The 144179-nt window shown below is 46.1% G+C and overlaps 2 protein-coding genes across 4 annotated transcripts in view; one reads left to right on the top strand and one right to left on the bottom strand.

Moving 5' to 3' along the window:
- The window catches only part of BFAR (bifunctional apoptosis regulator), a 60715-nt gene extending 24407 nt beyond the window's left edge, over positions 1-36308 (top strand). For 2 of the 3 annotated variants that reach the window (XM_063934312.1, XM_063934313.1), the window contains exons 6-9: positions 9560-9733; positions 13121-13165; positions 14953-15155; positions 32703-36308. In XM_063934312.1, the coding sequence (XP_063790382.1) occupies positions 9560-9733; positions 13121-13165; positions 14953-15155; positions 32703-32895 (615 nt within the window). In that variant the 3' untranslated portion in view covers positions 32896-36308. The remainder of the gene's footprint in view (positions 1-9559; positions 9734-13120; positions 13166-14952; positions 15156-32702) is intronic. The other variant, XM_063934314.1, reaches the window with a different exon arrangement.
- Positions 36309-62617: 26309 nt separating this feature from the next.
- On the bottom strand, positions 62618-142245 carry LOC134943640 (phospholipase A2-like). Its single transcript, XM_063932374.1, has 4 exons — positions 141956-142245; positions 92029-92194; positions 83193-83299; positions 62618-64408 (listed from the first exon to the last, which is right to left on the bottom strand). The coding sequence occupies exons 1-4, from the start codon at positions 141993-141995 to the stop codon at positions 64257-64259; spliced, it is 465 nt and encodes a 154-aa protein (XP_063788444.1). The 5' UTR covers positions 141996-142245; the 3' UTR covers positions 62618-64256.
- Between the last annotated feature and the right edge of the window lie 1934 nt (positions 142246-144179).

The following is a 144179-nucleotide window of genomic DNA, read 5'->3' as shown; positions in this document are numbered from 1 at the left end:
CATGGTGCGAGGCCAAAAAGGCCCCAACAGAGGAATTTCAACTGGGTCGATTTCTGCATTTCCTGCAAGCAGGAGTGAATATGGGCCTAAAACTAGGCTCCATTAAAGTACAGATCTCGGCTCTGTCGATTTTCTTTCAAAAGGAACTAGCTTCAGTACCTGAAGTTCAGACATTTGTGAAAGGAGTGCTGCATATTCAGCCCCCATTTGTGCCTCCTGTGGCACCTTGGGATCTCAACGTGATGTTGAATTTCTTGAAATCACATTGGTTTGAGCCACTAAAAACCGTGGATCTGAAATATCTCACGTGGAAAGTGGTCATGTTATTGGCCCTGGCATCAGCCAGGCGAGTGTCAGAATTGGCGGCTTTATCATGTAAAAGCCCTTATCTGATTTTTCATATGGATAGGGCAGAATTGAGGACTCGTCCCCAGTTTCTCCCTAAGGTGGTGTCAGCGTTTCACCTGAACCAGCCTATTGTGGTGCCTGCGGCTACTAAGGATTTGGAGGACTCCAAGTTGCTAGACGTTGTCAGGGCCCTGAAAATATATGTTTCCAGGACGGCTGGAGTCAGAAAATCTGACTCGCTGTTTATCCTATATGCACCCAACAAGCTGGGTGCTCCTGCTTCTAAGCAGACTATTGCTCGTTGGATTTGTAGTACAATTCAGCTTGCACATACTGTGGCAGGCCTGTCACAGCCAAAATCTGTCAATGCCCATTCCACAAGGAAGGTGGGCTCATCTTGGGCGGCTGCCCGAGGGGTCTCGGCTTTACAACTTTGCCGAGCAGCTACTTGGTCAGGGGCAAACACGTTTGCAAAATTCTATAAATTTGATACCCTGGCTGAGGAGGACCTGGAGTTCTCTCATTCGGTGCTGCAGAGTCATCCGCACTCTCCCGCCCGTTTGGGAGCTTTGGTATAATCCCCATGGTCCTTACGGAGTTCCCAGCATCCACTAGGACGTTAGAGAAAATAAGAATTTACTCACCGGTAATTCTGTTTCTCGTAGTCCGTAGTGGATGCTGGGCGCCCATCCCAAGTGCGGTCTATCTGCAATACTTGTACATAGTTATTGTTAACTAAATCGGGTTATTGTTGAGCCATCTGTTGAGAGGCTCTATCGTTTCATACTGTTAACTGTGTTTCATATCACGAGTTGTTCGGTGTGATTGGTGTGGCTGGTATGAGTCTTACCCGGGATTCAAAATCCTTCCTTATTGTGTACGCTCGTCCGGGCACAGTACCTAACTGAGGCTTGGAGGAGGGTCATAGTGGGAGGAGCCAGTGCACACCAGGTAGTCTAAGATCTTTCTAGAGTGCCCAGCCTCCTTCGGAGCCCGCTAATCCCCCATGGTCCTTACGGAGTTCCCAGCATCCACTACGGACTACGAGAAACAGAATTACCGGTGAGTAAATTCTTATTTTCTCTCTGTATCATCCATAAGGGATACTGGGGCCACTTAGATGGATGGGGTATAGATGCGGTCCAAAGGAGCCGGTGCACTTTAAATTTCTTCAACAGGGTGTGCTGGCTCCTACCCTCTATGCCCTCCCCAACAGCTCAGTTTGGAAAAATGTGCCCTCAGGACAGGACGCACAATCTGGAGCTCCATATTTTTCTTCAGTTTATTTTATTGTTTGTTAATTTTCAGGTAAGCTGTTTGGCAACAGTTTACCTGCACCGAGGGACACTGGGGAGAGCGACACCGGCCTCCTGGAGGGGTGTGGTTCATCAAATCGACAGTGTCTAGGTCAACAATGTTTAGGTCGACCACTATAGGTCGACATGGATGGAAGGTAGACAGGGTTTCTAGGTCGACATGTGCTAGATCGACAGGTCTAAAGGTCGACATGAGGATTTTTTTATTTTTTTTTGTGTCGTTTTCTTCGTAGAGTGACCGGGATCCCAAATTAGTGCACCGCGTCCCCTCGCATGGCTCGCTTCGCTCGCCATGCTTCGGGCATGGTGCCTTCGCTCCGCTACCGCTTCGCTCGGCACACTTTACCGTTCCAATCGTAGTCCACGTGGATCGTTAAGTATGAAAAAATTCAAAAAAAGAAAAGAAATGTGAGAAACTCATGTCGACCTAGCACATGTCGACCTAGAAACCCTGTCGACCTTCCATCCATGTCGACCTAGTGACTGTCGACCTATAGTGGTCGACCTAAACATTGTCGCATTGTCGACCTAGACACTGTCGATCTTCAGACCGGATCCCCACCTGGAGGTGCTGAGTCAGATCCCGCTGACAGGACAACAGTCCTGAGGCTCAGTGTACCGCAGGCATTGCGCTCTCGCGCACACACCTGCAGCACACCCCCAGTACAGAGCCTGAAGGTCGACAGAGTGGTGAGTGACAACCAGGGACACCGGTTCTGTGTGCGGCATAATCGCGGGGCGGGCATACAGATTTCCCTTGGGGTGATACCATAGCCCCCCGTGTAAACTGGCCAGCGATTGTAAAAATAGTGATAATGCTGAAATATCCTTAGGAAAGAAAGCTATACCTTAAACACACCTTAAGTACACTTTACCATGGAGCCGCTGCAGCCGCTGTACTTAACACACACTCTGCGCACTTTGTACGCTATTAGCGTACAAAGTCCCGTACTGCGTACGGACTTTGCGTACAAACGCCGAGCTGACGGTACAAAGTACTCACAGCGCGTACACACCCAGAGATACACCACAAACCCTGAACAGTTATGCAATGCAATGAAAATACGATTTAAACCTTAGCAGGGCAATGAAGACACGACACCAATTGTGATTTTACCGCTGGGTTCCGACACCACAGTGGATTATTGCTAAAAGGGGGGTTACAATACAAACAATACAATATAATATAACAGAGTAAATGGCTACATTCAATGGTACCTACGGGAGTGGATTCGCTTGCGCTTCCCGGCCCGGTCCTCGGTCATCTGATAGATAACGTTGTGAGTCTTGTGTCAGACCAGGCCTGCAGCAGCTCTCTTTATACAATTCTTCCAAAAAGCAATACAATAGATACTGTAATCTTTGTCCATTGGACACAGGAATGCACATTTACAGTACAGGAGAGGTCATAGGTCGGTTTGAATAGGTAGGCGATGTCTTTCCCAACTGCTCTTGTGGGTGGTCTCCTGGATTCCCGCCGCATACATAATGTACAGTAAATACAGTTTATATCTATATTCTGCTCCTGCACATAACTATCCGCAGGAACATGCAATCTTTCTCAAACTAACACCGGAATGTTACCCTTAAAATACCCTTCAGCTGGATACCAAACACCACCTTATGACCTTGTTCTGTCCCCTCCTATTCTGTAAAGGTGAATCCCTTTGTTTTGTTACCATTTAAACTGTTGTTACTTTCTGATGTGGTGAGGGATACTATGTGTACATTGTGCACTATTTGGATTAAATATGTAATGTGTTTTGATAGCCTTCTGTGCGTTCACAAATTCTACCGTAAATACTCATACCACGCGCTAATGCGCAGGACCGCGGGAGCGACCATACGCAAATTGCGGATATGCGCACGCACGACAGAACAAGTGCACGCAGGGAGGCCATCTGTGTGTAGTTTGTACGTGATGTGTGTACTGCAATATTTTTCGACTTTGACAATAGGTGTTGGTGGCTCATTTTACACACATTGGGGACTTTTGCCAGTCTAAATATACATCCAGCGCCATTGCAAGGGGCGGAGCTTCCTCAGAGCGGGACCAGCGGCTTCCTGGCGCCATTTCCTGCACGCTCAGCGTTGCTGCAGGACTGCCAGCTCCTCCAAGTGATTTTCCACGGCCAGACACTGGTACAGGGGTGTAGTTAAGGGGGAGAGCCTGCTGTGGGACCCTTGAATTAGGCTCCTCACGCAAATTGCCTCTTTTCTAACAATTGGTAGTTTCGGGCTGTGTGCTGGTTCCTCCTCTGACTCTCTCCACACATACTGGGCTAGGCAGGCTTGCTTGTACCTGTGTATGTGTGTGTGAATGTAAATGTCCTCTGTCAGCGTGGTGAAATAAGTTGTGTGCACTATTTGTCACACCAGGTTTTCCCTCCCCTGCAGATTCTCTCATGTTTGAACAATGCAGTCAGCCTTCACAAGGTAGTGGGGCATCTGGGGGTGATTTGCAGGAGCCAGCTTGGCTCAGTTCTATTAAAACTATCATGACTGACATGTCCAATGAATTGACTACTGCCAGACAGGAAATGCAGCAGTTACAACAGTCCTATGGCTGCTCTGACAAAAGATAGGGCAGACAGCAGACGTGTTTCTCCTCTTCCAAATCCATTACCCCAAAAAAGGAGGTTTCCTGATAACCTCTCGGATTTCAAGGAGGAGGTGCCAGAGGTGGAAGAGGAGGAGGAGCTGGATTCTAATGCTGAATTAGACTATTCCTCTACTGTACAGGGTGTAGACTCGCTTATCATTGCAATAAGGGATGTTCTAAATATTCTGTGCAGAAAAAGGTGCAGGTCACATTTCCTGACTCAAAGGAACTGGACGATCTTTTCAGGGAGCCGTGGGCTACTCCTGACAAGAAATTCCAAGTGCCAAAAAAATGAGTGGCCGTCTTTCCTTTTGCTCATGAGAGGCGAAAGGTCTGGGAAACTCCCCCTGCTGTTGATGCGTCAGTATCACGTCTGTCAAAAAAGACTACTGCCGGTTCCAGGGGCTACAGCCTTAAAGGAACCCGCAGACAGGAAAATACAGACAACTCTAAAATCTATTTATATTGCAGCAGGGGCCTCCCAAAGACCTGTTATTGCAGGTTGTTGGTTGACTCACGTCATACCTACTTGGGCTGGTAATCTTCAGGAGGGCCTCACTGGGGATAAGTCCCTGGCAGATATGGTGATGCTGATTCAGCACATCCAAGAATCTGCCTGCTTCATCTGTGATACCATCAAAGGAATTGGCATTATAAATGCCTGTACCTTTACCATGGTGGTTTTTCCACGTAGAGTGTTGTGGTTGCGTCAGTGGGTGGCGGACACGGAGCCTAAAAGGAGTGTGGAAGCCTTGCCTTTCACTGGTGATTGGCTGTTTGGAGTGGAATTAGATACCTAGATTTCGAAGGCTACGGATGGAAAGTCCACGTAGCTCCCTTCTGTTGCTCCACTGGGCCTTCACTGCAGTCCTTTCGGACAGCGCGCTTTAAGGGTAAGGCTAGAGGTGCCTCAAATGCGGCACGAGTCTCCAGAGGTAAGTCACGTAAACCTGCCACCACTGGGTCTCAGGACCAGGGCGTCGGCTCTGTCTCCTCAAACCCCTCCGCATGACTGTGTCCCTCTACTCCAGGGGGATCTCAGGGTGGGGGCTCATCTGAGATTCTTTAGCTCTTTTTGGAACAGCTACTGCCGGGATGCCTGGGTAAAAGACCTGATCTCCCAGGGCTACACACTGGAGTTCGAAAGTTCTCTGCCTCACAGGTTTTTCAAGTCTGGTTTACCGGCTTCAGAAACCATGCGCCTCACGGTACAGGAGGCCATTCAAAAGTTAACTCTGACCCAGGTCATTGTTCCTGTGCCACTTCAGCAACAAGGCAAGAGATACTATTCCAGCCTTTTTGTAGTACCAAAACCGGACGGTTCAGTGAGGCCCATTTTGAACCTCAATTCATTAAACCCATATCTGCGGGTTTTCCAGTTCAAAATGGAGTCTCTGAGAGCAGTGATCTCAGGTCTGGAGGAGGAGGAGTTCTGGACATAAAGTACGCTTACTTCCATATTCCGATATGGCCGCCTCATCAGGCCTACCTCGGGTTTGCTCTGTTGGGATACACTACCAGTTCCAAGCGCTACTCTTCGGCCTATCCACGGCCCCAAGGGTCTTCACCAAAGTGATGGCAGAAATGATGTTCCAACTCAGGATCCAGGGTTGAACATTGTCCCATACCTGGAAGATCTGCTGATCAAAGCAAGATCAAAGGAACTACTGTTGGACAGCATCTGCTGCATGACATCCCTCTTGTCACACCACGGTTGGATTCTGAATTTTCAAAAATCCCACCTGGAGCCAACCCAGCGTCTCCAGTTCCTCGGAATAATCCTGGACACGGTGGCTCAGAAGGTCTTCTTTATTAAAGACAAGGCGAAGGCACTTCAGGAGTTGGTTCGGGCAGTTCTGCAACCAAACAGGGTCTCTGTACATCTTTGCACCCGTCTGTTGGGAAAGATGGTGGCCTCCTTCAAGGCTATTAAATTTGTCAGATTCCATGCAAGGACATTCCAACTGGATCTCCTGAAGAAGTGGTCTGGTTTGCAACTGCAGATGCACCAGGTCATACGTCTGTCACCGCAGGCCAGGATTTCTCTTCTGTGGTGGTTGCAACCCTCCAACCTCTTGGAGGGGCGGAGCTTTGGGATCCAGGATTGGATTCTCTTGACCACGGATGTGATCCTTCGGGGCTGGGGAGCTGTCACCCAAGGGGCACAGTTTCAGGACAGGTAGTCAAGCCTCGAAGCCTGCCTTCCTATAAACGTACTGGAACTCAGAGCAATATACAACACTCTGCTACAGGCTTCTCGTCTGCTCCAAGGTCAAGCCATTCAAGTTCAACCAGACAATGACGCGGCGTTGGTTTACGTCTATCGGCAAGGAGGGATGAATAGCAGGGCCTGCATGCGGGAGGTATCAAAGATTCTCCTCTGGGTCAAAAGGAATGCAAGGGTGGATTCAGCCATATTCATTCCAGGAGTAGACAACTGGGAGGCAGACTTCCTAAGTCGTCACAATCTACACCCAGGAGAGTGGGGTCTCCACCCGCAGGTATTTCGACTGATAACAGTTCGGTGGGGCTGTCCGCAGATCGATCTGATGGCATTTCGGCTCAACAACAAGCTTCAGTGCCATTGTTCCAGGACGAGGGACCTTCTTGCCTCGGCACATGGTCACGCTGACAACGCCATGGGTTTACCAGCTGGTGTACCTCTTTGCTCCGATTCGTTGCTTCCCTGGGTTCAAAAAAGAATTGGAAGAGAGGGAGTTCAGGCAATTCTCATTGCCCCCGACTGGCCTCGAAGGGTTTGGTAAGCAAATCTTTTGGCCATGGCAATCGAAGACCCCTGGCCCCTGCCACTTCGGGAGGATCTTCTTCTGCAAGGACCGTTCATCTACCCGGACTTACTGCGGCTTCGTTTAACGGCATGGCGGTTGAGCGGAACTTTCTACCTGAGAAGGGAATTCCGGGTAAAGTTATTGCAACCGTGATTCAAGCCAGGAAAGCTATCACGTCGAAGCATTACCACCATATCTGGAAACGATACGTCTCCTGGTGTGAGGGCTGAAAATATCCACTTGCGGATTTCAACCTGGGGCGCTTTTTGCGTTTTGTGCAGGCTGGTGTGGATTTGGGACTGAGGTTGAGCTTTCTTTAAGGTTCAGATCTCGGCCTTGTCCATTTTCTTTCAGAAGAAATTGGCTGCTTTGCCTGAGGTACAGACGTTCCCACAGGGTGTCCTTCACATCCAGCCTCCTTTTGTGCCACCCACGGCACCTTGGGATCTACATGTGGTTCTGACCTTTCTACAGTCCTCTTGGTTTGAACCTCTGATGTCGGTGGAGGACAAGAACCTTACGTTGAAGACTGTCATGCTCCTTGCCTTAGCTTCCGCTAGGCGCGTTTCAGGACTTGGCGCTTTGTCCTGTAGGAGTCCCTATCTAGTCTTTCATGAGGAAAGAGCGGAACTCAGGACTCGACAACAGTTCCTGCCTAAGATGGTTTCTGCTTTCCACCTAAATCAGCCTATTGTGGTTCCGACGGCTTCGACCACTTTCTCAATTCTCAGTTCTTGGATGTGGTGCGAGCCCTGAGGATTTACGTCGAGGACTGCTACTGTCCGAAAATCAGATTCCCTCTTTGTGCTGTATGATGCTCACAAAAAGGGTCGTCCTGCTTCAAAACAGTCTATTGCCTGTTGGATTAGGCTTACCATTCAACAGGCCTACGCTTCGGCGGCCTTTCCTATTCCTCGGTCTGTCAAGGCCCACTCTACCAGGTCTGTGGGTTCTTCCTGGGCGGCTGCCCGTGGTGTCTCGACCTTGCAACTGTGTCGGGCCGCTACCTGGTCAGTGACAAACATGTTTGTCAAATTTTACAGGTTTGTTACCCTGGCTACTGAGGATGTCCACTTTGGATGTACGGTGCTGCCGGCATCTCAGCATGTTCCCACCTGTTCTGGGAGCTTTGGGACGTCCCCATCGTACTAAGTATTCCCGGTATCCCTTATTGATGATAGAGAAAAGAATATTTTAATTACCTACCAGTAAATCCTTTTCTCGGAGTCCATAAGGGATACTGGGCGCCGGCCTCTGTGCTTCGCCTTCCTGCAAGCTTTTGTCCTTGTGTGAAGTTGGTTACGTAGCTGTTGCTGTTTTCTGGTTTCACTAGCTGTTGCTAGTGTGTTTGTTCTGCTGTGTGCTGGTTCGTTAATCTCACCACTGGTTGTCTTGTCATGTTTCCTCCTCTCAAGTATGTCCGTCTCCTTCGGGCACAGTTTTCCTAGACTGAGCTGTGGGGGAGGGCATAGTGGGGAGGAGCCAGCACACCCTGTTGAAAAAATTTAAAGTGCACCGGCTCCTTTTGGACCCCATCTATACCCCATCGTACTAAGTGTATCCAGTATCCCTTATGGACTCTGAGAAAAAGATTTACCGGTAGTTAATCAAAATCCTCTTTTTTTTTTGCAGTCCTTGTTTTACTGCTAGATCTGTGGTGCTCCCTTATTTAATAGTAGCTTGGTTCTAAAAATCTAATCACTAATAAAAAGGTTGAGCTTTTGGTCAAGGGCCTAGGCTGCTGTAAGTGTACACAATGGATGAAATTAAATTATTTAGCTCGCCGGCAACCACTAGATGATGCTCAACGGGGCAATTCAATTGTAGCTCCACTCGTGCGCAATCAGCTGTCTGCGCATGCATTTCAGTTCGCACCCCCCGTGGGTGGCGAACCGGAATGAGCGAAAAGGGACCCCGTTTGGGTGCCCAAATGGCAATTTTCACGCCACGGGCAGTACTTTCCTTGGGTGTAGCCATTTGACGGCTAAATCTGGGCTGTCTAGGCGCGATCAGCATGGAAAACCCCCCAATTGACTATAAATTTGGATTGCACCTCCAGTGTGTAGAACTTCATAAAGTACAAAAATGGTCTTGTCACTTTTTACCGTATCTGCTACAGGTGCTCCTCGGGTAACGCCAAGAACCATGGATTAATATTTACTTACATTAAGATGTCTCAAATTCACATCTCTATAGATTTACCAAATTTTTAACACATTTATATTTACAACCGTGAAAACCAGAGAAGAACGGGTAGAACAGCTAGTATATTTAAAAACACAAATATTTTGTGGAAAACATTAGACAAACCACTGTAGTACCATCTACATTTTCCAGTTACTACATTGCAAATGTAATATTAAACTCTGGAAGGGTTTCTTACATATGTTTTGTTTTAGCATTGAAAGTTTCAGCAGCATTTTTAAACCTTTTGCAATAAGTGCCGGTGTAAACCTGTTGGAACTCATACAGGCATATTTATCTTGTACTTTTTCTTATTCTAGGCAGTAAACCCTGGGAAATCCCTTTTTCTTTTGTATGCCCTGAAGAGCTCCCCACGGCTCAGCATGTTATACTTGTACTTATTTGATTACACAGAAACCTTTCTACCATTCATCCACACAACGTGTCCTTTACAAGAAGAAGAAAATGAGGAAGACATTATCACCAAATTCATTGTAAGTGTTGAATCATTGACTTTGTTCTCATTTGTGGTTTGCTAAGGTGTTTAAGGAAGGGATATCCATTTACCTTGATTTTTCAATTGTAACCTGTTTTTTTGTATTCTAGAAAAGCAGTTATTTGGCCATTTAGCGGATGCAGCGCAGCTGTTTCCAGTGACTTTTAGGGGTTTATCTACAAAGTGTTGGATTTTGCAAGCCATCGCTTCTTGACAAGTTGGAGTTCAAAATTTTAAAGGCCAGCGTGTTTTTTCACTTATTATTGGCAATTTAAATTTTGAGCTCAGGCTTGCCAAGAAGCAGCAGCTTGCAAATGTTGTCGCCTGTACATATACTACTCAGTCCCTGCAAACACGTCTTCCAAAATGAACTACAGGTTGAGTATCCCATATCCAAATATTCCGAAATCCGGAATATTACGAAATACGGACTTTTTTGAGTGAGAGTGAGATAGTGAAACCTTTGTTTTTTGATGGCTCAATGTACACAAACTTTGTTTAATACACAAAGTTATTAAAAATATTGTATTAAATGACCTTCAGGCTGTGTGTATAAGGTGTATATGAAACATAAATGAATTGTGTGAATGTAGACACACTTTGTTTAATGCACAAAGTTATAAAAAATATTGTTTAAAATGACTTTCAGGCTGTGTGTATAAGGTGTATATGGAACATAGATGCATTCTGTGCTTAGACTTAGGTTCTATCACTATGATATCTCATTATGGTATGCAATTATTCCAAAATACGGAAAAATCCGATATCCAAAATACCTCTGGTCCCAAGCATTTTGGATAAGGGATACTCAACCTGTAATATACACCTCTTCTCATGTTTTTGTTTTCTGTTTTGCTGGCTGCTAATGTATCTAAGTGAAGGTGATTAAGGTGTGGAGAACAATCTAGTAGTAGCATTTGTATTCCAATTTAACTGCCCTTTTACAAATCCTCTCATCTCTGGGTGGCAAAATCTTAAGAAGACTTTTTCATGTTATGAAACCTCCTTCTACAAAGAAACCATCCCTCCTATGCCTTATGCCAAAAACTAAGTAGAGCAGATGATCTCATTCTGCCCCCGTTCCATCTTCCATTTTGAAGAGCCCTGAGTTCCTTGGTTATCCACCTAGTGCCAACAAAGGGGCCCATGGAGTACAAATTATACAGGTACAGGAGGTGAAATGCATTCCTTAAACCAGTGGTTCTCAAACTGTGTGCCGTGGCACCCTGGGGTGTCTCGGTACACTCGCAGGGGTGCCCTGGGTTGGTGTTCCAGGACCAACTAAAATTTGTGGTCCATGTAATAGGAACAATCAGTGTTTCAGTGCGAATCATAAAATATGTGGACAAACAGGAGCGAATGCTATCCATCACCACATAACTGAACCTAAGAATGATATAAAAAGTACTTTTACTTTAATAAATAAAATTCAAAATTTCTCATCAAGAAACTTTTGGTCTAGGGGTACCATGAAAAAAATTCTGATACTCTAGTACGCCGTGATTCAAAAAACTTTGGGAACCACTGCCCTAAACTATCAGAAATAAAAAAAAATATATACGTGCATGTGCTTCACAAGACCCTCATGTAGTCTGTGTATTATAATGTCTCCCCACTGATATCCCTCCATTGTTTGATGTGTTTTAAGCACTTAACCCTCCGTCAGGTGCACCTCTGGGACTCCCGGGTTCAGGCGCAGTGCGCCTGACGGGCGCCTGTTAGAAAATCGTCATTAGCACCTAATTAACTCAATTCTAACGCTCTTAAAGTGATCAATGACCTTCATTAGGACGTACAAAGAGAGACATCATAGGTTTTACGGGCCATTTCAGCAGAAAATCTGAAGCAAAAAAGAGAAAACATGAATATAAATTTGGGTGCAGTGTGCCTGAGTGGCCACCCTGGACAAACCTACATATTTACACAAAATATCCACAACCTTTGTAATTTTCATTCATAAAATTAGCAAAATAAACAATTTATAGATGAAAATAAAAGGAAAAACGAACCTTCAAAAGTCGGAGGAGTTTGGGTGCAGTGTGCCTGAGAGGCCAGGAGGGTAACTACTGCACTCCACGCAGGTGGCGGGAAATAGGAAGGTACTAGGTACCCTCAGGGTGGATAGGGGAGCGAGAACAGCTTTGTGGCGCCTGTCAGGCCAGCTGCGCCTAACTGAGGGGGAATTACTTTTACTAATGTTTCATCTTGCCGTTTATTGTTGGCACTGCATTTTTGCTGTATTTATATGTGAAATGTTCCATTTTTGGTTTTGGGGTGTCTCCGGTTGCCCTGACCTCAAGCTTTTCTTTCTGTTCAGTTTTAATATTCACTTTTATATTGTGAGATGGATTTAAAGTTTTCCTTCTGTTATCAATGTTGCTTTTCCAAGGCTTTTGATACACAACATTTTTGATCTTCCCACCTCCCATTTCTGTCAGTTATTTTAGTTTGTCGATTTATGGTTATTTCAGTCAGTTATTACAGTTCATTAAAGTTTTTATTCAAATCCATCCAGTGGAAGGCCCAGGTCAAAGTTCTGCCAAGCATTCACCAACAGGAGGTCCAACTGGGACCCCAACCCCCTAGTATTTCTTCTGGGATCAAAATTTACTACTATGTGAAATTTTCTTCCAAATCCATCCTTCCAGTGGCAGGCCCAGAACAGGCTCCCTGGGCCAAAGTTCTGCGTAGTGTACATCAACGGGAGGTCTCAGAGTCTGAGCAGTAAAAAATAAACTACAAATCCCATATCGCGCCTCTTCCTTCTCTGACCAGGTCCCAGTAGCCGCCTGCAGCTCCCCTGACCTCTGCTATCTGCAGGGACAGCAAGTGAGCGGAGCTGTGCTACGAAGAGAGATTGGTGGCGGGTGGTACGGGTACAATGCCCTGGTCTGGTGACGCCCCTCTCTACTGGGCTTGTCACGGCACCCAGGGCACGTGCCTTGCGCTCCACGCCATAGTAACGCCACTGCACATATGATACAGATTTATTTATAAGACTACACTTACATTTTGATACATCACAAACCAAACAAAACAAAAATTGGTTCCACTTGCTTGTTAATGCTTTCTATGCCTAGCATGGATTGCACATTTTCCTCCTGACAAAAATGCATCATGTTTGTGGTTTCAACTAGTTAGCAATGCATGTTTTGTATAGACTCTTCACTAGCCACTTGTGTTTTATATCCTTTTGGATACAGTAATTTGCTAAACCGAAATACAATTAAATGTTTACTGTATTACTTAAAATATCATATATACAAATAAAACTGACCTAAGTTAAGATGTCCAGATGTGAAATGTAATGTACTATAACCTGAGATGTCATTTGCTGAGTAGGGACTGTGAGGGATATACTGTATGTTGTGTAATTTATCTGCAGGTTTCTGTAGCCTTAAGTGCATTGCGTGGCAGTTCTGGAGTGCGGGTAAGGCGGTATTAAGACTAGAAAAGTGTATTGTCTTAATTAAGAATGACCTGAATGCTAACAAAAACTAACTTGATGAGTTTGTACTGATTTTTATGTGACTACTGACTCTGTTTATGATATGTAGCTCTCTACCAGCTGCAGTCCCAGACAGTTCATTCTGCATAACACTACCTTCTCCCACCGGCAGGCGTATTCTCTGCACAAAGGCAGTCTTCATTGTAACACCAGCCTCTTATAACACTAGTTTTGCCCTGTGTTTGAGTCTGGCATTATAGAGACTGAGTGCTGTACATAGAGAAATTCTACGTAGAGGACACTAGGCTTTTGGACATTATATAAAAATGCATGTGTATTACACAAAAGAGGTGAATGTTTTTCTACAATATGAATATTTTAGTTCAGAGGTTCTCAAATGCAGTACTCAAGGCACTCCAACGGTCCAGGTTCTAGGTATAACCATGTTTCAGCACATATGGTAAAATCAAATTAACTGAGGTGCTAATTTTAAATCACGTGTGGTTCAGCATGGGTAGACTTAAAGCTTGGACCGTTGGGGTGTCTTGAAGACTGCGTTCCTTTTAGATATATGTGATGCAGGGAATTAGGTGGCATGTACAGTTTTGTTGATTTATATGTATTCAGTGTTTTTTTTAGTTGCATAAAATAATTGATCAGAAGATCAGGCAAGTGGAGACAGTAATAGCACCAGCAGCTCTGGACTAATCAGCCTTCTATTTGAGTGCTTTCTTCAGGTTTTATTTCTTCTATAGCTGAGGAATAAAATGTGATGTACATATACAGATGTGACACTGTTCAGCTCACCCACAATTGTGGGTATTCACGGCAGGTTGTGTGCGTATAGTCACACCTGCGAACAATCTAAAATGCACTGAGCGATCGCGGGTGCGACTATATGCACCTTGCCACGAATAATCGCAGTTGTGGTAAAATTGCACCCGTGACTCTAGCCTTCCCCTCTGGTGTGTGTGTCTCAAACAATCCCTTAAGTAACCAAATTGGCAGCTTGTTGCAATCTACCCCAACCATTGTACATCGTCTTTACCATTGGAAGCAGTGTCTTTATATAATTTGGTGAAGTTGTTAATTTTTCGCATCCCAGTACACACTTGTACAATCATTCTTGAGATGCGATTGTTCTTACAATATCACTGACGTTTGAAAGTCCCAATGGACATGCATGCACACTGTTACAGTCGTCTTTGCTGTTTTGTGGTGCTCATCTCTCAAAACCATTAGCTGATATGGTTGTGACTCGGTACACACACAACAGATCCATAGCTACACAGTTGGAGGAGCATTGAATGGTTGGTAGTGCACACACATTTCCAACTTTGCCGACATTGTACAATCGTGTTGCATAAATTTTAGCATGAACATAAGACAAATTCAGCAGACGCGATCTGTTCTGTTAAGCTAACACATGATTGGGTGCATACACACTGTTACAGTGGTTGTGAATCGTATGATCTGCGAGATGATTATGCGTGTGCCTAGCTTACTGTGTATGACTATAGATACACTTACATACAATTCAGGGTTCCATAGATTCCAGCTATGTGTTTTATCACAAGCCCTTTGATCTAAAATATGTCTGAAAATCACTGGAGCAAATCAGGAAGATAAAGCAATATAGTCAGGCTTTAGGTGGCACTTGTGTAAGGTAGTGAGTTCAGGACTGGAGGTGCAGGCCCCTCTTACCAGTAATACTGCTTTCCTATGTTAGATGTCATTTAAAGCATGTTCTCTTTCCTGCGTTTTCCTAGGATCTGCAGGAACCGACATGGACCCAGTGGCGGGAGTTCATTGTCAAGTACTTTTTTCTTCCATATCAGCTCCTTGCTGAGTTTGCCTGGGACTGGCTAGAGGTTCACTACTGGACCTCACGATTTATTATTGTAAACGCGATGCTGCTTTCTGTGCTGGAACTGTTCTCATTTTGGAACTTGTGGTCAACGAGCCAGTTGCGGTATGTACTCTACGCTCTTTCACAACATAGCATTGCACAGATCTTTTAATGATACACTTATTGGGCTTAGGGGATCTCAAGATTTATGTCTACTTGTGAAAGTTTACGCTGCTATAGAGATTTTATTTATATATATATATATATATATATATATATATATATATATATATATAATATTTTTTTGTTTTTTTTTGTTGGTATGTACCGGCAGCATACCCAATAATATCCAGCATATAGGGGGAGATTTATCGAAGCTTGGAGAGTACCAACCAACAGGGGTTTATTTTGGGGTCCGAGCGCCCCTGGCAAAGTAAGGACTGGTGCCCCCTTATATTATAAATAGAGATGGTGTGCGCCTTTGACACATTTAAAAAATAAAGGGGTGTGGCCACACAGTAGTACAACCTTATTCACATTACACTGCATGGTAGTGCCCCTTATTCACATTACAACACAGAGTCGTGTCTGTTGATCTCATTACACCACACAATAGTACCATTAAGCAGGAGATAGGAGGAAGACAAGGGGAGACTTGAAGAACAGGGAGTGATGGAAGCAGCCAATTTGCTCAGGTGAACAGAGATCTGGCATGAAGGTGAAAAAACAGGAGGCAACGTGAAGACGCTGGGAATAAAAGGTGGAGAAAAGAGGAACACAGGGAAAACCAGGGAGATGGGAGGAAAGAGAATGTCAATAACCAACAAGAGCTTGCTAAAAGAAGGGAACCAGCAGTCCAAATCAATGATTAAAAAATTTAATTAGCCACCAGGATAAGTGTCATCTTGCATATAGAAGCCATGAAATGCTTAACAAATACCAGTCCAGTGTTACATCTGTGAATTTAACTTCAGACAAATGCATACTCCAAACAGCTGTTTTGGTGCCAGCGCACATTTCTCAAGGGACTATAGCACAGTTATGCAAATGGAAGGCTTAAATATATACGACGCCTTAATTATGTTCACATGTGTGTTCACTACCTGGGCCGGCTCAGATCTGGCAGATCAGCTCGGCTCTCCATCAGGAATCAGATCTCCTGATTCCAGTTTCCAGCGGCAACAACAGGTCTCAGAGAGGAGGAGCCGGAGGTGAGGAAGGACGGGGAGGAGAGAAGGGTTCTCCCTCCTCTCCTCTGGCCGTAGAGCCTCTTCCCTCATTGTTACTGATGTCGCTCTCCTCACTGGACAGGACGCTGACAGTTTCACTACCCCCTGGCAGTGTGTGGCACCGCCAGTCAGAACCCCAAGCCAAGGGGTAGATACGCCGCTGTCAACGAATAATCTTCTGTCACTTTACAGGCTGTGTTTATAAAATGACAGATCCTGTTTGGTTGGTACTTTATCTCTTTCCACTTTTATCTTTGTCCAAGCTTTGATAAATCTCCCCCATAATGACATAAACATCACAGGTGTATTGTGTACACCTCCTATCTGCTGTGATCATTTTATTACAGTGAGCAAGACTTTGCTGCAACGCTTTGAGAGGAAGCCTTCCCTTCAGTTATAAGACCTCATTTTATAGATCAGAAATAGACTTAGAGATTAGCATTATGAATTATCGGTTGACAGAATTGATATAAATACCAAAGTAGGAAATTATAGAATCACGTGCATATATGCATTATCAAACCTATACAGACCATTCACCAGAATGATAAGAACACCAATGATTAAGTACAGTGTTGTCACATGATCATTATCGATTTGACTCAATGTGTAGACCCAACTTTCCTATTGATGCTTAAATAAGATAATATTTGGAACATAATGAGAGTATAGTAAAATAAGTTTTAAATATGTTATTTAATGCTCTCAAATGATTTTAAGTGGTTAGCATTCAATCTATTCGTGGCAAATGAAAATTTTAAAGCATTTGTACCACAGGGTATATAACACTACAATACACTTCAGGAATAATACATTGCTTAACCTGTTCTATGTCCACAGGTGGTAATCCTCACCAGTCCTCATTTAATCCATAGGGTTGTAAAGCACAGGTTCTCAAACTCGGTCCTCAGGACCCCACACAGTGCATGTTTTGCAGGTAACCCAGCAGGTGCACAGGTGTATTAATTACTCACTGACACATTTTAAAATGTCCACAGGTGAAGCTTATTATTTCACTTGCGATTCTGTGAGGAGAACTAGAAAACATGCACTGTGTGGCGTCCTGAGGACCGAGTTTGAGAACCTGTGTTGTAAAGCATTGATCCTTGTAATGCAATAAACCTCCCTTTAATGCTGTTCCCTACAAGCATTGAATATATACCGCCACTAGAGCATTCAACTTTATTCGGACACATTGTAAACATTACGTTTTAAGATTAGTAACAGCAGTGTCCTATCTCACTGTATAGTCCCTGTGTTTGTTTGTTTTTCTTTAATCTCTGTGTCCATTCTCTGGCTTCCTTCTTTATATCTGAATTTGGATTACACATGAATTACGGGAGAGTCATTACAATTGTAAATACCTGGATATAATAATGCAAAAAGCAAGTGTTAAAAGTGGAGAGGCGAGCCATTGGAGAAGTTGCACCTGGCAACCAATTATCATTGACGTAACATTTATAATTTGCATACTATAAACGTATACAAGGCAGCTGATTGGTTGCCATGGGCAACTTCTCCACTGGTTCACTTCTCCACTTTTATCACTGCTTAGTACATGTCCCCCTAAATATGATATACGAACACCAGTGCATAGCTACCATGAGTGCTGGGTGTCCATTGCGCATATTGCTGTAAGTCAAGGGTACCCTACACCCAGAGCGCAGTCTCACCAGATGGCTGTTAGCGCCATGTTTCCAGTGCTTTCTTATAAAATATGAGGCCAGCATCTGCACAGAAGATAGCATCCATGCCAGAGTCCCTGCTACCTATTTCGCAGACACTGGCATCATGTTTCTTTTTCATCCGCTAGGGGTCACTGGAGTACTCTTGGGATATGGCCGGGGCGTCAGCAGGTACAGGCACATTTTAATATTTAAATTAGTAACCTTTCACCCCCTCCATACTCCCAAGGTACTTTAGTGTTTTTTGTGCCTTCACAGGGATAAGAGCACGTGCTGGAAGTCTTAAAGACTTTCACTTTTTTTTATTTTTTCTAAAAATTTTGATTTTGTTCTCCTCACAGTCCCTTCCCAGCTTACTAAGAAGCGTGGGTCCGGGACTGTGTGCTGCTGAAACCTGCAGCATAGGCTTGTCGGTGCTCAGGAAGAGGAGCCCCGCCATAGATCTAGATCAGCTTGTGCTGAATTCAGCCCTGGGCTGTAAGGAGCTGGACGCCACTTATATGAGAAGCCCCGTCAGAGCCTCCACACAGTCCACATCTCCGTTACAGGTGTGATCTGTTTTACTGTAGAGCAGGGCGGTCAGCTCATATTGCCGCGCCCGCCATGTGTGCCCGTACTGTGCGCTCCCCTGCCCAGCCGCGTTCGGTCACACTGCCGCTGCTGGGCGCCTGCTGATCCCCGCCTCCCAGCGCTTCCAACAGTGGCCGCGGACAGCTCTCACTGCTGCCGCGGTCCGCACAAACAGGAAGCGAGGACATGCTGACGGGCGCGCACAGCGCCTGATGCTGCCGCGGCCCGAACACAGCCTTGTGAGAAACGCCCGCGGACAGCTGCTGCCGCGGGCTGCACATAGTGATAGTAAGAAGTAATTTCGGCTGTGGACAGCTCCTGCAGCATCCGCGGGCCAGCCGTAACCGCTCCCCTCCTATCCAGTGTTCCTGGCTCAGTGGGAGATAGCGCTGCCACTGCTGGCCACCCACACCACAGCTGCAGTAACAAGCGGTGGGGGGACAGTGGATTACAGTACAGGCTATTAAGCCTACATAAATACACAAGTGCCTACAATAAGGGAGGTGGCCAGGGGGGTATCACAACTGAGGGCCTGAGCTGACGGGAGGCAGCCTCAGTTGTAGGGGCTGAGATGTACCGGAACCTGGGAGGTTGTATCAGACCCCTGGACATGTAAGTACAGGTTGAGTCTCCCTTATCCAAAATGCTTGGGACCAGAGGTATTTTGGATATCGGATTTTTCCGTATTTTGGAATAATTGCATACCATAATGAGATATCATGGTGATGGGACCTAAATCTAAGCACAGAATGCATTTATCTTTCATATACACCTTATACACACAGTCTGAAGGTAATTTTAGCCAATATTTTTTATAACTTTGTGCATTAAACAAAGTGTATCTACATTTACACAATTCATTTATGTTTCATATACACCTTATACACACACCCTGAGGGTCATTTAATACAATATTTTTAATAACTTTGTGTATTAAACAAAGTTTGTGTACATAGAGCCATCAAAAAACAAAGGTTTCACTATCTCACTCTCACTCAAAAAAGTCCGTATTTCGGAATATTCCGTATTTCGGAATATTTGGATATGGGATACTCAACCTGTAACATGAATAATAACTGCCCGAAGGCGTGACCACGACAACTTGGATAAAAGTCAATGATGTTTATTATGACAACTCCGCAACACAGCAGCAGTAAAAGAAAACGTAAAAGTCAGCAAATAATAAATACAGTTCCTGGGGGTACTACAGGATGGCAGGAGCCACAGGGCACTGGTAGTGTGAGATAGTTCTTATGATCTTCTAGATGGAAAGTCCTTACCAGGCCCGACTGTAGCAATGGAGATAACCCAGGATTGTGCCAGCTGGTGTTCCAGGAAAAGCTGGGTTGCTGAAGGTAAAACAGCTGCTGTGGATACTGGCTGGAACCAGACTGTTGTTAGCACGGAGTGGATACTGGCTGGAACCAGTTAAATAATAAATGAACTTGGGAGCGATGAAATATGAACTGAAATGTAGAACTTGAGAGCGGAGAAATAATAATACCGGTGGAGAGTGGTAAAGTGTAGAAAGGACACCGGCCCTTTAAGGGAAGCTGTACTCTGCTGAAAGCTGAGCTGGAAGCAGGTTATGTTGTAGCTGGAAACAGATGAATCCACAATGGATTGGAGAGTCAGGCTACACCGCAGGTGGAATGCTGGTGCGGGTCTCTATGGTGGAAGTCTTGAGACAGGAGCTGGAACCTGGAAGACAATCACAGGAGAGAGACAAACAGGAACTAGGTTTGACAACCAAAGCACTGACGCCTTCCTTGCTCAGGCACAGTGTATTTATACCTGCAGCAAGGAAGGGATTGGCTAGGCAATTATGCAGATTAACAATACTGACAACAGATTGGAGGAAATGATCAGCTGACAGAATCCAAGATGGCTGCGCCCATGCAGACACTTGGAGGGAAGTTTGGTTTGTAATCCATGTGGTAATGAAAACAGTAATGGCGGCGCCGGCCACTGGAGACAGGAGACGCCAGGCTGACAAGTGCACATCCAACCACGCGGACACAGCGGAGGCCGCGGCTGACGTAATCGCCACTCTGACACTCTGCATGCAGAAGCTCAGGGACGGCGGCGGAGGCCGCGGGAGACGCCATGCCAGATGTAATATGGCGTTACTGTGACAGCGTCTCAGAGAGACAGGAGAGGATACAGGAATGTACACATCAGGATAACAGATGGGATCCGGTCCTGGAGCGCTGAGCCAGCCTTAGGAGGCATCTGATGGGTAAGAAATGGCGTCCAGATACCCAGATCGTGACAGCACCCCCCCCTTTAGGAGTGGCCCCAGGACACTTCTTTGGCTTTTGAGGAAACTTGGAATGGAATCTCCGGACCAAGGCAGGAGCATGGACATCAGAAGCATTGGTCCACGACCGTTCCTCAGGACCATAACCCTTCCAGTCAATAAGATATTGTAGTTGACCGTAACGGTGACGTGAGTCCAGGATCTTGGCCACTTCATACTCAACGCCTCGTTGAGTTTGGACTTTCGGAGTTGGAGGAAGTGAGGAATGAAACCGATTCAAGATCAGCGGTTTCAACAGGGAAACATGGAATGTCCTGGGTATTTTTAAGAAGGGAGGCAACTGGAGTCTGTAAGCAACAGGATTGATGACTTGTTCAATCTTGAAAGGACCGATATAGCGAGGTGCAAACTTCATACTGGGAACTCTTAACCTCAAATTCTTCGTGGATAACCATACCCGATCACCCACCTTGAGAGCAGGAACTGCTCGACGCTTCTTATCCGCAAACTTCTTGTACCTGAACGATGCCTTGAGCAGAGCTGATCGTACGCTCTTCCAGATATTGGCAAACTGATGCAAGGTGATATCCACTGCGGGAACAGAAGTTGCTGGAAGCGGTTGGAACTCAGGGACTTTAGGGTGGAATCCAAAGTTAGTGAAGAATGGTGTTGAAGCAGATGAAGAATGATACTGGTTGTTATGACAGAACTCGGCCCAGGGAAGTAATTGAACCCAGTCATCTTGAGAGGAGGACACATAGATGCGGAGGAAGGCCTCCAAGTCCTGATTCACCCTCTCGGTTTGACCATTGGTCTGAGGATGGTAAGCCGTGGAAAACTTTAGCTTGACTTGGAGGACTTGACATAAACTTCGCCAGAATTTGGCTGTGAATTGAACTCCTCGATCTGAGATAACTTCTTCAGGAAGACCGTGGAGTCGGAAGATCTCTTGTATGAATACTTGAGCCAACTTGGAAGCTGACGGAAGACCGGTGAGAGGAATGAAGTGTGCCATCTTGGTGAACCGGTCAACTACCACCCAGATGGTATTGAACTTGTTGCACATGGGTAAGTCTGTAATGAAATCCATCGACAAGTGGGTCCATGGTCGACGGGGAACGGATAGTGGAACCAGTTGCCCCGCAGGCGACTGGCGGGATACTTTATGTTGGGCACACTTTGGGCAAGATGCAATAAACTCCAAGACGTCTTTTTTCAGAGTTGGCCACCAATAGGACCTAGAGATAAACTCCAGGGTTTTTTGGATACCTGTATGTCCGGCAAAACGGGAAGCATGGGCCCAATGCATGAGCTTCTTCCTTAGCATCGGCTTCACAAAACTTTTCCCTGATGGGGGCGTAGAGTCCATCCCTACCGTGGAGAATGCCAACGGATTTATAATAGGATGCTTGTCTGAAGACTCTGACTCATTTTCTTGCTCCCATGAGCGGGAAAGGGCATCGGCCTTGCGATTCTGAGAGCCCGGACAGAACTGGAGTTTAAAGTCGAACCTGGAAAAGAAAAGTGCCCATCTGGCCTGACGAGGGTTGAGACATTGTGCGCCCTTCAGGTATAAAAGGTTCTTGTGGTCTGTAAGTATGGTGATTAAATGAGAAGCTCCCTCCAACAGATACCTCCACTCTTCTAGAGCGAGCTTGATGGCTAGCAACTCCTGGTCGCCAATGGCATAGTTGCACTCAGCTGGGGAGAACTTCCGGGAGAAGAAACTGCAAGGATGTAAATGGCCATCTTTAGCCCTCTGAGATAACACCGCTCCTACTCCAACGGAGGAGGCATCCACCTCTAGGATGAAAGGAGAGTCGATGTCAGGCTGTTTCAGGACAGGCGCAGAGATGAACCTCTGTTTTAAAAGATGAAAAGCTTGCATGGCTTCTTCAGACCACTTGGACGGGTTAGCACCCTTCTTGGTGAAAGCAGTAATAGGCGCCACAATGGTGGAAAAGTCTCGTATAAACTTTCGGTAATAATTGGCGAACCCTAAGAACCTCTGGACCCCTTTGAGGGTTAAGGGTACCGGCCAATTCTGAATTGCTTGTAGTTTCTCAGGATCCATCTCTAGTCCGGAACCGGACACAATGTACCCTAGAAACGGAATGGACTTGACTTCAAAGACGCATTTTTCTAATTTGCAATAGAGATGATTGACACTGAGACGGGACAGAACCTCTTTAACCCAAAAACGATGTTCCTCTAAATCGTTGGCAAAAATGAGGATATCGTCTAGATAGACCACGACATGACGGTATAGAATGTCTCTGAAGATCTCATTGACAAAATGCTGGAAGACAGCTGGAGCATTGCTCAATCCGAAGGGCATGACGAGGTACTCATAATGACCGTCACGGGTGTTAAAGGCGGTCTTCCACTCGTCACCCTCACGGATCCGGATGAGATTGTATGCACCTCGCAAGTCCAGCTTTGTAAAGATGGTAGCTCCGCTAACTCTGTCAAAGAGCTCAGTAATCAGGGGTAAAGGATAACGGTTCTTGATGGTAATGTCGTTCAAACCTCTGTAGTCGATGCACGGCCGCAGACCACCATCTTTCTTTTTTACAAAAAAGAAGCCTGCGCCGGCTGGGGAAGAAGAAGGTCGAATGAACCCCTTTGCTAGGTTCTCTTTAATGTATTCCTCCATAGAATGCGTCTCAGGCAGAGACAACGGATAAGTTCGGCCTCGAGGTGGAACCTTCCCTGGAACGAGATCAATCGGGCAGTCCCATTCTCTATGAGGAGGAAGGATATCAGCAGAAGCTTTACTGAACACATCCGTGAAATCTTGATATGGAGGAGGTGGAACATCAGACGACCTGGGGGAGGAAGAACAGACAGGCAATACTTTAAACAAACATGTCTCTGCACAGGAGGAACCCCATGCCAGGATTTGCGTAGTCGTCCAATCAATTGTAGGATTGTGAAGACGGAGCCATGGAAGGCCCAGGACCACAGGATGTGTGGCTCTTGGAATCACTAAAAGTGAAATAAGTTCGGAATGAAGAACTCCCACTCTCAGACAAACTGGTAGAGTCCTTAGAGCAATAACAGTATCAAAAATTTTACTGCCATCCACGGCAGTTAAGGAAAAGGAGGAATGAAGTCTCTCGGTGGGTAGGGATCACCGTTTAACATAGGCTTCAGTAATAAAGTTCCCAGCTGCTCCGGAATCAAGGAGAGCAATGACGTTCCGATAACGTTGAGCAACTTGAAGCGAGACTGGGAGATTACAATCATGAGGAGATGGAGAGGAGATCATTACTCCTAGCCGGCCCTCTCCTGGGCGAGCTAGGGTTTGGAGTTTTCCCGGACGTTCGGGACAGGCATTGATGGTGTGAGACGGAACTGCACAGTAAAGACAAAGAGACTCAGAGAGACGTCTTCGGCGCTCAGCAGGAGTTAAACGGGAACGGCCAATTTGCATGGGCTCATCTTTAGATGGTGACAGTTGACGAGGAGGAGGAGCAGAAGATTTTGGAGCAGATGATCTTCCACGCTCAGTTGCTCTCTCTCTGAAACGTAAATCAACTTTCGTGCAGAGTGAGATTAGCTCATCTAACTTAGAAGGTAAGTCTCTGGTAGCTAACTCATCTTTAATAAGCTCAGATAAGCCATGCCAGAATGCAGCATACAGGGCCTCGTCGTTCCATGCCAGTTCGGATGCCAGGATCTGGAACTGTATCAGATATTGTCCTACAGTACGTGACCCCTGGCGTAAACGGAGAATCTCGGATGAAGCTGAGGTTACCCGGCCTGGCTCGTCGAAGATGCGCCTGAATGTTGACACGAATGCAGTGTAAGAAGATAGCAGGGTGTCGGACCTCTCCCATAACGGTGATGCCCAGTCAAGGGCGGAGCCACTGAGAAGAGAGATGATGTAGGCAATTTTTGTACGGTCACTGGGAAAATTGCCAGGTTGTAGCTCAAACTGAATCTCACACTGGTTGAGAAATCCCCTGCAGAATCTTGGAGATCCGTCAAATTTTGCTGGCGTTGGAAGATGAAGACGTGGAGCAGAAATGGGTAAGGTGGGTGGGGTTATAGCTGGAGTCACTGTGGTTGACGCACCAGATGCGCCTGATCCACGGAGAGTTGTCAGAATCCCATCCAGCCGAGTAGAGAGATCCTGGAGACAGCGGATGATGTGGCCCTGTGCAGCCTCCTGATGTTCTAGTCGGGCTGCCAGTTCTTGCATCGGCCTGGCCGCTTGATCCTGGTCTCCGGCTGGATTCATTAGGTCAGTGCTTACTGTCACAACCGAGGGCCTGAGCTGACGGGAGGCAGCCTCAGTTGTAGGGGCTGAGATGTACCGGAACCTGGGAGGTTGTATCAGACCCCTGGACATGTAAGTAACATGAATAATAACTGCCCGAAGGCGTGACCACGACAACTTGGATAAAAGTCAATGATGTTTATTATGACAACTCCGCAATACAGCAGCAGTAAAAGAAAACGTAAAAGTCAGCAAATAATAAATACAGTTCCTGGGTACTACAGGATGGCAGGAGCCACAGGGCACTGGTAGTGTGAGATAGTTCTTATGATCTTCTAGATGGAAAGTCCTTACCAGGCCCGACTGTAGCAATGGAGATAACCCAGGATTGTGCCAGCTGGTGTTCCAGGAAAAGCTGGGTTGCTGAAGGTAAAACAGCTGCTGTGGATACTGGCTGGAACCAGACTGTTGTTAGCACGGAGTGGATACTGGCTGGAACCAGTTAAATAATAAATGAACTTGGGAGCGATGAAATATGAACTGAAATGTAGAACTTGAGAGCGGAGAAATAATAATACCGGTGGAGAGTGGTAAAGTGTAGAAAGGACACCGGCCCTTTAAGGGAAGCTGTACTCTGCTGAAAGCTGAGCTGGAAGCAGGTAATGTTGTAGCTGGAAACAGATGAATCCACAATGGATTGGAGAGTCAGGCTACACCGCAGGTGGAATGCTGGTGCGGGTCTCTATGGTGGAAGTCTTGAGACAGGAGCTGGAACCTGGAAGACAATCACAGGAGAGAGACAAACAGGAACTAGGTTTGACAACCAAAGCACTGACGCCTTCCTTGCTCAGGCACAGTGTATTTATACCTGCAGCAAGGAAGGGATTGGCTAGGCAATTATGCAGATTAACAATACTGACAACAGATTGGAGGAAATGATCAGCTGACAGAATCCAAGATGGCTGCGCCCATGCAGACACTTGGAGGGAAGTTTGGTTTGTAATCCATGTGGTAATGAAAACAGTAATGGCGGCGCCGGCCACTGGAGACAGGAGACGCCAGGCTGACAAGTGCACATCCAACCACGCGGACACAGCGGAGGCCGCGGCTGACGTAATCGCCACTCTGACACTCTGCATGCAGAAGCTCAGGGACGGCTGCGGAGGCCGCGGGAGACACCATGCCAGATGTAATATGGCGTTACTGTGACAGCGTCTCAGAGAGACAGGAGAGGATACAGGAATGTACACATCAGGATAACAGATGGGATCCGGTCCTGGAGCGCTGAGCCAGCCTTAGGAGGCATCTGATGGGTAAGAAATGGCGTCCAGATACCCGGATCGTGACAGGGGGTTAATACAGGCAAACACCCCAGGACAGTGGAGTGCTGCTTTACATATGTTATTACTGTATAGGAAAGGCTGAAGAACATGGTGTGGACGCCATTTTCTCATGACTTCCTGTTTCTTCTTACAGGAGTTTTGGTCGATCCTACAACACACGGCCACCAGAGGGGGCAGGCGTGTTTTGGGACATTAGTGAAGCACAGTTTAAAAGAACTCAGTGTGTACCAAGTGCAGTGCATTTGGTCTCATACACACTTTTAATAAAAATATTTACAGAGTCGTGAGGATTTGTGTTTCACTGTGGTACTGTCTGTTGGTGTCTTACTGTCGGTGTACATCATGAGTAAAGCTAAAGCAAAATAAAAAAAGCAGCTTGTCTGCGCTGTCTGTGATAGTGTGTTACCTGATGGAACTTCCACCTGCACAGTGTCTTGCAAATAAGGGTCCAAATACGAACCCCTACCCTGATCCTCCTTGGGCGATGATGGCAGGTGTGATGTCTGAATTAAAATTAGAGCTTGCCGCTGTACGTAAGGACCGTGAGGCGGCTAAGTCTGCTTCAACAGTATTACCGTATGAGCTGCCCGATTGGGCTCAGGATATGTCACGGACTTTACAGAGTTATCAAAAGTCCACGACTAGCCCAATTCCTAAAAGTAGTCATAGTTTAGCTCATAATTTACCGGTTTCAACTGTGTTGCATGCTGACGATTCAATGCCAGACCTTATGTCTCAGGAGGAACAAGAGGAAGGTGAATTGTGCCAGGAGTCAGATAGTGAGGTTACTGATAGCCCGGCCATTGATAATCTCATCAGGACATTACGCCAGGTTCTAAATGTTACTGAGACTGAGGAACCTCTTTCAAATGATGAAGTTTTATTTGCTAAAAATCAGAGAACACCTGTGTGTGTTCCTTTTTCAGATTCTCTTAATAAGCAGTTAACGGACACATGGAAGCATCCAGATAAACGGGTTGCTGTGCCTAGATGGTTTCCGTCTAACTACCCGTTCCCAGAGTCTGACAACTAAATGGGAAAATCCGCCAACAGTGGATTCCTCCGTGTCAAAACTTTCTAAAAAGTTAACCATACCAGTCCCAACTGCTACGACTCTTAAAGACCCGTCAGAGCGTAAGCTAGAAGCTATGCTGAAATCAATGTATACAGCAGCCGGGGTGTTGCTTTGACCTGCTTTAGTGGGAGTTTGGGTTAACAAAGCTGTAGTTGCATGGGCAACACAGCTCAAGTTGGGCCTACAACAGGATCTTCCTTTAGACCAGATTATACTTCTTGCTGATCACATCTGTGAATCTGCTGAGTATTTGGGTACGGCTTCCCTGGACGTCTGCCACGTTTGTTCTCGTCTTTCAGCTTCACTAGTTGCGTCCCGACGGGCGCATTGGATGCATTCTTGGCGGGCAGAGGCAGAGTGAAACGAGGAATTGAAGCGTTGCCTTATGCTGGCGAGATGTTATTTGGTTCTGAATTGGGCAAATGAATTTCTCAGGCTATGGGGGAAAAATCTGTTTTCCTGCCATTGCCCGCACCAGTTCCTAAACGCAAATACGCTGGACCGGCGTTCAAATCTTTTAGACATCAGTCCTTTCGAGGCTGTGCTAGAGGAACAACCATACCAGGTAGACGTGGTAGATGACGTGATTTCCAACAAACCAATACCCGTCGTCGGGACACAGCTGACAAGCCAGTTGCATGACGGGCTTCCAGACCATCTCGGATCTTCAGTTGTGGGAGCATGCCTTCAAACGTTTCACTTGGCGTGGTTTCAGACATCCACAGATGCGTGGATCCGCAATTTAGTGTTCAAAGGTTACAAAATAGAGTTTGATTCTCTACCACCGATGCGGTTTTTCAAGACAAGCCTACCTGTGTCAGAGGACAAAAAGGCGGTTCTGCAGACCGCAATGCAATCTCTCGAAGATTCAGCAGTTTTGATCCAGGTTCCAGTTCACCAGCAGGGACAAGGTTATTATTCCAGTCTTTTTGTGGTACCAAAGCCGGACGGCTCAGTCAGACCGATATTGAACCTGAAGGGGCTCAATCAGTACGTCACTTACTACAGATTCAAGATGGAATCCCTGCGGTCAGTGATTGCAGGTTTGGAGCCACAGGAATTCATGATTTCGCTGGATCTCAAGGATGCATACTTACACATTACAATTTGGCCACCGCATCAAGCGTACTTAAGGTTTGCCTACAATGTACTAGTTCAGCACGGTTGGATTGTCAACTTAAAAAAATCAAGCCTTGTTCCGTGTCAAATACTTCAATTTCTAGGAATGATTCTGGATACGGTGGATCAATGGATTTACTTGCCAGAACAGAAAGCACAAAGTATTCATCATCTGATGCAGTTAGTGCTCAAACCAAGGACAGTCTCGGTGCATTTGTGCATTCGACTGTTAAAAAAAAAAAAAAATGGTGGCATCTTTCGAGGCACTCCAGTTCGGAAGATTTCACTCGCGTACATTTCAACTGGATCTTCTCGCACAGTGGTCAGGCTGTCACATGCAAATTCATCAAATGGTGCGGTTGTCTCCAAGGGCCAGAATATCACTACTCTGGTAGCTTCAAGTACAGCATCTCACCGCGGGAAAACGATTCGGAGTCTGGAATTGGATAATTCTGACGACAGACGCAAGTCTCAGAGGTTGGGGAGCAGTGGTCCTACATCGTCAATTTCAGGGTCTCTGGTCAAACAGATTACTATCAATAAATGTCCTGGAACTCAGGGCAATCTACAACGCTCTGCGTCAGGCAGTTCAAATACTCCAGTCTCAGACTGTTCGGGTTCAGTCAGACAACGCAACGGCAGTCGCCTACATCAACAATCAAGGAGGAACTCGAAGTCGCATGGCCATTTGAGGAGTTGCTCGAATCCTGAATTGGGCCGTACATCACCAAGTGATATTGTCGGCAGTGTTCATTCCCGGAGTGGACAACTGGGAGGCAGATTATCTCAGCCGTCAGGATTTTCATCTAGGAGAATGGGCTTTATATCCACAGGTGTTCCAGATGTTGGTCCAGCGGTGGGGTTACTCACAGGTGGATCTGATGGCATCTCGCCACAATCATCAAACACCCCTTTTTGTGTGTCCAGAACAAGAGATTCAAAGGCAGTGGCAGTGGATGCTCTCACAATAGCGTGGCCGTACAGCCTCATGTATCTATTTCCACCATTTCCGCTGCTTCCTCGGTTGCTAAAGCGGATCAAAAGAGAATCCACGACAGTCATACTAGTGGTGCCTCATTGGCCTCGGAGAGCGTGGTTCTTGGATCTCCGCGGTCTACTCACAGACGATCCGTGGCCACTTCCGCGATGTCCAGACCTATTACAACAAGGTCTGTTCCTTGTTGTAATAGTGGCTGTTGAGACCACTCTCTTAAGACGAGAGGGCATTCCAGAGTCGGTTATACCAACCATGTTACGTGCTAGGAAGCCAGTTACAGCAGCTCATTATCACAGAATTTGGCGAGCTTATATCGGTTGGTGTGAAGCTCGGAACTTTCCGACATCTTCTTTTAAATTATCCCGTCTTTTACTATTTTTAAAGGTGGGGTTAGATGGAGGACTACGTTTAGCGACGCAAAAGGGGCAGGTCTCTGCCTTGTCAATTTTCTTTCAAAGGCGCTTGGCTCTTTTGCCAACAGTTCACACTTTGCTGCAGGGTGTCCTCAGAGTTCACCCTCCATTCATACCACCACATACGGCTCCATGGGACTTGAATCTAGTTTTAGATTTTTTGCAGTCTTGAAGTTTTGAACCCTTACAACAAGTGGATGTTAAGTTTCTAACATGGAAAACAGTTTTTCTCCTTGCCTTAGGCAAGGTGTGTTTCAGATTTGGTTGCCTTGTCACGCAAGCCACCGTATCTGGTGTTTCATAATGATAGAGCGGAACTTCAGCCGAATCCCGCTTTTCTACCAAAGGTAGTATCTTCCTTTCACATTAATCAACCAATCGTAGTTCCTGTTTTTACAGAAGGTTCAGGAACTCCAGCTACTTTGGATGTGGTACGCGCACTACGCGTTTATGTAGCCCGAACATCAACGGTACGTAAAATGGATAAATTGGTTGTTCTCTCTGATGCGGTCAAGATAGGTTGGCCAGCTTCCAAACAGACCTTGGTTAGATGGATTAATCAGACTAATCGTCAGGCTTACTTTCATGCTAGTCTACAACCGCCTGCATCCGTTTCAGCACATTCCACGCATTCTGTGGGAACGTCATGGGCAGCAGGTCGTGGAGCTTCTACAACGCAACTTTGCCGTGCGGCTATATGGTCATCAGTGCACACATTTGTGTGCTTTTACAGGTTTGATACGTTTGCAGCATCAGCATCTAGCTTTGGCCGTCTAGTGTTACAGGTGCCAAACAGCTCTCCCGCCCAAGGGGGAAACTTTTGTACATCCTAAGAGTATTCCAGTGACCCCTAGTGGAGGGTTACTAATTTAAATATTTAAATGTGCCTGGCCCTGCTGACGCCCCGTCCATATCCCAAGAGTACTCCAGTGCCCCCTATGGATTAAAAGAAAAGGATTTATCTGGTAAGTACCAAAATCCTATTTTCCGAAGCTCCGTTTGACTTCACAAAGAGCATTGTAAATGTCACTGGAGCCTATGCAGGAGATGGCAAAAACTCTGACACTGTGCTATAGCCTTCTCTTTTTATGCACAGGCGCCATCTTTCTGGAGGTGAGGAGGCCAGTGTCGGACTGGGGCATGAAGGGCGCACTGGGGGAATGCAGTGATATGGGCCCATACTTAGGGGTGTGGACAGCCTACAAAGGGGGTGTGGTCAACCCCCACAGAGGCTTAAAATATACAATAGACCTGTGCAGTGTAATGCAACATATCTACCATGTATAATATAAGTGCACAGTCTGGAACATGATCCCTAGAGGAAGGAGTGGGCCTCCAGGCAGTGGGGCCCACCGGTGATTTCCCCTTGTCCCCCTGTGGGCCAGTCCGACCCTGGAGGAGACTCATCATTTCTTAAAACACCCCATCACGTTTTGCCAGCCTCTCCACGCCACCGTACTACTTTTATGATTGTGAAATCATCTACAAATCAAAACACTGTGTCTCTGTCTGAGGTTTCTGAGCGTTGGGAACCAGGCAGCTTTCAGCACTTGAGGGGAAGGAGGAAGCACAGAGGGAGACATTCTCCAATCACCAGATCACAAGTGTGACTGGGATTTCTTCAGACAAAATCAACTTGTGTCTCTAAATAACCTAAACTAAATTCTCCAATCCGTAGACCCTGTGTTGTTTTGTTATTTTTTTTTTTTTGGGAGGGGGACACACAAATCTTTCTTTTTACAATTGCTGGGAAACATATGTGCCACAGGTGATGCTGATAAAATGTTAGATATGACCCTGGTTTTCTATGGCCTGCATATAAAGAGATTCTATCATGTTTCTTCCCATACTCCTTTTAATGCATTTCATCACTATGATCTCAAAATGTAATTGGCTTATTTCCCTCTTTATAGTGATTCCGAGAATGTTACTCCAGGGCTGATGTAGTTTATAAAGTCCAGGAATAAAGTTAACAACCCTAGCTACATGTTTGTTTCTTTCCTTTAGGGTAGTGGTAGGGGGTGGGATAGGGCTTGGGATGACTGGAAAAAAGTTACATTTGTAAAGTTTTACATCTGCTGTGAATTGTAGTAATATTGCATGGTAAGCAATGTGTAAACCTTGAGGCAGTTTCCCAAACTCCGCCATTACAGTCCAGGTTTTAAGTATATCCATGCTTGTGCACTGATGTTATAATCAGTTGCTAATTGTCACCTGTGTGTAAGCATGGTTATCCTCAAAACCTGGTCTGTAATGGCTGATTTTGGTAAATTCTGCCTTGAGGGGTGAACACATTGCGAGTAAAATGTAAATACCTTGTGGTATTACTTCCTTTTAATTTGCCAGTGTGTGTTGCAAACATTTGACAATGGTTCACTAAAATTTTGCACAGGTGCCAATTATTTCATTTATTCTTAAATCAGTGATTAGTAATTTACTTATTTATATGTGTCTGTGTGTCTATGTATGTGTATGTGTGTGTGTGTGTATATATATATATATATATATATATATATATATATATATATATATACGCACACACACACATTAAAATCTGTTGCTTTGGCGTTTTGCATCAGGTGTTTGCATATAACTAATGCGCCATGCCAGCAATTGTAGAATGAAAGCGTCATCTTGTTGTGTCCAGCCACTGTCGTGTTTTCATCTACACGCACAGTTTATTGCTCATGTAATGATATAAGTTATAAACGGAAGATTACACAGCCATTTAATCATGCAGGTTTCTCTTTTTAGGTCCTTCCCTCGACTTATGTGGGGGCATTTTTGGAAGATGTCAACACAAGGACTTTTTGTTGCAATCTTCTGGCCTGTAATCCCTCAGTTTGTCTGCAACTGTCTGTTTTATTGGGCGTTATACTTCAACCCAATCATCAACATTGATCTGGTAGTTAAAAAAATTCGGAGATTGGAAACCCAAGTAATGTGAGATCTTAAAGCACTTATCAGGATTGGTGTCGGGACACTGAATTAAAGGATGGATAATACCCCCTCGTTATTACAGTCACTGTGTGATCTGAGGTTTCATTCATTTTAAAAAGAGACTGTTAGAAATCAGAGGCACTATGAAGGTCAAATTATTTTCAGCAGATTTTTTTTCTATGTTTAAGAATCATTTTTCTCCTCCTGCCTTGTCATATTGTCAGCCTGTTTGTTGTGTATTCTAGCAAGGTAAGTATAAACGTTTGGGTCAGTTTGCCACTTGTAGCCTAATTCTTCAGCATCCCGCTGTATGGTTCTGACATTGAAGTATTTACTGACTTTTAGCCACAGAAAATTTGAAACTCCGCTATAAATGATGTGCAATAATACCTAAAAAGTACCTGATGTCGCTAAGCTTGTGTATAACGAAAACCACAAAAACAATCCGATACTCTGAAGAATGCTGTGCAAAGGCTTGTTTGTTTGTTTTTTTGCCAATTCAATATGATCAGCTTGTGTAAGGGAATCCATTTGGTTGCCTCCCGGGTTTTTCTGCACTGCGTGTCATTCCTACATCTACTGTAGGTACTTGCAGCATCACATTTAGTAGATGGTCTAAGACAGTCTAGACTCTAGAACATAGTTATTAAAAGTCACTTAGGAAGATCTGCAGTGTCCTTTCTCAAACTATATTAAAGCATATTTTTTGTGCCCTGAATTGTTTTAATAAATCTTAATCCATAGGACAAAATGCGTGTGATTAATTTAAATGCAGAAATTTAATGTGTAGTCAAATCATAATTTTGATTTTAAATTTGTCGAGAATACATTTTTACTAGCTTAATGACGAATCTTATCCCCCCCCCCCCCACACACACACACACACACACACACACACACACACACACACACACACACACACACACACACACACACACACACACACACACACACAAACCACACACCCACCCACCTGCCCACAGCAATTGTATTGCTTCCCACAATTTCATTGAGAAATTGCTTGGATAAGAATAAAGATGCATATTTAACATTGTAGTACAATGAAGGACATTGAGGTTTTTTTTTCTTATTTATTTTACGATTGTTTGAAGAAGTCTTGTTATAATGATGCAATGAAAATAATTTAACTTATTATCAATTTCACTATGCCTTTCAGAATTAATTCATCAGAGTAACTCTGTTACTCTTGGGTACACTGGATGGGATCAGATTGCTTGATCTAAGCAACGTTCTGTTGTAACGCACAGTGGATGTTTTCTCTAAACACTTAAATGTGCTATAAACCCAGATTTACTTATTGTCTTTCAAGGTGACTCTAAGTCTGCTTGCAGAATTATATTTTGTACAGTTGCCATTGTATATACTGTTCTTAACATTTTACTCCAGGTAATCCTACAGAATACACTGGGGGAATGGAATAGTGATATTAGTAGGGACTGACATCACTGAGGTGCTCCTTGGTCTGAAGGGCTAAATTGTAACACCCAACTAGATACAGCCTTGGTAAATGCATGCCTACAGGACCGGAGGTAGCAGTAATTGATGTTTGGCGTATATAGTCACTCCTGCGCTGAAACGATCAAGCAGATACCATTTGTGAGGTTAGAGTGCCCTTAACGAAATTACCTAAATCTTTTGTTTACTGTTAAAACTGGAGATATGTAGTAAAAACATTACACAATCTTGTATGTGTAAAGGGGGGTACTCACGGAGCGATCGCTGCTTAAAATCTAAGCAATCTGACTAGATTGCTTAGATTTTAAGCAGTGATCTCTCCGTGTGTACCCCTCACAGCGATAGCGATGCGCAGCCCTGCGCATCGCCATCGCTGGTGCTAGATTGGCCTGCATGTAGGCCAATCTAGCGGGTCGCTCACTTCACCCGCTGGGGGAAATGAACGCCCCCGCTCCCCCCGCACGCTCAGCACACATCGCGCTGTGCTGAGCGGCGGGAGAGATGTGTGCTGAGCGGTTCGCTCAGCACACATCTCTCAAACATCGGCCGGTGAGTACTGGCCTTAACACCCATCTTGCTTAGATACAAACATTACATTACCTTACAGTTTCAATCCTTGATGGGCTGACAGTTTGCATGCTAAGATTTATGTATTCCCGGTAATTAATTAATTTAATCAATAAAATAAAATATAGTTCCCAAGTAAGAAAAACTCCAGGCAAACAAAATAGGTTCTGTAAATGCCATTAGCACTAACTACTGGAACTGTGGCTGTTCCATGTCCACAACAAAAGCGTCCAGTCTACACGGGACTGCTGTCAGTGCAGCCTACTATGTAAGACGTTGCAATCCGCTGTTACGCTGACTGTACACTTTCCCTTTCCATGTTATCCTGACCCTTCTGTCTGGCATAGCAACTCTTACCAAGGCTAATGATTATCTCAAGAACCACAGCAGCTCTGGGCACTTCACGCTACATATCTACTAAATAGATTGGGAGGGATTTATTGATGGAGATTTCTTTCAAAATTCCTTTCAGTGTCAAAGAAGAAATATACGTTTGCCCTTATTTCTAAAATTTTTCATTGCATCAGTAGTCTAAAGGCGGGTACACACTACCCGATGATTAAATACCTGCGGTGAACGACTATACATTAAATGATATAGCGTTTAACGATATAGTACGTACACAATGACCGTTATCGCTCAACGATAACATTTAGTGACGTTACCACCGGCATTCCCGAACATGCAGCTCAGCCTGACATGGACGGGTTGAGCTGCATGTCGGCTCAATATTGGTGAATTCTGAATGACGTGGGAGCGCGCATCGTTCACCAATATCACCCCCATACACACTGGACAATTTCAGGCTAAAAATAAACGATAACGACATACATGTTGTTGTTATTTATTTTTTAGCCAGAAATCACTTTGTGTTTGTACCCCCCTTTAGACTAAACGTAGCCAATCCAGAGGGTGCTTATGTACATCTTTTAAAGGTTTACTTATGTGTGCTTTAAAGATGATTTTTTTTTTTAACTAGCCAGTATGGTCTATACACAGAATTGCAGTTTTGTGGCTGGAATGTAGTAAAGATTCTGAGTAAAACACATGTATTGAAATATAGTCCTGTTTTTTCCACTGACGTAAACATCAATCATCATTTTATTACATTTGTAGCAATTTACTCAGTCTCTGATATTTCTAGATCTGTGCAATGTATTTTTTTTCTTGTTGAATGTATGTATGTAATTTATTGAATACCAACGAAATGACCTTGCTCTGGGTGACTAATGTATGGTCACCGTTGCTGCACATCTTCCTAACAGTCCCCTGATTTTGTATGCATGTACTGTGAAGTTCCATATTGCTGATTTTTGTTTTATTTTTTTGAGATTTTTATTTTAATATTTGGGTTAAATTAAAAACTGAGTTTTTGGTCTTTTGGGATGTGTACGATGATTGAGAAGTCCTCTGCCTTTTTGTGATAACCAGGTGAATCAAGCGATTTTCTTTTGGAATGCCTGGAATATAATGACATAAACATGCACTGATCAATTGTACTGAGAATAAACATAAACTAGTAAACTCCAATATATTGTTGGTGTTTAGTCTACGTGGTGCAAAAGTTTGCATGAGCCTTTAAATGGGATGTCATTTTTGTCATAATTGTTTATCTTAACTGCTAAATAACAAGTTAGCTGTAATGGAATTGCATGATGTGTCCCATCAGGCTTTTCTGTGCACCTTATGTATCAGGAGAAGTTGAGAATACTCATTTTGCCAACACTACATCTTCTGTTTTTGTGGCCTTGGGGCAGATGTATTAAGCCTGGAGATGTGCTAAGTGCAAGGTGATAATGCGCCAGCCAATCAGCTCCTAACTGTCAACTAACATATTGTAGCTGATTGGCTGGTGCATTATCACCTTGCACATATCACTTCTCCAAGCTTAATACATCAGCCCGCTTGTCCTTTAGCACAGTGCTGTGTACATAGGCAAGATCAGGCTTTCTCTTAGGAATCCATGATATTTATTTAAGTTTCTCTAACGTACTAGTGGATGCTGGGGACTCCGTAAGGACCATGGGGAATAGACGGGCTCCGCAGGAGACATGGGCACTTTAAGAAAGAATTTTGATTCTGGTGTGCTCTGGCTCCTCCCTCTATGTCCCTCCTCCAGACCTCAGTTTGAATCTGTGCCCGGACGAGCTGGGTGCTGTTTAGTGAGCTCTCCTGAGCTTGCTATAAGAAAGTATTTTGTTAGGTTTTTTTTTTTTTTTCAGGGAGCTCTGCTGGCAACAGACTCCCTGCATCGTGGGACTGAGGGGAGAGAAGCAGCCCTACTCTCTGCAGATAGGTCCTGCTTCTTAGGCTACTGGACACCATTAGCTCCAGAGGGATCGTACACAGGATCTCACCCTCGTCGTCCGATCCCGGAGCCGCGCCGCCGTCCCCCTCGCAGAGCCGGAAGACAGAAGCCGGGTGAAAGAAGCAAGAAGACTTCGAAATCGGCGGCAGAAGACTCCAGTCTTCACTGAGGTAGCACACAGCACTGCAGCTGTGCTCCATTGCTCCCACACTACACCCACATACTCCGGTCACTGTAAGGGTGCAGGGCGCAGGGGGGGGGGGGGGGGGCGCCCTTGGCAGCAATTAGAGACCTCTTTGGCAAAAGTTTGCATATATACAGTTTGCATATATACATTGTACATGAAAGCGGGACAGAAGCCCGCCGTTGAGGGGGCGGGGCTTTTTCCTCAGCACTCACCAGCGCCATGTTTTTTCTCCACAGCACCGCTGAGAGGAAGCTCCCCAGCCTCTCCCCTGCAGTTACACGGTAGAAGAGGGTAAAAAGAGAGGGGGGGCACATAAATAGGCGCAAAAATCAATATAAACAGCAGCTACTGGGTTAACATTAAGTTACTGTGTTATTCCTGGGTTAATAGCGCTGGGGTGTGTGCTGGCATACTATCTCTCTCTGTCTCTCCTAAGGGCCTTATGGGGGAATTGTCTTCAGATGAGCATTACCTGAGTGTGTGGTGTGTCGGTACGTGTGTGTCGACACGTCTGAGGTAAAAGGCTCCCCTAAGGAGGAGATGGAGCAAATATGTGTGTGAGAGGGTGCCTGTGTTTATTTTGAAAAATTCAAAGCGATGTCATCTTCATGCAAAACTGAAAGGTTAAGAAGATTGCCTAAAACGCATTGCAAAGGAAGACCACTTTTGTTCATTGAAACAATAAAACATCTGGTTTACTTCCTGAAATTCTACAATGAAAGATCCCTGTAAGATGGCCGCCATATGGAACGCAAAGTGGAACGCAATTGTCACTTCCGGCCATTAAGAATGAAAGTCAAAGATCGGACTCTCTACCGATAACATATAGTCTGAACACGTGACCGGAAGTGGAACGCATAACCACTTCCGGTATCGGATAGCGGAAGGGAAAGTCGTTTCGCTTCCTTGTGAAAGTTTCGTTTAAGTTTGTTCATTATTTGTCTGTATAGGTAATCTTATCTTGGGGATAACATACATTGTATATTTGATATTACATGTAAGAATAGAAAGGGTTCTGTAGCTGTGGAATACAAACGGAAATACATAATGAACCGCACACGTCACTTCCGGTAGACCAAATCCGGAAGTTGTGGAAGCCTAATTGGCTTGTTAACATAATTGAAGTGGGTATAAATATCTGTTGAATGAGGGTCCATGTTATCCAAGCTTGAAAAAGGATAACAATCTCCAAAACGCGTCGTTTGGACGACACGGATGCCTTTTATCTGCATTGCCTGACTCCCTACTCTACCTTCAAATGGAATAAGCCTATTTGCGGTGGTGCCACACTAATTCCACCGGGACCGGATTGCCTTTTCCTAAAAAGGCTCTCTGCCCACCGCAAATCCCATTTAGGGTGAGATACTTTGGGATTGACATTTTTATTGTATATATGTGTGATTTTTATTCTATGTTTTATGCATTAAAGTACTGTGTTTTTATCCAAAAGCCAGTTTCTAGCATCTCTGTTACAAGGGCGCCTATGCACACATCCATCTTTCTTTCTATTTTGTAGGGTGTCTCCGTCGACCACGCCGACACCTGTTTGGATATGTGTGCTAAGTGCTAAGGTGAATTTATTGCACAAAAGATTAGAGAACAGACAGGGAATCTACCCATGTCTGTCCCTATGTCGCAGAGACCTTCAGAGTCTCTCAATGATCACTATCCAAAATAATAGACACTGATATCGACACAGAGTCTGACTCCAGTGTCGACTACGATAATGCAAAGTTACAGCCAAAATGGCAGAAAAGTATTCAATATATGATTATTGTAATAAAAGATGATTTGCATATCACTGATGACTCATCTGTCCCTGACACAAGGGTACACATGTTTAAGGGGAAGAAAGCTGAGGTAAATTTCCCTCCTCTCATGATGAAAAAGAGCAGGAATTTCCAGACAAGAGACTGCAGTTTCCCACAAAGAATTCTCAGGGAGTATCCTTTCCCTACTAGGGCCAGGATACGATGGGAATCTTCCCCTAGGGTGTCACGTTTGCCCAAAAGGTAGCCCTGACGTAACAGCTATCCTCAGGGATCCTGCAGATAGCGTGCACATTCTGGTACACTACTCAGACCGGCGATTGTGTCGGCATGGGTTTATAGCGCTGTGGCAGCGTGGACAGGTACCTTATCAGCAGAAATTGAGACCCTAGTATGTGTGTGTATATATATATATATATATATATATATATATATATATACAGATAGATATATATATAGAGATATATATATATATATATATATATATATATTTATATTAAAGATGCTGTCTTAAGAGATATATATATATATATATATATATATATATATATATATATATATATATATATATATATAAAACATGCCCAAAGAGACATGAGTCTACTGGGTCCTAGAGTCAAAGCTATGTCGATTTCTGCTTGACGTGTCCTGTAGAATATGCAATGGACAGATGATGCCGACTTAAGAGGCATATGGAAGGCTGAGGATTGTGTGGAGAAGGGTTCTTGGACCTGGTCTCCACAGTTATAGTGGGTAATGCTGATATTTTGCCTTATATTCCTGCACAGCCTAGAAAAGCACGACATTATCAAATGCAGCCTTTCGAACAAAGTCCGAGGTGCGTCTTTTCTTGCCAGAGGCAGGGGCAGAGGAAAGAAGCTGCACAACACAGCTAGTTCCCAGGAACAGACGTCCTCCACCTCTACAAAATCCACCGCATGTTGCTGGGGCTCCACAGGCGGAGCTAGGCCCGATGGGGGCACGCCTTCGTAAGTTCAGCCACAAGTGGGTTCACTCCCTGTTAGATCCCTGGGCAATAGATATTGTGTCTCAGGGATACAAGCTGGACTTTGAGAAGATGGCCCCTCACCGACGGCCCTGACGGCTTCCCCCTACGAGAGGGAAACAATGTTAACTGCAATTCACAAATTGTATCTTCAACAGGTGGTGGTCAAGGTTCCCCTCCTTCAACAAGGAGGGGGATATTATTCGACCATGTTGTAGTCCCGAAACCGGACGGTTCGGTCAGACCCATATTGAATTTAAAATCCCTGAACATATACCTGAAAAGGTTCAAGTTCAAGATGGAATCGCTAAGAGCGGTCATTGCAAGCCTGAAAGGGGGAGATTTTATGGTGACTCTGGACATAAAGGATGCATACCTTCATGTCCCCATTTATCCACCTCATCAGGCGTACCTCAGAATTGCGGTACGGGATTGTCATTACCAATTTCAGACGTTGCCGTTTGGTCTCTCCACGTCCCTGAGAATATTCACCAGGGTAATGGCGGAAATGATGGTGCTCCTGCGGAAGCAAGGTGTCACTATTATCCCATACTTGGACGATCTCCTCATAAAAGCGAGATCAAGAGAGCAGTTGCTGAACAGCGTATCACTTTCTCTGGAAGTGTAACGGCAACACGGCTGGATTCTATATATTCCAAAGTCGCAGTTGGTTCCTACAGCTCATCTGCCTCTCCTAGGCATGATCCTAGACACAGACCAGAAAAGGGTTTATCTCCCGATAGAGAGAGCTCATGACACTGATCAGGAATCTATTAAAATCAAAACAGGTGTCAGTGCATCACTGCACTCGAGTCCTGGGAAGGATGGTGACATCATACGAGGCCATTCCCTTCGGCAGGTTCCATGCGAGGACCTTCCAATGGGACTTACTGGACAAGTGGTTCGGATCACATCTTCAGATGCATCGGTTAATCACCCTATCCCCCAGGGCCAGGGTGTCTCTCCTGTGGTGGCTGCAGAGTGCTCACCTTCTCGAAGGTCGCAGATTCGGCATTCAGGACTGGATCTTGGTGACCACGGATGCAAGCCTCCGAGGGTGGGGGGCAGTCACACAGGGAAGAAATTTCCACGGGCTGTGGTCAAGTCAGGAGACTTGCCTTCACATCAACATCCTGGAACTAAGGGCCATATACAACGCCCTACGTCAAGCGGAGTCCCTGCTTCGCGACCAACCGGTTCTGATTCAGTCAGACAACATCACCGCAGTGGCTCATGTAAACCGCCAAGGCGGCACAAGGAGCAGGGTGGCAATGGTAGAAGCCACCAAAATTCTTCGCTGGGCGGAGAATCACGTAAGCGCACTGTCAGCAGTGTTCATCCCGGGAGTGGACAACTGGGAAGCAGACTTCCTCAGCAGGCACGACCTCCACCCGGGAGAGTGGGAACTTCATCAAGAAGTCTTCACGCAGATTGCAAGTCGGTGGGAACTGCCACAGGCGGACATGATGGCATCCCGCCTCAACAAAAAGCTGCAGAGATATTGCGCCAGGTCAAGAGACCCTCAGGCGATAGCTGTGGACGCACTGGTGACACCGTGGGTGTTCCAGTCAGTCTATGTATTTCCTCCTCTTCCTCTCATACCCAAGGTGCTGAGAATCATAAGAAAAAGAGGAGTGAGAACAATACTCATTGTTCCGGATTGGCCAAGAAGGACTTGGTATCCAGATCTGCAAGAAATGCTCACAGAGGACCCGTGGCCTCTGCCTCTAAACATAGAATTTGTCGGCAGATAAGAACCACTTGGCCCATCTAGTCTGCCCCTTTTTTTTTTTTTTTAACATTATTTTTATCTCTAACCTTATTTGATCCTTATTTCTTTGTAAGGATATCCTTATGTCTATCCCATGCATGTTTAAATTGCTCTACTGTCTTAGCCTCTACCACCTCTGATGGGAGGCTATTCCACTTGTCCACTACCCTTTCTGTGAAATAATTTTTCCGCAAATTTCCCCTGAACCTCCCCCCCTCCAGCCTCAGTGCATGTCCTCGTGTCCTATTGCTTCTCTTCATTTGGAGAATGTTTCCCTCCTAGACTTTGTTAAAACCCTTGATATATTTGAAAGTTTCTATCATGTCCCCCCTTTCCCTTCTCTGCTCCAAACTATACATATTGAGATTTCTTAGTCTTTCTAGGTATGTTTTGTAATGTAGGCCATGCACCATTTTAGTTGCCCTCCTTTGTACAGTTTCTAATGTATTAATATCCTTTTGAAGATATGGCCTCCAGAACTGAATACAGTATTCTAGATGAGGCCGTACCAATGACCTATACAGTGGCATTATTACTTCTTTCTGCTGCTGATTCCTCTCCCAATGCAGCCAAGCAACTGACTAGCCTTCCTCATTGCCTTGTTACATTGCTTACCTGCCTTTAAGTCATCTGAAATAGTGACTCCTAGATCTCTAAGACAGGACTGGTGCAACAGGGGCCCTGTCTGTTCCAAGACTTACCGCGGCTGCGTTTGACGGCATGGCGGTTGAACGCCGGATCCTAGCAGAAAAAGGCATTCCGGATGAGGTCATTCCTACGCTGATAGAGGCTAGGAAGGATGTGATGGCTCAACATTATCACCGTATATGGCGAAAATATGTGGCTTGGTGTGAGGCCAGGATTGCCCCTACAGGGAAATTCCAGCTGGGCCGTTTCCTTCACTTCGTACAGTCGGGAGTGACTTTGGGTCTTAAATTGGGTTCCATTAAGGTTCAGATTTCGGCCTTATCCATTTTCTTTCAAAAAGAACTTGCTTCTCTGCCTGAAGTTCAGACGTTTGTAAAGGGAGTGCTGCATATGCAGCCCCCTTTTGTGCCTCCAGTGGCACCTTGGGATCTTAACGTGATGTTGAGTTTCCTGAAATCACACTGGTTTGAACCACTCAAAACGGTGGAAGTAAAATATTTCACGTGGAAGGTGGTCATGCTATTAGCCTTGGCTTCGGCTAGGCGTGTGTCAGAATTGGCGGCTTTGTCACATAAAAGCCCTTATCTGGTTTTCCATGCGGATAGAGCAGAATTGCGGACCCGCCCACAATTTCTGCCGAAAGTGGTTTCATCCTTTCATATAAACCAACCTATTGTGGTGCCTGTGGCTACTACTGACTTGGAGGATTCCGAGTCACTGGATGTGGTCAGGGCTTTGAAGGTTTATGTAGCCAGAACGGCTAAGGTCAGGAAAACAGAATCTTTGTTTATCCTTTATGCTTCCAACAAGTTTGGGGCGCCTGCTTCAAAGCAAACTATTGCTCGCTGGATCTGTAACACGATTTAGCAGGCTCATTCTGCGGTTGGGTTGCCGCTGCCTAAATGAGTTAAGGCCCATTCCACAAGGAAGGTGGGCTCTTCTTGGGCGGCTGCCCGAGGGGTCTCGGCATTACAGCTTTGCCGAGCGGCTACTTGGTCAGGTTCAAACACCTTTGCAAAGTTTTACATGTTTGATACCCTGGATGAGGAGGACCTTGTGTTTGCTCATTCGGTGCTGCAGAGTCATCCGCACTCTCCCGCCCGTTTGGAAGCTTTGGTATAATCCCCATGGTCCTTACGGAGTCCCCAGCATACACTAGGACGTTAGAGAAAATAAGATTTTACTTACCGGTAAATCTATTTCTCGTAGTCCGTAGTGGATGCTGGGCGCCCGTCCCAAGTGCGGACTTCTTCTGCAATGCTTGTATATAGTTATTGCTTAAATAAGGGTTATGTTATAGTTGCATCAGGGTTTATCTGATGCTCTGTGATTGTTCATACTGTTAACTGGGTAAAGTTATCATAAGTTATACAGTGTGATTGGTGTGGCTGGTATGAGTCTTACCCTGGATTCCCAAAATCCTTTCCTTGTACTGTCAGCTCTTCCGGGCACAGTTTCTCTAACTGAGGTCTGGAGGAGGGGCATAGAGGGAGGAGCCAGAGCACACCAGAATCTAAATTCTTTCTTAAAGTGCCCATGTCTCCTGCGGAGCCCGTCTATTCCCTATGGTCCTTACGGAGTCCCCAGCATCCACTACGGACTACGAGAAATAGATTTACCGGTAAGTAAAATCATATTTTTCGCTTATGTCCTAGAGCAGGCATGTCCAAACTGCGGCCCTCTAGCTGTTGTGAAACTACATATCCCAGCATGCCCTGACACAGTTTTGCTGTCAGAGAATGCTAAAGCTGTGTCAGGGCATGCTGGGATGTGTAGTTTCTCAACAGCTGGAGGGCTGCAGTTTGGACATGCCTGTCCTAGAGGATACTGGGGTTCATTTAGTAACATGGGGTATAGACTGGTCCACTAGGAGCCATGGGCACTTTAAGAATTTGATAGTGTGGGCTGGCTTCTCCCTCTATGCCCCTCCTACCAGACTCGGTTTAGAAAATGTGCCCGGAGTAGCCGGTCACACTTATGGAAGCTCCGGAAGAGTGTTCTGCATTTATTTTATATGTTTATTATTTTCAGGCAGGGCTGGTTGGCACCAGCCTGCCTGCTTCGTGGGACTTAGGGAGGGGGACGGCCCAACCTCTTGAAGGGTTAATGGTCCTGTTCCCCGCTGACAGGACACTGAGCTTCTGAGGGAACTATTCGCAATTCCACCACGTCGAGCGTACATTTCCGCAGCACGCCTCCACCCCTAACAGCCAGAAGTAAGAAGAGTGGTGAGTACTAAGCCAATGTCCCGGTTAGCGGGTCGCCGGCCATTATGGCGGCATGAGGGTACAGAGACGCACGGCTTCTAAACAGGACGGAATGCGTACACTGTACACAGTACCCAGAATGGCAACGCAGCCTTAAAACGGTTTCTCTCCATTTTAAGCACCAGATTCCTCAGCCAGTATAAAAAAGTGGGAAGACCGCGCACCATTGAAGGGTCGGGGCTTCACTATGAGAGGATCCAGCAGCTCACCAGCGCCATTTTCCCTTTGCAGTGGACACAGACGCTGACAGGACAGGGACGCGCAGCTCATCCGGTGTGACTCCAGATTACCTCAGCGGTACCAGGTGGTCATAGCAGGGGGGATCAGGGTACTTAGTCTGCGACCAGCTACGCTTGGCATTAGCGATAAGGGCGCGGTGGGGGCTTGCTCCAAACAACTCTGCGTCTCCCTGAAGGGCTCTTTGTGGGTTAATTGTGCTTAACCTTTTCCTGTGTGTGTGTGTGCTGTCATATTTACATTATGTCAGGCAGAGAGTTCTTGCACAGCGGAGTGTTGATCTTCACCAGGGGGCTCACTACTGGGTACTCAGGGTTCACAAGCTAGCGGGGCTGAACCGAAGTGGGTTAATTTTCTCAAAGGAATGATTTCCACTCTTTCTACAAAATTGTCCCGCAATGAGAAAGAGACGCAATACTTAAAACAAACTGTGGATGAGTTTATGAACAGAGACTCAGTCCCAAAAAAAGTGTCTCAGTCCCCTCCCATTTGTCTGCAAAAGCGATCTCTGGCCCATATCCTGCAATCTGACTCTGACGCTGATGGGTCAGACTTGGAGGAGGGTGAGGTGGATTTGGGGGGGATGCTGCTCTGTCACAGGTAATAGAGGCTATAGTTCTGCATATTCCTGATAAGGTGTCAGAGGAGTGTGAGGAATTTTATTTTAATGTAAAGAAGAAGTCCTCATTTACTTTTCCTGTGTCAAAGGAATTGAATACCCTGTTTGAAGAACCATGGCTTAATCCTGATGAGAAGTTTCAGATCCCTAAAAGGTTGCTCTCATCTTTTCCGTTTCCTCTGGAGGATAGAAAAAAATTGGAAAATCCACCGATAGTGGATGCATCAGTCTCTAGGCTGTCACATAAAATTGTATTGCCTGTTCCTGGTGCAGCCTCCCTAAAGAACACGGCTGATCTTAAGATTGAGACTACACTCAAATCGTTGTACACAGCTGCTGGGGTGGCCCAAAGACCCACTAATGCATGTGCGTGGATCACTAAAGCCATTGCGAAATGGTCAGGTAACCTAATTGAGGGGTTAGATTCCTTATGTAGGGGGGATGTTGTCTTACTCATGCAGCATATACAGGACTCTGCAAATTTTATGGTGGAAGCCATAAAGGAAATAGGCGTGCTTAACGCACGCACCACCGCTATGGCAGTGTCGGCATGCAGGGGCTTGTGGCTGCGCCAGTGGACTGCTGACGCAGACTCCAGGAAAGGAGTGGAAGGCCTACCATTCACAGGAGAGGACTTGTTTGAGGATGAATTAGACAAATGAATCTCAACAGCTACTGCGGGTAAGTCTACGTACCTTCCTTCCGCAACCCCCCCCCCCAACCAAGAAGACTTATTCAGCTTCTAAGTTACAGTCCTTTTGGACGGCTAAGTTCAAGGGCAAATCCAGAGGTGCTTCTACGTCCTCCAGCAGCGCAAGAGGTAAACCACGCAAATTAGCAACAGCAGGTGCTCAGGAACAGAGCTCAGGCTCTGCTTCCTCAAAGACTTCAGCGTGGCGGTGGACCGCAATGCCTGGAAGGTTGTCAGGTGGGAACCTGACTACAATTCTTCAGTCAGATCTGGTCAAATTCGTGCCAGGATCCCTGGGTCATAGATCTTAGACTGGAGTTCCAAAAGCTCCCACCTCACAGATTCTTCAAATCAGGCTTGCCAGTTTCACAAGAGGCAAGTATAACTTTACAGCATGCCATCCAAAAACTGGTACAGACTCAGGTAATTGTTCCAGTTCTACCTCGTCTACTAAACAAGGAGTACTATTCCAACTTGTTCGTAGTACCGAAGCCGGACGGTTCGGTAGGACCGATTCTGAACCTCAAGTCTTTGAACCCGTACTTACGAGTGTTCAAATTCAAGATGGAGTCTCTGAGAGCGGTGATCTCTGGTCTGGAGGAGGGGGGAATTCCTGGGGTCTCTGGAATCAAAGATGTGTACCTTCATATTCCGATCTGGCCGCCTCATCAGGCTTATCTCCGGTTTGCACTGCAGGACTGTCACTACCAGTTCCAGGCCCTGCCATTTGGTCTCTCCACGGCACCGAAGGTGTTCACCAAGGTGATGGCGGAGATGATGGTTCTACTCCGCAAACAGGGAGTAAACATAATTCCGTACCTGGAAGATCTCCTGATAAAAGCGCCGTCCAGGGAGAGGTTGCTGGACAGCATTGCTCTCTCAACCAAACTCCTCCAGGATCACTGGTGGATTCTGAACTTTCCGAAATCTCACTTAGAGCCAACACGGAGGCTCCCATTCCTGGGAATGATACTGGACATGGAGTCACAAAAGGTGTTCCTTCCATTGGAAAAGGCATTGGTAATCCAGTTGATGGTTCGGGATGTCTTGAAGCCAACCCGATTGTCTGTGCATCTGTGCATTCGCCCTCTGGAAAATGGTGGCTTCTTACAAGGCACTTTAATGCGGAAGGTTTCACGCAAGACCCTTCCAGCTCGATCTGTTGGACAAATGGTCCGGATCGCATCTTCACATGCACCAGAGGATCCGTCTGTCGCTAAAAGCCAGGATCTCCCTTCTGTGGTGGCTACAGTCTTCTCACCTCGTCGCAGGATGGAGGGTCGGAATTCAGAACTGGATTCTGTTAACCAGACGCAAGCCTCAGAGGTTGGGGAGTGCAGTTTCAGGGAAGATGGTCAAGTCAGGAAGTCATCCTTCCAGTCAACATTCTGGCATTCAGGGCCATATACAACGCCCTTCTGCAGGCCTCACATCTTCTTCAAGATCGGGCAATTCATGTTCAGTCGGACAATGTGACGTACATAAACAGAGCAGCAATGTCAGAGGTGTCAAGAATTCTCCTCTGGGCAGAAAGAAACGCTGTGGCGTAGTAAGCGGTCTTCATTCCAGGAGTAGACAACTGGGAAGCAGACTTCCTCAGCAGACACGACCTGTACCCGGCGGAGTGGGGCCTTCATCCGGAAGTGTTCAGGTGCTGGACAAGTCGATGGGGATATCCACAGATCGACATGATGGCCTCTCGTCTCAACAAGAAGCGGTATTGTTCCAGGTCAAGAGACCCACAGGTTCCTCCACTTCTCCTGATCCCATGAATTCTAAAACAAATAAAAAGGGAAAAGGTTCAAGCAATACTCATTGCTCCGGACTGGCCAAGAAGGGCCTGGTACGTGGACCTTCTGGAGATGCTCCTGGAAGATCCATGGCCTCTACCTCTTCGTGAGGATCTTCTGCAACAGGGCCCGTTCGTCTATCAGGACTTACCGTGGCTACGTTTGACGGCATGGAAGTTGAACTGCTGATTGTAGCCAGGAGAGGGATCTCTAACAAGGTTATCACAACTATGATCCAATCCAGGAAGGGGGTAACGTCTAAGCATTACCATTGTATTTGGAAGAAATACATCTCTTGGTGTGAGAGCAGAAATTAATCCATGGTGGAATTTCATCTGGGTGTTTCCTGATTATTTTTTTTCTGCAGGCAGGCGTTGATGTGGGCCTGCGTCTGGGCTCCATAAAAGTCCAGATTTTGGACATGTCCATTTTCTTTCAGAGTCCTACCAAGATGATAATCGGACCTGCTTTCCAGTACTTTCCTGTGCTTCTGGACATCCTTGACTGTGAAAGGGACCACTGGGGAACACGCCTGACGGAGTCACATGCAGGGTATTGTTCCCGGGAAATACCTTGCATTCATAACACCTGCGGCTCCGATTATCATCTTGGTAGGACTCTGTTTCCCATGTTGGGTTCTGTTTTTGTCTCACTTTTAATCATTGTGTAGTATTAAATTCATATTTTATTCACATCAAGCCGGTACATTACATTTTATTGAGAAAATAGAAGTTCCTGCAAAAAGTGTAGCATTGGATTTGCGCCAAAGTGGGAGGAGTCACTTTACCATTTTCAGTGAACTCGGAACTCGTCAGCAATTTCTTCCTAAAGTGGTGTACGCATTTCACATTAACCAACCCATTGTGGTTCTGGTTGTCACCAACATCTCTGCTACTTCAAAGTCTTTGGATGTTGTGAGGGCTTTGAAGGTGTATGTGAAAAGAACAGCTCGTCACAGAAAGACGGACTCGCTGTTTGTTCTTTATGATCCCGATTAAGATTGGGTGTCCTGCTTCAAAGCAGCCAGTTGCACGCTGGATCATACTTACTATCCAGCATGCTTATTCCAAGGCAAGTTTGCCATGTCCAAGATCTGTACAGGCCCACTCTACCAGGTCGGTGGGTTCTTCCTGGGCGGCTGCCCGGTGTGTCTCGGCTTCACAGCTCTGCCTAGCAGCTACTTGGTCAGGTTCGAACACGTTTGCTAAGTTCTACAAGTTCGTTACTTTGGCCTCTGAGGACCTTCAATTTGGTCAATCAGTTCTGCAGGAACCTCCGCACTCCCACCCGGTTTGGGAGCTTTGGTACATCTCCATGGTACTAAGTCGACCCCAGTATCCTCTAGGATGTAAGAGAAAATAGGATTTTAATTACTTACCGGTAAATCCTTTTCTCGTAGTTCGTAGAGGATACTGGGCGCTCGCCCAGTGTGTCGTTCTTCCTGCACTGTTACTTGGTTAAGAATTGTTGGTTCAGCTGTTGCTGTTCCTGTTTCAAGTTTCGGTTAGCTTGGCTTTCCTCTTGTTGTGTGTGCTGGTTCGGAATCTCACAACTATCCTTATCTATCCTTCTCTCAAAGTATGTCTGTCTCCTCGGGCACAGTTTCATAGACTGAGTCTGGTAGGAGGGGCATAGAGGGAGGTGCCAGCCCACACTATCAAATTCTTAAAGTGCTCATGACTGCTAGTGGACCCGTCTATACCCCATGGTGCTAAATGGACCCCAGTATCCTCTACAGACTACGAGAAAAGGATTTACCGGTAGGTAATTAAAATCCTATTATTTATATAGCACATATATTAGACAGCCGGTTATGGAGAATATAGTACTCTTTCACAACTGTGTCTGCCCCATTGGAGCTTACAATCTGTATTCCTTATTACATGGGCTCATATACTAGCTTTGTATATGGTTTTGAGTTTGGAATGAAACCAAGGAAAAAAAGTGAGAACATACACACTCCACATTGTTGTATTAGTCAGAAATTGAACTCATGTCCTCAGGTCTGTCAGGCAGTAATGCTAACCACTGCACACACTATACTTGCCATAGTGACTTCAGTTTCAGCTACACCGGTGGTTCCCAAACTCTGTCCTCACGGACCCCCAACAGTACCCGTTTCCCAGGTTTCCTCACAGAATCACATGTGAATAATTAGCTCCACCTGAGGATCTTTTAAATGTTTCAGTGGGTGATGAGTACACCTGTGCCCCTGCTGGGTGACCTGGAAAACATGAAAGGTTGGGGGTCCTTGAGGACGGAGTTTGAGAACCACTGTACTACACTCTATTCCATATAAAGTTGCAGTACACTAGGACATAACAATGCTATTAAGCAGTTGAAAATGGAACACTATGTAAGAACTCTACTTTTTTGGGACAAATGTATACACACTGGAACTACAGAATACACTGAATCATTAATTTGGGACAACGCAATAGGTGCCCCTTAGTTACCAGATAATGGGATAGTATTCTATATGTGGTAATCCTTGTTTGTCTGTGAAGTGAAAACATAGATCCAGGCCTTTAACTTCAAGGGGGAATTCCGCTAATTGATGCAGCTGGGCTATTCAATTCGCCCCAAAGGTAGTCTGCAGTAGATGGAGGGGGGGATTGAGCCCGAGCAGGGCCGAAAATAAATCTCCAGTAAATAGCCTGTTTTTGGGTGCCATGGCTATGTTAAGGGAACTTATCCTGGATTCTATCGGTTAGTGCCCATTAACGCTGTAAGTTACTGTGTGAAAAAAAAGGGTCTCTAATTGTAAAGCCCCTGGCATGAAAGGCGGAGGCTACCACCCTATTTCATACATGGTAAATTATTGTATCTTATTGATTCCAATTGGGTAATTTATTTGGTAAAGCAACCAATACCATACTAACAAGAGAGGCGTGAAGTTTGTTTCAGATTCCAGTTAATGCATTTTCAGGCTGAACTTTGTTACAGTGAAGAAATCTTATGATGATTAAATTATTTCCACCTTGCCAAGTGAATGTCCTCTGGTCACCTTGTCTGTGACGTCTGATACAGTAAAGTGAGGGCAGAATCCATGCGCCAGCTCGCAACACCAGCCAGCTAATTAAAGACTGGACATCATATAAATTCTTAGCAGAATAGAAACATTTGTGTTATAGTAGGGACCAGAAATCTGTCACCTCCAGCACTGCAAAAGACCATGTCCTTTAGAAACATAAAAATGAACGCCTTAATATACCAACCACATTAACTTTGCACACTAAACAAGAGCACTTGCACCTTGATTATTCAATTATTGCATATTCCAAAACAGACAAACTCATGGAGGTACTTATTACACTATTCATTTTATATGTGTGATCTCATTAAAAAGGGCCCAGAGGTGGAATTCTAGTGACCATTACCTAGATAGCTACCGATGAACATTTACAAATGACACGGTTGAGTCACATTGTTATGACCACCAGCTAATATCCAGAGTAACCGCCGTGTGCAGCACGGACAGCAGCTAGATGTTTGCTGAACTGTCATTTTAGACACACGTCTGGTAGCTCCCAGGTTCATTAAGACTGTGAACTGCTCCTTTGTAGCCAACGTTCACCTCTCACATCAGTGGTATGTGGTGCTCTGCTGTTTCTATGTCGGTTATTTGCAATGGTGGCATTTATCCAGTCACTATACACCTTCACCACAGCAGCACGCGAACAGTTCACAAACTGCGCTGTTTCAGAAATACTGCCACCCTTGAGCCGAAAGACGATAATCATCCCTTTTTTCTTTTTTTTTTTGCAACTCTGATAAATCGCCCCAATAACCCATGACAGCGAGATATATGTGTGCAGACAGCCTATCGCACACCTTATATACCCACCAAGCCAGCACATGACACATGGCGTACTTTATGGGCTGCGCGCTGCCAACGTTTGATGTAGGAGGTGGTCATAATGTGACGTGACCCCATAGTGATGGATCAAAATCTATTTTAATTGACATTGGCCCTCATTCCGAGTTGATCGCTCGCTAACTACTTTTTGCAGCCATGCAAACGTATAGTCGCCACCCACGGGGGAGTGTATTTTCGCTTTGCAAGTGTGCGATCGCATGTGCAGCCGAGCGGGACGAAAAAGTTTTTTTGCAGTTTGAGTAGGTCTGAACTTACTCAGCCCTTGCGATCGCTTCAGCCTGTCCGGTCCCAGAATTGACATCAGACACCCGTCCTGAAAACGCCTGGACACGCCTTCGTTTTCCATACCACTCCCAGAAAACGGCCAGTTGACACCCATAAACGCCCTCTTCCTGTCAATCTCCTTGCGAACTGCTGTGTGAATGTAATCGTCGCTAGAAGCATTGCACAGCAACAATGCTGTTTGTATCCGTACGACGCGCTTGCGCATTGCGGTGCATACGTATGCGCAGTAGTAACCAGATCGCTGCGCTGCGAAAATTGGCAGCGTGTGATCAACTTGGAATGAGGCCCATTGTCTGGAAAGCTAATTTAAGCCGCTAAAGACCTTGATCTTAGGGAGCTCAGTAGAGCTAGATGTGTAGTCTGGGGGTATATTGGGGAATAAGGAAGAGGCTTCCTCAGTGGGACTACAAATGATTCGGTGGTGGTTCATTGAAGATGAGGGACTATGATAAAGGTAAGTCAAATTGTAACGTGTAACTTGGAGAAATCAGGAGACGCATGCGTGTGAAATCTTACTTGGTGTCCAACATTGATAGAAAGCTTAAAGTGGTGATCCTGTTTCATTTAAAAATATTCTTACACTTTTACCACCATACTAAATGTGTTTATTTGATCTTGTTTGCTCTTCATTCAGTAAATATTGTATCCATAATTTGTATTAGTTTAAAGTCTGTTTTGTATCTTATAGATGTAACTAAGTGCGTTTGGAACCATCATGAATGTTATACTGTATGAAATTGGAACATGAATAATCCCTTATCCAGTTTATCAATTAAAATAAATGATTTTATTAGTATGGAAAGTAGCTGGTACAATGGCCCTCATTCCGAGTTGTTCGCTCGCTAGCTGCTTTTAGCAGCATTGCACACGCTAGGCCGCCGCCCTCTGGGAGTGTATCTTAGCTTAGCAGAATTGCGAACGAAAGATTAGCAGAATTGCGAATAGAAATTTCTTAGCAGTTTCTGAGTAGCTCGAGACTTACTCATACATTGCGATCAGCTCAGCCCGTTCCGTTCCTGGTTTGACGTCACAAACACGCCCTGCGTTCGGCCAGCCACTCCTCCGTTTCTCCAGCCACTCCTGCGTTTTATCCTGGCACGCCTGCGTTTTTCCGCACACTCCCAGAAAATGGTCAGTTTCCGCCCAGAAACTCCCACTTCCTGTCAATCACACTTCGATCACTTCAACGATGAAAATTCTTAGTTCGGACGTGAGTAAATCTACTAAGTTTTGTGCTAAAATACTTAGCGCATGCGCACTGCGTACCATGCGCATGCGCATTTTTGCCTTAATCGCTCGTTGCGAAAATCGGCAACGAGCTAACAACTCGGAATGACCTCCAATGTGCTGAGTTTAAGCAGTCATGTTAATAATAAAGTGCACTTTCCAAGAGCAGTGATGCCATCAATGATGCTGCAGCGAGAGTAATAATTGCACTGTTAACAGCTAGGGACCAGCAGCTCAAAGCAACCAATGTGTACTGTAAACAGTGTTCTTTAAAAGATCACAAAAATCAGAGATGAACAAATCTGAGGACTACCCCTCCTGTTAGCGTGTAAGCTCCCACAGGTAGGGTCCTCCTTCCTCATGTTCATCTCCCACACTATCCCTGCAGTCAGTACTCCTTGTCTTCTAGGCCACTCCAGCAATTCTAACTTCCTGTGATTCACCATCCCTTGGCTGTAAGGATACAGTGAGGCTCCCATCCCTCTCCCCCTTTCTACATTCTACCTGGTTTGCCAGTTGCTTGCTTTGTGGTGTTCCTACAGTGGGGGTAATTCCAAGTTGATCGCAGCAGGATTTTTTTTAGCAATTGGGCAAAACCATGTGCACTGCAGGGGAGGCAGATATAACATGTGCAGAAAGAGTTAGATTTGGGTGGGTTATTTTGTTTCTGTGCAGGGTAAATACTGGCTGCTTTATTTTACACTGCAAATTAGATTGCAGATTGAACACACCCCACCCAAATCTAACTCTCTCTGCACATGTTATATCTGCTTCCCCTGCAGTGCACATGGATTTGCCCAATTGCTAACAAAAATCCTGCTGCGATCAACTTGGAATTACCCCCAATATGTCGGCGTACATTTACTGAACCTTTGTTCTGTCAAGTTTCACTGTTCCCTGTATAGTGCTGCAGAAATTGTGGCACCTCAAAAAAGAATTGATTATAATATCGGTCAAAATCTAAGTATGGCATGTATAATTCAAGGTAGCAAATTTCGGGCATCAGTTTTAAGCACATTGGTTTGAAGCCACGATGTGGCAGTAGCTAATTATGTAGCCTACCTAAAGGCATACTGGGTCTAATTCAGGCCTGAATGCTAGGCTGTGTTTTCGTACAGCCTGCGATCAGGTCTGAACTGCGCATGCGTATGCACCACAATGCGTAGGTGCGTCGTTCCGCAGTGACGGGGATCGGTGGGCAGCGACTAGATGTGCAAGAAAAGTGATCGCAAGGTGACTGACACGAAGAGGCCGTTTGGGGGGTGGCAACTGACCGTTTTTAAGGCGTGTCCGGAGAAACGCAGGAGGGACCAGGCGTTTGGAGGGAGGGATTCTGATGTCAGCAGGACTTGGCACCTGCCCACACTGCCAAAAGTATCAAAACCTGGTTCAATGACCATGGTATTACTGTGCTGGATTGGCCAGCAAACTCGCCTGACCTGAACCCCATAGAGAATCTATTGAGCATTTGCCAAGAGAAAAATGAGAGACATGAGACTGAACAATGCAGAAGAGCTGAAGTCCGCTATTGAAGCATCTTGGTCTTCCATAACACCTCAGCAGTGCCACAGGCTGATAGACTCCATGCAAAAGGGGCCCAAACTAATGGGACCTACACATTTGTCGATCCGCCGCCGAGCTGGCCGATGGCGGATACGGGCGACCCGGCAGCGTGGAGGGCAGTGACGAGGGTGTGAAGTTTCTTCACTCCCCCCGTCACCCGGCTCCATAGCAGTGCAGGCAAATATGGACGAGATCATCCATATTGGCCTGCATGCACAAGCGACGGGGCACCAGCGATGAACGAGCTGGTGCCTCCACAAGGAAAGATATGAACGGTATCTCGTTCATTAATGAACAAGATCATTCATATCGTTCAGTATTCTCTCCCAGTGTGTAGGGCCCAGAAGTACTGAGTACATATGCATGATTATACTTCTCAGAGGGCTGAAATTTCTGTATTTAAAATCCTTTTCTCTTACGTCCTAGAGGATGCTGGGGACTCCGTAAGGACCATGGGGTATAGACGGGCTCCGCAGGAGATAGGGCACCTAAAAAGAACTTTGACTATGGGTGTGCACTGGCTCCTCCCTCTATGCCCCTCCTCCAGACCTCAGTTAGATCTTGTGCCCAGAGGAGAATGGGTGCACTGCAGAGAGCTCTCCAGAGTTTTCTGTGGAAAAAGAATTTTGTTAGGTTTTTTATTTTCAGGGAGTCCTGTTGGCAACAGGCTCCCTGCATCGTGGGACCGAGGAGAGAGAAGCACAGCTGGCTTGTAAAGTTGGGCACTGCTTCTAGGCTACTGGACACCATTAGCTCCAGAGGGAGTCGGAACACAGGTCTCACCTGGGGTTCGTCCCGGAGCCGCGCCGCCACCGTCCTCCTCACAGATGCCGAAGATAGAAGCCGGGTGAGTATTGAGGAAAAGACTTCAGGCGGCAGAAGACATCAGATCTTCATGGGGTAAGCGCGCAGCAGTAAGCTGCGCGCCATTGCTCCCAGTCACACACAAAGCAGGCACTGAAGGGCGCAGGGGGGGGGGGGGGGGGGGGGCGCCCTGGGCAGCAATAAACCTCGTTTTGGCCATAAATAAAGTGGATCAGGCTGGGGGACAGTAAATCCGCGGACCCCCGCCATTTTATTAATATATGATGAACGGACCGAAGCCCGCCGTCGGGTGGGCGGGGCTTGATCCTACGCACTAACCAGCGCCATTTTCTCCACAGAGGCTGCATGAGAAAACGCTGGCTCTCTGTTCTCTCCCCTGCTGAGCTTCACAGGTTGGAAAAAGGAGGAGGGGGGCACTTTGGCGATGCAGTGAGTGGAGATTACGATTATAAACATATAAAAGCGCTATCTGGTTGTATATTCCAGTGTTTTTTAAGCGCTGGGTGTGTGCTGGCATACTCTATCTCTCTGTCTCTCCTAAGGGCCTGGTTGGGGTTTTGTCCCCTTATAGGTAAATCCCTGTGTGTGTGGGGTGTCTGTACGGGTGTGTCGACATGTCTGAGGCGGAAGGCTTCTCCAAGGAGGAGGCGGAGCAAATGAGTGGTGTGTCCCCGTCGGTTGTGCCGACTCCTGATTGGATGGACATGTGGCATACATTGCATGCAAGTGTGGCATCTTTACATAAAAGGCTTGATAAGGCTGGTTTAGGGGGGACATCAGGCGGTCAATCCTCAGATTGGACCGACTCACAGGGCCCGTCGGGGTCTCAAAAGCGTCCCTTAACACAAGACACTACTACCGACACGGATTCTGATTCCAGTGTCGACTATGACGAAGTAAAATTGCACCCTAGGGTGACTAAAACTATTCAGTGTATGATTGTGGCAATAAGGCATGTGTTGCATATTGTGGATGAACCCTCAGTCCCCGACACAAGGGTACACATGTTTAAGGAAAAGAAACAGATTATTAATTTTCCCACATCTCATGAATTAAATGAGTTCTTTGGAAAAGCTTGGGATACTCCGGATAATAGACCGCAGATCCCCAAAAGAATTTTTATGGCATACCCTTTCCCTAAGCAGGACAGGGAGATTTGGGAATTACCCCCCACTGTGGACAAGGCTCTGACGCGCTTGTCCAAGAAAGTGGCGCTACCGTCTCCTGACACAGCGGCCCTTAAAGACTCAGCAGATCGCAAGCAAGAAACTACCTTAAATGGTATTTATTCTCATACGGGTGCTGTGCTAAGACCGACGATTGCGTCGGCATGGGTGTGTAGCGCAATTGCAGCTTGGACAGATGAGCTGACAGATCAATTTGATACTATGGATAAGGATACTATATTCCTAACTCTAGCCCACATAAAAGACGCAGCCTTATTTATGAGGGATGCTCAAAGGGACATTGGATTGCTAGCTTCTAGGGCCAATGCCATGGCTATCTCAGCGAGAAGATCCTTATGGACTCGCCAATGGACGGGTGATGCGGATTCCAAGAAACATATGGAAGTACTACCCTATAAGGGGGATGTATTGTTTGGGGATGGGCTGACGGACCTGGTTTCCACAGCTACAGCAGGTAAATCAAAAAAATTTACCATATATTCCCCAACAGCAAAAGAAAGTAACACCCTATCAGATGCAGTCTTTTCGGTCGCACAAGTCTAAAAGAGGTCGGGGGATCCTCTTTCCTTGCCAGAGGTAAGGGCAGAGGCAAGAGAGCACCTACTGCGGCAGGTGCCCAGGAACAAAAGTCCTCCCCGGCTGCTCCAAAACCCACAGCATGACTCTGGAACTCCCCTGAGGGAGTCCGCACCGGTAGGGGCACGTCTTCGACTTTTCAGTCAGGCCTGGGTCAGTTCGGACCTGAATCACTGGATGTTGGAAATAGTTTCCCAGGGTTACTAACTGGAATTCGAGGAGGTGCCCCCGTGCCGATTTTTCAAATCGGCCCTACCAGCTTCCACATCAGAAAGGGATATAGTGTTAGCTGCAATTCAAACGCTGTGTTATACAGCAAGTGTTAATCAAGGTTCCCCTGCACCAGCAGGGAAGAGGTTACTACTCAACCCTATTTGTGGTCCCGAAACCGGACGGTTCGGTCAGACCGATTTTGAATCTAAAATCCCTAAACCTGTACATAAAAAGATTCAAATTCAAAATGGAATCACTCAGAGCGATAATAGCCAACATGGAGGAGGGGGAGTTTATGGTGTCTCTGGACATAAAGGATGCGTACCTTCATGTCCCCATATATGCCCCCCATCAGGAATACCTGAGATTTGCTGTACAGGATTGTCATTACCAATTTCAGACGTTGCCGTTTGGACTTTCCATGGCCCCGAGGATTTTCACCAAACTAATGGCGGAAATTATGGTGGTCCTACGCAAGCATGGAGTCACAATTATCCCATACTTGGACGATCTCCTGATAAAAGCGAGATCAAGGGAGAAATTGCTGAGCAGTGTGGCGCTCTCTCTGAGAGAGATCCAGCAACACGGTTGGATTCTTAATCTACCAAAGTCACAGTTGATTCCGACAACTCAACTACCGTTCCTAGGTATGATACTGGATACGGAACAAATGAAGGTCTTTCTTCCAATAGAGAAGGCCCAAGACATCCAGAACATGGTCAGAGAACTGCTAAAACCGAAAAGGGTGTCAGTTCACCAATGCACTCGAGTTCTGGGAAAAATGGTGGCGGCCTACGAGGCCATTCCCTTCGGAAGGTTCCATGCACGGACTTTTCAATGGGACCTTCTGGACAAGTGGTCAGGGTCCCATCTGCACTTACATCGGAAAATAACTGTCCCCAGGAACCAGAGTGTCCCTCCTGTGGTGGTTGCAAAGTGCTCACCTACTGGAGGGTCGCCGGTTCGGGATTCAGGACTGGATCCTGGTTACCACGGACGCGACCCTCCGAGGATGGGGAGCAGTCACACAGGGAAAGACTTTTCAGGGTCTTTGGTCAGACCAGGAGTCCTGTCTACACATCAATGTGTTGGAACTCAGGGCCATTTACAACGGCCTTCGACAAGCGGAGAGTTTTCTTCGAAACCTACTGGTTCTGATTCAATCAGACAATGTCACAGCAGTGGCACATGTGAACCGCCAAGGCGGGACAAGAAGCAGAGTCGCGATGGCGGAAGCCACAAGGATTCTTCGCTGGGCGGAAAATCATGTAAGCGCTCTGTCGGCTGTCTTCATTCCGGGAGTAGACAACTGGGAAGCAGACTTCCTCAGCAGACACGATCTCCATCCAGGAGAGTGGGGTCTTCATCAAGAAGTCTTTGCAGACGTAATACGTCTTTGGGGAACCCTCAAATAGACATGATGGCGTCACGTCGCAACAAAAAACTTCGGAGGTATTGCGCAAGGTCTCGGGACCCTCAGGCAGTAGCAGTAGACGCACTGGTAACACCATGGGTGTTAGAATCGGTCTACGTGTTTCCTCCTCTTCCTCTCATCACGAAAGTGTTGAGGATCATAAGACAAAGAAGAGTACAGACGATACTCGTCCCAGACTGGCCTCGAAGGGCCTGGTACTCGGATCTACAAGAGATGCTCACAGGAGACCCCTGGCCTCTTCCTCTGAGGGAAGACCTGTTGCAGCAGGGGCCATGTGTATTTCAAGACTTACCGCGGTTACGTTTGACGGCATGGCGGTTGAACGCCGAATCCTAGAAAAAAAGGGGATTCCGGAAGAGGTCATCCCTACTTTAATAAAGGCTAGGAAGGAGGTGACGATAAAACATTATCACCGTAACTGGCGAAAGTATGTGTCTTGGTGTGAGACCAAGAATGCACCTACGGAAGATTTTCATCTGGGTCGTTATTCCACTTCCTACAGACAGGAGTGGATATGGGCCTGAAATTAGGCTCGGTTAAGGTACAGATTTCGGCCCTCTCGATTTTCTTTCAGAAGAAATTGGCTTCTCTTCCAGAAGTCCAGACGTTTGTAAAGGGAGTGCTGCACATCCAGCCCCCTTTTGTGCCTCCAGTGGCACCATGGGACTTGAACGTGGTGTTGCAGTTCCTAAAATCACACTGGTTTGAACCGCTTAACAAGGTTGAGTTGAAATTTCTTACTTGGAAGGTGGTCATGTTAGCATCAGCAAGGCGAGTGTCAGAATTAGCGGCTCTCTCACACAAGAGCCCCTACTTGATTTTTCATGTGGATCAAGCTGAATTGAGGACACGTCCGCAATTTTTGCCTAAAGTGGTTTCTTCATATGAATCAACCTATTGTGGTGCCTGTGGCTACCGGTGACCTGGAGGATTCCAGATCCCTAGACGTAGTCAGGGCCTTAAAGATTTATGTAGCCAGGACGGCTAGAATTAGGAAAACAGAGGCTCTGTTTGTCCTGTATGCGGCCAATAAGATTGGCGCTCCTGCTTCAAAGCAGACTATTGCTCGCTGGATCTGTAATACGATTCAGCAGGCTCACTCTACGGCTGGATTGCCGGTACCAAATTCGGTTAAGGCCCATTCCACTAGGAAGGTGGGCTCTTCTTGGGCGGCTGCCCGAGGCGTCTCGGCTTTACAACTTTGCCGAGCGGCGACTTGGTCGGGGTCAAACACTTTTGCTAAATTCTACAAGTTTGATACCCTGGCTGATGAGGACCTAGCGTTTGCTCAGTCGGTGCTGCAGAGTCATCCGCACTCTCCCGCCCGATTGGATGCTTTGGTATAAACCCCATGGTCCTTACGGAGTCCCCAGCATCCTCTAGGACGTAAGAGAAAATAAGATTTTAAACCTACCGGTAAATCTATTTCTCCTAATCCGTAGAGGATGCTGGGCGCCCGTCCCAGTGCGGAAACTCTGCAAGACTTGTATATAGTTGTTGCTTACATAAGGGTTATGTTACAGTTGACATCGGTCTAGGACCATTACTGTTGGTGTTGTTCATACTGTTAACTGGTTATGTATGTTCCAGGTTACATGGTATGATTGGTGTGGGCTGGTATGAATCTTGCCCTTGGATTGCTAAATCCTGCCTTGTATTGTCCATCTCCTCTGGGCACAGTTCTCTAACTGAGGTCTGGAGGAGGGGCATAGAGGGAGGAGCCAGTGCACACCCATAGTCAAAGTTCTTTTTAGGTGCCCTATCTCCTGCGGAGCCCGTCTATACCCCATGGTCCTTACGGAGTCCCCAGCATCCTCTACGGACTAGGAGAAATAGATTTACCGGTAGGTTTAAAATCTTATTTTTTTTATTGATTTATGTAATATTCAAATTTTGGGATTTTCTTAAACTGTTAGCCACAATCATCAAAATTATAACAAATAAAGGCTTGAAATATCTCACTTTGCATGTAATGAGTCTATATAATATATTAGTTTCACCTTTTAAGTTGAATTACTAAAATAAAATGAACTTTTGCACGATATTTTAATTTTCTGAGTTTCACCTGTCCATGTCACAAATCATAAACTTCAGTAACCTTGTGGCAAGCAAAGCGTTCAACAAATGGTTGTCTTAGATGAAAAAACTATCCACACTAACCCCAAAAAAATTTAAAAAATGAATAAAGTGTCACCCTTTTTTGCGTCAACTATTGCTATGTCGACCTTTTGTCTGTCTACCATATGGGGTCGACCTAGTGCATGTAGATCTTGTATACCACACCCACCGCCGTTAGCTATGTGGCTGGGATGGCTGAGATACAGAAGAAAGTGTTATGGATTACTCCCATTATTCTCAGTCTTTATGACAACTCTCTCAGAGAAATAATCTGATGGCCATTGTCCACGCCCCAGCACTTTATAAGCTTGAAATAGAGCACTTAAAAATCTTACATTAGCTGGTACATTGTACATCTTATGCATTCTACATATACCACAGATGGTCTCCGATATTCAGAGTCTTCCCTGTAGCTGTATATAGTAGGTACAGTAGCTTGGTCAGTTGTACTGTATATGTGAATAACTTGTGTTCCATTTACTTCCTGCTTAATTTACACGTAACATCCATCCCTTTTATGGCGATGCCTGCAATTCTATTGTGTCAGATCTTTTAACTGGTATCACTAATATCCCTTCAGACATAGTAAGAATCCCAGGTTTTTGTTGGTTTAGCCTATATGGTCGACATACATTAGGTCGACACTGACAAAAGGTTGTCGTGCTTTAGATCGACACTTGAAAAGGTCGACTGTACAAAATGTTGACATGGCAGTGGTCTACACAGCTATGTGGACTACGAATGGGAATAGTAACCTTTAGAGGAGCAAGGCACCTTGCCCGCAATATGGCAGGCGAAGCGAGTTGTTATCACAAAAAAAGACACTCAGGGAATATTTCACCCTGATTAATTGAACGCTATAACTTTAAAATTTAAAAAGCACCTGACTTGGTTCCAATGGCTTTTTATATAACATTTCATCAGGCAGCTCCTAAGGACATTCTGGATGTCTATTAGTAACTTAAATTAGAGCATATGTTTCAAGGACTAAACAACTGAAGGAGCGCTTGTATAAAATGTTTATATTTATTTAACACAATTAAAATCATATATGGAATTACTACAAAATAAAAATAGCAGTAAATAAGTGCAATATTATAATGTACTCATCTGAGTATATGGGTTATAATAAACTAATGCTGAAGTCCGTATATATTTATTGCTGATATTGTCCCAGATTTGTTAGACTGATGGGCTGTAATAGCAAGTCCAAATTAATTGTAATTGGAGACAATAGGTACATTATGCTCACCCCTGTTGGTATAGATGTATTTCACTTATTTCCAATGAGTATGCTGGTTCCCGTCAATGGCAAGTGCAGAGAAGAAAACTCCAGACAGCTGTGTGTACCCCCCTTCTTTAGATGGTCTGGAGGGGAATCACCAGGTCCGTGACAGCGCGTCTGCTGACGGGGCTCCTATTAGCACAGCGATGATAAGGTAGGGAGAGAGCGTGCACCAGTTTGATATAGCATATAGCGCGAGTAATGTCCAGCACCGGACTCACTGCATTAAGTCCTCAACACATTTCTCCGCTAGTTATGTCGGCGGTTTCTTCAGGAGGATTATGTGTCTACCATTTTCCATGTTGACTTTTTCATGTGTTGACCTTTTGTACCTGTTGACCTTTTTCCTGTGTCGACGATATGGTGTTGACCTAATAACTGTCGACCTAGACATTGTAGATCTTATATACCACATCCGCATGAGTGACGTGTGTATATGACGTGTACGTGTGTTTGACATGAGAGCAGCCTGGAAGACCAGGCTTGTAGAATGCCTGGGCAGACCAGGCTTTTGTCTGAAAGGGGATAATCTGGGAATTTACCAGGTCTCAGGTGTAGGATGAAAGGGGGTCTCCATCAAAAACCCAGGATTTTTCAGAGGTGAAAAACCTGGGTCTGAGCAGGGAAATTCTTGGGTCGTATGTTTGAAAGGGATACTAGCCTCTTAAGTAAATATGGGGGACAGTCCGAAGTCCTTTAAGGTGATTAAGAGTAAGCATACTCCTTTAATGTGAAAAGGGCATAAATCAAAACCTGATTTTGCATTAAGTAAATGAAAGGAGTGTGAATGCACAGCCAAGCCAGAGGAAGAAGTTCAGTAGGTACCACTGGAGTGCGTGGCATGAGGTCTCCAATAGAACACATGAAACATTTGGTGTAGAGAAATGGCAGGTTTTCCAGGTTGCCTGTCAAAGGTGGTGGAATCTTTTTCTAAACACAGCAAAGAAGTATCTGTGTGGATTAATCCAGATTTACTAGTGTAAAGATGGATAGCTGTTTAAGTATGCAACGCTTCTCTACCCAGTGCACTCCAACGCTAAGTATATAGGGTCAGCCAAAAAAAATACTTTTTCGAAACAAGCCTTATTTTTCAAATTGTTGACCAAGGAGAACATATACTGGATGCAAGAAATAAATCTTGTTGGAAATTAACTCATAAATTATCAAGTGTTTTTTTAATCTATAGGATTACCTTTATTTCCTAAATATAATAGTACAAAACCACTGCTGCCACTCCATGCTACCTAAACTTGACATAAAACTGTACAAAAGCACTGACTTATCAATGTAAAGCCTTCTAGAAGGAACAATCTCACAGTTCACAGGGTTTTTTTCAACTTCACCACTGATATATATCCCTCTGGGGCCCTGCATAGTGGCTGGGACTTGCTGTGTAGATGAACCGATTTGGGGTTGTTCCTATGACATCACCCATGCATTATTTCCTGTAATATCGGCAGGACTGACTCTGCCCACATAAGAAATTGGGATAGAGTGCATACTTGGCATTATAAGGTGCTCTCCTGAGGCATAATGCTAATTCTTTGTCACAACGGCATAACTTTCTTTGACACCAGTCCTTTGTGTAATCTGAAAAACAAAACCCGTATTCATTAGTTATAGGTGCTAAAGCCACCTGTAGCTATAACCAAGCATTTTATTACGTTGTATTATGCAATTAAATCATTATTTCCTTCTTCTTGTACAACATGCAGCATCATCACATAAAGGGGGTATCCAGTTAGGCGTGGTAATTTACCACGGCTAATTGGTTCACTGGGGGCTATCCAATTAGCCTTGATGCGGTGCGCTCCTCCCCCTGATGCAGGCACTTATCAGGGATTATGCTTCGCATGCTTTAAATTTATTCATAATCTGCGATAGGTGCCCCCTAGCCCAGCGATAAGTGCTGCGAAAATACATAGGTACAAGGCTTTTTGCGGGACCTATGTATTTTCGTGAGAAAACCAGGTGTTTTTCACAGGACCTAATTGGAAAGGGTGATGAAATGCAAAAACACCTGTTTTTTGCGTCCGTGGCACTATCACGTGTAATTGGTTACCCCCCAAAGTAGAAAAACAATAAGACAAAACTCAATAAATCCCATAATGTCTAGTGTACCATCTATAATGTAATATAAATGCCTTATATGTATGCAAACAAAATAACCATTGTTATCAGCCCTTACCCTCACTAGTGAGTCAGTATGTAGCCAGAAAAATTAAAGCTGAGGTATTAGTCCATATTTCTGCAGCAGGGTACATTGGTTTCCACAGGGAAACATCAGGGTGTAGAGTGGATCTTGATCCAGAAGCACCAACAGAATAAAGCTTTAGGCTGTCCCAGGATGCATTGGTGCCTCCTCTATAACCCCACCTCCAGGCACTGAGAGCTCAGTTTCGAGTTGGTGCCTGCAGCAGCAGGTCACTTAACAGGAGGGCTGCACTGGGCAGCCCTGAAAAAGCTTTTCTAAGAAGTTTTTTTTTCTCTGGGCTGTCAGAGCTGTATGTCAGGGTGACACTTCAGCGCTGCAGCTCCATCACCTCCCAAGCGGCGGTGCATACTCCCATGGCTCAGTTCCTAGGTACTTGCAGCGGAGACATCCAGGCTTAGGCACATAGTCGCAGAGGTTCACGTGGCTGCTACGGGGAGAAGGTAAGGCGGTCCCCCAGACGGTACCCACCATAAAATCGCGTTCCTTTGGCGACCAAGGAAGATGGGTCGTGGCACTGGTGTGGACACTGTCACCGAGCAGGGACCCTACTAGACCACCGGGGCATGGGGCGCCTGAGTACAGGTCGGGTGTAGTAACACCCCATTTAATTTGAATCACAGTACCCGGGGGTGGAAGTCCTGCATAGGGGACCTATTGCCCCCCGGCCCAGGGAACCATCTCCTCGCAGATTTCCCGCCCTGGAGCTGCCTCACACTCTCCCTCACTCCCTGACTGAGACACTGGGCACATCTTATGAGCATAGCTACGGCTGGTCTCCGGGCCTGCAGGTCAAGGTCTCCCTTGTAAAGCCGTCTGTATACAGCGCTGAGCCTTTACAAACACTTAAGTATCCTACATGTCTTTCTACAGACAGCGTTAGTTGAGAAAGAGTGTACCTAGTACTGAATATATTGTACGAGTATTCTGATATATCCTCCGGTACCTGACTGCGCTGTGATATATCTATACATTATACATATATATACTCTAGGGAAGAAATTCCCTGTCTAAATGTGCTTTGGCTCGCTATCCTCTCCCTGCAGAGTTATGTACCAAGTGGGTAAATTCACCGCCGGTGGATTCTCATGTCACCCGCCTAGTGGTGTCGTCCACTCTGCATGTCATCACTGTCACCTCACTAAAGGAACCGACAGATAAGCGTACGGAGGGATGCCTGAAATATATATACTCCCTTACAGGAGCTGTCCGTGGCACGGACTTGTTTGCTGTGAACCAGGAGAAAACCTTGGCAGGAAGGACTCACCCTTTTGGGGCTAATCCAAAACCATCTGCAGTGGTGCCGTGCTCTGGAGCCCGGGACCTTTTCTTTTGCTTAAAAAAAAGCTAAGCCCACCGCACCCCCAGTATTTGGTAAGAGATTGTTTACAAAATGCACCTGCACTTTTTGGAACTGAATTGTTTATGTATAAGTATCATATATTGATTGTTTTAATTGCTTATTGTATGAGGAATGTAAAAAAGGTGCTGGCACATGCACTTTACCTTATTTTTGCACAAATAAAATAATACTGTTTTTAAGGAAACATTTGTGGTCATTAGCGCCAATCTTCGTACCCTAATCTATGTATTTATAAGACTTATCATGGTTAACACTCTTTCTGTGAGGTATATTGGGTTCCACAGGTTGCCCTCCCTGACGCACCTAGCTTCTATGGGCTTGTATGGCATTAGCCGCTGGTCCCTTCTGTCGTGAGAATGTGGTTCTATGTGACTAACATCTGCCATCTCTTTTGCCTGCTCCTGCATTGGACTGGTTAACGAAACTGAGCTCTCAGTGCCTGGAGGCGGGATTATAGAAGAGCCCCAATGCATCCTGGGACAGCTAAAGCTTTAGCCTGTTGGTGCCTCTGGATCAAGAGCCACTCTACACCCTGATGATTCCCTGTGGAACCCAATGCACCTCGCAGAAAGAGTGTTAAGCATGGTAAGTCTACCATATACCTCCTTTTTGATCCAAATATGAACTGGTACCTCATACTTCCATCTTGCTAGCTACATACTGATTCGCTGTAGTGAGGATAAGCTGCAAAATGTAGAAACTTTTCTGTATGTTACCTGCTTTACCGGAACATCCAGGCCACCCGGAAGAGTGGGCAAGTCTCCCGGAGCCACCAGCAGTCTGGCCATCCGCTTACCGAGTGAAGTGGGTGTACCGCGTGGCAGCTCACTTTTACAGCAAGGGGCGTGGCCACGATGATGCAATTCAGCGCAAATTGTCATTGTAGCCCCCGCTGTACATTGCTGAGATTATCGGCATTGTACAAGGGGGCCTGGCTATGATGACTCAATCACCCAGTCATGCCTCCTCCCACAGTCTCCTGTGCCACATCACGCACCCCTATGTCAAACCATGCCTACTCCCTCCTTTGACTACTGTTCTGGCAGCTAGAAAGTCTGCAACTATGGCATAATTTCTGTGTAAAAGCAATATAAATAATTCAGTAAGCAATGTTTTAATACTTCTATGTCTATAAGGAATAATTGCCGTTTATTATGATGTGCAGTCCTGCCATCCTAGCCACAGATGGGAGGTAGTTACGTGATAGGCGGTCAGGAGACTGCCGGTCACAATACCGATGCCAGAATCCCACCCCCTTACAGTCCTGAAAGTCGGCATGCCGACTAAATGGGACTGATCCCCGGCGTCGGTATGGTGTCCAGCAGTCTCCTGACTATCGGGCACGTATACTCAACATCCCCAGACCTATGTGGCACTGTCTCTAAATCAGTTGCGCACACATGCGTTATATGGTTCAGCAGTGCCGTAACTAGGCATTTTAGCGCTGTGTGCAAGAAACGACAGTGGCACCCCCCCATGTAAGATAGGGGCAGTGCGCGCCGTAGGCGCGTGAAAAATTATAGGGGCGTGACCACAAAATAATAGCAATTCATACTACGGTGCACAGTAGTCTACATTATTCAAATTACGCTGCACAGTAGCGCCACTACACCAGGTAGAGCCCCTTTTATACATTACAGCAGACAGCGTCCCCCTTTTTACACATTACAGCAGACAGTCCCCTTTTTACACATTGCGGCAGCCAGTCCCCCTTTTTACACATTGCGGCAGCCAGTCCCCCTTTTTACACATTATGGCAGCCAGTCCCCCTTTTTACACATTGCGGCAGCCAGGACCCCTTTTTACACATTGCGGCAGCCAGGACCCCTTTTTTTTTTTTACACATTGCAGCAGCCAGTCCCCCTTTTTACACATTGCGGCAGCCAGGACCCCTTTTTACACATTGCGGCAGCCAGGACCCCTTTTTACACATTGCGGCAGCCAGGCCCCCTTTTTACACATTGCGGCAGACGGTGTCCCCCTGAGAGAGAGAGAGAGAAAGAGAGAGAGAGGGATATACTTACCTTCTCCCCGCTGACAGTAGAGATGGCTACTGACTCACTGTCTTAACACAGTGACTGGAATCATCAGGAAGTGTGAATGATTCGAGTCACTCACTGTTTAATGAGTCGAGACAGCTGCAGCAGCAGCCTCTCTCAGCCAGAGGGAGGTAACACAGTGTGTCCTTCAGTCAGTGTATTCTGCTGAGTGTCTTTAGCTGTGATTGGCCAGTGGCTATACCAGGTGACACCCAGTGGGAGGGGGGAGGGAGCAGTCACGACTCACTCACCAGTCAGTGAGTGCTGTGCCTGAGTCACGTCATGAATCATGATTCATCCTGAGTCTGCCAGTGAGTTGAGACAGTTGTACACTGTGTAGACTCAGTGACTCAGTGGATGGATCTGATTCATGCAGCATAAGCCTGCAGGAGGTGGAGCCCCTGAGGTACAGGGCTCTCAACTCACTGTTCCTGCTCAATGTGATTGTGGGTGGCAAACTCCCTGGAGGCTAGATAGTGGATAATATAATAAATCCAAGCCCACCTAAAATCATCCAATTAGCAAAGTATGCAAAATAAAATAAAACATGTTTTTATTTGGTTTAGTTACAGACTGAATGATGTGTTTCATGGCTGTTAAGCTTTCTCTCCTCAGCCAGAAGTAATGTGCATATTCTGTAACTAGTATGCAATAAGTGGTTATTAATAATATATCAACATAACAGTGAATCTATGTTAATATATTATTAACAATCAGTGCATAAGCAGCTGCATCCCCCAGATACACTGCACAATCACTGCAGCTGAATAACTCCATGAGTCCAGCACTGATCCTCCAGCACTGGCAACTCACTGATTCATGTGCAGTCTCTGCAATACATTCCAGTACAAATGAGTCATGACTCGTGCCGAGACACTGACTCGAGACACTTCACTGAACTGAGTCATGTGTCTCAACTCAGTTCAGTGAATCACTTTGCCCATGACTAGCTGACAGGCTCCTAGTGCTGGCATCTCCCTCTCGGTGCAGGCAGTGAGGTGAGAAGGAGGAGGAGGGAGGGGGACTGGAGCCGCAGCAGCGCTATTTCATTGGTAGTAAGCGCCGCTGCAGCATCCCCCTCTTCTTCCGTATTGGCTGCCTGTCGCTGCTGTGGATGCTGGGATGAAGGAACCACATCCCAGCATCCATAGCAGCGCCGGGCAGCCAATACAGAAGGAGAGGGGGATGCTGCAGCGGCGCTTACTACCAATGAAATAGCGCTGCTGCGGCTCCCTGCTCCTCCTTCTCCGCTGCCCGGCGCTGGTCTCTTCTCCCTCCAGCGCGGCGCACACAGCAGAGGCGGCATGTAATGAGTCAATTTGACTCATTACATGCCGCTGGCCGTGCGCCCTCAGGGCAACTGCGCTGTGTGCCAAGCCCACTTGGCACACACGTAGTTACGGCCCTGCTGGTTCAGCAAAGGGTCATGATAGATGAATACTGCTGCTCAGCTTTCTGTTGGTCATTGTTAAGATCCCAGCATTTATTGTGCATATGCAACACCTTCATTGGTTGTTTCTAATAAATACAGTACTGTATACAACAGACGTGGAAAAAGGTTTATTGTTATCTACTCTTTATTTATAGGTTAGCCCTGCTACCCTTCCTTTTCTTTGTAGCAGTGCACAGACACCAAGCACTGCTCCTCTGTGTGCTTTAAGGAGAAGAGGTGAGGGTTGTAAGCATGCCCATAGGCAGCACCAGAGGCTGGCCGGTAAGGGAGGCAGGGTGCCATCTGCCCCCTGGGCCAGTAAAATTTAAGTAATCCAGGGCCGCTTGGCTGCGGGAGGCAAACAGAGGTCCCCGTGCTTCCGACTGCTCTGAGTTATAACGTTTAACCAGGCTTTAAGAAAATGGCCACCGCTGACCAACAGCGAGCCAGGTGTCCTTTACCAGGACCCTAGGTACTGGAGAGTGGCTGAAGGGGTCTGGGCTTATTGGAGCCAGCTCTCTGCTTATCGCAGCCCTGTATGGCAGTCCCAGAGGAGACACCTTCCAATGGGACTGACTTAGCAGAAATTGCAATCCTTGGGATCGCATGCTGGGGACTGCCCATCGCAGGGCAAGGCTGCCCAGCATGCTAACAGCCCCCCTTCCCCCTTGACCATGCTGAAATTGCGTGATCGCTAAAAATGAGGTAGCCTCCTGCCGGCGGAGTTTGGCTGCGCCCGCAGAAGGGCCGCCGCCATTTTAGTGATCGTCGCACCCGCCACAGCCCCATTTTGCCACCACACCCCCCGCAACGCTCTTTCTCTGCCTTGGAAATGGAGCAAACGCCTCTGCCTGATTGAACGGGCCCTGCGCATGCGCCTGCATCCTTTTAGGATTTTTTGCGGTTGGATTACATATTGTGATCCAACCAGAAACGGGCCCTCAGTACACTACATTGTGCCCATACATTCTGTTATTCCATCTCTGCAGTACAGCAACTCTGCCATCCAGTGATGCCTCCATGGCTACTCGGTATGTTGTACCTCTTGTGCTGCCCATGTCAGGCCACTTCTACAAAAATTGACATGGCCACTTTTAGTTCACAATCTCTCCCTGGTCTTAGACACAACTGCAGCAAAAGATGCAAGGAAGGCCGCAATTGCGTACAATCAGGTCCTATGAGGAGGGATCCCTCCCCCTCATCAGACCACACCCCCATTAAGGCTGCTCCCATAAATTTTACGGGTCGGTTTTCCATCCCAATCCAACCCTGACAGGTACTATGCAGCCCACCTGTGCCCACTGACACTGTGCATCCCCCCTGTGCCCCCCCCCTGTGTAAACTGGTACTATACAGCCCATCTCTGCCCACTGACACCGTGCATCCCCCACTATGCCCCCACATTGTGTACACTGGTACTATGCAGCTCAGTTGTGCCCACTGACACCGTGCATACCCCCTGTGCCCTCACCCTGTGTACACTGGTACTATGCAGCCCACCTGTGCCTACTGACACCATGCAGTCCCACATGTGCCCCCACCCTGTGTACACTAGTACTATGCAGCCCACCTATGCCCACTGACACCGTGCAGCACCACCTGAACATCATCAGTAACTTGATAGGTGCTATCAAGTCCATTAGTACAGGGGCCCCTCAGGGCTGTGTCCTCTCTCCCCTGTTCTTCTCCCCATACACAATTGACTGCACCTCAGAGGCGCAATCAGTAAAGATCATCAAATTTGCAGATGACACCACTGTCATCGGCCTCATCAAGGACGGGGATGAATCGGCCTATAGACGGGAAGTAGACCAGTTGGCCCAGTGGTGCATCCACAACAACCTTGCACTTAACCCCCTCAAAACTGTTGAGATGATAATGGACTTCAAGAAAAAGTCAGCTAGTGCACCTCCGCTAACTATTGCTGACAGTGTGGTATCGCTAGTGGACTCCTTCAAGTTTCTAGGGACCACAATCTCCCGGGACCTTAAATGGGGGTCCAACGCTGACGCCACTGTTGGGAAAGCGCAGCAAAGGTTGTTCTTCCTCAGGCAACTAAGGAAGTTCAACATCCCACAGAAGCTTCTGCTCCTCTTCTACTCCGCGATTGTGGAGTCGGTACTGTGCTCCTCGATACTGGTATGGTACAGCTCCACCAGCGCGAGGGACAGATGCAGGCTCCAAAAGGTGGTCTGAACTCCAGAGAAGATCATCGGGCCGACCTTCCCTCAGTCCAGGACCTGTACCTGTCCAGAGCTAAAAAGCAGGCAATGAAGATAGTAAAAGACCAGCTACACCCCGGCCACAGCATGTTTAACTTGCTTCTTTCAGGCAGGCATTACAGGGCCGTCCCCGCCAGGTCCACCAGAAGCCTCAAAAGTCTCCTGAACTGTTCTGTCTGGGCCACTCCGGGGCATCATACCCTAACACTTATAGTCACTATTTTTTCACTACCTCCTATGTGTGTTACTTTATCCATGTTTATTTTTTTCACCCACTTTATATCTAATTTTAAAACACTTTCTACACTCAGTAACTACCTATGCTTCTCCTATACTTTATTACGCCTCACGATTTTCCACTAGTGTGATGCCTTGGGAAGCTTCATGGCTGGGCTAATTTGGGGGTGCCCTGCATCCCAATGTGAACCTCAAAGTGTTAGAGACTTGCTCGATAGAGGTGACCTCGACGCGGTGAGCAAGCCCATATCATTGTCCAATTATATGCTAACAACCTCTTATTATATTATATATTGTAATTTACAGTAATGATTGTATAGTGCATCTGCACCCAGATCTGGAACACAGCAAGAATGTACCTGTAGGTTGGGACTGCTGGGGATGGCATTTAAGCATCAAACTGTAGCTTTAATCCTAAACTACTCCCCCCTGCACACCTAGCGGGATTAGTACTTAAAACCGATGGCTGGGATCCCGACCATCAGTATACAGACAGCCGTAAACCCCTTGCGGACTCACTGCGCTCGCCATACTGCGGGCACGGTGGCTTGCTGCGTTCGCCACAGCATTTATTCTCCCTCTATGGGTGTCCAAGAAAGGGAGGAAGGCCTGTGGTGCCGGGATTCTGGCGTCGATATTTGCCTGATAGTTGTGATTTCAGCGTCGGCATTGTGACGTCCGGGATCCCGATTAGCGGTATGGTGCACTGTCACCTTTTTAGAGAGTGCCGGACGACAGCGCTGTCCCGGATGGCAGCACCATACTGCCGGGTCTAACAAGGGCAGCTTCCTTACAGGAAGTGGTCCAAATACAGGCAGTCCACTTTCGGGGCAGACTAAGTGCTTTCCCCACAGAGGGGGTGGAGTAGCACTTACAGCCAGAGAGTGGAGGGGCGGAGCCTGTAACTGCTGGTCTCCCCCGTGCAGGTGGTACAGCCTGGTTGCTGCGTAGGCACTGGAGCAGCCTTTCTCCAGCTCTCATCTGGACCCTGTAGACTGGGATCAACTTTTGGTGCAGTTTTCTCATCCGCTTCTCTCCTCTGCAGCTGTTAACCTCTCCAGGAAGGCTACATATCTGTTTTCTTATTGCATGGTATTGCCTATGCTTATCTGGGGATTGTGCAGTTGCTCAGTGATTTGTTTTCTTTTACCTGTTTGTCCCCACCTGTTTGTGGGGATTTGTTCCACCTGTGTCCGCAACAAATAGCAGGGCCGCGTGGGATCTATGACGGACAAATTGAAACCTGTCAAAAGCACTATTATGACTTTGTTTTCACTTGCGTCCAATGTAATGTTAACATGTGGACAGGTGGACATTGAGGCGTTATGCATGATCTGTCAGACAGGGCCTGGTGAGGGGCAGTTGTCGGGAGGCGCAGAGTCTGCCCTGGCGAAGCCAGCGTGGGCAAAGTGAACCTCGTAGCATTTCAGTGAGATGATCAGGTTAGGGTGACTCCTGTACCTGTTTCCTCAGTGTGGGGAACTGAGTTGCCTGCTCCTGGTAGTGTGGTTCTTCAACCGTTGCCTGATCTGCCCTGGCTTCGTACCATGGAGCATATAGAGCCAGGGTTTGAAAAAGTTTCCTCTTATTTGAAACGCTTTTTGAGGATCCTAAACTGAGCGAAGCACAAAAGCGTCTCCCTTCTTCCAGGGGTCCGTTAGAAGTGCAAACTAACGGAGACTGTCAACGTCCTGGAACGTAAGGATCTGGAGCCTTCCTCCAGTCACTGCATCTCATTGCTGCAGTGCCTCACTTTCTGGACTGCTTGTTAGGCGCCGGGGTCCGCTCGTCGGTGCGGCCCGGCGCCTAGCAACCAGGGACGCCGTACGCGAACAGCCGCCGGCTCCCTGGCAACGCTGGACGCCGGGCGCGCTGAGCCGCACGGACCCTAGCAACGGGGACGCCACTGGCGGACCGTGTTCCCCGTTGCTAGGCTTTAAGGGTTAATGTTTTCTCCTGCTCTCTGGCCGGGCAGCAAGGCAGCTGCACGGCATTTATTCTAATCAGCCTTTTAGCAGCTGATTGGAGGACTCCTTGTTAAATACACTCCCAGGGCTTCTCACAGACGCCGGTAATAGCTTCCTGCATGCTGTCTTTGTTTGCTGAGAGTCTGTTCCAGTCTTGCTGTATCCGGTCATTCCAGTATTGGAAGCTCTGAACTCGGAAGTTTGTCATCTAATTCCTGGAGTCCTGACTAATCACCTTATAACATCCAGTGGTGTTCGTGAGTCACGGCCTTGCCGTGTGTTGCGGCTTGTCCGCTTTATTATTTATTATTTATGTTTTGGTGCATTTTGCGGAGGGTTCCGCTTCCACAGGTCCACTCTGGTATCCGGCGGTGCCGGGTAGGAGTATTGGACAAGTGGATTTTGGTTGTCCTTTTCCCTGGCGGGTTTCCGCACATACTTTAGGTTTTGTCAGTTAGCTTGTAGCCCCTGGCCTGGTTGTTTAGTCAGAGGGCCCCTTGTTATCACCCTGTCTAAGATTTCCCTTTGTCTCCCATTAAGACCTGAGGGGGCATCGGAGTTGGGCAGACTTAATCCGCCCTTCAAACGCGGCTGCCATGGGCTCAAGCAACCATAGTCTCGCAGGGGATTTCTGACAGCACGGGCGAGACAACGGAGTTAGGGCGCCAGGGGCTATTTTCTATTCCCGCTCCCATAACCAGCATTCCCTTCCAGTACTCTGACCATTGCCATGAGATCTCCTCCGGTCAGGAGTACTGGAATCATAACATTATTACCGGCCATACCAAAACCTAAAATTAAACTGGGTTTAATTTTTTCCTTATTCAGTTTTGTAAGAGTTATCGGCCTCATGAATCCCACAGGTTTAGGGCCAAATCCTGGTCAGCTCCTAGTCAGCCAGATTCAAGAACTTACTCAGATGTTTCAGGATCTTTCCCTTCGGGTGAAGTCGCAGGAAGATCTTTTACGAACTTCCCCGAGGGTAGTCCCTGAACCAAAAATGCACTTGCCTGACCGTTTTTCTGGTGATAGGAAGGAGTTTTTTAATTTTAAAGAATCCTGTAAACTTTATTTTCGTTTAAGACCGATCTCCTCAGGTACTGAATCTCAGCGGGTCGGAATTATTATTTCTTTGCTCCAGCGAGATCCTCAGACCTGGGCATTCGGTTTAAAAGTAGAGGATCCGGCGTTGTCATCAGTAGACGCCTTTTTTGGGTCTTTAGGGCTTTTGTATGATGACCCTGATAGAGAGGCATCCGCTGAGAGTCAGTTACGCACTCTCAGACAGGGTAGAAATCCTGCAGAAGTTTTTTGTACAGAGTTTCGCCGTTGGTCGAACGACTGTGGCTGGAATGACCCAGCCCTGCGCAGTCGGTTTCGCCTCGGCTTATCAGAGTCTATAAAAGACAGTCTCCTTCAGTATCCCGCTCCTGAGACTCTCGATAAACTCATGGAGCTTTCTATTAAGATTGATCGTCGTCTCAGAGAGCGGAGGGCTGAAAAAGGAGCACCTGTCAGGTCTACTCCATGTGTATTTTCCATTCCTGAGGACGTGGAGAAGCCCATGCAGATGGGTCTCTCCCGGCTGTCTCCAGAAGAAAGAGCCAGAAGGCAAAACTCTGGTCTTTGTTTGTACTGTGAGGGTAAGGGACATTTTGCCCGTAATTGTCCGATCAAGTCAGGAAAACGCCTCGACCAAGTGAATTGTGAGGGGGTTCACTTTGGTCTGCAGCTTATCTCCTCGAAGAACTCCCTTTTAGTCCCAGCTAAAGTTTCCTTTGGCAGCCTCTGTTCCTCGGTGTCGGCTTTTGTTGACAGTGGAGCTGCAGGGAACTTTATGGACTTAACGTGGGCCAAGGCCTTAGGTATTCCTCAGTTAGCCTTGGGTAGGTGTATCACCATGCATGGTTTAGATGGGAGTCCCTTGTCCAATGGGGTTATTTCCCTCTGTACACCCCCTATACTACTTACGGTAGGAGCTCTTCATTCCGAAAAAATGTAGTTTTTCCTTACCCATTGCCCAGCAGTTCCAGTGGTTCTGGGTCACCCTTGGCTGGCCTTTCATAATCCCACCATTGATTGGCAGTCGGGGGAGATTTCACAATGGGGTACCATCTGTAATAAGGAATGTATTACGTTTCCCGTCAGAATAGCTGCTGCCATTCCCGAACTCATTCCCGTGGAATACCAGGACTTTGTTGATGTGTTTTCCAAGGGCAATGCAGACATTCTGCCTCCCCATCGGCCTTATGATTGTGCTATTGAGCTAATTCCTGGTGCCACATTGCCAAAGGGAAGGTTATATGCATTATCCGGGCCAGAAACTGCGGCCATGAATGAGTATGTTAAGGAGAGCCTAAGGAAAGGATTTATCAGGCCATCTAAATCCCCTTTAAGTGCAGGCTTCTTCTTTGTGGAGAAAAAAGATGGATCACTCAGACCTTGCATTGACTTTAGAGCCCTGAATAAGATCTCAGTTAAAAATACTTACCCTCTGCCGCTGATTTCTGTCCTCTTTGATCAGCTGCGTTCGGCTGTGATTTTTTCTAAAATTGACCTGAGGGGAGCGTATAACCTCATCCGAATCAAGTCGGGAGATGAGTGGAAGACGGCTTTCAGTACTCAGTCGGGTCACTACGAGTATCTGGTGATGCCGTTCGGCTTGTCTAACGCTCCGGCAGTATTCCAGGATCTCATTAACGATGTGCTCCGTGATTTTTTAGGAAGATTCGTGGTCGTTTACTTAGACGACATCCTGATCTATTCTGAATCAATTGAACAACATGTTACCCAGGTGCGTCAGGTTCTTAAAAAATTACGTGAAAATCATCTATATGCCAAGCTGGAGAAGTGCGAGTTTCATGTCACGGAGGTATCCTTTTTAGGGTACATTATTTCCCCTCGGGGATTCTGCATGGAACCTAAGAAGCTCCAAGCCATCCTTAGCTGGGCGCAACCCACCAACTTAAAAGCAATTCAGCGCTTTTTAGGGTTTGCGAATTATTATAGAAAATGTATTCATTCTTTTTCCGACCTGGTTGCTCCCATTGTTGCACTGACTAAGAAGGGAGCGGATCCTACCAACTGGTCACATGAAGCCGAGTTATCCTTTCAGGCCTTGAAACAAGCTTTTGTCTCAGCTCCAGTCCTCAGACATCCCAACCCAGAATTGCCCTTCATTGTTGAGGTTGATGCCTCGGAGGTTGGAGTGGGGGCTATCCTATCTCAGAAGGATCCGGACACTCTGGAACTACATCCTTGTGCCTTTATGTCCAGGAAATTCTCATCCGCTGAATCCAACTACGATGTTGGTAACCGGGAGTTACTGGCTATTAAATGGGCTTTCGAGGAGTGGAGGCATTGGCTTGAGGGAGCAACACATACCATTTCAGTATTGACTGACCATAAGAATCTGCAATACATCGAATCAGCTAAGCGGCTGAATGCCCGGCAGGCTCGTTGGGCTTTGTTCTTCACTCGTTTCAAATTTATTATAACTTTCAGGCCAGGTTCCAAGAATACCAAGGCAGATGCTCTGTCACGCAGTTTTCTTCCGGTTCATGATAACAGTCCTGTTACTCCCATACTTCCATCTTCAGTCATTTGGGCAGGCCTCACACAAGATTTATTTACCCAGTTAAAACAGCTTCAACACCAAGCTCCTGGAAATACTCCTGCTGGTCGTCTTTACGTCCCTGAGTTCTTGAGAGCAACTGTTTTGACTGAGTTCCATGATAACAAAGTTTCCGGGCATCCGGGGATCTCTAAGACATTGGAGTTAGTCTCCCACTCAGTATGGTGGCCTGGTCTTTCTAAAGACGTTAAGGAGTTTGTTTCTTCATGTCAGGTTTGTGCACAGCATAAGGTTCCCCGTTCCTTGCCTATCGGGCAACTTATGCCCTTGAATGTCCCTCTCAGGCCATGGTCTCATATTTCCATGGATTTTGTGGTGGACCTTCCCCTTTCCGCTGGGTGCAGAGTCATTTGGGTGGTAGTAGACCGTTTTAGCAAGATGGCTCATTTCATTGCCCTTCCCCGACTGCCATCTGCCCAAGGATTGGCAGTGTTGTTTCTCCGCCATGTTTTCAGACTTCATGGGTTGCCCACTGATATTGTTTCTGATCGGGGTCCACAATTCATTGCACAATTCTGGAAGTGTTTCTGTGCTTCATTAAAGATGAGATTATCATTAACATCTGGTTACCACCCACAGTCCAACGGGCAAACCGAGCGAGTTAACCAATCATTGAAACAGTATTTGCGTTTGTATTCAGCTAAACTCCAGAATGATTGGTCCGAGTTTCTTCCATTGGCGGAGTTTGCTTACAATAATTCTTGTCATTCCTCCACCAACGTGTCTCCATTCTTTTCAGTTTTTGGTTTTCACCCCAGAGCTAATTCTTTTTTTCAACATTCCTCAGTTTCCTCGCTAACCTTAACCTCCCATCTCAGAGCCATTTGGAAAAAAGTGCACCTTGCTCTCAGAAAAGCGGCCTTTCGAGAGAAAAAATTTTCTGACCGGCTCCGACGTCCTTGCAGTTTTAAGGTGGGTGATAGGGTATGGTTGTCGACTCGTAACATTAGACTTCGACAATCTTCAGCTAGGTTGGGACCCAAATTTATTGGACCATTTCATATCATTAAAAAAGTTAACCCAGTTGCTTTCCGGTTACGTTTACCAAAATCTCTTCGGATTGGTAATACGTTTCATTGCTCCCTGTTGAAGCCATACATTTCTTCCAATAAATTTCCTCGGAAGATCTCTCAGGGAAGATCTCCAGTGGATGTACAGGGGCAACAGGAGTTCCTGGTGGAGAAGGTTCTCGATTCCAAGTTGTCCAGGGGCCGGCTCTATTTTCTGGTTCACTGGAGAGGTTATGGTCCAGAGGAAAGGTCCTGGATAAGGATCTTCATGCCCCAAGGCTCAAGAGGGCATTTTTTCGGGAGTTTCCTTGGAAGCCTGGCTTTAGGGGTTCCTTGACCCCTCCTCAAGGGGGGGGTACTGTTAGGCGCCGGGGTCCGCTCGTCGGTGCGGCCCGGCGCCTAGCAACCAGGGACGCCGTACGCGAACAGCCGCCGGCTCCCTGGCAACGCTGGACGCCGGGCGCGCTGAGCCGCACGGACCCTAGCAACGGGGACGCCACTGGCGGACCGTGTTCCCCGTTGCTAGGCTTTAAGGGTTAATGTTTTCTCCTGCTCTCTGGCCGGGCAGCAAGGCAGCTGCACGGCATTTATTCTAATCAGCCTTTTAGCAGCTGATTGGAGGACTCCTTGTTAAATACACTCCCAGGGCTTCTCACAGACGCCGGTAATAGCTTCCTGCATGCTGTCTTTGTTTGCTGAGAGTCTGTTCCAGTCTTGCTGTATCCGGTCATTCCAGTATTGGAAGCTCTGAACTCGGAAGTTTGTCATCTAATTCCTGGAGTCCTGACTAATCACCTTATAACATCCAGTGGTGTTCGTGAGTCACGGCCTTGCCGTGTGTTGCGGCTTGTCCGCTTTATTATTTATTATTTATGTTTTGGTGCATTTTGCGGAGGGTTCCGCTTCCACAGGTCCACTCTGGTATCCGGCGGTGCCGGGTAGGAGTATTGGACAAGTGGATTTTGGTTGTCCTTTTCCCTGGCGGGTTTCCGCACATACTTTAGGTTTTGTCAGTTAGCTTGTAGCCCCTGGCCTGGTTGTTTAGTCAGAGGGCCCCTTGTTATCACCCTGTCTCGGATTTCCCTTTGTCTCCCATTAAGACCTGAGGGGGCATCGGAGTTGGGCAGACTTAATCCGCCCTTCAAACGCGGCTGCCATGGGCTCAAGCAACCATAGTCTCGCAGGGGATTTCTGACAGCACGGGCGAGACAACGGAGTTAGGGCGCCAGGGGCTATTTTCTATTCCCGCTCCCATAACCAGCATTCCCTTCCAGTACTCTGACCATTGCCATGAGATCTCCTCCGGTCAGGAGTACTGGAATCATAACACTGCTTAAATCTTGATACCCTAGCGAAGATGGTGGTTCCGTTCAAGTTTCGGCACAAGAGGGTTGTTACTTTTTCTTCGGATCTCGCAGATCTCGTCTAGGAGGCCTGGAAGGTGCCGGATAAGAAGTTCTCTGTTCCTTGCAAGTCTACATCTATTTATCCACTTCATGCGGATCATGTGACCAAGTGGGAACTGCCTCTAAAGGTGGACGCTGCGATGGCGCGTTTATCTAAGCACACTGTTCTTTCTGCCCAGGGCTCGGTGTCATTCCGCTGGATAAAAAAATTAGAAAGGTTGTCTCAAGTCCATTTTTAAAGGTTCAGGATTCGTTATCCGATCTTTACTAGCTCGAGCTACAGAGAATTAGGCTGACAATCTCATCACAGTACTTCAGAGTGATTTGTCCAGGGATTCTCTACTTGACTTGGCGGAGCTGCTTCACGGTGCAGCTGATTATGTGTGTAAGGACAAACAAGACTGTGCCCAGATAGCATCCAGGATTTCGACTACAGCCGCCTCTACTCAGAGGGCCCTTTGGCTCTGAGCCTGAGATGTGGATTCAGAATCCAAACGTTCCTTGGAATCTATTCCTTTTGGTGGGGGCATTCTTTTTTGGGCCTGAGCTAGATACTATTATCGACTAGGCCGCCAGTGGGAAAAGTATGTTTCTTCTGGTGGCTGCCCCAAAACAGCAGGGTCGGTCCACATTTCACAGCTTTTCGCTCTTCTTTTCAGAGCTTCCACTAGGGGTCAGTTTGCTAGAGGCCGTTTCCGGCAGAGCCTGAAATAAATATGAAAGTCTTGAAAAACATTCATTTTGACAGCTGCAACACTGTGTGGGGGGCGTTTATCGGAGAAGAGTCGGTCATACTGTTTCGTTAGATATTCCCCAAGATATTTGAACATCTGGCCCTTCTTCCATAGGTTCGGACCTTATTACAAGATGTGTTGCATGTTCAACCACCGTTTTGTCAGCCAGTAGCTCTGTAGTATATTAACCTGGTTGTCAAACAGGCTCCCTTTAAGCTTTTGGATTCAGAGGACTTTAAGTTAGTTACTTGGAAGCTGGTCTTTCTTTTGGCAGTTGCCTCAGCTCTGCGTGTTTCCGAGTTGGGGGCTTTGTTTTGCAGGCTGCCATTTCTCTTATTCCATTATGATGGGGCGATTCTCCGTATGGTTCCTACTTTCATCCGAAGGTTGTTTCGGCTTTCTGTTTGAACCAGGAAATTGTCTGTCTTTTCCAGTTTTTCTTCCATCTGTGACTTCCTAGGATCGGGATGATCTGGCTTTGTTAGATATCGTACAAGCCCTGCAGATCTACTTGAACAAAACTTCTTCCATATGATTGTTCTTTACAACGCACATAAACGTGGTTGGCTGGCTACAAAGCAGACCATTGTGCGTTGGATCCGCTTGGTCATCATTCTGGCCTATTCTAGTGTGGGGCGTTTGCCACCAGACCGGGTGCTGATGCATACCACTAGGGCAGTTGCGACCTCCTGGGCGACGTGGCATGGGTCTGCCGTGCAGTTACCTGATCCTCTGTCGACATGTTTGCTCGTCTTGATCGTTTTTATGTTTTTAGTGTACAGTTCTTTGGTCAAGCAGCCTGGTTCTCTCCCCTGGGGGCGCCTGGCATGGTACAGTGTCCCCAGCCTTGATGATAGAGAAAATTGGATTTTTGGTTACTTACCGTTGAATCCTTTTCTCTGAATCAGGCTGGGGGACACTGCGTTCCATGCCTCACGTTCAGTCGTGCACTGTTTGGTTCTTGAACATCTTTTCCTTATTGGTTTGTTTTATTGTTCTAACAGGTTCACTAGGTTACTACTTCTCCTTACCAGGCTCTTTTAAAGTAGTACTGGGAAGCAGCAGTTTGATGTTTAAGTACCAGCTTCAGCAGTCCCAGCCTACAACCCCATGGCCCTGTGTCCTCCAGCCTGATTCAGAGAAAAGGATTCAACGGTAAGTACTCAAAAATCCCCTTTTGATTATATAGTTCTGCTGCAGCATTTACATTTTTATTCTTTCTGTGGCAGTGATGCTCTCAGCATCTAAATGTGTGCGTGTATACCAGTCAGCTGTTTCAGATGATCCAAAATTCACGATTAGGTGAACATAACAAATAAAAAATAAAAATAAAATATTATATTCTTTGGAGTTTTCAATGCTTTCCAAATAAAGGGTAGAGAACAGTACACTAACTCAGTTAAACTTCTTCCTATTTTTACATATATGTTCTACATATTTTAAGTACCCCAAGTAAAAATAATATTTAAAGAATGGAAACGTGGAGAATTGGGATATCCTAGTATAACCACATTATGCAGAAAACTGCATGTTTCACATCATAATAGCCTGTAATTACTATGTGCAGTTTCCTTTGCTATATCCTGAAAATGACACAACTGACCATACGGAAGTATTCTCTATAAACGGCTCACAGACAGATGTGTTTGAGTTTAAAATAAAATGACTAGGGGTATAATTACTAATTTGTTTTTGAGCTATAGAGTTTGAATTGCAGCATGTGTTCACTACAGCGGGCAGCCCAGTAAGCGCTGAACCTAAGACTGACAACTCTGTGCTTCACTAAACTTCATTGTTGCACCAAACATATAAAGGTTTCATATTTGATTTCCAGGTGGAGCTGTGAGATGAACCACAGAGCACCAGGAAAACCGACGTCAGGGGATGGAGCCTTTGATAGGATGAAATTTTGCAATTTGTGGAATATATAGGTTAATGTAAAGGCAAATATGTCAATTACATGTCATAACAAAAACAACCCTGTATACCTTCATTTTTAATTACAGTTGTAATGTTTTTACAAATAACGGTGCAGTGTTTATTTATAATTAAGTACATGTAATAATTAACTAATTTTGTGACTCTTGTATCATATGATTGATCGGTCGATGTACTTACTACATTTTATAAAGCGATTGCTACAACTCCAGTTGTATCCATCGGTCTTTATATTGCAACCAGCATATTCTGCATCTCCATAGCAGCAGTCGTGTATTTTACAGCACCTTGTATAAGCAGAAAGTATTACTAGGTGAGAAAAGCAGGTTATTTGTGTCACTGTAGCAAAGAGAAATAACATTCAGCAATAAACAGCGACTATAACCATGCATGATAAAAGCCTTTACCCTAATTTGCTCAAGACAAATCCTGATCGATCTCCATGTGTGTATATGACCCACCAAGCCATGCCCCACATCTGTCTAAACCATGCTTTGAGGATGGCTTATGAAGCCATGCGCCCAATCTACCTAAACCATGCCCTAATCCACCCACTGTTGTGTGAGGATGGCTCACCAAGGCAGGCGCCCAATCTACCTAAATCATGCCCTAATCCACCCACTGTTGTGTGAGGATGGCTCTCCAAGCCAGGCACCCAATCTACCTAAACCATGCCCTAATTCACCCACTGTTGTGTGAGGATGGCTCACCAAGCCAGGCGCCCAATCTACCTAAACCATGCCCTAATCCACCCACTGTTCTGTGAAGATGGCTCACCAAGCCAGGCGCCCAATCTACCTAAACCATGCCCTAATCCACCCCATGTTGTGCGAGGATGGCTCACCAAGCCAGGCACCCAATTTACCTAAACCATACCCTAATCCACCCCATGTTGTGTGAGGATGGCTCACCAGGCCAGGCGTTGATCAGGACATGGTTTAGGTAGATTGGCTACCTAAACCATGTCCTGATCCACCCCCTGTGGTGTGAAAATGGCCCACCAAACCAGGTCCCCAATCTACCTAAACCACGCCCAGTTATGCATGAAGCCGATCCCCTATTTAATGACTAATATTAACTGCCCTTCAAAAGTTATCCAGGTATGACTTTGTTACATTCTATGTGTACTACACATTTTGTAGAAATGTACCTTTTTGAAGATCTGCATGAAGTTAAGCAGCCTTTGGGCAGGTAATTATTCATGGGTATTAATGAGAGTGTGAGCATCCAATGCACAGGTTGGAGTATTGTCACCATGCTTCAGAGAAGCTTTCTAGACTTTATTATCTTTCCAGGTTTAAGCACAGAAGCCTTATTGGCTTGGAAAGCTGATGAGCAGTTGCAATCCCCAGTGGGCAATACTAACCCTGAGTGTCTGCGCTTCTGTTATTTGGTAGTTGCTAGGCAATCTTTGACTGAGATGATGCTGATTTGAAAGAAGGTCGCACAAGCTCATTTGCATTTCCACAGACCTTCTTGAAGTGATATAGATAGTATGGGAGGTTGCGAAAGGTGGGCTTCTTTGGCTTTAACATGTACTATCCAACATAGAATTTTTTGTTAATTGTACCCAAATCCAATCGAGAGAACAATTGCGTAAGTTGTTTTTCTGGAGGGGGGTTCCTTTTTATTTGAAAAATATAAATTTTGCATAATATTACTGCCATATTTTTTAAGCATTGTGAGTATTTTCTCATGTTAAACACATTGTTATGCATCATTATCGCCACAATAAAATTCTCACACTTTCAATGTGCATCCTCTGCAACCTCTGCAATAATAAAGGGGAGAAACCGTTCTGCACCCAAAAAAAGTGGCACCCTCCCCCCTTGGTGCCTAAACCTAACCCTCCCCCCTGCAGCCCAGAGGCGTATCTAAGGCAGGGCGAGTGGGTCACATGCCCAGGGCGCCTTGGTAGGCACAGCAGAGGGTGGCGCCGGTGGCGGCCAGGGCATCATGCCCACCCGCCCCCGCTATTCTCCGCGTCGGCCGCTGCAATGTGAGGGGAGGAGAGTGCAGCATCTCTCCTGCCCCTCAATGTGCTCACTGCTCTGTCTGGTCTCCGGCGGCGTTAGCCAATCAGAGCTTGCGGACCGGCTCCTGATTGGCTGCCGGTCCGCGAGCTCTGATTGGCTAACGAACCGGCGCCACATTTAAGATAGCCGCCGCCAGAGACCAGACTTCATGGAGCGTTGAGGGGCAGGAGAGGCGCTGTGCTGCACTCTCCTCCCCTCACATAGCAGAGGCCAGCGGCAGCGGTGACAGCCGGGATCTGATTCCTGAGGTAAGCAGCAGCCAGCGGGAGGGGGGGGTGTCTTGTATCTGGCACTGTGGGGCACTGTATCTGGCACTGTGGGGCACTGTGTATCTGGCACTGTGGGGCAATATGTATCTGGTACTATGGGGCAATATGTATCTGGCACTGTGGGGCAATGTGTATCTGGCACTGTGGGGCAATGTGTATCTGGCACTGTGGGGCAATTGTGTATCTGTCACTGTGGATCTGGCACTGTCGGGCACTGTGTATCTGGCACTGTCGGGCACTGTGTATCTGGCACTGTGTAAAAAGGGGACTTTGCATGCGTACTGTGCAAAAATTGAATGAAGGTGTGCTGAGAGACGGCACAAGGGGTAGGTGATAGTAATGTTGGCATGCCCCATTTCCAGTGGCCACACCCCTTCTGGTGCGTGGTCACACCCATTTTTTTCGGGCGCGCGCACATACTACTTTTTGTGTGTGGTTTTTTTTTTTTTGGGGGGGGGGGGGTGCGCCACTCTTCATCTTGCCCTGGGCTCCGAAAACCCTAGTTACGCCTCTGCTGCAGCCTAACCCTCCGAGGGGGTTGCCCAACCCTAACCTCCTAGGACCAGAGGTGTAACTAGGGTTTTCGGAGCCCAGGGCAAGATGAAGAGTGGCGCCCCTCCCCCCCAAATATATATATATATATATATATATATATATATATATATATCCAAGAAAAAGTATGTGTGCGCGTGAAAAATGGGCGTGACCACGCTTCAAAAGGGGCATGGTCACATGACATAAGGGGCATGGCCATTGAAAATGGGGCTTGCCAACATGACTATCACCTCCCCCTTGTGTCGTCTCTCAGCATACTATTATTAAATTTTTGCACATTACGGCAGTAGTAATATGGAACGGAATATGCTGCGCTATATAAGAAACTGTTAATAAATAAATAAAATAAATAGAGTCTCCTTTTTACACAGTACGCAGGCAGAGACCACTTTTTACACAGTACACACAGTGCCAGATACACACTGCCCCACAGTGCCAGATACATATTACCCCACAGTGTTAGATGCCCATTGCTCCACAGTGCCAGGTCCATATTACCCCCCAGTGCCAGGTGCATATTACCCCCCAGTGCCAGGTGCATATTACCCCCCAGTGCCAGGTGCATATTTCCCCACACCGCCAAATACATAGCACCCCCCAGGGCCAGATACACATTACCCCACGTTGCCAGATACACATTGCCCACAGAGATACAGATTGCCAGATACACATTTCCCCCCCCCCCCCCACACACACACACACACACACACACACACACACACACACACACACACACACACACTCCCCTCGCTCTCCCTCCACTCACCGCTCTCAACACTGGCGCCACTGCTATCTGCTATGTGAGGGAGGAGAGAGCAGCGCCTCTCCTGCCCCTCAATGCACTATGAAGTCCGGTCTCCGGCCCCGGTTATCTTGGCGCCGGTTCGTTAGCCAATCAGGAGCCGGTCCATGAGCTCTGGCTAACAAACCAAACCAAGGAGACTCGCCCCGCTGCCACCGGAGACCAGACACAGCACATTGAGGGGCAGGAGAGGCGCTTTGCTCTCCTCCCCTCACATAGCAGTGGGACGGCACGGGGGCAGAGCTACCGTAGCGGGGGCGAGTGGGCATGATGCCCTGGCTGCCGCCGGCACCCTCCTCTGCTGGACCTGCCAAGGCACCCAGGGCATGTGCCCTGCTCGAACCCCCCTTAGTTACGTCTCTGCCTGGGACGCAGCCTACCCCTAACACTCCCCCCGCAGCCTAAACCTAACCTCCCTCCCCCCATGGCTTAGCTGCCTTGTGGTATCTCCTCATTCAAGATTCCGACTGTCGGTATCCGGCGCTGGGATGGTATACCCATTCTGGATGCTGGTGTCGGCATTCAAAACAGGGTCGGTATTCCGGTGTTTGTATTCTGACTGGCGGGATACTGACAGCCGGGATCCTGACTGCTTCCCTTCAGGAGCACCCAATCAATTGCCAGATGCTGCTAGTACTTCTAGTAGCATTGCCTCTGACATGTGCGGCACTCACAAGAACAATTGTAGTGCAGCACCGGGCACTCAGAAGTGTGGTTGCGTGGCTACAGTGTTAATTTTGAGAATAATTTGCAATTTAATTGTAGTCTTAGGGGTCTATTTACTAAGCCTTGGATGAAGATAAAGTCGGTGGAGATAAAGTACCAGACAATCGGCTCCTAACTGCCATGCAACAGGCAGTGTTTGAAAAACGACAGTTAGGATTGGCTGGTACTTTATCTCCAGTGACTTTATCTCCATCCAAGGCTTAGTAAATAGAACCCTTAGTCGCTTACTTGAAATTGTAGCTGGTTTAAAGTCACATTCTAGTCTTTTTCTTTTGCTTCGTTATAGTCAAGATTTAGTCAATGAATCTGAGTGTTCATTTTAGTCTATTTTTAGTCAATGTTTTAGTCAAAACTTTTGCAAACAGTTTAAGGAACTGTAATGAATTTTACAGAAGTACATTTCTCTAAAATTACCTTGAGAATTTTGCATACAATACCTTTTAACTATGTGTTTAGTAATCTAAGGTCAGTAGGCTAAGAATGTGTTACATACTGAGTCTGACTTACCATAGTACTCCTATATATCATATACATATGAATGCCTTAATGTTAGAACAAACCAGTGTAATACACAAACCTATTTCCTTAACAGCAGGTCATATTTATTTTCTGCAAACATCTAGAATACAGTACATAACTGTCCTTTAAAAATGTAAAATCCTACTTCTATTGCTAATTTTGACAAGAATTTAACATTTAGTTTAGTGTCCAATTAGCTGTGAAATTGCAGCAAAATTTTTTGTGCAAATGTTTTTGTTTTTCTACATTATGCTTATGGTGTGCTCAAGGTTTTCTTTTTATGTCTGTGTGGCTTGTCTATTGCTGTATTACTTAAATCTTCTGTATTAAGTGCATTGTTTTTTTGATGTCTGTAAAGCGCCTTGTGTCCTGTTGAAGAAAGGGCGCCATATAAATAAAATTATTATTTTTATTATTAATAAACAGACCAACCGCTCCCACCTGCAAGCCCAAAAAACACTTGTCCCTCCCTTAAAGCACCCCGTTATACCTATCTATACCTTGAACCCCAAATTCCATCACTTTGCACTTTTTCACCCCAAAGCTGACATGTCATTATTGGGTAATTAAAAATAATTAAAAACTTCTAAGTGCCTAATTAGTCATTAGGGGGTAGGGGGTTTCCCAGGGATTCTGACCCAAATTCTGACATTTTTACCTTAAAATAGAGATTTTCCCCAAGTTTTCACCTGCTCAGAGTAGGTAAAATGAAATTAATGTGTGGGAAAAGGTTTTTCGCCTAATTAGATAGGGGTTTTTCACGATTCGCGGTTCAAGTCTGTTTTTGTGTGAAAACAGGTTATTGCGGCTAATAGGATACCCCCTTAGTCTGTCACTTGTTTTTGCTTAATTGTCAACAAAATTAACACTGCGTGATTTAGGAGCACATCTGTTTGAGGGGAAATATCTGTTAGGGGGGAGAGTTGTGAGAGGGCACATCTGTTAAGGGGAAGAGCTGTGAGGGGAGAACACTGTTAAGGGGCAGATCTGTGTGAGATCTGCTAGGAGGAAATCTGTTAGGGCATTGGCTTATCTCACATAATAGTTTATTTGTACAATTCAATTCCGGGAATCCTGGGATTGAGACTTTTTTTTTTCAATCCCAAATCCTGATTTAAAAAAATGGGTGGCTTTGCTTTCCCTAGTGGCAACTGAGATAGCAGAACCATATATAAAGCTGTTAATTGCATTAAGGAAAGCACTGGAGGTTTTTGCAATTTTTATTAATGGTTGAAAAATGGTAGCCAGCAAGTGTTTTTCATTAAAGTCTTTCCAGCATTAGGGGCACAGAAAAAAAATGTCTGTATAGTGGCCCTCATTCCGAGTTGTTCGCTCAGAGATTTTCATCGCATCGCAGTGAGAATTCTCTTAGTGCGCATGCGCAATGTTCGCACTGCGACTGCGCCAAGTAACTTTACTATGATGAAAGTAAGTTTACTCACGGCATTTTCATCGCTCCGACGTTCGCATTGTGATTGACAGGAAATGGGTGTTACTGGGCGGATGCACGGCGTTTTAGGGGCGTGTGGCTGGAAATGCTACCGTTTCCGGAAAAAACGCAGGAGTGGCCGGAGAAACGGTGGGAGTGCCTGGGCGAACGCTGGGTGTGTTTATGACGTCAGCCAGGAACGAAAAGCACTGAACTGATCGCACAGGCAGAGTAAGTCTGAAGCTACTCAGAAACTGCTAACTCGTTTGTAATCGCAATATTGCGCGTACGTCGGTCGCAATTTTAAGAAGCTAAGATTCACTCCCAGTAGGCGGCGGCTTAGCGTGTGTAACTCTGCTACATTCGCCTTGCGAGCGAACAACTCGGAATGAGGGCCAGTATTTTTTCAGTGGTATTATAAAAGTTTGTTTAAAGTTGGAATAAACACTTTTGGGCCATTCCATTGTCACGTATGGGACATTTGTAAAGTTTTAACATATTAATTTTTGTTAAAACATAACATGAAGTTTAAATTGATTGGAAAAAAAACAGATGTAATATCATAGTGCCTAACTAGGCTTATATTTTAGGTAGAAATGTTGTTTCTCTCCATGATTTCCATTACAATATTACAAAATTTATTTGTCTGGTACGGGATAAGCCAAGTCCACCACCATTTTGTAAAGGAAACTTCTATTTAATATCTCCCTTCAACTCCAAATTAAGAGTCTGTTATTTTTTTTTTAATGAAAACCTATGAGGAAGAGCTATAACTTCATTTGTTAACCTATGCTGAAAACTGAAAAGATACACAGCTGCAGATTTTTGTTTACAGTGTCACGTATGGGATATTACTACTCATTTTCATGGAATGGCCATTTTGCCTCTCATCTGCAAGTTCAAAAAGCTCTCTCCCATCAATGAAACACCTCCACCTACCAGTCCTGCATCATTTAACCCATTATTGAGATTATTAGATAAATTCCCCTGAAAACTAGCATGTCTTTATTGGCCAATGTTGTTATTTTTAAGGTTCTGCACTGTGTCCCGTCATTTTTACTTTTAAAATATAGATGTCCCCTACCTTTTCACCTGCTAAGGGGGATGCACACAAACAAATGTGAATTTCCTCTGAAAACGCAATGCAAGTTTGGAACTGAATTGCAAATGAAATTCGCAGTGAGAATGGCTCACAGGGTCCAACGCGCATCTAATTGATTTGACAAATAGAAGTCAGGTCAGTGTGTAAGTAATACCATTGATTGTACAATAATAAATCAAAATTGATGATGTTTATAAAATTTCTTATTCACAGGCTTATGGCCCCCATACATCACAACAATATGCTGATATTAAAACATTGGTGGGTTTTTGGAATTACTATAAGTCCCAGAAAAGGAATTCTCTCATAAGGTATATTCAATTGAAGTCGAAAGCTGCGTCTGTCGAAAAGACGGCAGTTTTTCGACTTTTTTAGGTCGGAAACGAGTTACGACCTATTCAATAAAACCCCAAATTTTTCGACAAGTCGAGGAATTCGACTTGTCAAAGAGCACGTGGATCGGAGGAATAGCTACCGATCCACGTGCTTGTGTCGAAAACGGTTTTGGCCCCCTTTTCGACCATCTCAATTCAACTTTAAAAAAAGTTGAACTGAGATGGGGAGAGCAGCGCCGGATACTGGAGAGCCGAGACGGGGAGAGGCGAGGACGGGGTGAGCAGCGCTGGAGGATGTCACAGCCGCCGCTCACAGCAGCGTCCACCCGGCTCTAGCAAGAAAGACCTCTCGCTTGCTGGAGCCGGGAGGATGCTGCCGTCAGTGGCGGCTGTGATGCGGGGACTGGGAGAGGAGGGATGGGAGAGGCAGAGAGATGGGGGAGAGCCGCGGGCAGACGGGGGAGAGCAGCGCTACAGCAGCAGCTGTGTAGCGCTGCTCTCCCCAGTCTGCCCGCGGCTCTCCCCCCCCCCCCCCATCTCAATTCGAATTGAGATGTAATTGAATAGCCCAGGTCCATTCCGACAAATGAAAGCAAAGTTGCAGGTAGATGAGTGATAGTGGGGCTATTTTTGCAATGTGTGTGTGTGGGAGGACATCAGTGTAATGTGCACGGCAGTGTGGGCTTTTAATGTAATGGAGATATTAATGTGGGAGTTGGTAGAAGTTAACCATTATCAGTAAGCGGTGGCTATCAATTTAATATGAGGTCTCTATGAGATGTAAAGCTAGTATTGTAATGTGTGGTTATTGGGGGTTATTAATAAACTGTAGCTAATAATGCAAGGTGTGATGTGTTTCAATGTGGGTCTTATTTATTATTTATTGATGGGGGTAGTTTTAGGGGAAAAGGGAGACCCATGAACTGGAGTTAAGGTTGAGGAGATACAAATAGAAGGGGTGATTATGTTGCAGTGACTATACAAGATATATTTATACTGTGTGTGTGTGTGTGTGTGTGTGTGTGTGTGTGTGTGTGTGTGTGTGTATATGTATGTATGTATGTAGATACATAGATAGATAGATAGATATGTCATTTATTTTCATCATACCTGTTTCTATATAATGTCTGGGAAGTGTGGACAGGTAAGTGGCTGGAAGAAGGCTAAGCCTTTTTCTAATAATATTTTAACATATTATTTGCCAAGAACATCATTGTGTAAATTATCTGTAAAAATGACTTACCTGTCTGCCTGGTCTACTGGTTTTCCTTTTCCTCCTAGCCCACAATAGCACCCATATCCAACATACAGCAAAGCAGATCTTCCCGTTCCGCATCCAACAACTCCAGCTAGTTCCAAGATTCCTCTTTTCTGTCGTATATGAGAGTTATTCAATTCCCCGTTTAAAGCTGTAATCCAGAAACAACATAAAAGTATGTTATCTGTGCTACTCCATCAGTTACCCGCCACCCATAAACCGTACCACACACCTTATTGCATGTTTTCAATAAAGTATGTTACCAAAGTGCAGAACAGCTGGACAACCATGAAGGTAGAATTATACACACAAATATTAGAACAGTCAGTTGCAGGTTCTTTCACAATACCAGCCATCACTCTGCATTTTTTTGAAATTCAATTTTTACTATTTCGTGTGCATCTCATTAAGCATTCACTAATGGGAAAGAGCACAGGCAAAAGGTTATCTACATTTCAGATCTGTCCCGTAACATACATGTGTCTATAACGTGTTCTTTAATGCATTCAACTACATTCTGAAGATTTATAAACATTATTATTTACTGGGTTATAACAGATCAATTTAAGTTTTGTGTGATCTATGTATAGCAGCAGAGGTAAGTTATAAACTGGCTTACAGAAGTTATGTGGGTAGTTGTGGAATTTGATCATGTTGCACGAAGAAATTTATTTTCGGGGAACACTTGAAGGTTTGGAGGCTAGAAGAAAGTCTTGTTGTGCAAGAGAGGGCTGCTGAAAAAAAATCCTGTAGCAGCGAATGGGAACAGCATGGGCAGATTGACCATAAGGCTCACCAGGAAGATTCCTGGGAGGCTGACGTGTCTGTGGGGCCTGTTTCGCGTGTTGTCATGTGGCCCCACCCCTCACATGACAGGTGGCCCACCTCACTCAGTACACTGCATTGTCCCCATTCATTCTGTTATTCAATCTCTGCAGTACAGCAACTCTGCCATCCAGTGATGCTGCCATAGCTACACGGTATGTTATACCTCTTGTGCTGCCCATGTCGGGCCACTTAATTTTACAGGGCCACTTTTATTCCCCAATTCATCCCTGGTCTCGGACACAACTGCAACAAAAGACGCAATAAAGGCCGCAACTGCATACAATCAGACCCTATGCGGAGGGATCCCGCCCATCTCAACAGACCCCACCCCCTCATCAGAACCCATTAGGGCTGCTTCCATAAATTTCCCTGACTGGTTTTCCATCCCAATTTGCCCTTGGGAGCAGCTAAGAGTATAGATGAGACATGCATAGGCTGAGTTAGAAGATATGAGAAGAGATATACAGTATGTTGGTGTGAACTGGCTGAAGGATAAGCAGTATTAAATTCTTTGAGAAATGAGAGCGGAACAAAGGAGGAAAAGCTATCAGTGAGGAAAAGGAATTGCTTGAACAGACTTTGGCCCAAATTCATGTTTGTAAGGAAATGCACAGCCACAAGGAAGAGGCTGCGCAATTCCGGGTAATTAAAATGCAAAGGCAGCAGGAGGAGTCTGTAGGAGATGCCTCTTGCATGCAGTTGTGAAATCAAAGTGCTGCGTCCGAGGACCCAGCCTCAGATCACCATCACGACCATGGATCACAACTGACAATGTTTTTAGGCTCTGGCCAGCCTGCGTAAGCTGAAGTTTATTAAGGCTGGCCGTCGGATCTGGACACTAAGGGGGAATTCAATTGTTTGAAAAGTCAGTTGGGCGTCTGTTTTTTTCCTATTAGATAGGAAAAAACAGACACCCAACTGACTTTTCAAACAATTGAATACCCCCCTATGTCTGCGTCTGACAACACAGACCCTGGACCTGTCAAACCTACAAAATAGGAACTACAAGCCCCCGTTTTGTAGAACAGTGCTGGCTTCTACCCCCGCTCCGCCCCCCAAACACTGCAGCTTGTCAATCATGCTGTGGCTGACAGGCTGCAAGCGATACTGCAAGACCCGTTCTGCACATGTCCAGGCCCAACACCATCAGATTTGTATGTCAACCATGTCACGATCCGGGTATCTGGACGCCATTTCTTACCTATCAGATGCCTCCTAAGGCTGGCTCAGCGCTCCAGGACCGGATCCCATCTGTTATCCTGATGTACACATTCCCGCATCCTCTCCTGTCTCTCTGGACGCAGTCACAGTAACGCCTTATACATCTGGCATGGCGTCTCCCACGGCCTCCGCCGCCGTCCCTGAGCTTCTGCATTCAGAGTGGCGATTACGTCAGCCGCGGCCTCCGCTGTGTCCGCGTGGTCGGATGTGCATCTGTCAGCCTGGCGTCTCCTGTCTCCGGTGGCCGGCGCCGCCATTACTGTTTTCCAGACCACATGGATTACAATCCAAACTTCCCTCCAAGTGTCTGCATGGGCGCAGCCATCTTGGATTCTGTCAGCTGATCATTTCCTACCAATCCGTTGTCAGTATTATTAATTTGCATAATTGCCTAGCCAATGCCTTCCTTGCTGCAGGTATAAATAGGTTGTGCCTGAGCAAGGAAGGTGTCAGTGCTTTGGTTGTCAAACCTAGTTCCAGTTTGTGTCTCTTCTGTGAATGTCTTTCAGGTTCCAGCTCCTGTCTCCAGACTTCTGCTATAGAGACCCGCACCAGCATTCCATCTGCGGTGTAGCCTGACTCTCCGATCCATTCTGGACTCACCTGTTTCCAGCTACAACATCACCTGCTTCCAGCTCAGCTTCCAGCAGTGTACAGCTTCTCTTAAAGGGCCGGTGTCCTTTCTGCAGTTTACCACTCTCCACCGATATTATTATTTCTCCGCTCTCAAATTCTACATTTCATCTACATTGCATCGCTCTCAAGCTTTATTTATTATTTAACTGGTTCCAGCCAGTATCCAACACCTGTCTGGTTCTAACCAGTACCCACAGCAGCATTTTATCTACAGCAGTCCAGCTTTCCCTGGAACACCAGCTGGTACGACCCTGGGCTTTCCTCATTGCTACAGTTGAGCCTGGTAAGGACTTTCCAACTTGCAGATAATAAGAACTGTCTCATACCACCAGAGCTCTGTGGCCCCTGCCACCCTGTAGTACCCAGGAACTGTATTATTATTTCTCTGCTGATTTTTATGTTACTTTTTACTGCTACTGTGATGCATGGAGTTTGTCATAAATAAATATCATTGACTTTTACTCAAGTTGTCGTGGTCACGCCTTCGGGCGGTTTCTCTTCATGTTACTTACATGTCCAGGGGTCTGATACAACCTCCCAGGTTCCGGTACATCTCAGCCCCTACAACTGAGGCTGCCTTCCGTCAGCTCAGGCCCTCAGTTGTGACAGTAAGCACTGACCAAATGAATCCAGCCGGAGACCAGGATCAAGCGGCCAGGCCGATGCAAGAACTGGCAGCCCGACTTGAACATCAGGAGGCTGCACAGGGCCACATCATCCGCTGTCTCCAGGATTTCTCTACTCAGCTGGATGGGATTCAGACAACTCTCCGTGGATCAGGCGCATCTGGGGCGTCAACCACAGTGACTCCAACTATAACCCCACCCACCTTACCCGTTTCTGCTCCACGTCTTCATCTTCCAACGCCAGCAAAATTTGACGGATCTCCAAGATTCTGCAGGGGATTTCTCAACCAGTGTGAGATTCAGTTTGAGCTACAACCTGGCAATTTTCCCAGTGACCGTACAAAAATTGCCTACATCATCTCACTTCTCAGTGGCTCAGCCCTTGACTGGGCATCACCGTTATGGGAGAGGTCCGACACCCTGCTATCTTCTTACACTGCATTCGTGTCAACATTCAGGCGCATCTTCGACGAGCCAGGCCGGGTAACTTCAGCTTCGTCTGAGATTCTCCGTTTACGCCAGGGATCACATACTGTAGGACAATATCTTATACAGTTCCAGATCCTGGCATCTGAACTGGCATGGAACGACGAGGCCCTGTATGCTGCATTCTGGCATGGTTTATCCGAGCGTATTAAAGATGAGTTAGCTACCAGAGACTTACCCTCCAAGTTAGATGAGCTAATCTCACTTTGTACAAAAGTTGACTTACGTTTCAGAGAGAGAGCAACTGAGCGTGGAAGATCATCTGCTCCAAAATCTTCTGCTCCTCCTCCTCGCCAACTGTCACCAACTAAAGATGAACCCATGCAAATTGGCCGTTCCCGTTTAACTCCTGCTGAGCGCCGAAGACGTCTCTCTGAGTCTCTCTGTCTGTATTGTGCAGCCCCGTCTCACACTATTCATGCCTGTCCCAAACGTCCGGGAAACTTCAAATCCTAGCTCGCCAAGGAGAGGGCCGGCTAGGAGTAATGATCTCCTCTCCATCTCCTCAAGATTGTAATCTCCCAGTCTCGCTTCAAGTTGCTCAACGTTATCAGAACGTCATTGCCCTCCTGGATTCCGGAGCAGCTGGGAACTTTATTACCGAAGCCTATGTTAAACGGTGGTCCCTATCCACCGAGAGACTTCCTTCCTCCTTTTCCTTAACTGCCGTGGATGGCAGTAAAATTTTTGATACAGTTATTGCTCTAAGGACTCTACCAGTTCGTCTGAGAGTGGGAGTTCTTCATTCCGAACTTATTTCACTTTTAGTGATTCCAAGAGCCACACATCCTGTGGTCCTGGGCCTTCCATGGCTCCGTCTTCACAATCCTACAATTGATTGGACGACTACGCAAATCCTGGCATGGGGTCCCTCCTGTGCTGAGACATGTTTGTTTAAAGTGTTGCCTGTCTGTTCTTCCTCCCCCAGGTCGTCTGATGTTCCACCTCCTCCATATCAAGATTTCACGGATGTGTTCAGTAAAGCTTCTGCTGATATCCTTCCTCCTCATAGAGAATGGGACTGCCCGATTGATCTCGTTCCAGGGAAGGTTCCACCTCGAGGCCGAACTTATCCGTTGTCTCTGCCCGAGACGCATTCTATGGAGGAATACATTAAAGAGAACCTAGCAAATGGGTTCATTCGACCTTCTTCTTCTCCAGCCGGCGCAGGCTTCTTTTTTGTAAAAAAGAAAGATGGTGGTCTGCGGCCGTGCATCGACTACAGAGGTTTGAACGACATTACCATCAAGAACCGCTATCCTTTACCCCTGATTACTGAGCTCTTTGACAGAGTTAGCGGAGCTACCATCTTTACAAAGCTGGACTTGAGAGGTGCATACAATCTCATCCGGATCCGTGAGGGTGACGAGTGGAAGACCGCATTTAACACCCGTGACGGACATTATGAGTACCTCGTCATGCCCTTCGGATTGAGCAATGCTCCAGCTGTCTTCCAGCATTTCGTCAATGAGATCTTCAGAGACATTCTATACCGTCATGTCGTGGTCTATCTAGATGATATCCTCATTTTTGCCAACAATTTAGAGGAACATCGTTTTTGGGTAAAGGAGGTTCTGTCCCGTCTCCGTGTCAATCATCTCTATTGCAAATTAGAGAAATGCGTCTTTGAAGTCAAGTCCATTCCGTTTCTAGGGTACATTGTGTCCGGTTCCGGACTAGAGATGGATCCTGAGAAACTACAAGCAATCCAGAATTGGCCGGTACCCTTAACCCTCAAAGGGGTCCAGAGGTTCTTAGGGTTCGCCAATTATTACCGAAAGTTTATACGAGACTTTTCCACCATTGTGGCGCCTATTACTGCTTTCACCAAGAAGGGTGCTAACCCGTCCAAGTGATCTGAAGAAGCCATGCAAGCTTTTCATCTTTTAAAACAGAGGTTCATCTCTGCGCCTGTCCTGAAACAGCCTGACATCGACTCTCCTTTCATCCTAGAGGTGGATGCCTCCTCCGTTGGAGTAGGAGCGGTGTTATCTCAGAGGGCTAAAGATGGCCATTTACATCCTTGCAGTTTCTTCTCACGGAAGTTCTCCCCAGCGGAGCGCAACTATGCCATTGGCGACCAGGAGTTGCTAGCCATCAAGCTCGCTCTAGAGGAGTGGAGATATCTGTTGGAGGGAGCTTCTCATTCAATCACCATCCTTACAGACCACAAGAACCTTCTATATCTGAAAGGCGCACAATGTCTCAACCCTCGTCAGGCCAGATGGGCACTTTTCTTTTCCAGGTTCGACTTTAAACTCCAGTTCTGTCCGGGCTCTCAGAATCGCAAGGCCGATGCCCTTTCCCGCTCATGGGAGCAAGAAAATGAGTCAGAGTCTTCAGACAAGCATCCTATTATAAGTCCGTTGGCATTCTCCACGGTAGGGATGGACTCTACGCCCCCATCAGGGAAAAGTTTTGTGAAGCCGACACTAAGGAAGAAGCTCATGCATTGGGCCCATGCTTCCCGCTTTGCCGGACATACAGGTATCCAAAAAACCCTGGAGTTTATCTCTAGGTCCTATTGGTGGCCAACTCTGAAAAAGGACGTTTTGGAGTTTATTGCATCATGCCCAAAGTGTGCTCAACATAAAGTATCCCGCCAGTCGCCTGTGGGGCAACTGGTTCCACTATCTGTTCCCCGTCGACCATGGACCCATTTGTCGATGGATTTTATTACAGATTTGCCCATGTGCAACAAGTTTAATACCATCTGGGTGGTAGTTGACCGGTTCACCAAGATGGCACACTTCATTCCTCTCACCGGTCTTCCGTCAGCTTCCAAGTTGGCTCAAGTATTCATACAAGAGATCTTTTGACTCCACGGTCTTCCAGAAGAAATTATCTCAGATCGAGGAGTTCAATTCACAGCCAAATTCTGGCGAAGTTTATGTCAAGCCCTCCAAGTCAAGCTAAAGTTTTCCACGGCTTACCATCCTCAGACCAATGGTCAAACTGAGAGGGTGAATCAGGACTTGGAGTCCTTCCTCCGCATCTATGTGTCCTCCTCTCAAGATGACTGGGTTCAATTACTTCCCTGGGCCGAGTTCTGTCATAATAACCAGTATCATTCTTCATCTTCTTCAACACCATTCTTCACCAACTTTGGATTCCACCCTAAAGTCCCTGAGTTCCAACCGCTTCCAGCAACTTCTGTTCCCGCAGTGGATATCACCTTGCATCAGTTTGCCAATATCTGGAAGAGCGTACGATCAGCTCTGCTCAAGGCATCGTTCAGGTACAAGAAGTTTGCGGATAAGAAGCGTCGAGCAGTTCCTGCTCTCAAGGTGGGTGATCGGGTATGGTTATCCACGAAGAATTTGAGGTTAAGAGTTCCCAGTATGAAGTTTGCACCTCGCTACATCGGTCCTTTTAAAATTGATCAAGTCATCAATCCTGTTGCTTACAGACTCCAGTTGCCTCCCTTCTTAAAGATACCCAGGACATTCCATGTTTCCCTGTTGAAACCGCTAATCTTGAATCGGTTTCATTCCTCACTTCCTCCAACTCCGAAAGTCCAAACTCAACGAGGCGTTGAGTATGAAGTAGCCAAGATCCTGGACTCACGTCACCGTTACGGTCAACTTCAGTATCTTATTGACTGGAAGGGTTATGGCCCTGAGGAACGTTCATGGACCAATGCTTCTGATGTCCATGCTCCTGCCTTGGTCCGGAGATTCCATTCCAAGTTTCCTCAAAAGCCAAAGAAGTGTCCTGGGGCCACTCCTAAAGGGGGGGGGTGCTGTCACGATCCGGGTATCTGGACGCCATTTCTTACCTATCAGATGCCTCCTAAGGCTGGCTCAGCGCTCCAGGACCGGATCCCATCTGTTATCCTGATGTACACATTCCCGCATCCTCTCCTGTCTCTCTGGACGCAGTCACAGTAACGCCTTATACATCTGGCATGGCGTCTCCCGCGGCCTCCGCCGCCGTCCCTGAGCTTCTGCATTCAGAGTGGCGATTACGTCAGCCGCGGCCTCCGCTGTGTCCGCGTGGTCGGATGTGCATCTGTCAGCCTGGCGTCTCCTGTCTCCGGTGGCCGGCGCCGCCATTACTGTTTTCCAGACCACATGGATTACAATCCAAACTTCCCTCCAAGTGTCTGCATGGGCGCAGCCATCTTGGATTCTGTCAGCTGATCATTCCTACCAATCCGTTGTCAGTATTATTAATTTGCATAATTGCCTAGCCAATGCCTTCCTTGCTGCAGGTATAAATAGGTTGTGCCTGAGCAAGGAAGGCGTCCGTGCTTTGGTTGTCAAACCTAGTTCCAGTTTGTCTCTCTTCTGTGAATGTCTTTCAGGTTCCAGCTCCTGTCTCCAGACTTCTGCTATAGAGACCCGCACCAGCATTCCATCTGCGGTGTAGCCTGACTCTCCGATCCATTCTGGACTCACCTGTTTCCAGCTACAACATCACCTGCTTCCAGCTCAGCTTCCAGCAGTGTACAGCTTCTCTTAAAGGGCCGGTGTCCTTTCTGCAGTTTACCACTCTCCACCGGTATTATTATTTCTCCGCTCTCAAATTCTACATTTCATCTACATTGCATCGCTCTCAAGCTTTATTTATTATTTAACTGGTTCCAGCCAGTATCCACTCCGTGCCAACACCTGTCTGGTTCTAACCAGTACCCACAGCAGCATTTTATCTACAGCAGTCCAGCTTTCCCTGGAACACCAGCTGGTACGACCCTGGGCTTTCCTCATTGCTACAGTTGAGCCTGGTAAGGACTTTCCAACTTGCAGATAATAAGAACTGTCTCATACCACCAGAGCTCTGTGGCCCCTGCCACCCTGTAGTACCCAGGAACTGTATTATTATTTCTCTGCTGATTTTTATGTTACTTTTTACTGCTACTGTGATGCATGGAGTCTGTCATAAATAAATATCATTGACTTTTACTCAAGTTGTCGTGGTCACGCCTTCGGGCGGTTTCTCTTCATGTTACTTACATGTCCAGGGGTCTGATACAACCTCCCAGGTTCCGGTACATCTCAGCCCCTACAACTGAGGCTGCCTTCCGTCAGCTCAGGCCCTCAGTTGTGACAAACCATCAGATTTTCAAACAAATCTCAATTAGGCTCTTTGAGCCCACAGAAATAATTTCAAAGACCCATGCAAGCCCTGGCAACTAAATGTATGTTTACTTCTATTGTGATATCAGAACTAGATAACACAATACAGACTGCAAACTAGGTACAACAAAGTGGACCTTGGTTTTCCATTATCACACTCAACATATATAAATGTAGTACATAAAGAGCAGCTTCAACATATACTTGGGTTTAATGTGGGTATTGTATTAAATGTGGACGAACTTAACAGGGGGAGAAGAGTTAATGTACAAGTCTAGACAATGGCTTATAAAGAATACAAAACAAAAAGGAACATTAACTAGAGACATAAGACAAAGGGCTAGATGCACCATCGCTTGGAAAGTGATAAAATGGAGAGTGAAAAAGTACCATCCAATCAGGTCCTAACTACCATGTCACAGGCTGTGTTTGAAAAATGGCAGTTAGGAGCTGATTGGCTGGTACTTTTTCACTCTTCATTTTATCACTTTCCAAGCAATGATGCATCTAGCCAAAAAGGTGATAGGCTATTGATCAGTAAGAAATTGCTGCAAATTAGCCAGGAAAGATTGTGATAGAATTTGTTGCAGAATGAGGGACTAACATTAGTTATGTCTAACTAGGCGATGTCACTCGGTCAGTGACATCGACTAGTGTTTCCCCTGCCGGGCCAGGCCGCCCGACGGCGGGCACATACACTGTGTAATATCACTAGCAATATCACACAGTGACATCATACAGCAGCCAACCGGAACATGCAGCTTTGGACGATGAGTCCAAATTGAGCTGCATGCACGGTCGAGGCCGAGGGTCATTAATGACCCGTGGGGCTGCGCATCACTTGTTGTCAGCTGTATACACACTGGGCGATCTAGTAAACTATATCGCTCAGGAGGGGGAAAATGAGCGATACAGTTTACTATAATGCTAAGTGTGTATGCACCTTTAGAAATATGTATTTTAAAATTGGAGACATATGTCTGAAATAAATAAATAAATGAATTGCTCAATAGGACTTGGTAATGAGATAGTGAGGTTTGAAGTGTATACTAGCAGATCATCTGCAAATTCATGATTTCTCCGGCAGGGTCCATAGGTTATCCACAGGATAACAATGGGATATGATGGAGCGACAGCGGATTGGCACCAAACGATCAAATGCTTTCCGGACTCCCAGGATGCAATGGGCCCGTCCTTCTATCCCGCCCACTGGCTCACGCAAATCAGTTTTTTGTTTGGTGTGGCAGGAGCCAGACCATGGTCAGAGGGCTGCTGTTTCCTTAGCAGCCCCAAGCTTTCTTAATTTATTTTTATAGTCTTACTGTTTTTGGATTGATCTTTCTAAACAGCGTCTTATACACATATTGGAAAGAGTCGCTCCAACAACTCTCCGCCGGGTCGCGACAACGCTTACCCACGAGTACAGTGCTGTTTCGGCGGGCGTCTGTGTCGGATATACTAGCAGGTCCATCAGACGTTACCAGGCTGTGGCCAGAGCATGGCGAGAAGGTAAGGCATTGGTTCTGCTTAGTAGATGGAATACGGACACAGCCGCACTGTTTTGGGAGGAAACTACCAAACAGTAGCTGACGCGCCACCACCACGGGTGCTCCAGCGCTAGGTCTTAAGGATCAGAGGCTCCAGGAATAGGATGAGGCTGCGATCCCTAGGGTTGATGTCAGCAGTTGGGAGTCAGTTGCCCCTTCCCCCAGTTCATGACCAGTTTCCACCAAGTCTCCCGCACTGAAACAGCCCTGGTGTGTGTGTTAAATGATCTTCTAATGGCAAGAGACAGAGGTGACTGTTCAATATTAATCCTTCTGGATCTCTCGGTAGCATTTGATACCGTGGACCATGGGCTTCTGATTGAGCGACTGATACATTTCTGTGGTCTGGATGGCACAGTTCTAAGCTGGTTCAAATCATTTCTCACAGGCAGGTCACAGAGAGTATCATCTGGATTATACTCATCACCACCAGTGCCATTGCCATGTGGTGTCCCACACGGTTCTATACTATCCCCCATGCTTTTTGCAGTATACATGCTCCCATTGGGCGAAATAATCAGGTGCCATGGCCTGGTCTACCACTGCTATGCAGATGATACACAACTGTACTTGTCCTTTGCTCCGGGCACTGATAGCCCAATAGCAACTCTAAATGGCTGTCTAGCTGAGCTACAGGAGTGGATGAGTGCCAGTTGGCTGCGACTGAACCCGGATAAAACAGAGGTCCTTATGATACGACCGCAACATCAAAGGACAAGACCGCAGCATAGCCAACCAACTGGACTTACACTCAGGGATTCAGAATTACAGACCAGTGATCGTGTGCGGAATCTTGGTGTTGTCCTGGATGGTGGCTTGACACTTAAACATCAGATATCAGCCACAATCAAATCCTCATTCTTTCACCTGAGGAACATAGCATGAATCAAGCACTTAATTCCCTCAGATGATCTGCCAAAGTCATACATGCATTTGTATCATCTCCATTAGACTACTGTAATGCCCTCTACCTTGGTCTCCCAGCAAAAGAATTGCACCGCTTACAGTTGGTGCAAAACACAGCTGCCAGGCTGTTAACCAACCAGCCCCGTTCTAGCCACATAACACCCATCCTCTACTCCCTTCACTGGCTGCCTGTAAGATGGCGAATCATCTTCAAGATTGGCTTACTGAGTTTCAAAGCATTACATGACCAGGGCCCAAGGTACCTGAAGCAGCTCCTGACCCCATACTGCCCCACTCGATTACTGCGATCTGTAGATGAAGGACTTTTAGCAGTACCTAGAATCTCCCGTAATTCATCCGGGGGTCGAGCTTTTAGTCATGCGGCTCCGACTCTATGGAACTCACTTCCCCGCACAGTGCGAGAGGCCCCAACTATAGAATCTTTCAAAAGTAGACTCAAGACTTTCCTGTTTACTCAAGCATTTCATAATGTCCCTTTTAGTATCTTCATGCTTCTGTATTTTATGAAAATGTACTTCATTAATTTCTGTACTATATTATGCTATGTATCTGTTAAGCGCCTTGAGTCCTATTGGAGAAAGAGCGCTATATAAATAAAATTATTATTATTATTATTATTATTAACTGATTCCTCGCTTCCGTCTCAGACGCTACCAGAGGGGACTCGGTCGCAGCATAGGCCGCTGCGTCAGTGTTCACTAAGCGCTACCACGAGAGATCCGGTCGCGGCATAGGCGGCTGTGTGACCACTGCGTCTGTGTTCACTGAACGTTACCGCGAGGAGACTCGGTCGCCGGTGCGTCTGTATTCACTGAGCGTCTATGTCCACTATAGGTTCCTGGAGCGGCAGTGTACACTAGTAGCATCTGAATCCACTCAATGTTCGCTAACGTATTGATCGATCACTGGAAGCGAGGTGAGTCTCCCTGTATCCCACTCTACTGCGTACGGGCTTTCAGCACTAAATTTCTATCTACTTGTTCAGTATGAATAGTTAAGTTAAGTGCCTATTGCATATGAGTCTGTGTACATTTACTGTGGTTTGCTTCGCATTGCATCTGAATACGTTAGATCTGTTTATACAGGATTCAGTAAATGTTCGCCTACATACTTTAAAAAGCGTTCGTAGTTGATGATGTGCTCATATGACTAATATATAACATGTGACTGACTGCTAGTGTGATTGCTGACTTTAATATATGTTTGTCAGTTGTTTCTTCTGATCCTCAATGCTGGTGCATGGGTAGGGTCAGATTGAGATCACTTTAGAGGGTTAAAGTGATTACAGTCACAAATTGTGTAGTACACTGTGAAAGTGCTGATTATTTATCATGTCTAAGAGCGGCAAAGGTGACGAAGGTACACTTACAGCAACACTCATATCATGTTTGTCTTGCAAAACTGTATTATCCTCTCAGAATATGGTCCAGGATAGTTTATGTGCAAATTGTTTTGCTTTTCAGCAGAACACAAGGCAGATCCCTGTACACCATCAGGTACAGATAGATCCACCCTGGGCTATGTTTGCACAGACCTTGTCCAGTATAGCGGAACAGATCATTCCTACAGTTTCTGTATCAGGAATGGGGTATCCATAAATGCAGCTACCTACCTACGGTATACCATGTCCCTCAGCATCTTCTCAAATGAAACAAGCTGATAAACCGATGGTAAGTAAATCTTCACCTTCAAAGGCTACACAGGATGATTCATCAGATGATGAAAGCTCTATTTTCTCTACTTCAGTATACGAAGAGGAGGAAGAAGGTCTCAGCTCAGAGGATATAGCTGAATTAATTAGAGCAATGAATGTCATTCTATCCTTAGAAGATTCAGCAGAGCCTGTGTTAAAAACCAAGGCACCTGTGTTTAAACGTCCCAAGACAATTAATACTGAGTTTCCAGGGTCAGACCAACTGACGGAAATCATGGAAGAGGCTTGGGCAACACCCAACAAAAAATATAGAATTCCCAAAAAATGGCACTCTAATTATCCTTTTCCAGCCGGGGACTGTTTAAAAAGGGAGGTAGCTCCTAAGGTAGATACGCACTTGATCTGATTAGTGCGAAAATCTATGTTGCCTTTGCCATCAACATCTTTAAATGATAGGAGAGTGGATGGTTTTCTAAAAAACCATATTTTCCCTGTCTGGAGCAGTCATAAGGCCAGCTATGGCGTCAGTGGCTGCCTGGGCTGAGCATTGGAAAGTGATTTTTCATCAGCTTCTAGAGAGCAAAAATCTTATATAGCCCATATTAAACAAGCGGCAGTATTCTTGGAAGAAGCTGCATTAGATATGGATACTATTGCTTCTAAGGCATCAGCCTCAACAATAGCTGCTCGCAGAGCAGTTTGGTTACGTACATGGAAAGCTGATTCAGAATCCAAGAAGCTTTTGGAATCTTTACCTTTCTCTGGAAATATTCTGTTTGGTAAAAAATTGACAGATATTCTGGAGTCAGAAGCAGACTCCAAGAAGGTCAAGTTTCCTTCCACATATAACCCCAAACCTAGGGGTCCGGTTTTCCGGCCCGTTTCGGTCTCAAGGAAAACCAAAGGGAAAAAGTGATTGTAAACAGCCCCAATACAATAAGTTTAGTAAGTCAAAAAAAGCATTGGGCTACCAGAGGGCCAGCTTCCAAACCAGAAGATAAGCCATCAGCCTGATGGTGTGGGCCTCCTCCTGGGGGATTCCAGGGTGGGGGGGCTGACTTCTTCAGTTTGCACACATCTGGTGACAATCTACAACAGATGCCTGGGTGCAAGAAGCAGTATCTCTAGGTTATGTTTTTCCCTTCAAGAAGCTTCCTCCTCAAAGGTTCTTCTGCACCAGCCCATCTTGGGTAGAGACAAAGACCAGGGCTTTGCAAGAAGAAGTTAAGAAATTACTTCACTCAGGAGTAGTCATTCCAGTATCCCCGGCACAACGGGGACAGGGTTTTTACTCCAACCTATTTTTAGTCCAGAAGCCAAATGGGTCATTTCGGCCCATTCTCAATCTCAAAATGCTAAACAAGTATATTTGGGTACTGAGGTTCCACATGGAGACGTTACACTCCATAGTTTTGGCCATGGAGCCAGGGGATTATATGGTATCCCTGGATATTCAGGATATTCATGTTCCTATAGCACTGTCCCATCAGTGTTATCTCAGGTTTGCTATCCTCCAGCAGCATTTCCAGTTCCAGGCCCTACCCTTTGGATTAGCCACAGCCCCCAGAGTATTTACCAAGATTATGGTGGTTATGGCAGCTTATCTCCGCAAGCAGGGGATAAGAATTTTTCCATACCTCGATGACCTTTTAATCCTGTCACAATCACAGGAATTGCTCCTGTGCCATATCCAACAGACAATAACATGTCTGCAGAGGCACAGGTGGCTCATAAATTCGGAAAATCATCTCTGGTGCTGTCACAACGGATGACTCACTTGGGGACTGTACTGGATTCAGGTCTGCAGGAAGTATTTTTACCTCGGAACAAGATATCCAAGGTACAGTCAGGAATTCAGGACTTGTTACACAGTCAGAGGGTATCCATTCACGCAGCCATGCGAGTGATGGGGTTAATGGTGTCAACATTCGACATGGTGGAGTATGTACAATTCCACTCGAGACCTCTGCAGCGTCTGATTTTGATCAGATGGAAAGGAGTACATCAGACAATAAAGAAACAGACGATGGTACTTCCAGTAAAGGTAAGGAAGTCAGTAGCCTGGTGGCTACAGACATCCCATCTAAACAAAGGGAGACCTTTTTGGATATCGGATTGGGAGATCCTGACAACAGATGCCAGTCTTCAGGGCTGGGGAGAAGTGTCCGGAAAATTATGGTTCCAGGGACAATGGACAAGAGAAGAAAGTTGCCTGCCAATAAACCTATTAGAACTTCGGGCCATATACATGGCACTGATTCAGGCAAAGGACATTCTTCAGGGAAAACCAGTCCAGATCCACTCGGACAATGCGACGGCAGTAGCGTACCTCAACCATCAGGGAGGAACTCACAGCCAAAAAGCAATGAAGGAGGTAAGTCACATACTAAAGTGGGCAAAACTCCATCTTCCAGCCTTGTCCGCAGTGTTCGTTCCGGGAGTCCTAAACTGGGAAGCAGACTTTCTCAGTCGACACACCATTCAAGCAAGTGAATGGGCTCTACACCCCGGAGGTCTTTCAGACTCTAGTAGACATATGGGGGTTGCCAGAGATAGCTCTCATGGCATTCCGTCTGAACAACAAAGTGCCCGCATACGGGTCAAGAACAAAGGATCCCGGAGCGATGTTTGTGGACGCCTTGTCTGTGAAATGGGACTTTCATCCGGCTTATCTGTTTCCTCCGATCACCCTGTTTCCCAGGGTGGTGTGGAAAATAAAGCAAGCAAAGGGTGCCGTGATTCTAATAGCTCCGGCTTGGCCCAGAAGTCATTGGTACACAGATCTGCAGAGAATGTCGATGGATGCTCCATTACTGCTCCCTCAACGTCCAGATCTACTGATGCAGGGACCCTGTTATCACAGACATCTGGATCGACTGTCTTTGACGGCATGGCTCTTGAAATCTCTATCCTAAAGTCAAGAGAATTCTCTAAACAGGTAATTCAAACAATGCTCAGAGCAAGGAAACCTTCCTCGTATTTATCACCGAATATGGCAGGCCTAAATTCATTGGTGCAGTGAAGGAGGTATGGACCCGAAATCTTTTAGAGTTCCCAGAGTCCTAGCATTCCTTCAGGCAGGAATGGATAAAGGTTTGAAGGTGCCTTCCTTGAGAGTGCAGGTATTGGCATTGACTGTATGGTTCCAAAATAAAATTGCCAATTTGCCAGATGTGCAGACTTTTTTCCAGGGAATTCAACCTCCCTTTGTTTCACCTACAGCACCGTGGGACTTTGGTTTAGTCCTGAAAGCCCTTTAAGTTGCCCCATTTGTACCACTTAACAAGGTGGATCTTAAATGGTTGACAGCAAAAGTACTCTTTCTACTGGCTATGGCATCAGCTAGAAGAGTATCAGATTTAGGAGCGCTGTCATGTCGTTCTCCTTTTCTGACTTTTTATCCAGATAAAGCAGTTCTCAGAACTAGGTCTGGATATCTTCCGAAGGTGGTGTCTAAGTTCCACCTTAATGAAGAAATTGTAGTCCCGGCTTTTCAGGTATTGGGACTTTCTGCGGGAGATGCGTCGCTGGACGTAGTCCGGGCATTAAGGATCTACGTGGATCGTACCAGTGCCATCAGAAAGACAGATTCTCTCTTCATTCTCTACAGATTTCACAAGAGAGGATGGTCTGCTACTAAACAGACGCTGGCAAGATGGCTTCGAATGACGATTTCAGAAGCATATTCTCAAGCGGATCTCCCTATTCCAGCTAATGTCTCTGCTCACTCTACTCGTAAGGTAGGTCCTTCATGGGCAGCACAACATGGTGCTTCAGCAGAATAGATATGTAAGGCGGCCAATGGTCTTCCATTAACACATTCATTAGACATTATGCTGTATATACTTTTGCCTCTCATGACTCTGAATTCAGGCGTAAGGTTCTCCTGTCCAATCAGGATTGTCCCCACCACTAAATTGCTTTGGGAAATCCCATTATTATCCTGTGGATAACGGTAACCTGTGGACCCTGCCGGAGAAATGTACGTTATGGTAAGAACTTACCGTGGGTAACGGTATTTCTCCTAAGTCCAGAGGTTCCACAGAGATCCCACCCTGACGCACCTGATTTGAGGATCCTTCTACTCACTAACCTCTTCCTTCTTGTATGGAAGGGTGTGCATGTGTGTTCTTCTCGCCTGATTAGGGCTCTACATGATTGTGCTTTGGAATACAACTGATTTGCCTGAGCCAGTGGGCGGGATATATGGACGGGCCCGTTGCATCCTGGGAGGCCGGAAAGCTTTTGATCGTTTGAAGCCAATCTGTTGTCGCTCCATCATATCCCATTGTTATCCTGTGGAACCTGTGGACTTAGGAGAAATACCGTTATCCACGGTAAGTTCTTACCATAACGTATATTTCTGCCAATTTTGGACCTTGGTGTTCTCTAATGGCAGTTGGCAGGTTCTCCATTGTAAGGATGACTGTGGACATCACTGCCTTGCATGGTTGCCTACCCTCCCTCATTCTGCAGGAGACTCCCTGAATTAGCAGCAATCTCCCTGACTTTCTGAATAGTCAAGCAATCTCCCTGATTGCACCTTCCCCCCATTAAGTAACTGTTACATTCTTGAAGGGAAAAAAATAAATCAGAGATACATACATTCAAATGAGCAGTGCCATATCCCTGCATTGGTTATAAGGCACAAAGATCCCTATAGTATGGCTACATGCATTTTAAATAGGTTTTCTAGTGGCCACTTACAGTATATGGAAGCTTTTGTAAAAAAAACCAATACACAAACAATTCCTGAAAAATATCAGTGTCTTTTCTTCAACAAGTTGATCTTACTAACTTTGGGACTGATTTACATTTATATGGAAGTCATTTTTATGACACGCCTCTCACATGTAGCAGTACATGTCCGTGCTGGTAGGTGTTACTTTCACAGTCTCCCTGAAATGCTTTTTCAAAAGTAGGCAAGTCTGCTGCCTTGTGCACTTAGATATCATCAATGGGCCTGACTGGGAGCCATCAATTTTGAATTTAGTTATCTATAGTGGACCAACATTTTAGTCATAATGGAAAGCCTAACGTCTCCCTTCATATGGTAGCTTCCCAAGGAAGCAGCAGCGATGCTAAATCCAACCCCATCTGAATCACACCATGTGCTCTCACCAATCTATGGAAAACCACATTTTTCTGTAGTGTTGGGTGATTATGGGGGTCATTCCGAGATGATCGCTTGCTAGCAACTTTATCCAGTGCTGTGATCAGGTTAAATCTCGGCAAAACTGTGCATGCGTATGTACCGCAATGTGCAGGCGCGTTGTAAGGGTACAAAGAGGATCATTGCTGGGTGATGGATTTAACGAAGAATCCATTCGCACAGCCGATCGCAAGGTGATTGACAGAAAGATGGCATTTGTGGGTGTCAACTGACCGTTTTCTGGGAGTGCTTGGGAAAACGCAGGCGTGTCCAAGCGTTTGCAGGGCGGGTGTCTGACATCAATTCCGGGACCAAAAAGACTGAAGTGATCGCAGCGGCTGAGTAAGTCCAGATCTACTCAGAAACTGCAAAAAACTTTTTTGTGCCATCGGCTGCAACAGCATTCGCACACTTGCAAAGCAAAAATACACTCCCCCATAGGTGGCGACTATCTGATCGCAGCGCTGTAAAAGGTTGCTAGCAAGCGATCAACTCGGAATGACCCCCTTTGTCTGGTGGTCACAGATGATCACCAGACAATAGCTTTCAAGGGTCCACATCGATTGAAAGAGAGGACTCGTGTCTTTCAAATGTGGGTGCAATTATATGCATAACAAGGTATGTTGTGCCCCCCTGCATATGTTTTTTTTTCTAAGCCCTCCCACTGTGGTGCATCGGGATGACGAGTTAAGCTGGATCTTTGCAGTGTAGGAGTTAACCTAGACAAATATTGTGGGGAAATAATCAATAACATTTTTGTTACTAAGGTTCTTTTGAGCACAATAGCTGTTATACATTACACCTACTGTGGGGATTTTTTTGAAATATATTGTTGAATTCATGTTCACTTTTTCAGTTCCTTATTTTAGGGGTAATTCCGAGTTGATCGCTCGCTAGCTACTTTTTGCAGCCGTGCGAATACATAGTCGCCGCCCACTGGGGAGTGTATTTTAGCTTTGCAAGTGTGCAGCCGAGCAGTACAAAAACAGTTTGTGCAGTTTCTGAGTAGGTCTGAACTTACTCAGCCGCTGCGATCACTTAAGCCTGTCCAGTCCCGGAATTGACGTCAGACACCCGCCCTGCAAACGCATGGACACGCATAGGCGTGCGCAGGGGGGGTGCCTGGTGCGCACAGGCACCCCCTAATGTCTGTCACCCCCTCAAACACACCTGCTGCTGCTACAGTATCGGCAATCGCAGAGTGTGCTCATTTCTGTCCTCCCGCCCATTGCGCCCGCCACCCCCGTTCCGCTCAGTCTGGCTGTGATTCATTTGTATGGTGCAGCATCACTGACTTAATCCTACTCCCAGTTCCTCTAACCTGTGGGATGTGTCGTGATGATGTCATGCCGCATGCATGCCCGCTCATGCTCCCACCCACGCTCGTTCTCTCCTCATCATGTGCCAACGCCACAGAATACAGCGTTCCTCTTGGAGGAGGACAAGTGCAAATTCAATATCAATATATATTTCGACAGATTAGGATATAATCTATGGTAAGAAAATATACAAATTTAACATATATTAAACAGATTTTATATATATATATATATATATATATATATATATATATATATCTGTGCATCAATTCTCTATATTATTTAGTTTGCATTGAGTGCCAATATGTGGTGGTAGACACGCCTGATAGGTGGTGCTAAACACGCCCTTCTAATCGTGCACCCTCTAATAAAATGTCCTGCGCACGCCTATGTGGACACGCCTGCGTTTTTCCAACCACTCCCTGAAAACGGTCAGTTGACACCCATAAACGCCTTCTTCCTGTCAATCTCCTTGCAATCAGCTGTGCGAATGGATTCTTCGTTAGATCCATCGCCCAGCAACGATCCGCTTTGTAACCGTACGATGCGCCTGCGCATTGCGGGACATACGCATGCACAGTAGTGACCTGATCACTACTGCGAAAAATGGCAGCGTGCGATCAGGTCGGAATGACTCCCATTATTCTAAAAGTAACATTATTAGTTGCAAAAAAAAAAAAATCCTATTTAGTAGATTCTCATAAAACGTTCTTATAGTAAGAGGAACAAACTACTTCTAAACATACCTGCCAAGTGCCAACTTGTCATACCTTTTTTCTAGGTGGCACAGATACATGATAGGAGAAAAAAAGAGAGACTACTCAATAAGCACATTCATGTTTCCATGTAGGTGGAACAAAGTATATCAAAGCTAACTGTACACTGAGTCATAAGTGGGGTATTATGCATCATTTTGCACATCCAGACAATTTTGGAGGCAGGTAAATGCTTTTTCAGGTGAATTTCATGCTTTCCTGGGAAGTCTTACCCTAATCCATGATTCTCACAAACTTTACAGAAGAGTGAGCAACTATGCTTTCCAATGTGTTTAAATAATAGGATTTTAATTACCTACCGATAAATTATTTTCTCGTAGTCCGTTGAGGATAGTGGGGTTCCATTTAGTACCATGGGGTATAGACGGGTCCACTAGGAGCCATGGGCACTTTAAGAATTTGATAGTGTGGGCTGGCTCCTCCCTCTATGCCCCTCCTACCAGACTCAGTCTAGGAAACTGTGCCCGAGGAGATGGACATACTTTGAGAGAAGGAAAGAAAAGATAGTGGTGAGATTCCAAACCAGCACACACAAAACAGAGGAAAAGCTATGCTAACCCAACTTTAAACAGGAACAGCAACAGCTGAACGAACAATACTTAACCGAGTAACAGTGCAGGAAGAACGAAGCACCGTGTGGACGCCCAGTATCCTCTATGGACTACGAGAAAAGGATTTACCGTTAGGTAATTAAAATCCTATTTTCTCTTACGTCCTAGAGCAGGCCTGGCCAACCTGTGGCTCTCCAGATGTTGTGAAACTACACATCCCAGCATGCCCTGCCATGGTTTTAGCATTCCTTAATAGCAAAACTGTGGCAAAGCATGATGGCACTTGTAGTTTTACAACAGCTGGAGAGCCACAGGTTGGCCAGGCCTGTCCTAGAGGATACTGGGGTTCTGTTTTGTACCATGGGGATGTACCAAAGCTCCCAAACCGGGTGGGAGAGTGCTGAGGTTCCTACAGAACTGATTGACCAAACTGAAGGTCCTCAGAGGCCAAAGTATCAAACTTGTAGAACTTAGCAAACATGTCCGAACCAGACAAAGTAGCCGCTCGGCAGAGCTGTACAGCAGAGACACCCCGGGCAGCCGCCCAGGAAGAACCCACCGACCTAGTAGAGTGGGCCTGTACAGAGCTTGGAACCGGCAAACCTGCAGTGGAATAAGCATGCTGGATAATGAGCCTGATCCAACGTGCAATTGTCTGCTTTGAAGTAGGACACCCAATTTTATTGAGATCATATACAACGAACAGCAAGCCGAATTTCCTGTGACGAGCTGTCCTCTTTACGTATACCTTCAAAGCCCTCACAGCATCCAAAGACTTTGAAGTAGCATAAGTGTCGGTGATAACCGAACCCACAATAGGTTGGTTGATGTTAAACGCAGAAACCACTTTCGGAAGAAATTGCTGATGAGTTCTGAGTTCAGCTCTGTTCTCATGGAAAATTAAATAGGGGCTCTTGTGAGACAAAGCCCCCAGCTCCGACACACATCTTGCTGAAGCCATGGCCAACAGTGTGACGGTCTTCCACGTAAGATATTTTATGTCCACATACTGTAATGGTTCAAACCATTCCAATTAGAGTAACTGCAGCACCAAATTGAGATTCCAAGGTGCTGTGGGAGACACAAAGGGAGGTTGGATGCACAGAACCCCTTTCAAAAACGTATGGACCTCAGGGAGAGAAGCCAATTGTTTCTGAAAGAAAATGGACAAGGCCGAAATCTAGACTTTTATGGACTCCAGACGTAGGCCCACATCCACACCTGCCTGCAGAAAAAGCAGGAAACGTCCCAGGTGAAATTCCACTGCAGAATAAGTACTGCTCTCACACCAAGAGACGTATTTCTTCCAAATATGGTGGTAATGTTTAGACGTTATCCCCTTCCTGACTTGGATCATAGGCCCTCATTCCGAGTTGTTCGCTCGGTAAAAATCTTCGCATCGCAGCGATTTTCCGCTTAATGCGCATGCGCAATGTCCGCACTGCGACTGCGCCAAGTAAATTTGCTATGCACTTAGGAATTTTACTCACGGCATTTTCATCGTTTTGGCGATCGTAATGTGATTGACAGGAAATGGGTGTTACTGGGCGGAAACAGGCCGTTTTATGGGCGTGTGGGAAAAAACGCTACCGTTTCCGGAAAAAACGCAGGAGTGGCCGGAGGAACGGAGGAGTGTCTGGGCGAACGCTGGGTGTGTTTGTGACGTCAAACCAGGAACGACAAGCACTGAACTGATCGCAGATGCCGAGTAAGTCTGGAGCTACTCAGAAACTGCTACGAGGTGTGTAATCGCAATATTGCGAATACATCGGTCGCAATTTTAAGATGCTAAGATTCACTCCCAGTAGGCGGCGGCTTAGCATGAGCAAATCTGCTAAAATCCGCTTGCGAGCGAACAACTCGAAATGACCTCCATAGTGGGATAACTTTTTTAGGGATCCCTCTTCTGGCTAGAATCAGCAGTTCAACTTCCATGCCTTCAAACGTAGCCGCGTTAAGTCCTGATAGACGAACGGGCCCTGTTACAGAAGATCCTGCAGTGCAAACCGTAGATAAGCCTGATGATGCAGCTAGATCGGAATGTGAAGGTACGCATCTTTGATATCCAGAGATACTAGGAATTCCCCTTCCTCCAGACCTGAGATCACCGCTCTCAGAGACTCCATCTTGAACTTGAACACTCTTAAGAACGGGTTCAAGGACTTGAGGTTCACAATTGGTCGTACCGAACCGTCCAGTTTCGGTACTACAAACAAGTTGGAATAGTACCCCTTGTTGTGCAGATGAGGTTGAACTGGAACAATGACTTGAGTCTGTACCAGTTTTTGGATGGTATGCTGTAAAGTTATACTTGCCTCTTGTGAAGCTGAATTTGTACAAAAAGTGGTTTGTTCCGCATCAGGTAAATCTATCAGACTACACCTCAGTGAGGGTTTAGTCTGTATATCGACAATGATTATAATTGACTCTGTGGGGTATATTTACTAAAATTCGTATTTTCCCGTTTGAGGTCAAAGTTCAATCACGAATGACATCGAAAGTGTAAATATGCAACTTTTTGAATTTAGTACAACTAATTTACTAAGCTGCCGTATTCTGCATTTTTGGTTTTACCGATGTCGATGTCATTCGTTTTTTTAGGCAGTGTTTTACGTGAGTGACTTGTAAAACACTGCCGACTTTAATACAATGAATCTCGGCCGGATCTGAGAGATCCGTGCTGGGCTTCATTGTGCACCTTGTTTATAAAAAAAAACAGTGTTAAAATAAAAAAAAAAATTGCGTGGGGTCCCCCCTCCTAAGCCAAACCAGCCTCGGGCTGTTTGAGCCGATCCTGGCTGCAAAAATATGGGGGGAAAAATGATAGAGGTTCCCCCATATTTAAACAACCAGCACCGGGCTCTGCGCCTGGTCCAGGTTCCAAAAATACGGGGGACAAAAAGCGTAGGGGTCCCCCGTATTTCTGAAACCAGCACCGGGCTCCACTAGCCAGATACATAATGCCACAGCCGGGGGACACTTTTATATAGGTCCCGGCGGCCCTGGCATTACATAACCAACTAGTCACCCCTGGCCGGGGTACCCTGGAGGAGTGGGAACCCCTTCAATCAAGGGGTCCCCCCCTCCAGCCACCCATGGACCAGGGGTGAAGCCCGAGGCTGTCCCCCCCATCCAAGGGCTGCGGATGGGAGGCTGATAGCCGTTTTGTAAAAAAATGAATATTGTTTTTAGTAGCAGTACTACAAGTCCCGGCAAGCCTCCCCCGCAAGCTGGTACTTGGAGAACCACAAGTACCAGCATGCGGAGGAAAACCGGGCCCGCTGGTACCTGTAGTACTACTACTAAAAAAATACCCCAATAAAAACATAAGACACACACCTTGAAAGTATAACTTTAATGCATACATCCACACCTCCATATACACATACTTACCTGTGTTCACACGAGGGTCGGTCCTCTTCTCCATGTAGAATCCATGGTGTACCTGTGGAAAAAATTATACTCACAAAATCCAGTGTAGAAGGCTCTTCTTCTTGTAATCCATTTGTAATCCAGGTACTTGTCAAAATAAAAAAACGGACACCCGACCTCGCACTGAAAGGGGCCCCATGTTTTCACATGGGACCCCTTTCCCCGAATGCCAGAAACCCCCTCTGACTTAAGTCTAAGAGGGTTCCATCAGCCAATCAGGGAGCGCAACATTGTGGCACCCTCCTGATTGGCTGTGTGCTCCTGTACTGTATGACAGGCAGCACACGGCAGTGTTACAATGTAGCGCCTATGCGCTCCATTATAACCAATGGTGGGAACTTTGTGGTCATCGGTGAGGTTACTTTCGGTCAACCGCTGACCACAAAGTTCCCACCATTGGTTATAATGGAGCGCATAGGCGCTACATTGTAACACTTCCGTGTGCTGCCTGTCATACAGTACAGGAGCACACAGCCAATCAGGAGGGTGCCACAATGTTGCGCTCCCTGATTGGCTGATGGAACCCTCTTAGACTTAAGTCAGAGGGGGTTTCTGGCATTCGGGGAAAGGGGTCCCATGTGAAAACATGGGGCCCCTTTCAGTGCGAGGTCGGGTGTCCGTTTTTTTATTTTGACAAGTACCTGGATTACAAATGGATTACAAGAAGAAGAGCCTTCTACACTGGATTTTGTGAGTATAATTTTTTCCACAGGTACACCATGGATTCTACATGGAGAAGAGGACCGACCCTCGTGTGAACACAGGTAAGTATGTGTATATGGAGGTGTGGATGTATGCATTAAAGTTATACTTTCAAGGTGTGTGTCTTTTGTTTTTATTGGGGTATTTTTTTAGTAGTAGTACTACAGGTACCAGCGGGCCCGGTTTTCCTCCGCATGCTGGTACTTGTGGTTCTCCAAGTACCAGCTTGCGGGGGAGGCTTGCCGGGACTTGTAGTACTGCTACTAAAAATAATATTCATTTTTTTACAAAACGGATATCAGCCTCCCATCCGCAGCCCTTGGATGGGGGGGGGGACAGCCTCGGGCTTCACCCCTGGTCCATGGGTGGCTGGAGGGGGGGACCCCTTGATTGAAGGGGTTCCCACTCCTCCAGGGTACCCCGGCCAGGGGTGACTAGTTGGTTATGTAATGCCAGGGCCGCCGGGACCTATATAAAAGTGTCCCCCGGCTGTGGCATTATGTATCTGGCTAGTGGAGCCTGGTGCTGGTTTCAGAAATACGGGGGACCCCTACGCTTTTTGTCCTCCGTATTTTTGGAACCTGGACCAGGCGCAGAGCCCGTGCTGGTTGTTTAAATATGGGGGAACCTCTATCATTTTTCCCCCCATATTTTTGCAACCAGGATCGGCTCAAAGAGCCCGAGGCTGGTTTTGCTTAGGAGGGGGGACCCCACGCATTTTTTTTTAAAGAAAATAACACTTTCCCATCCCCTTCCCACTGATAAACATGCACGGATCTCATGGATCCGTGCATGCCTATCCAAACACGGGATAAAAAAGCAGGTCTGTTTTTTTTTAGCACTTTTTCACGAATTGTATTTCTGCACAGCAGTGTTTGGCTATTGTCGGCAGTGTTTGTGATTTGCACTTTTTAGTAAATTACCGATTTCTACCAAATTGCAGGCGTATTTGACCGATGGTGTATTGATTCGTGATTTTTTCCTAGGACTTCCAAAATATTACGAATGCCCTCATCACTGCCGAGATTTTTGCTTAGTAAATTACCGAAATGACACTTTGAAGAAAAAACGGCATCTCGGTCAAAATCGGGACCTTAGTAAATATACCCCTGTGTGTGATTATTCTGCCGGTGGTGCTCCCAGAGTCAGTAGAATGTACATTTACAAAAGGAGAAAAAAAGAAAGACTCTGTGCTGGGGCACTCTTATCTTAAAAATGATAGACGATAAAACTTAACTTTTAATCAAATTATTATAATTAGTGTGACTAAAGAAACAATAAAATGACTATGATTATTTATGAAAATGCACATATTAATTTATTGTGGTGCATAAAAAATTAGACTGCTTGAAGCCTTGGTGAAAATATAATCAATAATTTAATATATTGGGTGGGAACCTGTCTATCATAAATATAGCGTAAGACTGGTTTTTAATCCCCCCAGGGGGTGCCGTATTGAAGGTCCTCTACACTGCGTATCATATTTGCTGTCTATGTTTGAGCAGGAAAGTGGCAGAGAATTAGATGAATTGTTGCCTATATAGGTTTAAACACCCTCTGCTCTAATGTCAGGCAATGGTGTTACCATAAGGCATTTGCTCCAGCTGAAAATGCAACTGTCTGATATTATTTTGTTTCAGCTTATTCAAGTACTATGGGGGTAATTCTGAGTTGATCGCAGCAGGAACTTTGGGGGTAATTCTGAGTTGATCGCAGCAGGAACTTTGTTAGCAGTTGGGCAAAACCATGTCCACTGCAGGGGAGGCAGATATAACGTGCAGAGAGAGTTAGATTTGGGTGTGGTGCAGTGCCGTAACCAGACATTTTAGCGCTGTGTGCAAGAAATAGCACTGGCGCTCCCCCCCCCATATATAAAACAGGGCCAGTGCCAAAAATATAAGGGAGTAGGTATGGCCACAGAGCTCCCTTTTACACATTATGGCAGGTAGAGCTCCCTTTTACACATTACGATAGCAGAGTTCCCCTTTTCCCACATTATGGCAACAGAGCCCCCCTTTTGTTACACATTACGCAGGTGGAGTCCCCCTTTTACACATTAGGCAGGTAGAGCCCCCTTTTTAAGAATTATGCAGCAGAGTCCCCCTTTTTACACATTACGGCAACAGAACCCCCCTTTTTTACACATTAGGCAGGCGCGTGCTAAAAGTATAGGTGGCTTTATGGGGACGGGGCAGGGCCACAGATTTGTACCAATTCACATTACGTCACGCAGTAGCATCCGTCAGTTACATTACCATGCACAGTGGCGCGTCCATCAGTCACATTACACTGCACAGTGGCGTCCATCAGTCACATTACACTGCACAGTAGCGTCCATCAGTCACATTACACTGCACAGTAGCGTCCATCAGTCACATTACACTGCGCAGTAGCGTCCATCAGTCACATTACACGCACAGTAGCATCCATCAGTCACATTACACTGCACAGTAGCATCCATCAGTCACATTATACTGCGCAGTAGCATCCATCAGTCACATTACACTGCGCAGTAGCATCCGTCAGTCACATTACACTGCACAGTAGTGTCCATCAGTCACATTACACTGCACAGTAGCGTCCATCAGTCACATTATACTGCGCAGTAGCGTCCATCAGTCACATTATACTGCGCCGTAGCGTCCATCAGTCACATTATACTGCGCAGTAGCGTCACCCTTTTTACACATTACGGCAACAGAACCCCCCTTTTTTACACATTAGGCAGGCGCGTGCTAAAAGTATAGGTAGCTTTATGGGGACGGGGCAGGGCCACAGATTTGTACCAATTCACATTACGTCACGCAGTAGCATCCGTCAGTCACATTACCATGCACAGTGGCGTTCATCAGTCACATTACACTGCACAGTGGCATCCATCAGTCACATTACACTGCACAGTAGCGTCCATCAGTCACATTACACTGCACAGTAGCGTCCATCAGTCACATTACACTGCGCAGTAGCGACCATTAGTCACATTACACTGCACAGTGGCGTCCATCAGTCACATTACACTGCACAGTGGCGTCCATCAGTCACATTACACTGCACAGTGGCGTCCATCAGTCACATTACACTGCACAGTAGCGTCCATCAGTCACATTACACTGCACAGTAGCGTCCATCAGTCACATTATACTGCGCAGTAGCGTCCATCAGTCACATTATACTGCGCAGTAGCGTCCATCAGTCACATTACACTGCACAGTAGCGTCCATCAGTCACATTATACTGCACAGTAGCGTCCGTCAGTCACATTACCACGCACAGTGGCGTCCATCAGTCACATTACACTGCACAGTAGCGTCCATCAGTCACATTATACTGCGCAGTAGCGTCCATCAGTCACATTACACTGCACAGTAGCGTCCATCAGTCACATTACACTGCACAGTGGCGTCCATCAGTCACATTACATTGCGCAGTAGCGTCCGTCAGTCACATTACACTGCACAGTAGCATCCGTCAGTCACATTAAACTGCGCAGTAGAGTCCATCAGTCACATTACACTGCACAGTAGTGTCCATCAGTCACATTACAGTGCGCAGTAGCGTCCATCAGTCACATTACACTGCACAGTAGCATCCGTCAGTCACATTACACTGCACAGTAGCGTTCATCAGTCACATTACACTGCACAGTAGCATCCATCAGTCACATTACACTGCACAGTGGCGTCCATCAGTCACATTACACTGCACAGTAGCGTCCATCAGTCACATTACACTGCGCAGTAGCATCCGTCAGTCACATTACCACGCACAGTGGCGTCCATCAGTCGCATTACACTGCACAGTAGCGTCCGTCAGTCACATTACACAGCACAGTAGCGTCCATCAGTCACATTACACTGCACAGTAGCATCCGTCAGTCACATTACCACGCACAGTAGCGTCCATCAGTCACATTACACTGCACAGTAGCATCCGTCAGTCACATTACACTGCACAGTACCATCCATCAGTCACGTCACACCGCACAGTAGTGTTCGTTAGTCATATTACACTGCACAGTAGCGTCCAGTAAACACATTACTCCGCACAGAAGCATCCGTCAGTCACATTAAACCACACAGCAGCGTCCGTCAGTCACATTAGACAGTGCAGCAGCATCCGTCAGTCAGATTAGACAGCGCAGCAGCGTCTGTCAGTTACATTACACTACACAGTAGCGTCCGGCAGTCCCATTACACATCGCAGCTGCGTCCGACAGTCCCATTACACAGCACAGCAGCGTCTGGCAGTCACCATAGAAGAGCCCCTTATACACATTACGCTAGCTAGGTAGAGGGGAGAGAGAGAGTGTGTGTATGTATGTGTGTGGAAAGAGTATGTGTGTGTGTGTTGAGAGAGAGAGTGAGAGTGTGAGGGTGTATTTTGCACTGCTTACTTATCTATTCAGCTGGCGGCTCCTGTTCTGTCCTCTCTCCCTCTCCTCATACTGCAAGATGGGTGGCGCTGGTGGAGTCGGTGAGCGCATGGGAAGAAGCTCTCTTTCACTGCCTGCTGCTGTAATTTACATACAGCAGACAGACATTGGGGTGGAGGTCAGAGTCCGATTAAGGCTATGGGGGGCCCGGGGCACTTCTGACAGTGGGGCCCCTAATAAAGAGGCAGGTAGATATATTTATTTCTTAGAGGGTGCGGTGTATGTGTATATATATATATATATATATATATATATATATATATATATATATATATATACATATGTCAGACCCTAAAATTCTCAGGCAGGATTACTTTTTGTTCTGCCCCTGACTCTCCTCCAAGCAGTTTGCAGATTCGGGACCTCCGCCTGCGCTGGGCTGCCTCGGCTCCACGCATCGCCAGGGATCCCTTTCTTCTCCTTTCCGGCAGCCTGCGCGCTCAGCCAATGACTGAGCCGTAGGCTGCCTACTTCACACAGTATTGAACAGCTGAGCCGTCGCTCAGCTGTCCTGTACTGAAATGCGGCGTCAGCGGCATGGTTCACAAGGGAGTGAGGAGCTGGGAGCGCTGGCAGCACAGATCGGATTCGATCTGTGGTGAGTGGCAGGGGGCCCATTTAAAAAGGGGGAGCCCAGGGTACGGACCCCCCTTAATCCGGCTCTGGTGGAGGTCACAAGTAAGGGGGGGGGAGCTTCAGGCAGCAACCGATTCTAGTGAGTTGGAGCAGGAGCAGCTGCGGACGAATATGGTGGGGTGGGGAGGCAGCTGTAGCGCCGCGGTTGTAGTGGAAATTGCGGGAGCAGGGGCCGGCTGTACAGTCTCTCTCCCGTCACCGCTGCCAGCGCTACAGCTAGTGCTGGTTTGGCGGCGGTCCTGCGCCCACAGTGCTTTTGCGCTGGTTGCCAGGCACTGCTGGCCCATAGGTAGTTACGGGCCTGGTGTGGTTTGTTCAATCTGCAATCTAAATTGCAGTGTAAAGATAAAGCAGCCAATATTTACCCTGCACAGAAACAAAATAACCCACCCAAATCTAACTCTCTCTGCACATCTTATATCTGCCTCCCCTGCAGTGCACATGGTTTTGCCCAACTGCTAACAAAGTTCCTGCTGCGATCAACTCAGAATTACCCCCTTTGTTAGCAGTTGGGCAAAACCATGTGCACTGCAGGGGAGGCCGATATAACATTTGCAGAGAGTTAGATGTGGGTGGGTTATTTTGTTTCTGTGCAGGGTAAATACTGTCTGCTTTATCTTTACACTGCAATTTAAAGATTGAACACAGATTGCAGATTGAACACAACACACCCAAATTTAACTCTCTCTGCACATGTTATATCTGCCTCCCCTGCAGTGGACATGGTTTTGCCCAACTGCTAACAAAGGGGGTCATTCCGAGTTGTTCGCTCGTTGCCGATTTTCGCTATACTGCAATTAGTCGCTTACTGCGCAGGCGCAAGGTTCGCAGAGCGCATGCGCTTAGTTATTTTACACAAAAGTTAGGTATTTTACTCACGGCATAACAAAGCTTTTTAATCGCTGTGCTGATCGTAGTGTGATTGACAGGAAGTGGGAGTTTCTGGGCGGAAACTGGCCGTTTTATGGGAGTGTGCGGAAAAATGCAGGCGTTCGAGTTGCAAAATGCAGGAGTGGCTGGAGAAACGGGGGAGTGGTTGGGCGAACGCTGGGTGTGTTTGTGACGTCAAACCAGAAACAAAAAGGACTGAGCTGGTCGCAATGGCTGAGTAAGTTTGAAGCTACTCAGAAACTGCAGGGTAATCATTACGAGAAAATTAGCGAAGCTTTTGTTAGTAATTCTGCTATGCTAAGATACACTCCCAGTAGGCTGCGGCTTAACAGCTAGCGAGCGAACAACTCGGAATCACCCCCAAAGTTCCTGCTGCGATCATCTCAGAATTACCCCCGATATCCTTAATTGACTGGCATGGGTGTTGATTAAAATTTGCCAGACCACAGGAGTAGTTTGTTAATAATATAAGATCACCAGTGAACAAGCCCAATAAGAGGTGAAACGGTCCGTTTGGTCAGTGTGGGTATAGGGCATTTTGCAGCCCATACCCACTGAGGGGGAACTCGGGTCCAGTAAGCGCCCACTTGGGCTTTAAATGTTCTTATACTGTGCTCACTTTACATTGTTATTCTATTTGCAGGAAATTATCATTTTGTTAAAACTCTGGTAACTGATTCATTTTTAAACTCTACCTGAGGCCAGCATCTCTTGCTCAAAACTCCATTTGTACTGTATCTTATGTTTAACACTGTAAAGGGACTATTTCTATGTAAACAAATTGTTCATGCAAATTGGTGTTATTGCATAGGAGGATTGCACTAAGGCACTTTTTTATCTCTGCATCCCTAGTAGGTAGAGCATTTGATACTTGTATGTAAGAATTCTTCTCAGATAACCATAATTATTTTGTTTGTTACTAGTATCTCACGCATGTAACAACCATATCCTATTACAAATAAGTTGAGAACCTTCAGGATATATCTCTGCTTGGTTTTGAGACACAACAGCTAAAATCTACTTATTAGTCAACCTGTTCCTGCAGACTCTACTGCATGCTCACTAATCCTTATCTTTTATATTCCATACTTGTGCTCAAACTTTTTCTCCTCTATAAATGTGCTTTCTCATCCAGATCTAGTTCCAGTTGAACTAGGGACTTAAATTCAATTATCTTTCCTGGACATCAGAAGCACTTTTTCTTGTTTCCAGATACCAGTACTCTCTCATTCAGCAGATTACTGCCACACTCCATAGGATACGCCCAATCTCGTCTGATCTTGGAAGAAATTCAATGGTAGGCATGGTCAGTAATTGTTTGGGAGACCATCAATGAATACCAGGTGCAGTAAACATATGAGCTGAACAGCAGAAGGAAGTTATCTCTATATTTTTTCACCCACTTATGTAATTTTTTAATTTTTTCTTCATACTATCTGTAGTTCTATCTCAATCTTATATTACTAACAAACTACTCCTGTGGTCTGGCAAATTGTAGTCAACACCCAGGCCAGTCAATTAAGGATATAGTACTTGAATAAGCTAGAGATGAGCGGGTTCGGTTTCTTTGAATCCGAACCCGCACGAACTTCACTTTTTTTTCCACGGGTCCGAGCGACTCGGATCTTCCCGCCTTGCTCGGTTAACCCGAGCGCGCCCGAACGTCATCATGACGCTGTCGGATTCTCGCGAGGCTCGGATTCTATCGCGAGACTCGGATTCTATATAAGGAGCCGCGCGTCGCCGCCATTTTCACTCGTGCATTGAGATTGATAGGGAGAGGACGTGTCTGGCGTCCTCTCCATTAGAATAGAGATAGATAGATTAGATAGAGAGAGATTGTGCAGAGTCGCAGACAGAGTTAGTTTACCACAGTCAGTGACCAGTGCAGTTGCTAGTTAACTTTTATTTAATATAATATATCCGTTCACTTCTCTCTGCTATATCCGTTCTCTGCCTGAAAAAAAAAACGATATACAGCACAGTCAGTCACACAGTGTGACTCAGTCTGTGTGCACTCAGCTCAGCCCAGTGTGCTGCACAGTCATCAATGTATAAATTAAAAGCTTATAATTAATTGTGGGGGAGACTGGGGAGCACTGCAGGTTGTTAGCAGGAGCCAGGAGTACAATTATATTAATTAACAGTGCACACTTTTGCTGCAGGAGTGGTGACCAGTGCCTGACCACCAGTATAGTATTGTTGTATACTACTAATATCTCTTTAAATATCAACCAGTCTATATTAGCAGCAGACACAGTACAGTGCGGTAGTTCACGGCTGTGGCTACCTCTGTGTCGGCACACGGCAGGCAGTCCGTCCGACCAGAATTGTATTATTTATTATTATATACCTACCACCTAACCGTGGTTTTTTTTTCATTCTTTATACCGTCATAGTGTCATCCTAATTGTTACGAGTATACTACTATCTCTTTATCAACCAGTGTACAGTGCGGTAGTTCACGGCTGTGGCTACCTCTGTGTCGGCACACGGCAGGCAGTCCGTCCGACCAGAATTGTATTATTTATTATTATATACCTACCACCTAACCGTGGTTTTTTTTTCATTCTTTATACCGTCATAGTGTCATCCTAATTGTTACGAGTATACTACTATCTCTTTATCAACCAGTGTACAGTGCGGTAGTTCACGGCTGTGGCTACCTCTGTGTCGGCACACGGCAGGCAGTCCGTCCGACCAGAATTGTATTATTTATTATTATATACCTACCACCTAACCGTGGTTTTTTTTTCATTCTTTATACCGTCATAGTGTCATCCTAATTGTTACGAGTATACTACTATCTCTTTATCAACCAGTGTACAGTGCGGTAGTTCACGGCTGTGGCTACCTCTGTGTCGGCACACGGCAGGCAGTCCGTCCGACCAGAATTGTATTATTTATTATTATATACCTACCACCTAACCGTGGTTTTTTTTTCATTCTTTATACCGTCATAGTGTCATCCTAATTGTTACGAGTATACTACTATCTCTTTATCAACCAGTGTACAGTGCGGTAGTTCACGGCTGTGGCTACCTCTGTGTCGGCACACGGCAGGCAGTCCGTCCGACCAGAATTGTATTATTTATTATTATATACCTACCACCTAACCGTGGTTTTTTTTTCATTCTTTATACCGTCATAGTGTCATCCTAATTGTTACGAGTATACTACTATCTCTTTATCAACCAGTGTACAGTGCGGTAGTTCACGGCTGTGGCTACCTCTGTGTCGGCAGTCGGCAGGCAGTCCGTCCATCCATAATTGTATTATTATTATAATATATACCACCTAACCGTGGTTTTTTTTTCATTCTTTATACCGTCGTCATAGTGTCATACTAGTTGTTACGAGTATACTACTATCTCTTTATCAACCAGTGTACAGTGCGGTAGTTCACGGCTGTGGCTACCTCTGTGTCGGCAGTCGGCAGGCAGTCCGTCCATCCATAATTGTATTATTATTATAATATATACCACCTAACCGTGGTTTTTTTTTCATTCTTTATACCGTCGTCATAGTGTCATACTAGTTGTTACGAGTATACTACTATCTCTTTATCAACCAGTGTACAGTGCGGTAGTTCACGGCTGTGGCTACCTCTGTGTCGGCAGTCGGCAGGCAGTCCGTCCATCCATAATTGTATTATTATTATAATATATACCACCTAACCGTGGTTTTTTTATACCACCTAACCGTGGCAGTCCGTCCATAATTGTATACTAGTATCCAATCCATCCATCTCCATTGTTTACCTGAGGTGCCTTTTAGTTCTGCCTATAAAATATGGAGAACAAAAAAGTTGAGGTTCCAAAATTAGGGAAAGATCAAGATCCACTTCCACCTCGTGCTGAAGCTGCTGCCACTAGTCATGGCCGAGACGATGAAATGCCAGCAACGTCGTCTGCCAAGGCCGATGCCCAATGTCATAGTACAGAGCATGTCAAATCCAAAACACCAAATATCAGAAAAAAAAGGACTCCAAAACCTAAAATAAAATTGTCGGAGGAGAAGCGTAAACTTGCCAATATGCCATTTACCACACGGAGTGGCAAGGAACGGCTGAGGCCCTGGCCTATGTTCATGGCTAGTGGTTCAGCTTCACATGAGGATGGAAGCACTCAGCCTCTCGCTAGAAAACTGAAAAGACTCAAGCTGGCAAAAGCACCGCAAAGAACTGTGCGTTCTTTGAAATCCCAAATCCACAAGGAGAGTCCAATTGTGTCGTTTGCGATGCCTGACCTTCCCAACACTGGACGTGAAGAGCATGCGCCTTCCACTATTTGCATGCCCCCTGCAAGTGCTGGAAGGAGCACCCGCAGTCCAGTTCCTGATAGTCAGATTGAAGATGTCAGTGTTGAAGTACACCAGGATGAGGAGGATATGGGTGTTGCTGGCGCTGGGGAGGAAATTGACCAGGAGGATTCTGATGGTGAGGTGGTTTGTTTAAGTCAGGCACCCGGGGAGACACCTGTTGTCCGTGGGAGGAATATGGCCGTTGACATGCCAGGTGAAAATACCAAAAAAATCAGCTCTTCGGTGTGGAGGTATTTCACCAGAAATGCGGACAACAGGTGTCAAGCCGTGTGTTCCCTTTGTCAAGCTGTAATAAGTAGGGGTAAGGACGTTAACCACCTCGGAACATCCTCCCTTATACGTCACCTGCAGCGCATTCATAATAAGTCAGTGACAAGTTCAAAAACTTTGGGTGACAGCGGAAGCAGTCCACTGACCAGTAAATCCCTTCCTCTTGTAACCAAGCTCACGCAAACCACCCCACCAACTCCCTCAGTGTCAATTTCCTCCTTCCCCAGGAATGCCAATAGTCCTGCAGGCCATGTCACTGGCAAGTCTGACGAGTCCTCTCCTGCCTGGGATTCCTCCGATGCATCCTTGCGTGTAACGCCTACTGCTGCTGGCGCTGCTGTTGTTGCCGCTGGGAGTCGATGGTCATCCCAGAGGGGAAGTCGTAAGCCCACTTGTACTACTTCCAGTAAGCAATTGACTGTTCAACAGTCCTTTGCGAGGAAGATGAAATATCACAGCAGTCATCCTACTGCAAAGCGGATAACTGAGTCCTTGACAACTATGTTGGTGTTAGACGTGCGTCCGGTATCCGCCGTTAGTTCACAGGGAACTAGACAATTTATTGAGGCAGTGTGCCCCCGTTACCAAATACCATCTAGGTTCCACTTCTCTAGGCAGGCGATACCGAGAATGTACACGGACGTCAGAAAAAGACTCACCAGTGTCCTAAAAAATGCAGTTGTACCCAATGTCCACTTAACCACGGACATGTGGACAAGTGGAGCAGGGCAGGGTCAGGACTATATGACTGTGACAGCCCACTGGGTAGATGTATGGACTCCCGCCGCAAGAACAGCAGCGGCGGCACCAGTAGCAGCATCTCGCAAACGCCAACTCTTTCCTAGGCAGGCTACGCTTTGTATCACCGCTTTCCAGAATACGCACACAGCTGAAAACCTCTTACGGCAACTGAGGAAGATCATCGCGGAATGGCTTACCCCAATTGGACTCTCCTGTGGATTTGTGGCATCGGACAACGCCAGCAATATTGTGTGTGCATTAAATATGGGCAAATTCCAGCACGTCCCATGTTTTGCACATACCTTGAATTTGGTGGTGCAGAATTTTTTAAAAAACGACAGGGGCGTGCAAGAGATGCTGTCGGTGGCCAGAAAAATTGCGGGACACTTTCGGCGTACAGGCACCACGTACAGAAGACTGGAGCACCACCAAAAACTACTGAACCTGCCCTGCCATCATCTGAAGCAAGAAGTGGTAACGAGGTGGAATTCAACCCTCTATATGCTTCAGAGGTTGGAGGAGCAGCAAAAGGCCATTCAAGCCTATACAATTGAGCACGATATAGGAGATGGAATGCACCTGTCTCAAGTGCAGTGGAGAATGATTTCAACGTTGTGCAAGGTTCTGATGCCCTTTGAACTTGCCACACGTGAAGTCAGTTCAGACACTGCCAGCCTGAGTCAGGTCATTCCCCTCATCAGGCTTTTGCAGAAGAAGCTGGAGGCATTGAAGAAGGAGCTAACACGGAGCGATTCCGCTAGGCATGTGGGACTTGTGGATGCAGCCCTTAATTCGCTTAACAAGGATTCACGGGTGGTCAATCTGTTGAAATCAGAGCACTACATTTTGGCCACCGTGCTCGATCCTAGATTTAAAGCCTACCTTGGATCTCTCTTTCCGGCAGACACAGGTCTGCTGGGGTTGAAAGACCTGCTGGTGACAAAATTGTCAAGTCAAGCGGAACGCGACCTGTCAACATCTCCTCCTTCACATTCTCCCGCAACTGGGGGTGCGAGGAAAAGGCTCAGAATTCCGAGCCCACCCGCTGGCGGTGATGCAGGGCAGTCTGGAGCGACTGCTGATGCTGACATCTGGTCCGGACTGAAGGACCTGACAACGATTACGGACATGTCGTCTACTGTCACTGCATATGATTCTCTCAACATTGATAGAATGGTGGAGGATTATATGAGTGACCGCATCCAAGTAGGCACGTCACACAGTCCGTACTTATACTGGCAGGAAAAAGAGGCAATTTGGAGGCCCTTGCACAAACTGGCTTTATTCTACCTAAGTTGCCCTCCCACAAGTGTGTACTCCGAAAGAGTGTTTAGTGCCGCCGCTCACCTTGTCAGCAATCGGCGTACGAGGTTACATCCAGAAAATGTGGAGAAGATGATGTTCATTAAAATGAATTATAATCAATTCCTCCGCGGAGACATTGACCAGCAGCAATTGCCTCCACAAAGTACACAGGGAGCTGAGATGGTGGATTCCAGTGGGGACGAATTGATAATCTGTGAGGAGGGGGATGTACACGGTGATATATCGGAGGGTGAAGATGAGGTGGACATCTTGCCTCTGTAGAGCCAGTTTGTGCAAGGAGAGATTAATTGCTTCTTTTTTGGGGGGGGTCCAAACCAACCCGTCATATCAGTCACAGTCGTGTGGCAGACCCTGTCACTGAAATGATGGGTTGGTTAAAGTGTGCATGTCCTGTTTTGTTTATACAACATAAGGGTGGGTGGGAGGGCCCAAGGATAATTCCATCTTGCACCTCTTTTTTCTTTTCTTTTTCTTTGCATCATGTGCTGATTGGGGAGGGTTTTTTGGAAGGGACATCCTGCGTGACACTGCAGTGCCACTCCTAGATGGGCCCGGTGTTTGTGTCGGCCACTAGGGTCGCTAATCTTACTCACACAGCTACCTCATTGCGCCTCTTTTTTTCTTTGCGTCATGTGCTGTTTGGGGAGGGTTTTTTGGAAGGGACATCCTGCGTGACACTGCAGTGCCACTCCTAGATGTGCCCGGTGTTTGTGTCGGCCACTAGGGTCGCTAATCTTACTCACACAGTCAGCTACCTCATTGCGCCTCTTTTTTTCTTTGCGTCATGTGCTGTTTGGGGAGGGTTTTTTGGAAGGGCCATCCTGCGTGACACTGCAGTGCCACTCCTAGATGGGCCCGGTGTTTGTGTCGGCCACTAGGGTCGCTTATCTTACTCACACAGCGACCTCGGTGCAAATTTTAGGACTAAAAATAATATTGTGAGGTGTGATGTGTTCAGAATAGGCTGAAAATGAGTGTAAATTATGTTTTTTGAGGTTAATAATACTTTGGGATCAAAATTACCCCCAAATTCTATGATTTAAGCTGTTTTTTAGGGTTTTTTTAAAAAAACACCCGAATCCAAAACACACCCGAATCCGACAAAAAAAATTCGGTGAGGTTTTGCCAAAACGCGGTCGAACCCAAAACACGGCCGCGGAACCGAACCCAAAACCAAAACACAAAACCCGAAAAATTTCCGGCGCTCATCTCTAGAATAAGCTGAAACAAAATAATATCAGACAGTTGCATTTTCTACCTTTTTCTTATGCCTCAACTATCAGCTGGAGCAAACGCCTTATGGTAACACCATTGCCTTACATTAGAGCAGAGGGTGTTTAAACCTATATAGGCAACAATTCATCTAATTCTCTGCCACTTTCCTGCTCAAACATAGATAGCACATTGATACGCAGTGTAGAGGACCTTCAATAGGGCACCCCTTGGGGGGATTAATAACCAGTCTTATGCTATATTTATGATAGACAGGTTCCCACCCAATATATTAAATTATTGATTATATTTTCACCAAGGCTTCAAGCAGTCTAATTTCTCTTGTGAAGCTGGTAAGCCTGATTTGAAGAATCTCTTAGGTGGGAGCTCTTGGAACTCCAGTCTGTAGCCCTGGGAAATAAGATCTATAACCCAGGGATCCCGGCACGAACCTGACCAGATGTGACTGAAGAATTTTAGTCGGGCTCCCACCTAACAGTCCTCCAGGCATCGCGGTCCACCGTCATGTTGAAGGCTTTAAGGAAGTAGAGCCTGAGCTCTGTTCCTGAGCAGCTGCAGTTGTTGGTTTGCGTGGTTTATTTAATTTTCCCTTAAACTTGGCTGTCCGAAAGCTGAATAAGCTTTCCTGGCTGGTGGAGCTGTGCATGGAAGATACGTATACTTATCCACAGTAGCTTTGGAAATCCATTTGTCATGTTCATCTCCAAATAAGGCCTCTCCTGTGAATGGTAGGCCTTCCACGCATTTCCTGCTTGCTGACACTGCCATAGCGGTGGTGCGTGCATTAAGCAAATCAATCTTTTTTATGGCTTCCACCATAAAGGTAGCAGAGTCCTGTATATGCTGCAGGAGTAAAACAACATCCCCCCTAGACAAGGAATCTACCCCCTCAATTAGGTTACCTGACCATTTAGCAATTCAGCCGTATATTTTAGGGAGGCTGCACCAGGGACAGGTAATACAATTTTTCATGACAGCCTAGAGACTGATGCATCCACTATCGGTGGTTTTTCCCATTTTTTCCTATCCTCCAGAGGAAAAGGAACAGATGAGAGCAACCTTTTAGGGATTTGAAATCTCTTATGAGGATTAACCGACGGATCTTCAAACAGGGTATTCAATTCCTTTGACGCAGGAAAAGTGACTGAGGACTTATTATTTATATTAAAATAAGATTCCACACACTCCTCTGACACCTTATCAGGAATTTGCAGAACATCTCTGTTAGCTTCTATAAGAGCCTCTATTCCCTGTGACAGAGTAGCATCCCCCCCCCCCCCCCCCTCCAAATCCACCTCACTGTCCTCCATGTCTGACCCGTCAGCATCAGAGTCAGACTGCAGGATATGGGCCAGAGATCGTTTTTGCGTGCAAATGGGAGGGGATTGAGATGCTGGTTTGGGGACTGAGTCTCTATTCATAAACTCATCCACAGTCTGTCTTAAGTATTGCGTCTCTTTCTCATTGCGGGATAGTTTTGTGGAAATATTTGAGATCATTCCCTTAATGGAATTTTCCCACTCTGGTTCAGCCCCACTATTCTGGGAAGGTGCCCTGCCCTTAGTACCCAGTAGTGAGCTCCCTGGTGAAGAGGAACACTCCGCTGTACAAGAAACACACTCTTTGCCTGACATAATGTAAATGTGACTGCACACACACGCACACACACACACACACACACACACACACACACACACACACACACAAGAAAAGGTTAAGCACAATTAACCCACAAAGAGCCCTTCAGAGAGACACAGATATTTGGAGCCAGCCCCAACCGCGCCCTTATCGCTAATGCCAAGCAGGGGTGTATCTTCCTATTGGCCAGGATGGCACTTGCCGGGGGCGCCGGCAAAGAGGGGGGCGCCGCCCGGCAGTGCCACCCACGCCAGGGGGTAGAATGACGTAGTAGTTCTCACCGAGTACATCCCTTGAAGTGCTCATCCACTGCCGGACTCTCAGAAGCATATTGCACTCTGACACTCTCTGTGACTACGGTCACAATGATAGTGAATATAGCCGGGAAGCGGGGCACTTCCAGGTATGGGGAGGGGCGAGGCACTTCCTCTTCCTCATCCGCTCCCCTTCTCATTGGTCCGCGCGGCCTGTCACCAAATAGCAGCCACTACAATCAGCACCAGTCAGCAGTGCAGTCTGAGCATACCTGTACATTTTCTGCGGTACCGTAGCTGCACTGCATGGTCTATCCTGGCACTCTGGATAACAGGTTACAAAGAGCTCTGTATGGAGAGGTATCTAGACCAGTGACTGCCTGTCCAGCTGTGTTGAGACTACAAGTCCCAGCACACCTCATCAGCTGGATGTACTGGGACATGTAGTGCCATCACACCTAGAGAGGGGTTTTTAACTGTATGTGTGCATATATCCCCACGGTGTCCCTGCCTGCACCCTCCTTGTAATTCCCCCTCAGTGTCCCTGCCCGCACCATCACTGTAACTGCCCCCTCAGTGACCCTGCCCATACACTCCTGTAATTCCCTCTCAGTGTCCCTGCCCGCACCCTTCCCATAATTACCCCTCAGTATTCCTTCCCGTACACTCCCCGTAATTCATTCTCAGTGCGCCCTACCCGAACCCTAACCGTAATTCCCCCTCAGTGTCCCTGCCTGCATACTTCTCGGAATTCCCCCGAGTCTCCCTGCCTGCACCCTCCTCGTAATTCCATCTCAGTGTCCCTGCCTGCACCCTCCTCGTAATTCCTCCTCAATGTCCCCGTCTGCACCCTCCCTGTAATTCTCCCTCAGTGTTCCTAACCTCAGTCTCCCTGTGACTCCCCCCTCAGTGTCCCTGCCCGCACATTATTGTAATTCCCTCTCAGTGTTCCTTCCCGCACCCTCCCTGTAATTGCCCCTCAGTGTCCTTGACCTCAGCCTCCCTGAAGCCCCTCCCTCTCATTTTCCATACCCGGACCCTCCCTGTAATTCCCTCTTAGTTTCCCTGACCTCAGCCTCCCTGTGACTACCCCTCAGTGTCCCTGCCCACGCCCTCCTGTAATTCCACCTCAGTGTCCCTGCCAGTACCTTCCCCGTAAATCCCCCTCAGTGTCCCTGCCCGCACACTCCTGTAATTCCCCCTCAGTGTCCCTGCCCACACCCTCCCTGTAATTGCCCCTCAGTGTCCCTGACCTCAGCCTCCCTGTAAGCACTCCACCTCATTGTCACTATCCGCACCCTTCCTGTATTTCTCCCTCAGTGACCCTGACCTCAGCCTATCTGTAATTCCCCCTTCTGTGTCCCTGGGTGGGGAAGGCGGGGGGGTGCCAGTTCCTTACTTTGCCAGGGGCGCTCAGACCCCTAGATACACCCCTGATGCCAAGCTTAGCTGGGTCGCAGCCTAATTATAGACTATATGGAAACGGGGCCTGGACTGCACACCCTAGCTTATTATAATGGGATGTGCTACCTTGCTGGGACTAAGTACTGCAATACTACAACATAGGAACAAAGGGTGCAGGTGCACCATACACCATTAAAATTATTATAACCATAATATAATATTTGAGGTTCTTGGCATATATTGGCCAGTATATGAGCCTGCCCACCTGCTTCACGGTGACCTCATCGGACAGGTCCCTAACACTATAGGGGTTCACCTCCGGGACGCAGAGCACCCCCATATATATGCCAAGAACCTCAAATATTATATTATCACAGACTAATTACCCTGATCGGGGACCTAGTACATTAATAATCGCTCCCCCCCTGCTATGATCCCCTGGTACCGCTGAGGTAATCTGGAGTTTTTCCGGAGGAGCTGCGCGTCCCTCTCAGTCAGCATCTGTGTCCACTGCAGAGGTAAAATGGCGCTGGTGAGCTGCTGGCTCCGCTCATAGTGAAGGCCCCGCCCCTTCAATTGCGCGCAGTCTTCCTACTTTTTTTATACTGGCTGAGGTAATCTGGTGCTTAAAATGGAGAGAAAACCGTTTTAAGGCTGTTTTTGTACAGTCGAAAAAAAGGTTTTTAGGCGCTGAACAGGGTCGTGCAAATATAGCACTGATAATGGCAGCCACTTGGTAAGGAGGTAGCCGGCCTCCTGAGAGTAAAACAACTAAAACAAAATCACCAAGTAGGCGCACAATACCAATGATGTTGATAAAAACACAATTTATTAACATAAAACCAATGACAAACTGATTAAAAAACACAACACTACACAGAGCATATAACTGAGGTATTATACCTTATAATTCACACATAAAGTGTATTAATAAGTGAAAGGGACACTGAAATGCAGGAGAACCCGTCTCTGTAAGATAGGGTTAATCTCTCACATTAATTCCATATCAGACAGTTTAAATGAAAAGGAAGTCCTGTAAACTGAAGTAATAAACGTTTGTGACCATAAAGATATCCGGATTTAAATAATGTTTCCTTGGAGCAAAATAAACCAACCGATTAATGTTACTCACTGAGACGTAATGATCTCTTGCTGCACGGGATAAATGGTTAAAGAACCGCTTGTTATCACCCTGTGCATGGGTGAGACATCCGTCAGCGGTATATTCAGATGAAAGCCATTTCTTTCTGTGCAGCACCAGTTGCCTGTATCAGACCACCATACAGATCCTCCAGCTTGCTGAGCGACGCCCGGCCGGGCAGGAGGTAACAATGTTCCAAATGCAAGGAGAGTTAAAGTGGAATGATTGAATCACAGGCTGGGTCATTCACTGGTGACTTGTAACGGACGGCTGAAAGTGATGGATGTCGTGCTCCGTAGGACACTTAATGGTCAAGTGTGGCCCTTTCTTCTGTACCCTCAACGTGTTTCTCCGCACCTCAGGCGGCTTCTTCAACTGGTGCTGCACAGAAAGAAATGGCTTTCATCTGAATATACCGCTGACGGATGTCTCACCCATGCACAGGGTGATAACAAGCGGTTCTTTAACCATTTATCCCGTGCAGCAAGAGATCATTACGTCTCAGTGAGTAACATTAATCGGTTGGTTTATTTTGCTCCAAGGAAACATTATTTAAATCCGGATATCTTTATGGTCACAAACGTTTATTACTTCAGTTTACAGGACTTCCTTTTCATTTAAACTGTCTGATATGGAATTAATGTGAGAGATTAACCCTATCTTACAGAGACGGGTTCTCCTGCATTTCAGTGTCCCTTTCACTTATTAATACACTTTATGTGTGAATTATAAGGTATAATACCTCAGTTATATGCTCTGTGTAGTGTTGTGTTTTTTAATCAGTTTGTCATTGGTTTTATGTTAATAAATTGTGTTTTTATCAACATCATTGGTATTGTGCGCCTACTTGGTGATTTTGTTTTAGTTGTTTTTGTACAGTGTACTGAGACACAGCTGTGTACTGTGTCTGGAGATGCATTCCGCTCCATTTAGAAGCCGTGCGTCTCCGTACCCTCATGCCGCCATAATGGCCAGCGACCCGCTAGCCGGGATGCCGGCTTAGTACTTACCACTCTTCATTCTTCTGGCTCTGTTAGGGGTGGCGGCGTTCTGCGGGAATGTACGCTCACCGTGGTGGGGCTTGCAAATAGTTCCGTCAGGAGCTCAGTGTCCTGTCAGCGGGGAACGGGACCATTAATCCTTCAAGAGATTGGGCCATTCCCTCCCTTAAGTTCCACGAAGCAGGCAGGCTGGTGCCAACCGTCCCTGCCTGAAAATAACAAATATCTAAAATAAATGCAGAAAACTCTTCAGGAGCTTCCATAAGCGTGACCGACTCCTCCGGGCACATTTTCTAAACTGAGTCTGGTAGGAGGGGTATAGAGGGAGGAGCCAGCCCACACTATCAAATTCTTAAAGTGCCCATGGCTTCTAGTGGACCCGTCTATACCCCATGGTACTAAATGGAACCCCAGTATCCTCTAGGATGTAAGAGAAAATACTTTTATATGGAGGATTAATGTGCAAGTTCTATCAGTAATAAAGTTCTTGGGAAAACAAGCTAACAAGGGCAATACCAAATGTGCATAATCATTTTTAAATATATATGAGGGTCTATGTATTAAGCCTTGAAGAGAGATAAAGTGGACGAATGAGTCCTGTCAACGCTAATATTGGGGCAGCGACAGTTGGGGGGGGGGGGGCGACACCCATGCTGCATCTGCAGCATGGCTGTCGTTAATGAGGATCTCCCTCGTCTGTACATGTTCAGACTAGGGAGGGGGTTGTTAACGATGCTCAGGGGTGTACACACTGGATGAGATTGTAAAAGATCTCGCTCAGATTGGTTCTTCTGAGATAGATCTTTTACTTTCCCGTCTAGTGTGTATGAGGCTTTAGTAAATAGACCCCAAAATGTCCTATAAAGTCTGACAGGCAGCCAGAAGTCCTACATCCCCCTTTCCTTCCTCTTCTCTTAAATTCCTCCTCCTCTTGTGCTGAAGATAATGATGAAGTCCATGGTCTGACAAGTGTGGGGGGGGCTGGTCCAGTCCACCCTTCCCATACTCCACAGCACCCTCGCCCACTGACGCGGGTCCTAGAGTTGCCACACGTGGTAGGTATGTCATCACTGGGTGACATGGCAGATCAATGAAGTGTCGTCACATCACCCATCCCATGAGGCCATGTGGCAGGGTATTTAAACCGTCACGCATGCTCCGCAGCAGGGTGTTCCAGGAAAAGAGAAGGCGGAGAAGGGCTGCTGCAGCTGGAGGAAGTGTCGGGAGAGCTGGACCTGAGTAGAGTCATGGGCATCCCATCACTAGAGTGGTCGGCTGACCAGATAAGCCTTCAGTGAGTTTATGAAAAAATTCTCAGCAACACTATGTCCTTGGACTGCAGCATGGTCCATGCCCAGGAACACCACTCCACCAACGCAACAAAATACTATGGGGCTAATTCAGCAAACCCACAGAAGTGCGGAAAACGCTATTTGCAGATATCTGCACTTCTGCGCATTGAGTACTTCCTGCTTCCACTTTTTGAGTATTGCTTGCACTATGGTGACCCTGCACCCAGGACTGTGATAATTATTACATTCAATCCATATGTAATCCATAATGCAGGCATTTAACCACAAAAATATTAATTTCATTCCTTTATTTATAATAAAGGTTATTTTGTCAGCAACTATTTTTTTCCCCAGTGTACCCTTCCACTCTTGACCCTTAATCATAATCTTTTTTTCTTTAAATATATTATCTAATTAATTATCTAATTAATTATCTAAGGCTAGCGCCATACATAGCGTTTTTCGCCAGACCCGTTATGCAGGACATGGGTCCGGCAACAACGCTACTGTATGTGGGTTCACACACCGCTTTTTCGCCAGATGCCGCAGAACGGCATCCAACCAGATTTCAAGGAGAACACAATGCGGCACTGCCACACTGTGTGAACACATACATTCAAATGTATGCGTTCTTCTTGAAATCTGGTCGCCCTTTTATCCGACTCAACCGCAGCATGCTATGTGGGCGGCCGCATATGTGTGGACAGCGCATAGGAGCCCATATGCAGGCTCCTTCCTGCGGGACCAGCTATACCGCTATGTGTGGCCCTAGCCTAAACATTTGGATATAAACATGATTTTCAAAGTAACGGGGTTCGGTATAAAATACCGACGGTCAGGATGCCAGTGGTCACATGACGAACAACGACATACCAACAATGAGGATCCCACCACCAGACAGAGGTAGGTTTTTTACCTCTTTCCTGTCCCCTACCTTAACCCTTGGGAGGGGGGTTGCTAGGACTAACCAATGGGAGGTGGCGGCTAGGACTAACCCTCAGAATGTGGCGACTACGGCTAACCACCCCCGTCTATCCTTAACCCCCCTAGTGCCCAAATCATCCCCCTTCCCCCGAGCCCTAACCCCAATACTCACCTTCAACCTTCCGGTGGTCGGCATTCTGGCGTCAGTTACATAACCGCCGGCATCCAGACCTCCGAGATGCTGAATGCATCCCGTTATGTCATTATTTTAACAACATTGAAGCCAACTTTAAAAAAAAAAAAAAAAAGATTTGGGGGGTTCTTTAGAGTCAGTGTGAGCACCCCAAGTAATTTTTCCAAGAATAGTTTTATTACTGTCCAAGTTGTGAATAAAAGCAAATATTGAGGTATTTTCTTAGTCTATAAAAGCCGTTGCATTCTAGTGGATGAAGTTACATTAATTACGTACCCCTTTGGTACAGTCCCAGCAGACAATCATATGGATCGAAGTTCAGCAATTTAACACCAGTAAATGTCGTCACTGATGTACTCAACCAGTTAAGTCAGATGTGTGTATTAAACTCATGAAAGAATTGTCCACAGCTTCTGTGCAATCAGGAGGCACATTAACAAATTATTTAGAAGAGTTTCAGTCTCCTGTTAAGCTTCACTGACAGCACTAGCTGAGGACTACAGGGGTACATTGGGTGTTAGACCATGGTTTTGTCCGAAGACTGACAACCACTTTATGGTTTATGTGTGTATTTATTTATGCTTTTAAGTTTGATGTATTTATCTTTGTAAATTATTAGTGATACTTCTGTGGGTCGATTTAAATTACACGCGAGGAGGCCATTGTAACGACATAGAAATTCTGCTAATGACACCGCAACTCACTCCCCTTTCTCCGGACTCGTGGAACTTTCTATGCAGCCTATGGGGCTACGAACAAATAATCTGCAAGCCAGGAGCTATCATAAGTGCAGCATATAGCCGAACTTACTTGTGGCCGTGACTAGTTTGTGGTTAATTAAATTTACCCCATAGGCTCTAATGTTAGTATATGCTTCTAACAATTGTTTCAATGGCATTGATTTAAATTCTGTTGCAGCAATAAATTGCACACCAATGACATATGGACACAGGTACAAAAAGGACAGGAAAAGCCAGTGCAGATTCTGGGCAGGTACAGGTTGAGTATCCCATATCCAAATATTCCGAAATACGGAATATTCCAAAATACGGAATTTTTTGAGTGAGACTGAGATAGTGAAACCCTTGTTTTCTGATGGCTCAATGTACACAAACTTTGTTTAATGCACAAAGTTATTAAAAATATTGGCTAAAATTACCTACAGGCTGTGTGTATAAAGTGTACATGAAATATAAATGCATTCTATGCTTATACTTGGGTACCATTGCAATGATATCTCATTATGGTATGCAATTATTCCAAAATACGGAAACATCCGATATCCAAAATACTTCTGGTCCCAAGCATTTTGGATAAGGGATACTCAACCTGTATTAAGCCACACAGAATCTGCATTGACTTTTTCTGTACTTTTTGCTTGGCTATCTGCAGATATGCGTATGCACCGCCCAGGACCCAGGTACATTCATTCTGAATTTTAGCTTTATTCCTTAGTTTAGCTTATATTGGTCAGTGCATCATTGAGGGGGACTCGTCTTTTGTGTATTGCTTTTTTTTTGTGTTAGTTTGCACTGTTGGCGTGTTGTTTTTTGTGTGCAGATTTGCGTTTACTTTGCAAATGTTTGCAAATTTGCTTTTGCAAATACATTTGCATTCAACCTTGAATTAGGCCCCTAGTATCCATGGGTATCCGTTCACATGGTCGACCATGTTATGGTCGACAGTCATTAGGTCGACCACTATTGGTCGACATTGACATGGTCGACATGGACACATGGTCGACACATGGAAATGTTCGACACGTGAAAGGTCGACACATGAAAAGGTCGACATGAGTTTTTTAACTTTTTTTTCTTTTGGGGAACTTTTCCATACTTTACGATCCACGTGGACTACGATTGGAACGGTAAAGTGTGCCGAGCGAAGCGGTAGCGGAGCGAAGGCACCATGCCCGAAGCATGGCGAGCAAAGCGAGCCATGCGAGGGGACGCGGTGCACTAATTGGGGTTCCCAGTTACTTTACGCAAAAAACGACACCAAAAAAAGTTAAAAAACTCATGTCGACCTTTTCATATGTCGACCTTTCATGTGTCGACCATTTTCATGTGTCGACCATGTGTCCATGTCGACCATGTCAATGTCGACCAATAGTGGTCGACCTAATGACTGTCGACCATAACATGGTCGACCATTCATACCGGAACCGTATCCATGCCCACTTTTGGGTTCATTCTTATTCTATTTGGACTTAATCTATTATTGCGCTGTGTAACTGCACTGTTCATTTTTTTTATTATTTTGAAAAATGTTACCCCCAACCATTTCTAAGGTGCCCCAAGACAGCTGAGCGAGGACGTTATGTTTTGCAATCCAACTATTTAGGAGAACGTGAATAGAGAATTGACTTTTGGACAAGGATCAACATAAAACAAATTTGACTATAAAAAGTAATGAACAGTACAGAACTATACAACACATTGTGCCAAGTCCACACAAAAACTGATGCTAAAAATGAGAGATTTATAGACAAATTTCACAAACAATGCAGATTACTTTGTGAATATGAAATAATAATTCCAGATTAAAAGTAAAATATTCTAGCATTAACTATATAAAGTAGTATATTAAAGCCTGATCTATTTACTGCCATAATCACAGTTTGTAAAGTTAGACCTGGAGGTAAACTGAGTTGATCTCTGAGTTTTAGTATAATTTGTGCAATTTTTGTTGTAGTGATGTTATTAACAAGAGTGAGACAAATATAACACACATATAAAATAGATTACGTTGGCATTAACATGAAATGCTTTTGAACAGGTAACTAGTGTCTGTCTATTGAATAAGTATACTCACTGGGGTATATTCAATTGTTTGAAAAGTCAGTTTGGTGTCTGTTTTTTCCTATCTAATAGACAGGAAAAAAACAGACACCCAACCAACATTTCAAACATTTGAATTCCCCCCATGTGTCTGTCTATTGAATAAGTATACCCCATGTGTCTGTCTATTGAAAAAGTATACCCCATGAAAGGTATACCCCTATAAATATGTTCTAGGTAATATGAACATTGTGTATGGAATGCACCCCTTAAATATTAGTATTGTAAATCCCAATAAATAGAGAGATAGATAGATAGATAGATAGATAGATAGATAGATATGAAATCTTATTCTGAAAGGTCATCCCCATAAAGTTTAAGTTTACATAAACATAAACAAAACAGACATAATTTGTCACAACATTTATAACCATTAAAGCAATACATTTGACAACATCTGTCTAAATGTAATGCACACTACAGTACAATATGACTTACTGTTATAAAGGAGGAACAGCAGCAATATCTTGGCTTCCATGGATGAGTCTGGAGAGGATCACCAGCGTGATGGATGTCTTCTCTCTGATGTCCTTCTATTCATATGTAGTCCATGTCATTGAGTTCACTTTTAAACAACAGTTCTGCAACCTCATAATATAAGTGTAATAAGTGTTTGCTTCCTTGACTGCTGTGTTACATTTATCCTCTAGTCACAGGCAGCCTCAGTCTCTTCCTGTGTGTACCCGGACTGCTGGCATTCCTGGCAGGTGGCCCAGGAATCTTATGAGTTTAGGCTCTAGCAGGGGCTGCTGAATGTTCCTTTTGTATCCTGCACATTATATTTTAAGAGAATGTTTGAAAAAGTTTAATCATCACATTAATTGTAATGTATATAACATAGCGAAAGGGTTAAGGATCGTACCATTTTATCAGGTCTGTGTATAAAATTGAACCACATTTCTATTCTGTTTGCTGAGGTTCCCTAGATGTCACAATACAACGATGTGTTCTACAGGGAACTTCCAATGATTTCGCAATGCTATAATAATGACTATACCCTATGAGAAGCACTCCTCTCCTACCTTCTCTGCCTCACACTCCTTCTCTCCCGTTCCCTCACTGTCTCCATTTTGTAATTTTCCATTAAGCAAAATACTGGATTATCCTACAACATTCAGTATTCATTATACATTAATGGAAATTATTGCTAGAACTCAAGTTGCTGCTATAAGAAATAAAATTCAAATATCCATGTATCTGTTTCCACCCTTCGGCAAGAGCTCACACATTGTTCATGTATTTTATTTGCAACTGAATATGGTCACTCCAAATCCACATCAAAAATAACTTTCCTCTGAATTGCCCATTCCAGGGCATGGTAGCACTCATTACTCAATCACTACAAATCCAGACCCAATGTCAGGGGCCGATGTAGAGATGAAGGTAAGTCTATTTTGTGGACAAAATTCTTGCATTTGAGATGTGTATACGCATCTACTGTAGGCACAGTTTAGAGTTGGCAACTCAATATCATCTCCAGTTGTAGCTGAAAGGTTGTTACCAAGTGGCAACAGGGGTTTCATGCATAGGTGAAGAGTACTGAATGTGCATTGAGGGCGTGAAGGTGCAACTGCGGGCTGTGCTGATTTGTACATACTCAGAGATCCACCTGAGTGGATCATATTATTATGGGGGTGAGGGGACTGAAGCATATTATTACTGGGGACTTTCTCTAGGGCATAATATTATGAGGGAGCCGGGAAGAGGATCTGGGATCTTATTATTACTGGAGGTCTGAGGGATGTCTGGTACATATTATCTCCCTCCCTCTCTCTCTTTCTCTCCCATCTCTTCTTTCTCTCCCATCTCTTCTCTCTCTCTCCTCTCTTTCCCCTGTCCTCTCTCATTCCTCACTCCCTTGCTTCTCTCCCATCTATCTCAACTCTTTCTCCTCTCTCTCTCTCTCTCTCTCTCTCTCATCTCTCCTCTCTCCCTCTCTCTCTCTCTCTCTCCCTCTCTCTCTCTCTCTCCCTCTCCTCTCTTCCATCTCTTTCTCTCCCCCTCTCTATCTGTCTCCCTCACCTTTCTCCCTCTCCTGTCTCCCATCTCTCTCACCCCTCTTTCCCATCTATCTCCCTCTCCTCTTTCCCCTCTCTCTCTCTACTCTCTTTCCCTCCCTCCCTCCCTCCCTCCCTCCCTCCCTCCCTGTGGGTTGGCGTAATGTTAATAAGGAGTACTACTGTGCAGTGTAATGAGAATAAGGCTGCACAACTGCGTTGCATAGTTTGGAATTTTTTTAATATTATTTTTTCATGTTTTCATTTTTTTGGAGGGGTGGGAGTGAGGGGGGTGGGGGGGGGGGGGGAAAGAGATAAATTACTGCCTTGCCCCAGGTGCTGAATATCAGTTTTTGGTACTGATTAAGCATAATCATATGTCGCGTGATGCATGGCCTGTATCAGATCTCTGTCTTTGCCCTTTTTCCCAGATTAGCAATTTAGTTGCACACAGAAGTACTGTACATGAAATGCCAGCACCAGCACTCAGTGCACCCTAGTTGCACACAGGAGTACTGTACATGAAATGCCTACACTGAGGTGGCTCAAACTCTTGAGGAGTGCAAATTTCCCACTGTGAATCTGACTTTCTGAAGCACCAAGAACCAGTGAGTCACCTTTTCATTTATCTCTCAATTAGACTTCCCTTTGAGACATCATCAACT

The sequence above is a fragment of the Pseudophryne corroboree genome, chromosome 7, assembly GCF_028390025.1.
Source record: "Pseudophryne corroboree isolate aPseCor3 chromosome 7, aPseCor3.hap2, whole genome shotgun sequence".
In the NCBI taxonomy this organism is placed as follows: domain Eukaryota; kingdom Metazoa; phylum Chordata; class Amphibia; order Anura; family Myobatrachidae; genus Pseudophryne; species Pseudophryne corroboree.
The sequence above is the reverse complement of the archived record's forward strand: the minus strand, read 5'-3'. Positions and strand labels throughout refer to the sequence as shown.

Bases quoted from the DNA above. Each gene is read 5' to 3' on its own strand.
- LOC134943640 (XM_063932374.1), bottom strand. From the start codon at position 141,995: ATGGAAGCCAAGATATTGCTGCTGTTCCTCCTTTATAACA. The intron at 92,195-141,955 runs GTAAGTCATATT...TCTGGATTACAG, and splicing joins GCTGTTCCTCCTTTATAACA to CTTTAAACGGGGAATTGAAT. The intron at 64,409-83,192 runs GTAAGTACATCG...TTTGTTTTTCAG, and splicing joins CAATCGCTTTATAAAATGTA to ATTACACAAAGGACTGGTGT.